This window comes from Pseudochaenichthys georgianus, chromosome 15, assembly GCF_902827115.2.
Source record: "Pseudochaenichthys georgianus chromosome 15, fPseGeo1.2, whole genome shotgun sequence".
Taxonomy (NCBI): domain Eukaryota; kingdom Metazoa; phylum Chordata; class Actinopteri; order Perciformes; family Channichthyidae; genus Pseudochaenichthys; species Pseudochaenichthys georgianus.
Genome location: NC_047517.1, coordinates 10,501,598 through 10,645,776, shown reverse-complemented (window position 1 = coordinate 10,645,776; position 144,179 = coordinate 10,501,598). Strand labels below are relative to the sequence as shown.

At 42.1% G+C, this 144,179-nt stretch overlaps 2 protein-coding genes across 5 annotated transcripts; one reads left to right on the top strand and one right to left on the bottom strand.

The window, feature by feature from the left end:
- The first annotated feature begins 22,625 nt into the window (after positions 1-22,625).
- Positions 22,626-51,284, top strand: fancl (FA complementation group L). Of its 3 annotated transcripts, XM_034100817.2 has the most exons (14): positions 22,626-22,955; positions 23,522-23,580; positions 23,667-23,727; positions 24,223-24,279; positions 24,572-24,669; positions 32,253-32,349; positions 36,066-36,134; positions 42,863-43,013; positions 43,120-43,203; positions 44,707-44,752; positions 45,990-46,071; positions 47,022-47,138; positions 50,681-50,752; positions 51,197-51,284. In XM_034100817.2, the coding sequence occupies exons 1-14, from the start codon at positions 22,869-22,871 to the stop codon at positions 51,230-51,232; spliced, it is 1,116 nt and encodes a 371-aa protein (XP_033956708.1). In that variant the 5' UTR covers positions 22,626-22,868; the 3' UTR covers positions 51,233-51,284. The 3 variants fall into 3 exon arrangements, with proteins under 3 accessions (XP_033956708.1, XP_071061718.1, XP_071061719.1); XM_071205617.1 differs by lacking the exon at positions 51,197-51,284 and having other exon boundaries at positions 50,681-50,908; XM_071205618.1 differs by lacking the exons at positions 36,066-36,134; positions 51,197-51,284 and having other exon boundaries at positions 50,681-50,908.
- Positions 51,280-85,879, bottom strand: LOC117459728 (serine/threonine-protein kinase VRK1-like). 2 transcript variants are annotated; one of them, XM_034100813.2, is made up of 14 exons: positions 85,712-85,879; positions 82,907-83,041; positions 81,727-81,782; positions 80,681-80,750; positions 79,325-79,412; positions 78,658-78,766; positions 78,477-78,569; positions 78,181-78,313; positions 66,355-66,475; positions 66,101-66,159; positions 54,896-55,062; positions 52,644-52,784; positions 51,757-51,960; positions 51,280-51,612 (listed from the first exon to the last, which is right to left on the bottom strand). In XM_034100813.2, exons 2-14 carry the CDS (start codon positions 83,034-83,036, stop codon positions 51,280-51,282), a joined length of 1,704 nt encoding a protein of 567 aa, XP_033956704.1. In that variant the 5' UTR covers positions 83,037-83,041; positions 85,712-85,879. The 2 variants fall into 2 exon arrangements, with proteins under 2 accessions (XP_033956704.1, XP_033956705.1); XM_034100814.2 differs by having other exon boundaries at positions 51,757-51,957.
- Positions 85,880-144,179: the final 58,300 nt, after the last annotated feature.

The window sequence follows — 144,179 nt, the reverse complement described above, 5'->3', positions numbered from 1 at the left end:
TGTAGTTTACCAGCCACTTATACTATAAAACTCTGCCTGTGCCAAGGGCCATTCACACCAGAGGTATGTGTGTGTGTGTGTGGTGTGTGTGTGTGTGTGTGTGTGTGTGTGTGTGTGTGTGTGTGTGTGTGTGTGTGCGTGCGTGCGTGCGTGCGTGCGTGCGTGCGTGCGTGCGTGTGTGTGTGTGTGTGTGTGTGTGTGTGTGTGTGTGAGTGGTTGAGTGCCAACATGACGGGTAGATGGAGGACCGGTGCTATTCCCAGTGAGCCTCGTACAGTGGTCTTGCCGCAGGCTTGTCCCCTGGCTCAACATGTGAGTCAAAACATCTCCTGTTGGTAAACAAAATATCCAAGAAAAAAAAAAATACAGCATAGGAGAGCGCCTCCCTGTCAACAGCAAAACACAGCAACGTGTTGGATGACCATGACACTGACACTGCACTCCCCAACCTTTGGAATTCGCCGGAGTGACGAGCCCGTGTTCGCCGGTGCCAAAGATCCGAATGACGAACAGTTAGGCTATGTGTCATTCTGCGGGCTTTTCTTAAGCTACATATTGCTTTGCTACACACAAGGCATGACCTCTTACACACTAACAATGGCTGTGCATTTGTCCCTCTTACCTGGAATAGCCTGATCCCTGAGGGGAGTGGATGTTTTAAGACATTCGAACATTCACACACATACACACATCACACACACACCCACACACACACACACACACACACACACACACACACACACACCTCACAGGGTAAGTGGACCCACAGCCTAATGCAGTTTAATCCCCCTCCCAGCACATCCATCAGGGGCTCCAGTAGGGAGTGGAGTATTTTATCTACCACTTTTAAGGGTTATTAGTACAAATACACTGTCCAACCTGCATTACCACCCTGCAGTGCTTTAGGGTGCCATGCCCCCCACCACACATCTACAATCTCTATCAATATCCTATAGAACTAAACGCTCCCTCTTTCTCCCTCCACCCTTTCTCCCTTCCATAGTCCTCTCCCTCACACACTTGCTGCCATTAAAAAGATGAAGAATGGACTCCTCCCTTAGCCTCTCCCCCTCCCTCTCTTTGCCTCTGTCTCCCTTCACCTCCTTTGACAAGCACCTCTAAAAGTTTCACTCTATTTATCGTCCGATGTTCTTCCGGCCGGATGCTGTCCGACCCCGACTTGATGGAGTTTGGCGGCTGGCAAGGACACAGCTAGACGATGACTTTAAGAGCCCAGTGGTGCACTCAAAAAGAAAAAAAGAGAAGGGATGCTGATGACTTCTTTTCAGGGCAGGCTGAGCACATTATTCACTTTGCTGTTCGCTCCATTACCCGGCCGTGCAAAGGTGAGGGGATTAAGAGAGATTTGCTTTTTTATTTTTTTTGATGTGTAAAGTTCTTGAGGGAAAGGACAGTTTGCAGTTTCTGGCCTCGGGAGGTTGAAGTGGGGGATATCAATCAAGCAGTATCCGACCACCTATGGAGTCCATTACTGACTGGCAAGACTGACATTTGGACAAATTTGAAGGGATGTTCTTGTTCAGGTCTTTAGTCAATGATAATGTATAGGGCGTCTCAGTGTGTATCTGTTTCTGCACTTTGAAGTAGGTGGGCCTCACACTATATAATTTGTGTAATTAGCTGCTATGATGTGTATAGCCTACTGTGGATCTTGGAGTTTTAGTTTATAGGCCTATCTTGTATTTTTATTTTGAGGCGTAACAGCAATTGCTAGAAGTAAAAAGCAAACAATAGCTTATAGATGAGGTGAAGTCCCTCCCCTTCCGGCAGGGGCAGGACTGGCCATTGGGAATACCGGGAGTTTCCCCGGGGGCCGGTGCTGTGTGAGGCCGGAGGGCCAACAAAATAAAAAAAAGTTTATAAAAAATAAATTAAAACAATTCTTTTTTTTTGCCTAAAATCCCTACCGGCCCACATTTGTAAGTGTTCGGCCCAGCCCAGCCCAGTGGGGTGTGGCCAGGGTTGGGTGTTGTTAACGAATACAGTAACGGTGTTACGTAATCAGAATACAAAATCAAGTAACTGTATTCAGCTCGCGTTACATTTGAAAAAAGTAATCTGATTACAGTTACTTTCGTAAACCTGAAATGAATACATTTTGGATTACTTATTGGAATTATTGGTGGAAAGATTTCCTCACAACATTTAATATTCATTACTAAAGGTAGCCTACAGCCAACTCATCACAGCGCACAAAACCGCGCAGATGGACCAAAAAGCGTTTGAAAAAAATGTGCGGGTCCGCTCAGTGAAAATAACAACGTAACATGGAGGAACAAAAGTCTGCATTTAAATCGCGTGTGTGTGTGTGTTGTTGTGTTGTGTGTTGTTTGTGTGTGTGTGTTGTGTGTGTTGTGTTGTTTGTGTTGTGTTGTTTGTGTGTGTTGTGTGTGTTGTTGTGTGTGTGTGTGTGTTGTTTGTGTTGTTGTGTTTGTGTGTGTGTTGTGTTTGTGTGTTGTGTGTGTGGTGGTGTGTGTGTGTGTGGTGTGTGTTGGTGTGTGTGTTGTGTGTGTGTGTGGGTGTGTGTGTGTGGGTGTGGTGGTGTGGTGTTTGTGTGTGTGTGTGTTGTGTGTGTGGGTGTGGGTTGTGTGGTTCCATCAGCCCCCCGCTCTTTAGCCTTTCTAATGATTCTGAAGGTAAACACAGTGAAGGCGGTGCGTGAAAGGTGGTGTGTGAAAGGTGGTGTGTGAAAGGCACTGCGCGCTCCTCTTCTCAGAGGCTGAGTTAACCCTCCCGCTGCCTCCTGGTGCTGCAGAGATGTCATGAAGTGAAGGAGGTTTTCCTTCTATAAAACAGCTGTGGGCAGCAGATACTGTGAGAGTCACAGACATATATACATAGATCAAGGCAGACTGGTGCACACACTCTCCTGTTTTGCCAATCCGGTGCTTAAACAATATACTGTAGCTCACCCCTGGCCGAAATGTCCTTAAAATGAAGTCCGAGTTCGACATATTAATTAATGTCCTGCCAACACTGGCAGGACAGAAGGCGACACACCCTTTCTAAGCCATGTCCTCACATCCCAAGCTGCATCCCCAAAAGTGTATTATGTTGTTACAACAGGGTTAAGGGGGAGTGGCTGTACGGCTGTACCCGTAGGATAGAAAAGGGGGAAAGTGAGGTCTGACTCAGAGGTCGCGCGGATGTGGAGAAGAATGGTTGTCCCCACATTCTGTTACTGAGTTTAGGCTAGTTAGCTAGCAGGTTTATTGTTTTGGGTGCAAGTTCATACTTTTTCCTCCACTTGCGTTCAAATAAATGTTGAAAGAAAACGTAATCTGTGGGTGTGGTGTTCATGCTGGGTCAAAGGGGGGGTATTAGGGCTTCAATGCAGTTGAACACCTGCCTGGGTTATTTTTACCCAGAGGTTGCTTTTATTCATTTCCCCACTTCTGACTCATCTCTGGAACCATCTTTTTGTCATTGTCTCACAACACAAGGTATGTAACCTATATTTTACTCACTATATTTTACCTAATTTAATAATTATCACAATTCTGTAACTTATTGAATCAGTAAGTGATTTTGAAAAACCACTACAACCACAACAGTGATTTTGCAAAACCACTAATCAGCCCAGTGATTTCACCAGAATCACCAGTGTTCTTGCACACATGTAAGACCGAACATTACAAGCTTCTGAAAGGAAAATGGATTGTTTTAACTCAAACATTTAAAAAAGTTAATTCACCGCCTAATTTTTTGATGACTATGAACTGATTTTTAATATTGTGTATACAGTGTTCAACCACTTTGGGTGATATTGGTAATAGTACTCAAACATTTTTACTGAATCTGTCTGACGCTGGTCTGACGTCATCACGTATGTGCTCTGCCCCCGACGTGCCTAGATGTTCTATCACACATGCCTTCACCACGCAGTGGGCAGCTATTGTACAGACGCCCGCGGAGCAATGGGAGTGAGGGGGGAAGGGGGATGTCTGGTGCCTTGCTCAAGGGCACCACGGCAGGAGGTGAACTGGGACCTATTCCAAATAGAAGTCCACACTCCAAATAGGTCTGGTCGGGGACTTGAACCGGCGACCCTACGGCTCACAGTCCAAGCCCCCTACTGACTGCCATAGATTTAGTCCCTAATTTTGCTCTCAAAATGGACCAGAATGACTGCATTTAACTTAAACTAGAGGAGGTGAGGTCCCACCACCTGCCCACACCCCCTGTTAAAATTGTCTCACCCACATTGAGGATGCTTCCTACGCCCATGTTTTATTCCATGTGTCAAGTCATGGCAAATTGGGTCAAAATTGCTATTGCATCAATTGATCTGTTAACATTAAAATCACTAAATATATGCCGTAACTATTTTGCTCTAGGCAACTCAAGGGCTCAGGTAGGTAATGTGATTACTATATGAATAATTGTCCAAAATAACATAGCATAGGGTTTTTTGTTAAGTTACATACTTTCGTCGCCGGCCGGCCGATACATGCCGCCGCATTAAGTGGGCTGTCTGTCAATTAATCCCGGGCCACTTTCTCCCCCCAATCCGCCCCTGCCTTCCGGTGACCTCCATGGGACCTTATTTCGGAAAAAAATAATGTATTGAAGTCAATGGCGAGAGAAAGATTATCTTTCGATCCCGTTTGAATTGTGCCACGAATTACACATAGGCCTATGATGTTCGTCAATTTAAAAGATAATCAAAATGTGTCGTAAACTGTGAAGTAACACATTTCTTTGTGTGAAACGCTCAATGAACTACATCTCTGGTCTTGCACAACAACACACGTCACCAAGATGGCCGTCACTACTGTCGTGCCAAAAAAGGGATTGACTACCCTCACTATCACCACAATGAAACACGACCAGAAGAATGTCATGCAAAGCCGCCTGCCTGCCTTCCTTGATTCTCCCTGAACTGCCTGATATTTTTAATGTTCAATGTCAACCATTTGTGCAGATAGCATGAAGTAGAAAAGATCGCCGATGCTAATGTAGCGTTAGCGTTAGCATTTCCCCACCGGGGGCATACGGGCTTAAACGGTGTATTATAGAATGATCACACCGGTGTGACAGAACACAAAGGGTTCACGAAATATGACTACTCTTACTGTTTAAAATTTGGGTAACTTAATGTTACTTCATGTTATAAGCTAATAAAAATGACAAGGCTAAGGCTGTAATGCTAACTAACATGCTTTCTACTAGCTACAGTAGGTTGCTTACTTGATCCAGCCACTCTGGTCCTTTCACCAGACGGGAAGCGAAAGAACGAGCAAGACCCATTGTCTGGTATGATTACAACCTGGTACAAAGCACACAGGCATCTTGTTAAAATTATCTTATCTTAGCTATCTCTTATATCTAGTAGAGGAAAACAATTATGACATCAGTTATGACATCACTTACGCAACTCTGGGATTTGTAGTCTTTCTAGTTGCATATTTTTCATAGTCTTATATTTCAACAGTTTTATGACAAACTGTGACTTTTTTTGACATAGAATTATTTTTTTAAGATTGACAAACATCATGTGTAATTCTGGCACAATTCAAACGGGATCGAAAGATAAGTTTTCTCTCTCCATTGACTTCAATACATAATCAAAATTATCCCGTTTGAATTGTGAAACGGATAGTCTAGGTTATTAATTTATTTGCCTAATAGTTGCTTAAATGCTACAATAACATTTGCAATTCGTTTTTAATCTGCCATGTACGGTCTCTCAGCCACCGTAGTGTCGTGCCAGGTGGGCGTGTCGTGTAGGGGGCGTGTCGTGTACCGTCGTGTAGGGGGCGTGTCGTGTACGGTCTTGCTGCGGCTGCAGCTGGACCATATTGATTCTGCAAGACCCGCCAAAACGAGCAGTCCAAATAATTTCTCTTCTGATAATTTCTCCTGTGTTACAGGTCAGTAATGTGTACAGATTGTCACAAATGTTATAAATATACACAATAGTGTTATGTCGCAATTTCCTAATGTTAGAAGTGATGTTTAGATGTTTATTATGTTTAATGCCGTGAAGGAGACTACCTCGTGGTGGCTGTGTGTATGTGTAATGCTGGTCGCTATTTAGATGTAGTTGACTCGCGCTCCCTGTTGAAAGTGAATACAAGTTAATTGTTTATAGCTCTTGTGCACTGTATTAGCTACCCTATGTTCAGTGTTTATATTCCAAATAACAATGTGTGTTCTGCATTATCTATACAGTATGTGTACTATGGTCAGTCGTTCTTTAATTATTGTAAATGCTTGTTAGATGCTAATGCTAGCACATTTTAGACTAATGCTAATAGTTATCCTGAAAAGGTACTTAACAGTACATTCTTATTTTGAGTCATGATGTTAATGACACTCGGTTATAGACAAATGTGTTTATTTTGAATACTTCAAGCATGTATATTTGAAGACATCAACATATAAACATGTGTTTATATTGAGAGTAGAAAAAGGGCAAGAACAATTGTGTTTTGTTTAGTGCCAATTGTTAAATAAATTATACAGGTATACTATCTGTTTACGCTTCCTGCATAGCGGGGCCTGTTACATATACAGCACCCAAATGTTGTTATACTTTGTACAGCACATTGTTCTTATTTATGGGAAAATACTCAAAGGCCAGAACGTCATAGAACGTTTTAATTGAAATACATACAATACTGCATTTTTATAATGTTCCTTTATCCAGGCATAGTGCAAGGGCAACAGAAGGTGCGTTTAGGCTCACTGTTTCTAAAACACACACTTTTCTTTTTGTTCAAAAACACTTGAACCAAACAAATTTACATAACACATCCAACACCCTCCCTTTTAGTTATTTTTTCACATGTTACTAATGTATGGATATTCTCCAGCTCAGACTGAAGTCTCATTAATCTTTTCCAACAAACTGTGTATGTGCACATTTATCTGCATCTCCTCATGTTATATTCCTAATCCCAATTCCTGAAACAATAGCCGTCATCAAACCTTCATGATTTACTTCTACCTAACACATTCTGCCTGGTATTGTCTAGTATTAACTTTGAGGTAGGTTTTGGTTATGAGAAAGGTTTTGGTAAGAATATCAGAGGCAGAGTAGGACAGGTCATGCCTTCGCCTGATAAGGTAAGAAGAGAAATCATGATTTTTCTGAGCAATTGGCCTTCGGAACAATAGCTATTTATTGGCAGTGTTGGGTGTAACGCGTTACAAAAGTAACGGAGTTACAGTAATATATTACTTTTTGCTGTAACGAAGTAATGTAACGCATTACTAATGAAATGTGGGTAATATATTACCCGTTACAATGCTCAGTAACGCAGTTACAACACATTTTAACCCGAAATTAAATGGTGTTTTGTTTTTTAACAATGTACTAACATAGCGAGACATTCCGACACCAGACAAATTGTGCGGGTAGATTAGTAAACCTGGTGTTTACTCTTCAGGCTTCGCGCCGGGATCTTCGGGGCAGTTGAATGTTATGCACCCTCTATTCAAAAAGAGAACGGAGCGAAAAAGACTAAAAACAAATTGTGTCAGGTGCGCGTGACCTGCTCCGCTACACGTGCATCATTTCCAAAGTGCTTCCACAGCAGTGACACACATCTGTGGATAATCATTTATACGAAAATGGTTAAAGCAACCATCACTAAACGCCAGCAACACTGCATCTACTGCAGACCGTAGCAACAGGCCAGAAGGGGACATCACGTTACCCTGCGTTGTGGACACTAGCTTACTCCCGCCTGACTCGCCGCCCTCAACCCCGGAGCAGCACTCTTCGTTACCCGAAACTAAGCCGCCCCTCTGCGGCCCGCAGGTGCCAGGATACCACGGCAAAACAGAGCCTGCCCAGGTATATCTAAACAAGTACCCGCCTGTACAGTGGGGTTAGGTGGTCATTTTGCAGCTCGTGGTATACAAATAGACAAGGGCTAGAATATGTGAAAATAGGGCCATATTCTGCCTGCCTGTAGAAATGTTGGGTCAAAAATAATGCATACAATAGCACAGATGCCTTCACCACGAATGGCTACAAAAATCTCATATCCCAAGCTTATCAACAAGCTAATGTTGCAGCTGAAATGATCTCCAGGTCACAAATTCAACCTCACATGATGATGTGATCCAGTTTTCAAGGACAGTAAATGTTCTCTTCCCAGAGTATATGATGGGACCAAGGTGATGTTTAGTAGGCTACATGGTTTTAATAATACTTTTGCTTTTCAATGTTTGCCATTTCAAACTATGAGCTGGTTCAAATAATATTTGCCTTGATTTACAATATGTTCTCATTTGTTTTATCAGCACAGTTTTGAAGCTTTGGTGCTTTTCTTTGCCACAGTCCACTTTGGACTGTATGAGATATTTCAGGATTGCACTTTTAACTCACTTGAAATGTTCTCACTTGCTTGGTTTTAAAACAGCAAAGGCCATAATCTGTTCATTAGGGACCATCAATGCTATTTTTCATTGCTGTTGCCGGTCACTATTTCTCATGTAAACCTACTACTGCTGCGCCCCCTGTAATCTCAGAGGCACCCCGAGTCATTTTGTTCTGGAACCGGGCCTGTATGGCCATAAACTAAACACACTACAGAGCCCATTCCGTGTCCTGTTAGTGTTTACTTCATGTCTGCCTTCTTCTGGTGATTTATCTGACGTCCAGCGCTCTGTCTTTTAACCTCTTTTCCTTTCTCTTTCTGGATCCTCCTTAGCAACCTTCATTATAGTCCTTGACAGTGGTCTGTACTGTGTTAACAACATGTCACATGTTAAGAGTTTACAATCAGAATCGAGTATTCAACTAACCCGTGTAATACAAGTTGTTAGTAGCCTTAATGGCCTACACAGTTGTTATGCTATACCCCATTGCCCTTCACTGGATGTATAATGAGCTGCACTAAACTACATTTCAGCATTTAAAATACCTAGCCATTCTTTTGCGGTTATTTTGGTGAAAGTAACTAGAAAAGTAACTCAAGTAGTGTAACTCATTACATTTCAGAGACAGTAATTTTGTAATGTAACGTATTACTTTCAAAAGAGAGTAATAAGTAATATGTAATATATTACATTTTGGAAGTAACTTGTCCAACACTGTTTATTGGCATGACTGACATGTCAAGATTAAGCTCCAAAGGTCCATATTCCACGCTAGCAAGTCCAGACAACCACGTTTCAGTTGGCAAAGCTATCATATAGCATCAAAGAAAAATGTGTCACATTGTTGGTTTCTCATTGGCCACTCAAGTGTTTAATTAATTGTCTAGTTCTTCCTCCACAGGTAGACCACTGAGCAATAACATTATTCTGCCTTAGGAGCATCTCTGCATCATAGAAAAATATGTACACATATATCAAAATATCCAATTTGTGCTTTTTGTTCAAAACATTTAGGTCTCCCCACCTACGCCAGTGCTAGTCCTAGTACTGGCAGCTGTTGGCCACAGGTTCCATGGCTGGGGAAGGTTATTTGGAGGTAAACCCACACAGCTTGGGCTTGCTAAGTGGCACAATTATCATGCTTACACAGTATTTACGTCCATGGCACACACCTGGCACACAATCGACTTGGTGTGCATTACTGTATGAACCAACCTCTAGAAAATGCATACAATGCTCCAACCCCCTCCCTCAAGAGGAACAATTTAAGTTTGAGGTTGATGTATAGCAGCTAGCTCCAAATTAAAAAGATATCAAAGAAGGAACCATTAAAGTCCTGCTTCTCAAATAACCTTGAAGCCTGCAGCTAATGTGATTTGAGAAAAAGATATTGTGCATGTAAACCGTATCTGCATTTACATTCAAGCACATACAGAAAATAACCATCACATGAACTCCATATGTTGCATCGTTCATCCCCCCACACTGGCATTATAAATACACAAGCACTTCAGTCTTTTTTTTAAGTTTCAATCCCCCATCTGATCAGGTGGCTGTTTATTCTCCTTTTAATTATTTTCTTGTTTTTTCTTTTCCCAGGATCATGACATAAAAATCTATAATTAGAATCCCCAAGCTCTCGTTATCCCGTTGCACATATTTTATGGTGAAATAAAACAGCTTCATAATGAACTTTGGAATTTGACCCCATGCGGTCCGGGCCATGCAAAGGTCGGGGAAATTAATTTTGCCCACAATTCAGTGGAAAGATGGCGAAAAAGAGCTGAAAACAGAGAGGAGCAGAAACCCTAACCCTGCGTAACTTGAACCTGTATAAAAAGCGGTATCCGTCGGTTGATGAGTTTGTTCCGAAATGTCTACGTGTTCCTTGGTCACTGCATGCAATTCGAACGTGTAGTCCCCAGAAATAGAAGTGTATCTTTACGGTGCTTTCCAAATTAAATGTACCTCTAAAAGCGCGTTAAGGATGAGTTTGTGTGCGTGTGCGTGAAGCACCTCGAGCACCGCTGTCATCTTTATGAGGAACAAAAGCCACTCAGCGTTACAAGCCCGTCCAAACCGAGTTCTGCCCTGTTATTTATGGAAAACAAGGAGTGTATGGATTAAACAGATGATGCCAAGACGAACAACACACACAAAAACGAAGAAGCCATGATTCATTTCCCAAACCATGGAAAAGGGCCAAAGGACAAACAAATCAATGGCAGTTTGGTTGATATCTGGCCTCGAGCACTGACAGGCCCGCAAGTGTTTGGCACGCATGTAAATGTGAAAAGTGTAGTTTTCTTTAAATGCAGCCGGGCAATCTAAAGCTACAATATATGCTTCTTTTTTTCCCGATTAACTCAATACGTGTATTTGACGCTACTGTTGTAATACAGCTTTCAGCAGCACGCTCCCTCCTTTTTCATCGGAACGGATTACGCAGAAAAGTGATGCTGATGATTTTAGGAGACAACACTGAGATCCATCAAATTAGAAACCAGCCAAAACAATCAAATAATGCACTCTATAAATGATGTCATACTGTAAAATCTATGGCTTATTGTCTGGGCAGGGGGCCAATTCACATTGCTACACTGGTTATGCAAAACGGAAGGAATGCTTTCGAACGCGAGCTAGTCATCAGTATACAGCTACTGTTATTCAATGTAAATTTGACGTGTGTTTGTCTGCTGACGGCGAGCCCCGTTAAAAGCTACATGTGAGGGAGGATGAGGAAGAGGAGGAGAGCGAGGAAGAGGGAGGAGATGGAGACGAGGCCCTGGCTGGCTGGCTGCCACTCATCTGGGCACCTTCTCTAAGCAGGGCAGAAAATCAAATACGCCAGGAAAGAATTAAAAGGAGAACGAGAGGGGGGAGAGAGAGAAAGAAAAATGATTTTTTTTTCTCTTATAAATAGCAGGGCTTGCCAGAAGGCAGAGGAAATGAGAGCAAGTGAGCGCTGGAAAAGAAGGGCTTGAGCTTGACACGGGGCTTAGAATTGAGAGGGGGGCGGTAAGAAGGGACCTACTGCGCGAAAATGTCTCCAACCAAAGCAAGGATTAGTGTTCCAACCTCCTCCACCGCCAAGATCCACCAGTACAACTAATCACCTTCACAGCTTCTCTCACTCCCTCTCTCCTCTGTCCTTTTTTACTCTTTTCATTCCCATCTTTTTTTGTGCCTACACTCTCCTCTGCTCTTTAAAGTATCATTTCGCCCCTCTCGTCGTCATTATGGCTAAAATTAAAGCGGGAGTATGTTCTGCCAAGAACGATTAGCCGCCGCAGCCTAACCGGGTGCAGTAAGGTGCTTTCTTTTTTATCTAGTGTGTGCTTCAAAGGCATCTACATATATGATGACAAGGTATGTCGCAGATAAACCACACTCCATCCTCTCCCTTTGCTTTCTGTCTGTCACATCCCCTCTGTCACTCCATCCCTCACTCTCTGATCTCCCCACCATCCCGCATTTTTTCCACCTGTCAGTCCATCCTTCCCTCCTTTTTTCTCTTCCCTCCTTCCTCTCCGACATCCATTTCCTCTCCCTCTACGACAAGGCTCCTCACAAAGATGGCGACAAGTAAGACGGCGCAATAAACATAAACAAGTCAAATTGATCACACGGAAGATGAGCCAGGCGGTGTTTCTTTTCTCTTTTTAGGGGGTTGTGGGGAGCATGAAACAGACAGGAACGATTAAGCATCTTTCTGTTCTTTTCTCCCAATTCTTCCTCTTGGAGAATGTAGGGGGGAGAGCATTCGCAGATCCATCCCGGAGAAAGAGCCACTTCATAAGCAGATGCCTGGCATACGATTGCAGCCGGGGGGAGTGCGTGAATTCATTCTCCTCCGCTATAAATACACGCCCGTGTCTCTGTATAGGTGCAAGCGCAAAATGTAATTAGGCAGTGAGGCAGAAAAGCAAGCTGCCTTTCTCCACGTTTGCATATTTTGTCCACAAATAATGTACTACAAAGACAACGAGAGGGAGAAATCTCTCTTGAATATTCATTTACAAAATAACGGTTTGCTGATAAGGCCAAGGCATGTGATAATCAATTAGCTAAATGTTCTACAAAAACCTGGCAAGAAGCGAAAAAGGCAATAATAATAAATGCGCACACACACAGTGTAAGTTGGGGAAGCGAAATGACGGCTTCAGCAGAAGTCTGCGCGGAATATCCATACCACATTAGCCTAGATAGAATATCACAAAGAACAGAAAAAGGGAGCAGGATGTGTATTTCTAATGAGTTTGTTTGTTTCCAGTGTTCATACAATAAGGAAGAGTTTGTTTTACATACAGCCAGCCTAAACGCACCTGCTGTTTGCCTCTGTAATGTGCGCGGGGTAAAAGAATATTACAGGAGAAGATGCAGATAGAGAGTGTGTGACAGGAAGAGAGTGCTGCACGGTAATGCAAGTTCATTTTGTTTTCCACGGCGAGGGTTAAATGCTTAATGTTTCAGCACTGCTCTCGATTTGTTTCCTAATTTATTTATGAAATGTTGGTCCAAAAACATTTATAAATAATGAAAAAAGCCCATCACAATTTCCAAAGCTAAAAGTCTTCAAAGTGCATGATTTATTAGGGCAGAAGTCCAAAGACCCATAATGGTAAATGACTGAGCCCTGCACTCCAAGAACTTTAAAAACACAGGATGAAAATAAGCTGCAAATAATTGTTCTGATTGATTTATTTTCTCAATCAATGGATTTTAAACAATAGTAACAATTGTCAGTAATGTCAACAGTCCAACAAGATTTCTTTAAACGTATTTCGCCTGATCTACAGAAATGGCTTTAATCATGAATTGATTATAATAACATTTATGATTAATTGTCTGTCTATCAACTAATTGATTATTGAGCAGGTTGTTTCAGCTCGTGCACACTGCTGAATTCCACAAGTCTAATTGTACAGCATATCCAACATACTGTAAGTGAATGGTCCTAAACGCAGTGCGTATGCACGACTGCTGTGTATGCATGTGAAACCAATTACAACACATGCAATCAGGCCGTGTGCCCATTAATACCGCTAACAAATACTAATGTTAGATATAAGCAGCTGCTTTTAATCCAGTTCTTGTCACCACTAAGGCTTCTCCTCAAGGCCCCCTGCCCCTGATGCCATGCAGGGCCCGGCGTCCTCTACTGGCCAGAGCAGGAACAACAGCTGACCCTCCTGCAGCCGACCTGGCAGGGAACAAAGAGCCAGCGCTGTGCAAGGAGGGCCTGGGGAGGGAGGGTTCCAGAAGGGGGGGGGGGGGGGGGGGGGTTGGGTTAATGGCATAGGCATACTGGAGCAATGCAGCTGTGCTCCGTGGTCTACCCCCAGCCAACTAGGGGCAAACGGTTTCAGCGTGTGTCACGGGAGGAGGGCAAGGGTGGGGTAGTTGTTGGCACAGAGGGGTGGGCTGGGAAAGACATCTGTCATCCTATCATCAATGCTGTCACATCTTAGACAAATGGGCTGATTTTTACAAACCGAAAAACAAGGGATGGCAAAAGGTGTCATGTGACCTGCCTACTACAATGACAACTGAAACGTTTACTTTAATTAAACGTCAGCACATTTCACATTACATTCATTATAACTGCATTAGGTTAGTTGAAAGCAATAATATTAAGTTGAGTCTAATTTAAACGTGATATTATTGCTTTCAACTACTGAATACAGTTTTGTGAAATGTGTTGACATAATACGTTTAATTAAAGTCAACGGTTTCACTGTTACTCTTTGGTGACGAATCAGTAAGCGTCAGCCACAACTCATCAAAGGCGGCTAAAAGAAATGGTCACCAAGTGAGGAAATCTGTCAAACCGAAATGAAAAATCAGCCCCTGAAGCTGTTGTGCATGTGATCGTCCTTGGCGGAGGCCCAACGCCACGTTTCGGGGTCCGGAGCACCCACTTCCGATGAGTGAAAGAAGGGAGAGTGGCATATTTAATTTCCCCCTTACTACCCCCATTGCCCCACCACCACCACCAGCCTTTTGTTTTTCGAAGCCGCACAGTGGCAAGGTCTTCCATAATGACACCTTGACTGTGAAGAACTTCATCCACTCCGCCGCACTATCTGCCGCCCGCGTGACAAGACGGCGGGCTTTGTTGCGAGGAGAGCTTTGAACTGCAGACTGACAGCGCAGGGGAAGCAGTTCCAGGCGTAAATGTAAATTATTATTACTTACACGTTTAACCCAGCACCTACAACCCCCCCCCCCCCTCTTGCACACCCTTCACCACCCTCTTCCCCGTTCACTGGCTGAAGGAGGCAGTGGTGGTGGTGGTGGGGGGACACTTCTGACATCATGTTGCCCTCTTTTGGTGGGTGTCTGGAACTGCACCTCACTGTCCTCTCACCTCAAAGGCAACAAGATGTTTGACAACTCATTCTAATGGTTCTATCTCGATATTAAATGTAGGAATACACAACATGAGGATGCCAAGATGAATAGAATCTTGGAAAATGTACAATATTCGAGGAACATTTATAATGCCTTGAATTCAAACGTCTTATCACCTCACCGTCACAATGTGTGTTTTCTATTGCCTGTCTCTGAAGCATCATGGGGTGAATTTGGAACACTTCAGAGGATAACAGTATTCACCTTTACTCCTCAATCTTTCACACACATCAGCATTTTCTTTTTAACCATATTTTCATTTAGCTTATTATTGTTGAAATCTATTTTATGAGATAAATCACCAACATGGCAGCTTAAGAATAGTATAAAACAACAGAAACATACATCAATGACTGCATTCCGCTACATTGGATTTCCATGCCTGAATTGATGTCCAGTTAAGATGCATATGCAGTAATGCATTTCTGAACTCTGGTCAAGTAGATGGGAACAAATTGAAAACACTAAAATAACCTTAATCCACCAAAGTAGTTAATTTGGTCAATTTCAAGGTGACAAAGGCCAACATTTGAAGTTTAACATTTTGGCCCAATTCTGTAATCATGGAGACGTCTGAAAAGAAACGTCATAGGCTTTACATGTCTACCTACTTATTTAGAGTTGTATGTATAAAGTCAACCACTTACCAATAGCAAGACTACGCATAATAAAACACATGACAGCGCTGGTGTATTCATCACAGTCTTCTAATAAAGCCGGAAAAAAAGGTCTTCTTAAATGAATTGATCATTCTCAGCTTTATATTCTGTCATTACATTTCTTTATTATAAATCCAGGGCTGTCCTTCAAGTTAATCTTCATATGATTTAAAAAGACTTCAGAAAGAAAGCAGGAGGGACATACTGTTAAATACATTTAAACTTCAGATACAATCAGTGTCTGGACTAACTAGCGCCAGAGGGTACATTTGAGACACTTTATGATGAAACAGGTGAAAGCAGATAAGGTAACAAAGCTTAATCATTGGCCACAGATTGAATTTTTTAATATAAAATGACACAGAACGTGGATTGAGGCTCGTGTTCTGCTGTTGATCTGATCCCCCCCCCCCCCCCCACACACACACAGGCAGAGCTGAGCACACTGGCAGCGCCTGTCGTCAGGCAAAGCTCCAAGCCATTTCCCCGAGATGCATCTCCACTGAATCAATAGGGCCCTCGTAGCATATCATTAGACATAAGTATTATAATTACTTGTGTTATTAATTTTGCCTTAATACCAGGGATAATATGATATGTATTCAACCCTATTGAGGGAAGAGAAAATAAGATAATCACAAATGCATCTCTTATGAAAATCAATGCTGAAATGGATATTCCAATAATGCCGAACCACTGCCCCTCTGTTTTTTTTCCTCATGCATATCAACCAATCATTTTCCGCATTCATCTGGAAAGAAATTTATAAATATGTCCGACATATTTCACATGGGCGCCCCTGTCCGAGGCAAAACAATATGGATTTGTGTTGCCTCGCAAACAATTTTAATAAAAAGCTATTGATTGGGGATCGAGCCGGTTAGCCTGTGGGCGCGGAGCAGCAGACCCCACCGGGTCCAGATCATTAATGTCCTCAACTGCGGGCTTCACTGGCGCAAATGTGTTCAATAAGGGTCTGGCACGCATGCTTTAGGGTTTGATTCTGATACAGCCACATCAAAGTGTCTGAGGCTGCTCCACAGGCCAGCAAGCTAACACACGTTAGTCACACGTTAGCTTAAAACACGAAGTGAGCATGTGTTTTTTCTTCTCTGGCAGTGTTAGAATGAATTCCAATTAATAAAGCATGCTAATGTTTGAGAAAGTGGCAAATGATTAATGAATTTAAACACACATTACTCCTACTCAGCCTGAGCACTCATGGCAACCATCATCTGGACCGGAGACTAAACAGGGCTAGTCGGAGGAATGTGCATAGTAATAGAGTCCCAACCCACAGCAACACACGCACACACACACACACACACACACACACACACACACAACACACACACACACACCACACACACACACACACACACACACACGGTTCAGCTTGTCATCAACAGACATCCTCCAGACAGAGCGGGGGGGAATGAAGAAGCAAAACACACTTTTACATCCTCTGCTTTATGTCAAACCTCATCGAAATGTGTGCAGCCACTGTATCTGCGTCCAGGCTAAAACTCAGGCATATACTTTCCTGAGCAGGTATCAAAGCCTTGGCGCAGCGAGACACTTTTAATTACCAGGTACTTTCCTTATGCTCGTGCTTTCAATTTCTCCCCGCAAAGCTGGTAATGATATTCAAAATGCCTGCTGGCAACTCCGACTCCTCATCCTCCCCCCTTTCTTTTTCTTCCCACTAAGATGTGAATAGCCTATTTATAGGCTTATTTGTCCTCCAGTCACTTTGTAAAATCTTTATTCTGCCGAAGATATCTTTTTAAATGTGAGCCTCGCTGGAAGGAATGGCAATAAAGGTTTTGGGGTGGGTTGGAGAGATCAATGCAGAATGTATTAGCCGGCACTACCGAGACCGACTTCAATAATAAAAGAATTGATCCTTTAAAGTGAAGCTTACTCCGGGCCTGCATGGTAAAGGAGGATGGTCCATTCCAATACTAAGCGGGACAGATGGAGAATCACAGCAGGGTATTTCACCCCCTCCCCCCCAACAAATATTCACATTGTATTTCAAACCCATATTAGATTCAGTCGCACGATTACTGAGGGATTCGTGTTGAAATGCATGTATTATGGAGCAGCATATCCACTCATACAGCATATGGAATAACATATTCAACTGGCACTACTTAGGCTTTGTCAAAGGAGGGTGAGGGAAAGAGAATAAAAGGAAAAAAATAATCCAGTTAAATGTAGATTTCTTTTAGAAGAATATGTACTGAATGACATTTTAATTTACTGTTATTAGGGCAATTCGAAGAGTCGATATGTGTGATTTAATTTCGAAGAATTTTCCTTGGCATTTCTTGATTTTAAAACAGGAGCTCCTAATATTTCCATTAGTCACCGGACACATCAGATCCCAGCAGTGTCTGTGCACACAGCCGTCAGTGGTAAAGCGCCAGCAGTAATCAAGCATGAGGGCTGGATATATAACAAGCACACTTCACAGTATGCCTAACAAGCGCACTTCACACACTAATCAGCTCAAGTGGACTTGCATCCACATCCTTGCGCTCTGTTTCTGCGTGGATACGAGCAATGGTTTAGATTATGAAATGATCCGGATAGTATCAATAGATAATGTTATCAATGATTTGACAAATGACTGACTACGTTGAGGATTAGGAGTGGGTGAATGTCCCTGTGGGAGTAAGAGTGGCACATGCAAAATGGGGCTCATCTTATCAGAGAGGAAGTACACACAATGTACTTTTTCTTTCTTTTAAAGAAAACTTTCGTATGTTTTTTCTTATGAATGTTTTGAGCTCCTTCACAGTGCTGCCATATCAACACATTAAACAAAACAAATACAGGGGCAATAAATACACCAGACAGCAATAAGGCTGCAGCTACGTAACACTTTGGAACAAAGCCGATGTGTTTTCTTTTTTTTATGAAATCTACATATAATCAATAAAATGTCAAATAGTGGAAAAAAGCCAATCCAAATATATTTTCCTGACACAGAAAAGCCCGTATATATTTATATTTAATTGTATAAGACATACTGAGGCAGTACATTTCCATATTTAAAATTCTGGAAACAGCAAATATTGTTGTTTGACTGACACTGCCAATTCTCCAAATTCAACAAATGTTCTGTCGATCATTGATCATTTGAATAATTGGTTCAACTTTAATAAACAGTTTTAAGAAGCTCTAATACATCTTAAACGATAATCCTGAATAAAGAGTTGAGTGTTACTTAAATAGAGACTTTTTTGTCCCGTGTCATAATTCCGGTTCAAAAGCTGCACATTATACATATACATTATATTAACACTTTTTTTTCATTTATTTTGACTCAACAGTAAATATAGTAAAATGTTGTACATTGAGCGCATTGAAAAATATGTTATTTGTAGCCTGAATAAAAGCCTGTAATGGTATAAAGCTCAAACACACACACACACACACACACACACACACACACACACACACACACACACACACACACACACACACACACACACACACACACACACACACACACACACACACACACACACACACATGCAGTGACCCCCAGTTCTACCTAGTGTGTCCTCCACCCATAGAGGGATGCGGAGGAGGGTGCAGGATAGACACCGCCTCCTGTAATCCCATCAACTCATGTCAGACAGCAGTCTGGATACAAGCCTATATGTGAGGCCTGTAATCCACGATGACTTCACACACCACGCTCACACTATCTGCAAACACACCACACACACACACACACACACACACACACAACACACACACACACACCACACACAACACACACACACACACACACACACACACACACACACACACACACACGGGTGGAGAGAAAAGTGATAGTTGGTGTCTGCTTTACTCAATTTGTTTTTGCAGAAACTCTTGATATGCTATATATAAAGGCAGAATCAGCATGTTGTCATGCATCGTTTTGGCACACGCGCAGTGCTTTAGTAATACATTTAAAGACTTGTAGATATAGAATGTAGATATCAACGGCAAAACATGCAAAGGGAATTATATTATGACTAGTTAATGTGTCAGTTCATCCTTAGGGCAATGGTGCAGGTATAGAGAAATATAAAGAAATGTTAATTTATGTACTGACAATTTGACAGACTAGTGCATGTTTTCAGAGAACATAAATCAAATGTCTGTGTCTGCAAGTTTAAAAAATGTTTGCCAAATGTGCTTATATATTACAGGAAAATAAAAAGATGTGATGCTTTTGTCAATAAGTCTAAAATCTGACCTGCTGAAAATGTATTTCTTGAAATATAAATGAGAATCAAAGCTCCTCTTAGTGTGGTTAACAATCAGGCATTACATTACGCAGATTAAACATAAAAAACGGCTTAAAAGGACAAATTCAAATATGTTAAAAAGGGGCAAAAACCATAAAATAATCTACACGTGGCCATGCACAAATCCCTGAACGCCTCCACCACATTTTCCTGTCAAGCCATTCAATCAATCACCGGTACCGGGGAACAACGTGTCCCATTGTCATTCAGATAGGCTACATGCGAAATGCCACAAAGAGGAGAAAGAAAAAAAAAGGAGAGATAAAACGACACGTCGGACAAGGCACCCCTGCTCATGTCTTGCTTCAGAGAAAGAGAGGGAGGGAGGAAGAGAGAGAGAGAGAGAGAGAGAGAGAGAGAGAGGCAGAGACACAGGGTGCAGGACCCACACGGTGTAGTTCCAGCCAATTGCATTCCAGAGAAGTGACCATGGCCAGTGATAAACAAAGCACCATAGATCATTCCTCCCCCAGACGGAGCTCCGGTGCTGGAGGCAGCGGAAGGCAGAGCGGTCAGAGTGAGACAGAAAGAGAAGCAGACAGAGACAGAAGACCACAGAGAGCTCACCGCTTATATGCCCCTCTGCTATCCTCTGATGCTACATTTTGACGCCCTTTTTGCAACTGGAAAATGCCATTAAAGCCGGCTGTGCAGATTCCATCACTGCATGACAAGAGAAAGGCAGCGAGCGAAAAAGAGGGAGGGATCCTTCTCTCACTGTGCCGATGCAAAGCAAAAAATGCTGCCTTAAATTGTTTCCTTTAACAGAACAAAAAAGGCATTCAAGACTTACCCAGGTTCATTTGCATCACAACAGAACCCTCAGATATTCCTCCCAAACAGATGTGGAGCAGTGAGGTTCCCCCTCTTTTGTTTGTGAGCCTGCCCGGGCGAGGTTTCTCTGTTTGCATCAGCCGGCTTTTTTACGGCTTTTGAAGCAGGTGGATGACAAAAACATCAATCTCTCCAGGCACATTGTGTGGCATGCACGCTTTGACACACTCCCCTCACCGGCGCTATACAGTATAATCACACATTCCTATTCTCTCCTCGCAGCTCCACAAGTCAAATACGGGCTCAAAAGGGAAACTGAAGGACAAGTGTGCATTGTTGGAGTGTGTTTTTGTTGTAATCATGTTTTGATTGGATTGGAATGGGAATTTGCTTTCTCTTCAGAGTTACATTTGCCATATGTTGAGGCAATTGGTAAAAGGGAGGGCATTGGGTGGATAAGCCAGAGTTAGAATCCTGAATCAGTTCCATTGTTTCCCCTCTTTAAATCATGCATTGCAAATGTAGCTGTCAGTCAGATTAAAGATCAAAAGTCCAAAGTCAAAACTTGATCAAAACTTATAATATAAAAAAGCAAGATATTTAGGATCAAACATGTGTCCTCTGCTCAGAGATTTCATTTTTAGAAAACCTGCCTTTCATGAATCATATTCAGGCAGTCGCCTATACACCAACAATGAAACACATGAGCACATGCTACAGTTTAAACAAGCAGACATCTGAGCTGACAGAAAATGTTCAGTTTTAGTTTAATAATACATACAGGTAACCTCGCACACACTATGTTATGAACAAATAGGTTCACCTACTGAATTAAAGAATAACAAATGAACCAAAGAAAGTGAAAACCATAAAGCCAATTCAGGCGGTATGTTTATTGAATCCAGCTAGTAATCCCCAATTTTCAGAAAAGTAACAGTAATCTGTTTTGGTATCTTTTAAGTACAGCTACCTTTTTGTGCATCCTGATTACGTAAACCTGTCACATGTAACCCGTTACTCCCCACGACTGATTGTAGTATTCATTGGGTTGCCAGAAACATGACTGCGATGATTAACCAGACAACATAACACAGCGGTCTGTATAATATGTTGGGAAAAGTTGTGTTTGTGTTTTATGTTTTTCTAATAATATTGGGCAACATGAGTGATAGAGCTAGCCCCTGCAGAGCAGACCTTTTGAGGCAACAACACAAGTGGTGTCGATGAGGTACGGCAATGACACAACACACAAGTCATGTTGATTCTGGTTTCACACCGGATGTAAACAACTGGGTGACATTCCTGTGTTATGTGGACCAACCCAGCCAACCCATTATCCCTGCCATTCATCCTCCTCACTATGTCAAAGTCTGTAGCTATTCATCACCTTTCCTCGCTCGTTATAATGAAGTACATTTCAGTAACCTGTCTGTGTATTTAAACAATGTTTATAATATTATGTTGTCATATTCCTTACCATTTGTTGTACTTTAAGCAGTAGTGTAATGTAGCTGCAACCCAACCAACAGCCCTCCAACATGGACACCGAAATTATCTGGGAATTAAAAAATGTAAAACATTCATACTTTATTACAACACTATTCTAAATATAAAAAATAAAGTGAGACAAATTGAGAATATATTCAATTTGAAGATGCCTAAAATACCTCAACATGATGAGCATTTGGAATGTGTATGAATCTATACTCCTTTGTTATGAAGACACTTACTGAATCCTATTAATTCTATTGCAAATTAGGACTAGAACTCAATTTGCTTTTATTACCTAATCACATTTTATTGCATATCAAGGCAGCAAATTAGAATAATCTTAATTCAGATCCAAGTGTCTGCCCTAAACTGTTATTTTGACAGGTTTGTATGTGTAACAGTTTATCCAACTTTTATAATCTTCGAAATCAGGGACTGCATTTGTGTTTTTGAGTAATACAAACACACATAATGTTAATGGCCCTTGTAATCACTGCAACCAACAGTTAAGACAAAATAAAACTATTTACACGTCAAAAAAGTATCTGCATCTTATTTCCGATACTTTTGAAAGACACTGAATGCAACCGCATGACGTCACCTGTTTTGTTTTTCATGGCGGGATGTGGTGGTTTCAGGCAACTTCTTCTGACTTTCCTGACCAAAAACAAGTAACACATTGAGTTTTAAAAACTTTAATTTAAAGGTATACGTTCAAATGTGTGATTAAGGGTGCTCGTTTACTGAAACATGCCTTCTAGTTAATACTGTTAGGCTGGCCTCGCTAACGTTAGCTATGGGAACAGTCCTAATGGTTTGACAGCTAGTTTCGACCAGGTTTACACTCACTGTTAGTGCGATGGAGAGTTCATTGGTGAAAGACAACCCACTGCTTTTACCACTCAACAAGGAGAAAACTATTTATGACGGATTCATTACAGTCCAGGTAAGTGAATGCGCATTGTTCTTTCAACGACCCTACAACTCCAAACATCGTCGATTATTAGAATTCTAGAATGTCTAGCTATGAACAAATTACCATGTTGATAACAAATAACTGACAGGCGTTACATCAATGTACAAACTGCTGGTAAATTCGGCACATTTTAATAGTTCCTCACTTTGGAGAACATGTTTGTAGCAGGCAGCAACCTTTAGCAAATTATTTTTCACTTGTGAATGTTACCACGCACCGCTACGTTTACATTATGGGTACCAACTATTTTAAAATAACTACTTTTTATTTCCAGGTATTGTTAATGCCGAATTGAAGAAGTAATATAGATTATTAAGATGTGGAAAAAGGTTGTGTTACACACTAAGTGCAGCTTTTAGAATAAGCAGCGACACCTTCAATTGGAACATTTATCAGTGGAGTTCGGAAGGTCACGTGTTGCTTTTCTCGGTTCTCAGTTTAAAGGTCATTAAAAATGCAGCTGGATAACGTTTGCACACGACCCTCCTCAATTCAGCTCCGTTCTGTTGCCTGTCATGCTTTGATTATTTTCACAGGAACGAGACTTCAGATTGAGAATACTACTACCACCAGATCGTCAAGTAAAACAGGCCAGGTATAAATGATCATCTCACTTTCTCTTTACAAAAAACCTAGCATATGCATAGTGATGTTCCAACTATAAATACTTTTGTCTTGCAGGCTGCACTGCTGCTGGCAGTTAAAACACCTGTTGCATGGGTATGAGCACATAGTGAAGCAGGTAAACTCTACATACGTCCCTAAATAATGAATAAAAACAGTTGTATTTGGCTGCAAAGTTAATCATATTATTAATTTTAAAGGTCTCTCTGCTGGTTCTTATTGAAATCAGGCTTTGTGTTTTTAGTTGTATTGCCCTTTGTGTTATCTGCATCATGCCTGGCTTCGTAGTACTTCTACTCCCTGCCACTCAGAAGCAGAACAAAATATATTTTTCACTGTTTAATTAACATCGCCTGGAAAATGTCCCTATTTGTTATGCTGCCCCTCAGGGTTATTTGGATGAGATTGATATTTCACCCCGGGCTGCAAAGTTCATTATTTTCACAGCCTTTAAGCTATCATTAATTATTAAAGCTGGTGGCAGCCCCCATTAATCACAAACACTGTGTTTGATTTGAATGGCTGGCTAGAGGAAGAAAAAAAGAATTGACACTGTCACTTCATTATCCTCCCATTCAAGGATGTCTCTTCTCTCTTGTTTGACTCCGCACAGAGGCAGCAGCAGTCGCCTGATCTTGTCACTTTCATTCTGGAGCTGAAAACCGTCTTGGTAAGGAGGAGACTGACACGGTCACTTTGACATTCGTTGCTTCATGAATAAGGAGCAAAAGGAAAGCTAGAGGCGCTATCAATAGCCTGATCTGGAGGTACCAAATACATGTTTGTTAGATTAATGAAAAGTGTAAGATGTGCTCGCCACTAAACACTTGCATAAGACTTACTGGCCCTGCTTGGTGTATTCATGCTATTCGCTGTTAGTATAACGATGAAGTTGTGATATGATGTGCATACTGCATAGTAATCAGGGCTTAAAATAAGAAGCATCCTCTCTGTTGTTGCAGGAAGTGGGTCTAAAGAGCCGCCATGAGTGCCGCTCCATCCCGCCTCCACAGTATTACGCTCAGCTCATCTCTGAGATGGAGACCCTTGGATGGGGCAAGTAAGTGACAAATACTAGCTGTGTTTAAAGGAGCATCACGCCTCTGATCAGACAGAGTGTCACACAAACCGTGAACTCTTCGCTAGCTTATATTGCTTTGTTTCCTTGAACCACTTATACGTCTTTTAAACAGATATTTCTGATGCGTAATCTTTCAATGTAGTAGTTTTACTGATAGTTGTGAGTACTTGTTTGGCTTCTAGTGATGACTTAAGGTTATTTGACTGGTGGTTGATTAAAATAAGATGAAATAGTTTCCAAACTCATTCAATAAAAAAATAGGCTTTTACAATAGTCAAACAAATCAAAAGAGGCAAAGCTCAAATGAAATGATAAACAGATTTCTATCATCTTTCTTTCCAACACGCCGTGCAGACTCGGCGTGTGTTGGCGTCTCCACAGCTTCTACACAGGTTGCCCCTATCGGTGGCACTTGGGAATTGTAGTCTTTTACAGTCCATTGACTACAGAGGTCATTAGTAGGGTACAATATTGTTTGAGCATGACACAAAAACAAAAACTGGCTCTAATGGTACACTTTAAAGGCCCTGTCACACTGTCCCGAAATTGACACCCGATGGACACACGAATATGGAATTGTGAATTTCGCACGAAGATGGCCCCGAACCACACACGAAGGCAACATTACATTTAAGACATAAAACTGCAATGAAAGTACCAAAAACAATTATGTTACAGTACTATGATACTGTACTGATATCTTCAGACTTTGTTCTTTACTTTATCCGTCTTTATATGTAGAAAATATTACGTTTTCTCCGTAATGTTGTTTCCATAACAACAACAATTTCCTGTCAACTGTCCTTCAAAATAATATATTATATCCTTTTTAGTTTCACAGAACACAAATTGGGTTATTTACATAATATATTTACATGATTTTGTTGTGCAATAAAACAACCAGATGGACACACGATAAAGGACATGTTCAAATTCGGCTGTGATCGTAGCAACATCGGGCCGTTCGTGAGGGCATCTTAAGCCTTCGTATGACCGGCGGTGGAGTTTCTCAGGCTCCGGCAGCAACTTCGTGAGCGGAGGCAAAATCTTTGGCATGCCAAAAAATTGCCGAAGGACCTTGCGAAGGTTCATTTTCGTGTTGAATTCGTGTGTCCATTTTGCCCTTCGTAAGGCCATCGTGAGGGCATCTTGTTATCCTCGGTGCCATCGGGCATTCGCCCCGATCAGAGTGAGGGCGAATGCACCGATGATAACACGAAGATGACACGATTTGACAAGATGCCCTCACGAGTGCCTTACGAAGTTGCCGCTCACGAAGTTGCTGCCGGAGCCTGAGAAACTCCACCGGCGGTCATACGATGGCTTAGATGCCCTCACGAATGGCCCGATGTTGCTACGATCACAGCCGAATTTGAACATTTCCTTTATCGTGTGTCCATCGGGTGTCAATTTCGGGACAGTGTGACAGGGCCTTTAAAGAAAGAAAACAACTTATCTGAACCCACAAGTACACTCATTTCCTCTCAGGCTGTTGTTTTCTGTTCGAATCATGGTAACTCCGTAAGATCATAATGCTCCAAATATCCAGTAGGTAAATAATCATTGGGAATAAATTATTTAAAATATTTATGAAGTTGGGCATCTTTTCTCTGTCTTTTCACTTTTTAGCGAAGCATTATCAGGGAGAAAAGAAATGAACTTGTCAGTAATTGAAAACAACTTCATAAACACACTGCTGTCTGATCAGGGCTTAACCCTCTATGTCAGCTTACCTGTTTTGTTTGTGGCTAAAGTTACTGTTTCCTCCAATGAGTCAAATTGCATTTATGCTAAATCCTAAACAGTAGTCTGTGGTAATCGACTAGTGTTAACTCATATATTTTTGTGTTTAGAACATGTGATGGAAAACGTACTAAATGTTAATAGTTGTTGAAATTGAAAAAATAGGTGAACTACATGTTCCCTGTTTCATATTGAACTGAAAATATTCTATATTTCAGGGTTCTTACGGTCATTACAAACCTGGAAAAGTAATTGAAATTCAAAATGCTAATTCCAGGCCCTGGAAAAGTTATGGAAAACAATATTTTTCGCAAAGTGTTGGAAAAGTCATGGAAATGGAACTAAAGTTGCATCAAATATAATTTATATTTTATCTAATCGCCGAAATAGTAATACTATAATGATAATAAATACTGTATCGTATAGTAATGAAACGTAAAATGGTATTTAACTGACGAGGTATTTTGCTGGAGAGAGATTTTAGTTGCTTTAGCGTGTAGAAGCTAAGTATGTTTTAGATCGGCACAACATGCTTCATATGCAGACCTTATTTCCTGTTCCATGTTAAAATAAACCATTTTCAGTGGTACCGCTAAGAACGAGTAATTGTTCTGGTCATGGAAAGTTAGGTAAAGGTCATGGAGAAGTCATTGGAAATCATTGGTGAAAAAGTGTATGAAGCCTGATATTTGTAAACGAGCAGCTTTCTGAGGGCCCTTCCGTCCTCGAATGGCATCAGAATGAGGCGCTGGTGGTCCAGCTGCCATATCCCCTCAATATCCTGTGTGACACACTGGTTGACTGCCATTGGCCAGTTATTATTAAAAATGTACATTTTCTGAGACTTCTTTTACTTTTTGTTTACTTTCCCCAGAGGTGATACTAACATACCGAAGTGTAGAATCCTCTGGTGCCTTACAGAGCTATATGGAGCAGTCCTTGTTTTCCCCCAGCAGTGATTGTAGTGCCAGCAAACACACAGCTCCACATTAACAAATGGCTCTTAATGACTTCCTTATTTTTAGTTATTGAGTTACATTTAAATCCAGGTCACATTTAATAACTCTCACCCACGTGCAGCGACAGACCCGGCTAATACCGTCGTCTCCTCTCGTCAGCAGGAAAGGGGGGTGGTGGTGCTTCGTGGGAAGATATCTGTTCTCCCCCAGCTCGGATTAAGCCTTGACTACTACACTCATTTTCCACTTTCCTATTAATGACCACGGCTACAATTATGATATTAGCAAAATGCAAATGGCTCTAATTGAAGACTCTCAGGCTTTAATAGGAGAAGGGGGGGGGGGGGGGGGGGTGAAGGTATGCTTTATGCTGAAAATGGGACCAACATAATTTTCAGTGTCGTGTTACGGTTAGCAGGCATTATACACAGTGGGCCTCAATCTCCAAAGCACTCGAGATTCGCTTAGCGTCTTAATTGGTATGGGCCGTGCTAATAGCCACCAGGGGTTTTCAGCTGTAATTCTGTCTGCTGATTGGCCCAGGTAAGTGAGTCTTCCTCTCTCTCCGCTCCCTCGCTGTGTGTCTCCATCTCCACGTTTGAAAGTGTGGTCATCTTAATTGGCTGGAGATGGCATACCATGTGTTAATTAATGGAGAATGAGGTCAAGTAGGTCAGCCGCCATCACTCGGTGGCCCTAAAACCGTGGCCCTGCACGCTACGGGGCTCATTACGGGCACAGCTGGCACTCATGTTCGCAGCCTCTTGGTGTACCTACCAAGGCTCCTCTTATCACAGTGTAGCCACTCTGTCACAGTGTGTTTCTGCTCGTCTGAGGACCAGGTACAGCAGCTCTCTGACAACGGGGCCACATGGACCCGGAGCTGAGGGATTACATGCTATCATGGATTTTCTTTTGCGTCATATTTATTTTCTTACGTTATTAGGCCAGCTAAAAGTACTACTGGGATGGAAATGCATTCTGAGAGGTAATGTTCAGTTAGTAATGAGGTTGTCCTGGTTAGCACAGTGCGACTGCAAACCAGGCGTAACGAGCGAGGACAACGCCACAACAGTAAAGAGTAAAGATTGAATTAGAGGAGATATTGGATATTGAGCACTGCTCAATGTCAGCAGTGAAGTAGGATGAGGGATCTCATCCAATAGGCCCCCAGGAAGTACCTTTTATTAGACAAGAAGTAAGCACCAGATTAAATAGAACGAAAAAGGGGTAGACAGGAAAAAGGATAAAGGGGTGTAAGAATGGAGGGATGGAGCGATGAATAGATGAAGGGAAGTGGGAAGGGAGGGATGAAGGCTCAAAGGGAGTTTGGGATGAATGGAGGAAGAGATGTAGAGAGAGAGGGAAAGATGGATAAAAGGATGTAAGGAGGGAGGAAAAGATGTAGGGAAGAAGGTTTGTAGGGATCAGGAGATCTAGGAAAGTAGGGATGAATGGAAGTACAGAGGGAGGAAGGGATGGAGGAAAGTAGGGATGCACATATTTGGGTAAAGATGAGGTGAAAGGCCGAATGTGTTATCCGGGTGTAGGTTGTTTAGCAGCTGGTTAAAAGTGTTCTGGAGGCGTGTCCCGGCTCCTGATCAACTTGATTAATATGTCTCTAGGTTTAATGAGATAAGTGCCTTTCTTCACTTGGTTTGCACATCCAGTGCTTGTTCGTCGTGTCTTCTAGTGTACCTTTGTATGCCATCTTACAAAGTTCTCGTGCAACACACATATGCATATGTGTTATTCTCGCCGTTCATTAATCACTTTGTTGACACGCAAAGAAAAAAGAGAGAGACATGGGCACACGCACCATCTCACATGTGCGTGGTGTGCGCTGTCTGGAAGAAGCTTGCTTGGCTGAGGAGTTGCAAATGGGATGCTCTCATCAGTCTTCCCAGCAGGACCTCTCACTGTCACGCTGCTTCCATCATGGCAGCTCGTCCCTGCTATCCTGAGTGTAATACCTCAGAGTAGAGGAAATGGAAATGTGTGTGTAACTGAAACTGACACGGTAAGTGAGAAGACCTTCTTACTGCCTTTACTACTTTTTGTAGTTGGGCATCTCGATGTGCAGCGGTTTGTTTGTTGACAAAGCAATGAGAGCTGCAAGATGATTAATGTTTAGCCAATGAGCAGCAGGGGCGGGATTAATGGCACTGATAAGCAGTTGTCAAGATTGTAGGCATGTCTTCTAAATAGTGTTGTATGCATGAGTCCTACACCTGGGAATAAGTTAGCATGTTACAACCTGTTCCCTCGTCTCTTTTTTTGATCGAGTTATTGTGAACAAATCAAGGGATGCTAACTTCCAGGATGCCCTTCACAAAGATGTCTTCCACATTCTCCTCTTAAATTGGTTAGAAAGGAAGCAATATAATATATGCAGGTACTGTAGAGCAGTGAGTGGTATTCATATACTACCAGGTGGCTTTAAACGTGTGTTATGATGTCTGGCTTTTTAAAAGCTCCAAAAAACCCGTTGTATGTCAATTGGACACAACCGACTGCGAAAGTTACCTGCTGTGAGTTACTCAGTGTCACGACTGAAGTCGGAACAAAGAGAAACGGTGTTCTGCAACTAACAGCACTTCAGCTCAAACATTCAACTTCTCATTTATGGATTTGTTCATACGGCTGCTTGTCACGTCCTTCACTTGCACAGGTCTATTAACCGGTCATGCTTGACAGATTTGTGTATTTATTGCGGTTAGCAGTAATAGGTATTTTATAGGCCTGTACACTTTGTAAATGTATACTGGAAGATATACAATTAACTTGGGTCTGCAAGAAGTTCTTTGCTGCAGCTAGATTATTTTGGCCTGGTTGGTTAGTGTGCTTGTTAGTGTGTTAACAGGAGCAGATAAAGCACTTTGTTTATAACATCTTAATGCCAATCGTTTTACAGATGCGGAATGCGGAGGTCAAATTGAGCATGTAATAAAGTGACTCAAAAACATATTGAGATTATCATGATGTAGAATGGTGCAGGAATACGTCTTAGAAACCCAGACATTCTGGTTCCCTCGTCTCAAATGTAACGTTTTGTTTTATAGGAAGATGCCTGAAATGAGATCTGTGTTTACAAAACCTTACGGAAATGTGTAGTTTTGTTCTACGACATAACATCTGCAGGTAAATACAAAACAGCAGTTAAACGACTAAATCAATCCGATTTGATGCACTATTCTGAAATCCAAAGGAACAGTCCCATTGGTTTTGTTTGGGAGACCCTTATCGATGCTAACTTTTTGGTATCAGCCTTCAAAATACACCATCACTGCACACTTATTTGGTGTGTTTATGTGTAAATGTAAGTGGGCACATGACTCTTCAGTACCGCTGCCCTTCGCCAGCGTTTATTTGCGATGATTATTTGTGTGAGCGAGTAGACGCTTTAATGAAACGGGGAACATTTGAAAACGGTCTCCAATCATTCCATCACTTCCCTAAGTGTGTGTGTGTCATCCCTGTCACACTCCTCTCTAACGCACTCCATAAATCCTGGGCAGATATACAGCCATGTCAGCCTCGGCACACAGCGTCCGTCGTCGTAATGTACTGTAAGTCTGGAGAGGCACTGTCCAAAGCCTTTGTCTCGGATCAGTCTTTGTTTCCAGTGGACTAGAGGAGGACTTGAGAGGGGGAGGATCTGGCTCTTTCATGGTGTGCTGAAGCAGCTGTAAATCTGACGCAGTGTTGGTGCACACCCGGGCCACATCAGTGTTTGTCCTCAGCCTCAAAAGGTTAGCATTAGCCAAGGAGGGAAAGGGTCTGATTTACAGCTTGAACGTGTGAACCCACCGCAAGGTCACTGAGAAAAACATGAATCTACTGTTAGCTTGAAGTTGTGATGCGACTGTTGGTATGACACTTTCTAATTGAAATGGTCAATCGGTCTGGGAATACTTCAATGTGCCAGACCATTTCTGGTAAAATATTGTTTGTTGTTGAGCTTATAGAATTACTGATAGTAAGGCTATGTAAAGATTGTCTTCACAAGGCATGAAGATTTATATTTTATTGAAAAGTAGGTCGTTTCAAAAACAAACAAACCTTTTTTTATAAATAAATATTATGGAAGCCTACGTTGTAACTGTGGACACAATACATTTCCATCAGGTTTAGGATTCAATATTATTGTTTAAAATAAATAAATGGAATACAAATTCCTACAAACCCAACATTTTCCTGTTAAATTATACACTTGTTACTGTGAAAAAGTTTCCCCAAAAATCATTTAGGCAATCAAGAGAGAAATATTATTTAAGGGTAGGCCACTCACCTATTAGTATGATCAATAATTCTAATAAAGAAAAAAAGTAGTTTTTGTTCATTTGATTGTTGTGTAAGTGTATACATTTGCTCACTGTCCTTCTGTTCATTTAGAAATGCATGCATTTTGTGAATACATGTGAAATTGCAGGTTAATTGGATTGCATCACACACCATCAGTCAGGTGAAGAGCGTAGAGAGTGCACCTACATTCCGTTTGCTTACATTTTTATTAGTAAGCACAAAAACCAGGTGTTATGTGAGGAAGCAGGATCACATTAATACCCTGAGCAGCAGCAGGATTGCTTCTGCTGTATTCCTACATTAGAGCATTAAAAGGCACTTGCTGGAGGAGAATGCAAATAAGAATGTATAAAGGAAAAGCCTTGAACGCGGCGCTGTAGCCTGATGTAATGTCACCGCGTTGGTACCCGGAGTGATAAATCTAAAGGCAGAGTTGATGTCTCAATATTGCTCTCTGCTGCTGTGATTAATGGCGGATGATGGCTGCTGTCAATTTACAGTGTGCTCGACGCTTCTCCGTGAACGTACGCTGATTTATTGTGTTCGTGTCTTCAGGCTGCTCTTCATAGACACGGAGTTCCGAACGCTGCGACTGAAGGCGGAGGACTCATCCAGAAGGCAGCACATTCTCAATATCAAACTCAAGCCTAAGGTACGACACACTCCCTGCACGTACGGAAACACACACACAGTTCACTGTAAGCACTGGATGGTTTTCACACTGAATTATTCATGATCAAATGGAATACTGTTGACCTACAGCCAATCCAAATCCAGGCTGACTTACCCAACGCATATGGGACGTTCAATTTGCTGATAGCAAATCAGTGATTTACATCTGCGCCCCTAAATCTAGGTCAAACTGGAGAGGGTGTGGAGAGACACGGTAACCCACTGTGAAAGAGATGTAGCACAGATAAAACATCTCCACATAGACCCCAGACGGCGTGATGGAAAACCTTCATCTGTGCATAGAGAAAAGCCAATACACCCACACTCATCTGCATAGCTGCTGATTCGGCTCTCTGCTGAGAGAAGCACACGGAACCTTCACCTGCTGTAGGTACAACAAGTACATGTCGGCTGGGGAAATGGCAGAGCGTTTTGAAATGTTTGCATTTCACAGATCTCCAAAGTGTCAGATAAGAGAAGACAACGTGTGTTTTATGATGTCTTTGTCCTGAAAACAAATGTTTTTTGGTTGAGTTTTGTATTGAATTGTAGATGAATCTAGACTAGTCTTGGAGTGTACTAGAATACTCCTCCACATTCTCAAAATCTGTATGAATAACATTTTTGTGAGAAAAAAATAGCTCCTTGTGTTGCTACTAGTAACTGTTTTCAATAGGCTCAAGGATACCCACTAGCGCAGTGATTCTCACACTTTTTTCAATAATGTTCCCCTTTTGAAAAAGAAATTCAGCCAAGTACCCCCTGATCAGCACAAACAATTTGTTAGGGAATAAATGCCTATATAAAGAGGTACAGTACAGTGCTGCACCATCAGTGTCTCCTTTATTAAAGTGATTTATTAAAACAACAGCCTTGTAACTGAGAAACATTTAAATGCTACATTTCAAATGTTTACAATCCATCACTAAATTCATGGCAAACCAATTTTAACATCATGTAATAAGACTAAGACGACATTAGTTGATTGAACTGATCTTTTTAATAAGTTGTTCTTACAATTTAGTGAGAAACATGGGCGTGTGCTTCACTGAGGATCTTTGTTATTCTCAGTGGCAGGAAGGCCACTGCAGTTATTACGCTTCACGTTTTGAAATATGTGTAACTCTGTTAATATAAAACCCACACTGCTCAAACTTCCTTACTTTTCCTGAAATTGGTATTTTTTTTTTCATTAACATAAAATAAATGTCATGTACCCCCTGCAGTACTCCAACGTACCCCTAGGGGTCCGCGTACCCCCATTTGAGAACCACTGCACTAGGGCTATAAAGAGTTTACCAGCTCCCGCTTCACTACGTGAAGCGGGATGCCTGATGCCTGAAATAAGATTTGTGGTTAATACAACCGTAAGAGATGTTTAGGTATTGTTCTATGACATAAAATACAACAAATAATAGACTCTGATGATGAATGACCGAAGCTAAAGATACTGGTTGCTTACAAGTGGCTAAAAGAGACTATTAAATGTTTTCACACCAAACATTAACCTCCTTTAGCTTAGCAGTGGAGATGCACAGCAATGGCACCGTGATGGGTTTAGTTTATATCTCAACAGTATTTATTTTACTTCTGCCGATTGCATTTCCGAAAACAATCAGAAATCATAAAAGCGGTGTTAATATGTGGAGATTATCCTGGTGAACAAAACGTCTACAAATTCTGAACATGCTTTTGCCAAAGATTATTTTCTGCAATATCCCATAAACCAATATAGACATCGTGTTGCCTTTTGCGGAGGGACCCCTTGTAATTCTAAATGTAATTTCAAACGTTTATTTAACCAGGTAGGTCCCATTGAGATCGTTGATCTCTGTTTCAAGGGAGACCTGCAGAACCTGCAAATTACGGGCAGGCCTACAAAAATACGTCATCTCGCTCTATTGTAAAAACAAATACTTCACTACTATTGAAACCGAATAATGAAGTTTAAGTACAGTCAGCAATAATGTCCAGAACTATAAAGTTATATTGACGTTTCCCTTACTCATGTTGTGGTTAATGCGAAGGATTCATGTCTATCAACTTTGACAATAAGGCAAACCTCTTGTGACACAAGAATGCATCTTCCATGGTCCTGTTTTCCCGTTTTGGGAATTTTACTATTTCGGTATCTGAAACTTTTCTTCAAATTTCTGTCAGGATTGAGCTTCTAGAAGCTGGCAGGATTGTTAGTATCTCACAGTGGGCCTGCATATTCTGGGCGTAGTGAGGTGGTGCTTAGCTAAGCCCAGATGACATCCACCGGGGACAAGGGAGGGTGGTGGGACCCCACTCTGTGTCCACCTGCCCACCTGGCCCACCTCACCCCTCTGGCACCCGGTAAAAATAGCTTAGAGTGCATTCCAGCTGCTTCCACCGGATCCAGCGCCAGGTCATCCCTCACCAGGCACAGCTAGGGGGAGGCAGCACTGGCAGGGACACATAGAGACTGGGAGGCAGGGGAGGGAGAGAGGAAGAGCTCAGGGAAAGGACAGGAAGTAGCTTGATGTTGAAGGTGAACCGAGAGAAGAGATCTGGCACAGGTGTTCTGACCAAAGCTTCTTATAGAGGAGCATGCTTCTGTAGGCCGGCCTGGAAGCAGTGTGTCCGTTAGAATACCATTGTGCCGGTCAAGGTGACCAGTAAGATGTCAATCGACCGGACAAAACATCTGTCAAATGTTATCTGTATTTGAGCTTGAAATTCATAGAAAAAGACATCATCGAGGCATGTAGATTAATATGTTATTTTAAAAACAATTGTAAAGAAATTCAAGCTTGCATAACCACCTAGAGCTGTCTGCAGTGTTATTTGTACACAAGTGCACCTGTGACGTGCCCACTGTGGCTCGTTACTGCTGTCAATAACACTCTTGTATAACTAAACAATGTGACCATGTACGAGAGACGATAAAAAGTTCATATCCATAAAAATACAGACAGTTCAGTTTATTAATACGTTTTCATCAAAGCAATTTCATTATTGTAACGATATGGAATAAGGCAAAAAAAAGATGTGGCAAACACACTTTTATGATACTTACTTATTTTGTTCAGCAGAATAATATCTACATATGAACACCACTTTTTACAATTTTGAAGTGTAAATGCACATTTTAGAAGTAAAAAGCTAACGTATTGCTATATTTACTGACATAAATGTTCTTAGTCTGTATTAATCACAGACCATATTGTGGGAAACTAACCACAAACAAATTGAAATGTCTATTGACTTTGAGACAAGGGAGCTTAAAGGTGGGGTAGGTAATTTTGGAGAAACCAGCTCGAGTGCGCTAGAATTAGAAAATAGTACAGTACTACGGCTTCCACAGATGACATTTTTTTATATATTTATTGTCAAAGCACTTAATATATTCATTGCTATCGGGACGTTAAGAGCATTCCATGGAATATAACAAAAAGTGTTTATGAAATAAATTACACACCCTACCTTTAAGTGCTAAAATGCTAACTTGTTTGGAACTTTCATAAAGATATAAGTAGGTTTAAGTAACATAATAAAGATGACTAGCACTAATAGCAAATACTAGACAGTCTTCAAGTAATAACCAAGAACAAACAAAGGAAGGCTTCTCATAAAGGCATACAGTACAGCAACAAGGAGCGGTGGAGTTACCTCTCATTGTTACGTAATACAGAAGCAGCTCTCTCACGGTCCTGTCTCCTCCACCCTTAGCACCCTGTGGAGGCTCCTGAATGCTCTGCTGACCTGCCAGTGCCTCTGGCCATGACATGGACACCACAGGTATGTGCATGTGCAATGATACAGTGTCAACAGTAACTATTTATCCATCCCTCAATTTGTTTGACAAAGTAAATGGTTAGCAAGCAGTGTTGAAGGTAACTAAGTAGAGATGTCCCGATCACGTAATTTTCAAAAGATCGGAATCGGGAGAAAAAAATCGGGGATCGGGAATTTTTTATTTATTTTTTATAAAATATTTTTATTATTTTATTTAATGTTACAAAACAAAATGACCATGTTCACGTCTTAAAGTCATCCTGAGGACTTAGTTTTGGTTTAAAATTACACAACATCATGTATGTGTTGCTTTCTTTGGGCTTGTTTTCATAGACCTGGGGGGTATACTACGAAGCAGGATTTTCGCTTAGCCGGCTAAATTCAGGGGAAACTCCGGCTTTCCGGTCCTACGAAGCTGGTTCTCTTTTTAGTGGGCTAGATCTCCATGGTAACTTATGCTTAGCGGCTAACCTGGTCGGGACCAGGTTAGGTTGCAGGCTAAGAGCTCAACTCAGTGAAAGCACTGCCTGCTGACCAATCAGAGCTCAGTGTGCGGAGTTTAAAGCGATCAAGTCATATTACAGGAGAAAGGAAACACAGAAAAGCTGCTGTTGCAGGAAAAACGGCCGGCAAAAATCACCGACTGTGTGAACGTGAACATGAATAGAATATCACCTCCATCTTCAGAGCAATCTGACTATTATAACATTAGCGTTAAGAAAGCTTACTTAAATAACTGCCACAACATAACCGGATCAGAGTACATTAAGTACAGTCCGCGGCATATCACTTCGTAATGTATCATATCTCTCCTTATCTGAGTCAGCTGAGCCGTATCTGGCCGTGCAACACTCACAGCGTCACATACTGTATGCAGAAGTATTATTTTAAGCAACACATTAAGTTGACGAAACATTCGAGAGAAATGTAATTGAAGTCAGATCGTGTTTTAGACGGGCAGTGATATCATAAACCTGTTAATGTACGCATTCAAACACGTGTTCTGTTCCCAGCTGTATTCACCTTGCAGGTGCAGCTCTGTGGCTTTTATCCTGGATAAAGTGTTTAAGTCATGGATGTTTAAAGTTTAACTTCTTCATATGTCTAATATTAAAGTTCACTTCTCATTCAGGAAGTATGACGCTGTGCTGTCAGTACGCTTCTCCATGTTTGTGATTGGTCGAATGCTCCAGATACCACCCCTTTCATGTGAACGCGCACCTAACTAGATAGGACACGGCTGGCTTGAGCGATCCACTTGATAACCCGCGTCGTAGTACCGTTTAGCGAGAGCGCGTATGTTTTGGATTAGGCCAACCGGCTAACTCAAACATATCCAGGTTAGGTTGAACCAGCTTCGTAGTACAGGCCCCAGGTTGCTTATTTCTCTGAAATCTGGCAACAGAGTGGGCGCAGTGTCTAATAGTAGCAGTAAGCTAACGAGAGGCTACGTTCAGCTGGTGACTCGGGAGTCGGGACAGAGAAAATGTCAGCAGTTTGGAAGTATTATAAAATTGAAAGCGAAGGCAGTGTAACAGCCAGATGCAATGTTTGCAAGGCAGAGGTTCCGCGTGGTGGAAAGAACAGAGCTACGTTCAACACGACCAATCTAACACGCCACCTGAGAAACAAACACCAACAACAACAACAACACGACGAGTACACAGCGGCCACTCGGGTAACGGCACTGAAGCAACCGACACTTTCAGAGACTTTTAAAAGGGAAGAGAAACGGCCCCAGAACAGTGAAAAGGCCAACACAATAACAGCCAAGATAGCTGAACTCATCGCGTTGGATGACCAGCCGTTATCTGTTACCTTTGTTTTCTCTTAACGCATTGCATAAAGATCGGATCGGGAAAAATCGGTATCGGCAGATTGTCAAAATCAAATGATCGGAATCGGATCGGGAGCAAAAAAAGGTGATCGGGACATCCCTATAACTAAGTACTGTACTCAAGTACTATTTTGACCAACTTGTACTTTACTTGAGCATATATGTATTTTGTGCTACTTAAACTCCTACTCCATTACATTTCAAATATTGTGCTGTTTACATCAGGCTAAGTTACTTACACATAAAAACACATGATAACTGAGACAAGGGAACCGGACATGTTATAAAGTTATTTCTGCGTTTAAGGACGTACTGCAACACTTTATTATGTATAAATAGTCAGCCCACCCGTCCTCAATGATCCTCCGAGCCTCGCTTTAGGAAAGGTTGATGTTTCCATCTAATAGTTGTAATGTGAGCTCAAACTGTGATTAAGGGCCACATCAACACACTTGACTCATCCTGGTGCATGATTGGACAAACACTTCTCTTCTGTAATAAGACGTTTCTTTTCCCGCCCCTCAAATTGAGTCCACTGTAATTGTCATGAAAGTGTTTTGATGTGAAACCAGCTGTGGGCTCTTTGTATCTCTTTGCTTCCTCGTTATTGTTGTTTGCCGTCTCGCTTCTTTCACTCTGCCTCTGCTTTTCATCTCTGTCACTGCCTCTGAGTCTGTGTCACACACACACACACACACACACACACACGTCTTTTTTGTTTTTTTGTTGCTATAATTTTTCTTTCAGTCACACCAGTCGCTCTGGCCATCATAACAAGTACTCTCAGTGGACAGGCTTACTAGTGTTTTATGTGTGTGTGTGTGTGTGTGTGTGTGTGTGTGTGTGTGTGTGTGTGTGTGTGTGTGTGTGTGTGTGTGTGTGTGTGTGTGTGTGTGTGTGTGTGTGTGTGTGTGTGTGTGTGTGTGGTGTGTGTGTGTGTGTGTGTGTGTGTGTGTGTGTGTGTGTGTGTGTGTGTGTGTGTGTGTGTGTGTGTGTGTGTGTGTGTGTGTGTGTGTGTGTGTGTGTGTGTGTGTGTGTGTGTCATTGAGCTGATACATGGCAGGCGTACAGTGAGGACCAGCTTAGAACAGCGCTGCCGTATGGAGCCTGTCTGCCTGCTGCGCCGTTGATGGATCTCTCCCACCTTGCAACATGAAGTGTGCGTGTGTGCGTATGTGTGTATGTGCTTGCATCTGCGCCAAGTGTGTTTTTGTCTGTGTGTGTGTGTGGCGGGGGAAGGCCCTGTCTGTAGGCAGTCCTGACATGTTCATTTGAATGAGTAATTATTGCCTGCTCTGTTGCAGGGCCAAGACATGCCACTCAGTGCATTTGTGTGGAACTTCAATGGGAAGAGAAATAAACCTGTTTGTTTGTCTGTCTGTGTGTTTAGTTTGTGCTAGGAGACTAAAGGGTTCTGTGTGAATAAGATGCTGGGTGGACACCAGGGCTACAGTTAAATGCAAATTGTTTGTTCAAATATATAGATTCTATATATTTTTTTCACAATACATTTGAATTATTTTTTTAAATCACAGCTCAGTTATGAAAAAGCCAGTCATGAGCTTAAAACCATATGTGTTGGTGATCATGGGATGCTATAGTACTTTAGTGTGTGTGATTACATGTGTAAAGCTGTAACGAGTTAGAATTAGTAATAGTTTGACTGAATAATGATCTAATGATCTGACCATTAGTACAACTGTTTGGAAAGAGTCAGCAAATACCCCATTGGTGAATCTCTGAAGCTTTTCTGATTGTTATGCTTTTGCTATCATGTGACTAAATAAGACAATTACACGTCATCATGCCGAACATTAGCCACCTTTAGTTTAGCGGTGCTGAAGTGAAGTCATTCGACTGTTAGTTACTTCCTTCATAGCCGCATTAGCATTTCACTTTATTTACACTGAAACATTGAACAAGGCGGAGATTACCCCGCGGAGCCAAAGGTGTTCACTGACATACTGTCATGCTGTATTCACACGGTACGCGGTGACACGGCTCCGCGCTGACGTGGTGTTTCTATGGGTGTTGCCGCCCGACGTGGCGGAAGTGCTACCTTTGCTGTTGATCACTGCTCGACACTGTTGCGGAGCGCTGCACTAAAAGTCACAATTATTTGAACTCTGACTTTGTGCTGCTCACCTTTCAACGCGGTACCAATCAGGTAACAGCCCAATGCAGGGCCGTAAGCTAGAAGGGTGTGTCGTCATGGAAACACAACCCAACTAGCTGTTGACTCGTGGTGAACAAAGGGCACATTGTGTTTCATTTGAATGCCGCTTTAGAGTTGATTAGTGATCTACTACGAAATTGCGAGATTAGGTCTTGTGATTTGACACCAAAGGGTATTCTATTAATAAATTCCATTCTATAGTGCAATGTCGATGATGTAAATAAGAGGGAAGCCTGCCTGCTTTTTGAGCGAGATTAAGGTCAGCCAGAGATGGCATACATAGATGAAGAGTACTGATTGAGGATCAGATCTCAGCTCAGATTCAGTGTCTCTCGTACTTTCTTCCAGCGTTCTGCTGTCACACGTTCTTCTCAAAGATACAGCAGGAATTCAATTACCAGCTCTTTTTATTTCTTCTTCCTGAACTGGGCCGAGCATAGTTATCCTGAGCTGTAACCGTAATCACCACTGGCATTAATTGGGCTGTAATTGCCGAGGCTCTCAGCACCTGGACGATGCTTAATTGTGTGCACTGTGCTGGCACAATGACCCATAATTTTTGGTTCATTTTACCCACTAATTTTTTCTCTCTCATTCCATCTGTATTGGTCTCTGACACCTCTATCAGCCTCCCTTTCTCTCCTCTAAGTGTGTGTGTGTGTGTGTGTGTGTGTGTGTGTGTGTGTGTGTGTGTGTGTGTGTGTGTGTGTGTGTGTGTGTGTGTGTGTGTGTGTGTGTGTGTGTGTGTGTGTGTGTGCTTTAAGTTGTTACCGTTTTAACCAACCTGCCAATTGATATATGCACTTTCAGTTCACTCCAGTTTCCCTGTGAAAAATAGTATTTTATAGTTTTTAAGTGTTGACTTATTAAAGTTACTTGTTTTGTCCGACCAATCCAAAGTCGAATAACTACAAGTGCTTATTTTACTACCAGACAATCAATGACAATTAGGGGAAGCAGGAAGCAGTGACTGGAGCACAACCGTTCACATACACCTGCAAAAAACTACAGACGTTCCCAGCAGCCTCAGCTGTACAGTCCTTTCTGTGCAGTTCTGATTAGCAGAAGCATGCTAATATGTGAATGAAGGATGGGGAAAGTGGAAAACGGTATGCCTGCTTAGCATCAGCATGTTATCATTGTCATTCAGAGCATGTTAGCGTGCTAATGTTAGCATTTTACTTAGAGTACAGTCGTAAGCTGTGTGTCTACACAGCTTCCTGTTCAGGCTGAGCCTCATATCAGTGTTTTATCTACGGTATCTTGACAGCGTATTACCGCTTCTGAATGCAGACTAGCTTCGCCTGTAGATTATTATTATTATTTATGCTATATATTTGTTTGAAAATGTTTCACCGTGAAGACCAACCAGAAGTTTGTTTGAATGAGCTTCACTGTGCAGTCCGACAGCTTTAGAGCGAGGAGGATAATATGTATACGGCAATACAAGTTCAACTCTTACAGGCAGCAACTATCGGAAAGGAAGAGTTCTGGACTGGGCCGTTTTAAGAACTTCCTCCTTAACCCTTAAAGTTCTACACTTATTTTGCATTGTGTGGAGTTCTAACGGGCTCGGATGAGTTAGCTGGAGGCGGTCAGAGGACAATGCAGAATAACTTAATGTCACCAACAACACTCTGTCCAATCAGACCCTGAGATCATACTGCTAAGCAACAGTTGTATAAACATATTTATAGCGAAAGCACCCTTAATTCTCGTCCGTTTACCTTGGTGAAGGACCAACCTCTTTGATGTACACTTTGTGCATATATGTTCTAATAGTGCAGTTTCAATTCAGTCATCTCTGCAGTTAGTTAGGCCTTGTTTTTTTACTATGTCACATACATTCTACTCTTAACAGATACAACATTGAACATATTAGGTTACTTACAACTAAATTGTATAACACAGCATTTCATGCAAGGTATCAACAGCATCCAGGGTCCACCGCCTTTGCTCCAACACACAAATTCAAAAAAGACGCCACCACTCAGAAACAGCCGCGATGTGGACTCAGGCATTTTAAAGGCTTTTTCCTCAAACAAGAAAAAACATGTTAATTATTCAGCTTTATATCTGTTTGTAATAATAATTAATAATTCCTTATAGCGCTTTTCCAGATGCTCGAAGCGCTTTACATATACACATTACACATATTTTGTATACATGCAATGGTCACTGTGGACAATACCCACAGGAGCAAGTTCAGGTGAAGTGTCTTGCCCAAGGACACACCGGCTTTACAGACGCAGCAGCGGCGGGTTTCACCCCTTGATCTGATGATCATTGCACAGCGCACTGCGCCACACCGTCCATCTTCACGCCTCGAGGTCATCGAGGCGCTTTTACAAGTACACATTAGTATCATACATGTACTGTGGACAATACCCACAGGAGCAAATCCGGGTGAAGTGTCTTGCCCAAGGTCACAACGGCCTGACGCAGTGGCGGCAGGAGCGGGTTTCGAACTGGAGTTCCCCAGCACCCCTTGATCTGATGATCGGATGCACAGACCACTGCGCCACCCGTCCCCCGTTTGTAGGCAATTCCATGTGTTACTTTGGACCGGCTAACTGTTCCCCTTGCTTCCAGAAATGACATCTGCTGTTTGGACACGGTTTTGTTCGGTAACAATAAAGAACCAGTCGTCTAACAGAAGCTTTAGGATACATCTGGTTTCTCTTAAAATTAAATGTGCTTTTTCTTGTGTTCATTTAGAGCACTCTGGAGCAGCTCCACAGTCAGTTCCTGCTGCTCTTGGAGTCCCTGACTGAGTTCTGGGATGTCCTGGATGAGATTGACAGTAAGACCTGGATTCTGGAGCCGGAGAAACCCAGTCGCTCCGACACCATGAGGCGGATCGCCATCGGTACACTTTATGTTTAACTGAGTTCTCACACTGATCATGCAACTATACATACAGTTCATTCAATAGAAAAGACACTCAAAGTAAATGATACATCCCGTCTGTGCAGGAAACAACACGTCCATCAAGGTGGAGGTGGATCCCAGACACCCACAGATGCTGCCAGAGTGCTGCCTGCTGGGAGCCGAGCATGGTGGGTAGTCGAACCCCGGAGACATGGCCACACTGGACAGTTTGTTTTGCGGCACAAGAAGTATATCTGCACCCTTACACACTCAAAGGTGACACACTTCATTAGGGCGTGTGCAATCCTCTCCTTATTAGAACACAGCGCATGAGGTTAAGAATACATGGTTTACATACAGATTGCACCAAATGTATATTTATTTATTTCATTTTTTGTATATATCAAATGACACATTAGGAACAAACCGTGTGATTCCTGGAAGTCTATCAAAGTCATTTGGAAAGTGTTGCTAACATTTCTTATTAACACTAAACAAGTATATTGACAACTAGGATGTTATAACTGAAAGGGGCTTTTGTGTAAATGCGTCGCTTGCAATCATGACAAGCCTATTCTGCTTTTTGGGGGTTTCCGTTTGTGTGCATGTCAATGGTCTGCAAAGGCTCAAATCCCTGTGTTCTCTCCCACACACCCCCCCCCCCCCCCCCACCCTGCCTCAAAGGCCTCCATTGGACTCCTTTGTTTACTTCCAGAACATAATGACATCACTATGTTCTCTTGACTAGTGCTCCAACACATCGTACATGTTATGCTAAGAGGCGGGACATTTCCGACACATCTCTTAAAAATAATATGTCCTCTTTAATCTACCTTAAATCCCCCCAAATGTTTTATCTACATTACATTTGACAAAAAACCCAGAAGCAGCAAATGCTCACATTTAAGTAGTTGCTTGTTTTGGCAAGTTAAACGATAATCTAAATCATACACTAATCATTTGATTGATTACTTCCTAAACAACTAATGGGAATAACTGTCATGAGACTCTTCATCAGATCCCTGTTTGTATAAAGATAACCGGCCAGCCGAGGATCATCCCGGGCAATAAGGTGCAGATTCAGCTCGCCATTACCAGATCCGATGCTCTGGACTCCAACCAGACTGCTCGTGTTGCCTGTTGTCTGTCGTCGTGTCAGAAGACTTTGCCACAATGTTTTCATTCCCGCCACGCCGACACCGGAGTCAGCCTGCGAGCTCCGGCTTTCTATTTAAGTCCCCGTCAATTGTCGTCCATTGTTTCTGTAAACCCAAGGTCACGCAACTCCTAGCCTGTTGCCTAGCAATGCAACTCAAAAGATATTAAACAGATACACACTTCAGCCGACAAGACGGGAGGCAGGCGGAGACCCTCAAATACGAGGGGTCGCGCACAATATTGCTTTTTGCATGTAGGAATAGCAAACAGTGAAAGTGCTGAGTGCTGCACGGAGACAAAGCTCCCCGTGGAACAGAGGCACGGCGCTGGTTCAGATGTGACAGCGCTGATGGCCTGTTCTCTGATAACGGAGGGCCAGAGTATGCAGAGTGAGGGGTTTCTAAGGCGTCATTTTCAGAGGGCTTATATACAATAACAACGGAGTCCGCAGGTCCTTGAAATCAAATTTCAAGGATTTTATTAGTATTACCGTTTACGTTCTACACCAAATAAATCCCTTCTCCTTGTTGCAGTGGTGACTCCGCTGAGGAACAGGCTGAACGCCAACATGCACCTGTGGTAAGGGTTCCGTCTCTACAAGCATGCTGTGTACGTTTGGTATCATTCAATTCATTAGACTGTCTTTCAGAAACACGATAATGCAATGATCACATTATTATTTACTAAACCTGTACGATTTGGACTTTTGCTTTTGCTCGGTTTTATTGGGTTTAAGATATATAAGGAAGTGATTACTTTTGCATCATTTTGATTGAAAATATATTTAGAGGCCCTTCTATGCTTGTGTGGGTTTCCCCTTCCTGTAGTGTTATATAGGTTTGTGTATTTAAATGGTCTGCAAAGGCTACAATCCCAAATGTCCCTCCAGAGAGAGTTTCTCTCCCACACTCCCCATTGGACTCCTTTGTTTACTTCAGGAACATAATGACATCACTATGTAACACTCACGCTTCTTGTGGCTAGCGCTTGAACACATTGTACTTGATAGGCTAAGGGGCGGGACATCTCTAAGCGGTTGAACAATCACAACAGAGCCGGCCAGCTACAGGTACTGTAGGACCACGCTGTGTGTGTTCCCAAGGACAATAGAACATCTATTTGTGTTCCTGGTCATGCTCCATGGTGAACAAAACTGTGGTTAAATGGGCAAGAGGAAGGCACACATTAGCCGTTAGCAGCCGGCGGATAGCACAGTACTGCTTGGCTAAATAATGGAGCTAAAAAATAATGATAATAATAATAAATTGAATTTATATAGCGCTTTTCAAGTCTCAAAGTCGCTTAAATGCTATGCTAACTTGAACAATCAAGGTTCTATCGAGTTACATTGTGATATGGTAAAGCCCTATTCAGTCAATGTGAGAACGTATTACCTTTTAAACAACAACAAACAGTATGGCAATGTTACAAATAAGAGTATCATAAAGCACTCGATGGTTTTCAATGTTGTTTTTTAAGCATCCTGGAATATTATTGGTATCGACTACATTTCTAGAATTGCGAAATACTAAAGTCCCACCACTATGATTATCATCGGAAAAACCCACACAGCTACTCTTCAGTTTAAAGTAAAGCACATAATCTTAACTCTCACCACAGGATTTAACATTTGCCTCTCTGCATGACATGTCTGAGGAAAATCTCCTCCACCGCTGTTCAGTTTGAATCAGCTTTAGCTTTTTTCCCTTTTTTTTATACCAATGGTGAAAGTCTCCTAATCATCCCCCAGTGTCTTTGCAGGCTGATTTGCATGTGGTTAATTAGTGTGTGAAGAGCTGTCTGTGCTCTCTGGCAGGAACCCGGACTCCAGCGTCTTGCACAACCTCCGGGATGTTTTGGAGATCGAATTCCCGTCACCTGCCACCCACGAAAAATCTGTACGTGACACAGTTGCCCCCTTTCCATTTCAAACATGTCCGTTCCCATCACGATTACCTTCAAGCGAGTGTGTGTGTGTGTGTATCCTCCAGTTTGTGCGTCGGTTTGAGCTCCGAGTTATAAGGGGGTGGACATACGATACTGCCTATTTTTCTGTTCATTTCCATATGTTTTCTCTCTGTGTTGTTGTTCCATGAGGTGGGCACAAATTCTCCTTTAATTGGGTTGTTTACAGAAAAGATCATTAGAATAACAAAGATGGCAGAATTCTCGGCACTATCAAATCACTTTAATCACGCAAAAAGCATTTATCTCTCTGTTTCTGAGGCTCGGCTCCCCCCCTCCCCTCCACGTGGAAGGGGTTTAAAGGGCGCCGTGTTTATCTGCTGTCGCCGCGGTGATTAATGCTTCGGCTTCATTAACATTCAGAGCAGTGCAAAAAAGTTGGGTTGACCAGATGTTGATTTATTTTTTATACCTGCCATCCTCTCTTAATGGATAGCTCCAGAAACACAGGAGCTTCTCATTATGCCAAAATGCAAACGAGGCGGAGAGAAAAGTGTGTGTGTGTGTGTGGGGGGGGGATTCGGGGTGTTACAGGGTGATGTTAGCACTGCAGTTTTAACTAGACGCTTGTTTAACACTAAGTGGTTACAGAGGACCTGCCCATATCTTAAGCATCTGTAGTGTATGTAAGAAATCACGCTGTGTATTTATTAGTGTGTGTGTGTGTGTGTGTGTGTGTGTGTGTGTGTGTGTGTGTGTGTGTGTGTGTGTGTGGTGTGTGTGTGTGTGTGTGTGTGTGTGTGTGTGTGTGTGTGTGTGTGTGTGTGTGGTGTGTGTGTGTGTGTGTGTGTGTGTGTGTGTGTGTGTGTGTGTGTGTGTGTGTGTGTGTGTGTGTGTGTGTGTGTGTGTGTGTGTGTGTGTGTGTGTGTGTGTGTGTGTGTAGAGCTTCAGTGTGGAGTGTGGGATATGTTACTCCTATCGTCTTGAAGATGCGATCCCTGATCAGGTGTGCAATGACCCTCGCTGCGGACAGCCATTTCACCAGGCCTGTCTTTACGAGGTATGGAGACACACACACACACACACACACACACACACACACGGCTGTGAGGAGCATCTACAGATTACATAGTTCTAAAAAACTGAAGGTTATTTAAGTGAATAGACAGGTGTCATTCTTAATGTTTCAGTTGAGAAGGATAAAGTAACACAGGCTTTATGGATAATTAAGATACAAGAAGATTCATTCCAGTGATGAATGATTCCCCTCCATGAAGTTTGGGGGCTCAGAATAGAATAGTGAAAACATTCAAGCAGCAGAAGCGGAGATATTCTGACATTCAGTGGTATGGTATGTACAAAAAAAGTATATTGAAGAATATGTAAAAAGAAAAAAAAATTAATTAATTAAAAAAATATCAGGAAAAATTCATTGTATATTATGTCGAAAAAAAGTCAGTGTCGTATCTCGAAAAAGATTTAATAAAACATGACGTAAAATATAAAAAAATGGTCATAGAAAAGGATGTTGGGAATATTCCAGTCATAATAATGTAAAAAAACCTCATAGTATAGGGAGTTAAAGGTCCCATGTCATGCTTTTCCGGTCATTACCCGTCCCCTTGTGTTATGTAGCTTGTTCTGCATGTAAAGGGTCTGCAGAGTCACACACTCTCAAAGTACACCCTGTAGCGAGTACAACTCTAACACGGAGAAGACCTGTGTGTGCTGCCCCAGAACGCCTCGTTGGAGATTTCTCTTTTTCCATTGTTTGCTTCTTGGGTACAGTGACGTATTTGGGTATAGTGACGTAACGTAATGGACCAATCCGCGGAGCCGTTATGTTACGTCCGCGGAGCCGTTACGTCCGCGGAGCCGTTACGTCCGCGGAGCCGTTATGTTACGTCCGCGGAGCCGTTACGTCCGCGGAGTCGTTACGTTTGGACCAATCCGCGGACTTCCTCACACACACACACACACTCGGCGGGACGTTGCGAGGCTCGCTGCTGCGAGGAGCGGACAGTGTGAGCTGGCTCACTGGTGTGAACTCGGCGAGGTGGCGTTGGGATATATATTTTTGAAATCCTCTGGAGCAGAGGAGCTGTGGATTATTGTTATTGATTAATGCATCAGTGTTTCTTAGGGTCAAAAACACTAAACTCACAACTTAAATTATACCATATATATATATATATATATATAAAAATAATTATTAAAATAAAAATTGAATTCTTTTTTTAAACACCTTGAATTTCAGGGGGGGGCGTGGGGCTCCGTTGGTGGGGCGCAGCGCACCCCCAAGACAATGGTAGGGGAAACACTGCCATGACATGGGACCTTTAAATATCATGATATACAGTATATTGTAATCATATTTGATGAAAAGATCATAGTATAGAAACTTGAACAAATAATCATAGTTTTAAGCATGTGGGAAAAAATCAGAATATAGTATGTGGAAAAATGTGGCAATTTCATAACATTATGTTGTAAAAGTCAGTTTTGAATTTGGATAATAAGTCATAGTATAGTATTTAAAACATATTTATAAAAATAGTCCAGTAGCCTATAGTATGTTGAAAAAAATGTCAATGTCAAAATATTTGTAAAAAATACATATTATTGTATGTCAAAAAACATAAAAAGGTATGTCAAAATATTGTGTTAAAAAAGTCATATAGTATGTTGAAAAACATAGTATTGTATGTGGAAAGTGTATTATTAAAATATTATGATATATCTATTGTAAGAAAATTAGCAAAGGGGAGTATGTTAAAAAAATAAAGAACACAAATTATTGTTCATTGTTAGAAAATCTTAAAAAAAAAATCATAGAATAGTATGTCCAGAAACTTGGCCTTTTCTTTTCTGTTTCTTAATTACAGAAAAACATAATTCCATAATCCTTTACTCAATGATTGGACATAACCCAAACTCATTTGTGAAAAATAAATTATTTGATCCAATAGTTGTGTAAACAAAGAAAATTGTTCAAATGCAACAAGATGTGTTTTTATTCTGGAAAAATTATACAATACTGATAATACATTCAATAGTTGTGCTTTCCAGCCTTAATACAACCACAGAAAATGTCATTAAGAGCCCATTTGAACACACTTAATGTACCACAGGGGTCGGCAACCTTTTTTATACGAAGTGCCATTACAAAAGAAAATCTGGAAGTGAAACGAGGAAGCAGAAAAACAGAGGTCTGTGATGTATTTTGTGAAACAGAAGAACAGCTAAATAAATGCAACGGCCTCCCAAGAAGAGCTCTCTTCTCTCCAGTCATTTAAGCTAAAGTGGGTTATTGAACCTGAAGCTGGTTGCTTCTGCCCTCCTCGACTACGGTCTGGGAGCCGACAGGAAAGTTCATCGCACAGAAGGCCAGTCCGCCCCTTTGTAGCATTATTTCAATGAGAGATGAGCAGATCGCCACACTGGGCTTTCAACTAAAAACAAAGCCACGCAAAAACTGCGGCATTTGTACAGCTCCTTATGGGTACTGCAATTAGTGAAGTGCTTTCCTCCGTGGTGAAGCGATCAGCACCACGGAGGAAAGCGGCAGAAAGTCACCTGGAGATAAAGAGAGCGGGGCTGCGCTGCGTGCATGGCTTCCTTCTGGAGGTAACGGGGAGACGCGCTCTGGCGGCGGTCTCGTTCAGGATCCGAAAATACTATTTAAATATTTTGCACTTATTCCACTAATTCCTAGCGTGCCACTGGTTACGGTGCCACCATTGGCACGCGTGCCAGGGGTTGCCGACCCCTGATGTACCATAATGTTAAAGTGAGCCAGGTGGAGGATTTCTGTCACAGCATTGGTCCTTCTCAGGTTTGCTACAAATCTGTGTTTCAAAAACTGTACTGTTATCTCTGATACCGATAGCACCGTTTTTTTCAGCTCGGCACTCAGAGGTAAGGAGAAGGATTATTAAAGGTGGAGCACTACTGAGGACACAAGAAATGAGCTCCAACTGCCTGAGCAGGGACTACTTTGTTGAAATACTGTGTATAGAGTGGTGCAGTGACCCTAAAGTTAGCATCTTCCTGGTTCCTTCACCAAAATCAATGGGGATTTAAAAAATACAATCTGTGGCAAACAAACATTTTCGATAAGGATAATCTCCACATATTAACACAGCTTTTATAAGCATAAATACGAACGTCAGGATATAAACAGACTACATGACGTGGCTGCGCTGATTATTTAGTCACTTGTTCGGTATTTTTAAAACACGTAAGGCTTCATCGGTGTCGTATTTATTGGCTTATTTTATGTCGTAGATCAAACATTTACTAACCACAGATCTTAATTCTTCACTGTAACCAAAGCCCAACAATACAAAAACAATCAAGACAAGTAAACTTGGGAGTGCTAACATGCTAACTCATTTCCAGGTTTAGCTCCTGCACCACTCTATTCACTTAGACGCAGCATACAGACGTTTCTTTAGAGCTTAGTTTAAGGGAGAAATGCCTTAAGTTCCACATAAAAGCCCTTAAAATGCTTATCTTGAAAAGTGCATTGAAACAAGGGGTTATTATCACTTGACACATCGGATCCAAAGTGTCTTTTCTTCTTCTCTCCTCTTCCTCCAGTGGCTGCGAGCGCTCCCCTCCAGTAGGCAGAGCTTCAACATTGTTTTTGGAGAGTGTCCTTACTGCAGCAAGGTAGGTGGGTGTGTGTGTGTGTGTGTGTGTGTGTGTGTGTGTGTGTGTGTGTGTGTGTGTGTGTGTGTGTGTGTGTGTGTGTGTGTGTGTGTGTGTGTGTGTGTGTGTGTGTGTGTGTGTGTGTGTGTGTGTGTGTGTGTGTGTGTGTGTGTGTGAGATAAAGGCCTTCACTACAGCCTCAATAGAACACATTCATCTTACTTAATTAGCACACATCTTTACATAGCCTTCTCTCTACACTGTATTCAGTTGTTCTCATGCTGCTCCTTGTGTGATGCGCAAAGTGAAGTGTTTGATACTCCATATCTATCATTTAATCAAAGGCACTTTTATGACTTTGTTTGGGAATCCTTCATCTACAGTCCAGTTAGACAAGAGCCCACTTCATTTGTTCACAAAGCCATCTCTCGTACCGCATTCAATAAGCTTCTCCTTCTGTTTCAGCCTATCACGGTGAAAATGGCCGCCCCGAGGTCCTAAGGAGTGTGTTCCAGTGATGAAAGACTGGGAGATCCCTTTAATGTTTTTCAAAAAGGTTTGAATTCACGTTGGCAAACACCAAGAGCGGCACCCAGGAAGAAGAAGACGCCGGCGAAAAAGAACATGGAGAACCATCCGTTCCTGCGCGTGGGAGGAGCTTCCTGTTCAGAGTTGTGTGTGTGTTCGTACCCCTGAATCTGAGGCGGGTCCTTCTCCTGGAGTTTTAGAGCTGCCCACCCCTGGTTCACACACTCATGGGTGGGCCGCCCTCCCTCCCATCTCCCCCCCTGTGCTTCACAGTGTTTCCTCCTGTGTGATAGGAGCTGTCGTTTCTTTCTCTCCATCGCGGAAAAGCCGTCTGTTTTTCTGCCCGTATATTTCTGTTAAAGATTAAAGTGTTGGCTTTTTATATAGGTGCAAACTTTTTTTTTATAAACTAATAATTATTTGTTTTATTTAACTTGTACAAATAAACTTCACAGCAAATCAAAAACACTGACTGCTGGAGCTTCTCGTCTTCACACCTGTTTGGACTGAGCTCCGGGGCTGATAGGGGGGCCCCTCAGATAGCATGCAGCGATGGGTCTGGGTCTGGGACTGGCCTCTTCTTCCTCCTCCTCCTCCTCATCATCTTCTTCTTCCTCAGATTCGCTGTCATCTTCCATATAAGTCACAGCACCTCTTGTCCTCAATGATCTGCTGACAGCAGGCACATCTTCAACTTCCTTCTAGGAGAAACAGCAAAACATAGCTCTTATTTATGTTTGATTGGATTCTTTTGGAGTGCAATGGTATGTTTCCTTGTATCCGTGGTAACACTGTTAATGTGTCCGGATTTAGGAAAATAAAATATTGTTAAATCATTCTCATTCTGCTTTAGCATTCAAAACATCATGAGTCTGTTGAAAGAAAGACTTCCTGTTGACCCTAGCCACAGATGATTCCATTATCAACATGATCTGTCTTTGGACCGTACCATTGAGAAAGTGAAAATGGAGTTTTCCACTTCAATGCAAGCACTCTTTATTCTCAGTGTTCTGTGAGACGTGTTTAAGATCGAGTCTTGGTTTGACACATTTTCTTGAGGGATTCAATTCCGAGATCATTTGTACACACCTGCTCCCAGGACTATTTCAATGGACGAGAACGAGTGGTGCGGACATGAGTTAGCATTTGACCACTTAAGCTTAGCGGTGGTGATACACATCGCAATGTAATGTGTATATAGCCTAACATCAGCTTTTATTTACAGTTATTGTAATTACACTTGTAAAAGTGGTGTGAATGTGTATACATTATGATGCTGTACAAAACTAAAGCTATCATAAAAGGTTGTTTGGCGCATTTTCTGCAATATCTCAAAATCAATTTGACAAAGATTGTCAATAACCGGTGACGTTTCAGACCTTACCGGTGATTGAGGTTTAGTGAGGGGCGGTCCTCGTATGTAGCGAGCTGGCACTGGTTTAGCCTTCATCTCCTCCTCTTCATTGTCCTCCACCTCTGCGGGGACAGCCTTGGCTTTGGGTGGTCTTTTGACTCGTCCTGCTTTCTGTTTGACACAAAGGTGGGAGTGTCTTCCTCTTTTAACTTTTGAACTCTTAATTGAATTATTAAGTTATACCAGAAATCCTTTATCCGTCCCACAGCGGGGACATTTACAGATTTACAGCAAAGGTAGAGTGCAGATAAAAGGCACATAATATTAAAGGGTATATTGAATTAATAGCAACAAAAAGATACGTATTAATGGTAAACAGAAAGCAGCATTGTAAGTGAACACATACAAGTATTAAAGTAGCAGCCAGTCATACCAATTGTAAGATTGTTTAACTTTGTGTAGCAACTTCACTCCGATGACATAAAAATGGACTTTTCTCTCTTAAATGAAACTTCCCCCTAGCATCACTATAATTACCGATAAAATAATAATATATTTATCCAACAGCAGTGGGGAGCTCTTCAGTGATTGGCTGCGCTGAGCGGCCTTTATCTCTGCTGACATTTACTCTGCGCACTAAGCTGCCTGTAAATGGCCACTTCTGTTTAACTAGGGATCAAACTGGCCAGCACTTTAGCATGGAAATGAAATGACACAAGGAGAGGAGCGGGGATCAGGAGCATAATTGGAGCGGCCCCGCGCTATGGGGAAAGTGTGTGTCATCAACTTCTTGAAATTGGGCCGTGGAGAGGCAAGCCGGGGCCCGAGGGGTCAAGGAGTGATTCTGCTGAGTTTGAGGCGAATCACAGTCCCCTCCACCTGTAGACCCGGTTCACATAATCATTGGGAGGGGGGAGGGGGGAGGTTAACCCTCCCCTTCACTGCTGTCACGTTTCTCCACTCTGGGGTTAAGAGACTCAAACAGGAAGCCTTGTGACCCGTTGTTCACGGAGTGCAAAAACATTTCATATAAACTATTCCCTGCTCGCTGTGAACCCGTGATCAAACGCTTCTCAATGGTAGGTTTGTTGAAGAGCAGATGAAGATGTTTTTATGTTGCAGAACTCCAAAGGCAGCACACACACCCATCAGCATAAAGGGGACAGAGTTTAAACCTGTCTCCAGCTTTAAGTTTCAGTGTGTCCACATCCCTGAGGACCTCTCTTGGACGCTTGACACCTCGATCCTAGTTAAGAAGTTTCACCAGCGTCTTTTCTTCCTGAGAAGAAAAGACCACCTGTATCCTCAGTGAACTTCTCCCACTGCACCGTGTATAGCATCGCACCGCATCAGACAGAAGAACACTGACCAACGCATCATCGGTCCAGCACACGTGGTGTCTGCGGGGGGTGTACAGCATTGTCTCCAACCCCCTACAGACGGTTTGCTCTCCTGCCTCTGGAAGGCACGACAAGAACCTCCATACCAGGACAAACGGGTTCAGAACATGGCTGTATAAAGAGGATTGAATAAAGCGTCGGGGCCCGTTCATTCCTGTCAGAGTCGCTTAGTGGAGCATGAAGTCAAAATGGAGCGACTAGACTCGAATAGTACCCGGATCATCCAGTATGGGCCAATAAAGCATGTGCACTTGAATGTTCCTCCGATCTGCCGCTCTCGGCTCAGTCATAGAAAATGAGGGGAAATAACTCTGGAGTCCACCCTAATGATTTAAAGACAAAAACATATTGTATTGAGTTTTATATCAATGGGAAAAAGTCATTTTACCCAATGACATCACAGACTGAACCAAAAGATGTAGCGCCACTACGAAAATATGCGCACTTCCTTAGGGCTTTGTTTCAGAAAGAGATTTTTCTCCACCGCTGTCACCTGCATGTACCACGATGACAGCTGCCTGCACCCCCCCCACCCAACACACTCCTGGATACCTTTGACTGACTTTGCACATTAGTCTTAGTCACTTATTCTGTTTATAAACTGTCAAAACGGTTATATCTTCAATAGCGTACTTATATTTATTCAAGTGTCAACGACCGATCATATTATATTCATATTTATTCTGTCTATAGAGTTTGTATTACATAGTGTATATCTGTACCAGCTCTGTGGTGCATTCAATTTCTTTCCTGCCGTTTATACATATACTGTTCCTACGGAATACTCTGACTTTTAGAAGTATGTCATATGTATATTGTTATATTAGGCTATAAGACTATTAGACACAAAACGTTTACACATGTAAGCTGTTCCTGTCTCACCTTCTCCCTAGTTGGCTTGGTGGTGGACCCCCCTGCGGGTTCTTGTGGCACAGAGAAGTCCAGCCCCCCCGTGTGGACACTGGCCAGCAGAACTTTGAGGTGCTTGTAGTTTGGCTTCTCTTGGTAATCCAGAGTTTTCACATAACTGAGGAACGCCTCCACCTCATCTGAAGACACAAACACATCAGAATCACATTCTGAAACCCTTTCCATACCGTATAGATTCACACAGAACAGTACTGACATCAAATCTGATCCTTTTACAACAAACACTATATGCTCTTCTTAGTTCTTTACTAACATTGTAATCCTGCAAGTAATCCCCAATGTTTAGAAATGTAACAGTAATCTGATTACGTATTTTCTTTATGTAACCGTAAGGGAAAAACTAGGAGACGTACTCATGCAGAGAAACAAACTGATGAACCTGAAGGTCTCACAAGTCCAGCAAATACACCGCCCCGAAATGTATCTCCTACAGAGAGTAGATTAGCACACAGCTATAGAATGCATTGTTTGTCTGTGTGTAAGGTTCATACACAGCCACTATGCATCACACCCTGGCAGGACGACGTGTATGACACATCCTGCTGTAGAACTTGTCACACACACACACAGTTGATGCATCCTCCCGCTCTTATCTGCAGCGGGCAGCCGGGCCTCGTCAGCAGAGGAGGGGCCGGTAACAAACACACATCACACACCGAGCCTCACACAGGTGTGACCTCCCGCCATAGAGAGGTGAGATAAAACAAGACTAACTTTGAAAGGTGTGTCGATGGGACGGTTGTTTCACCGGTACAGACAGTTATTCAGGAGCTTCAGGAAACTGAGGGAAAGATGGAGGGTTTATTCTAGGGGGAGGCAGAAAGAGGATTTGATCTATTTGTCAGGAACATTGTTGAGGCACGTTTACAGACTCAGAAGCTGCTTTCACATGAATTGCGGTAAAACGTCTCGGCAGAAGCGCTACACTCTGCGTCATGCTCTGCACCTCTTGTATCGCTGATTGTTCGAAATGCAACCAATCAGATAACGGTTGTATGAGGACGCTAAAGACACTCTGATCATATCAATCCACAGAAAGAAGTCCGGTCAGTTTAAATTCAGCTGTGGTCAAAAACTCAATTGTTTTCTTCTGCCAGAAAACACCTATAATACCTTTTGAATATTCATTTTTATATTTGTGGAGAGCCCCGCACTTTGGATTCATAATGGATGAACTGTCCCCAGTAAAGAAGTTTGTTTAAAGCCCTGGGGCTTGATTTATCAACGTGGCGTACGCTCAAAAGATGGCGTACGCGGTGGAGACTCCTCCGTACACGGAGGAGTCTCCACTGCCCGTCACACCCCACCCCCCCCGTCGTCCCCCTGTCAACGCCTTTGAGGATACTCCGTTCCTGGAGTTCAAAGACCAAACTAAGGCGATACGCAGGGCTGGCACCAAGTCCTTTACCCCCGCTCCTCAACGACGCGCACCATCTCCTCCGTCTTCATCACCGTGCCTACGTCAACCACCTCCCCTCCCTTCAAGAAAGCATCCTGATAAGGATGTGTGTGTACAAAACACAACAAACTCTCACTGATATGTGCTGGGTCCAGGCTCAAGGGCGTATGGCACTCTCAACTCTTTCCCAGGACATGCCGGGGGCCCTGCCTGCCAGTAGCTTTGCCGATATCTGTGTTGATAGGTAATAGATTAAGAGCGGTGAATCATCTTAGAAACAGGAAGCGCCCAAACGTTCGTGTGAGTTTATCTAATTTAGCAGTGATTCCATGTCAGCCACAGCTTGTTACAAAAAACATGACTGATAGTGTGTTTAACAAACTTAAACTAGCTTTATTAAATGTCAGGTCTTTGGCAGGAAAAACATTTTTAATCAATGATTTTATCACTGAGCACAATCTTGATTTATGTTTTTAACAGAAACTTGGATTGAACAAAATAACAGTGCAGCTGTTCTTATCGAATCAACCCCTCCCAACTTTAGTTTTGAGTCAGGAAAGAATGCATAAGAAAGGGGGTGGAGTTGCTATTCTGTTCAATGATTCCCTTCAATGCAGCAAGACATCGTATGGAAACTTTGATTATTTTGAATATGTGGCCCTTCAGCTGAAATGCTCCTCTCGAGCTCTGTTCCTAAATATCTATAGACCACCCAAATACTGTGCAAGCTTTTTTGATGACTTTACTGAACTGCTGTCTATAGTGTGTATTGACTTTGACCGTCTAGTCATTGTTGGTGATTTTAACATCCATGTTGACAACCCCCAGGACAGAGGGGCTAAAGAACTGTTTTGTGTTCTTGATAGCTATGGACTGACTCAGCATGTGACGGGGCCCACGCACAATAAGGGGCACACTCTGGACTTAATTATCTCAAAGGGTCTGAATATCTCTAAGGTTGTGGTGACTGATGTTGCGCTCTCTGACCATTCCTGTGTTTTCTTTGAGAGCTCTATTTCTGTTCACACAAATGTTCAAAAAGAGGTAACGACAAAGCGATATTTAACTGAAAATACTAGGGAAATGTTTACTCAGAATTTTTCTTCCACACTTGCCCCTGCTAACATCTCATAAATGAGCTAGTAGATCATTTTAATTCAAAAATTAAAAATGTTATAGATGCCATTGCTCCAATTAAGGTAAAGGAAGTGACTGGGAAGAAAGTATCTCCATGGAGAAAGGCCATGACCGTTAAAACAGAAAAAAGAGAATGTCGAAAAGCTGAACGCAGGTGGCGAAAAACAAATCTCCAGGTTCACTTTGACATTTATAAAGAGAGACTTGGCCTTTATAATTTGGAATTGAAAAACGCACGACAATCGTTCTTCTTTGACATCATTACCAAAAACAAAAACAACGCACGTGCCTTGTTTGCTACCGTCGACAGACTAACTAACCCCCCAGTGTCAGTAGCCTCTGAATTTCTAACCACCAGGGCGTGCAATGATTTTGCCTCCTTTTTCACTGACAAAATTCAGAAAATCAGACAAGCAGTCAGTGCCTCTGCATCAGGAACAGCAAATGTGTTGTCTCTGTATCCACTTAACATCAATTCAGACATCATGACACAATTCCATCAGATTAATGATAAAAACCTAGAGGACATTATACAACTTCTGAAATCCTCCTCCTGCTGCCTTGATATTATTCCAACAGCATTTTTCAAAGATGTTTTGCCTTGCATGGCCTCAGGACTACTTCATATAGTAAACAAATCTCTTCACTCAGGTATTTTTCCACAGGCCCTGAAAACTGCAGTCATTAAACCGCTCTTAAAAAAGAATAATCTAGATCAGTGACCACCAACTGGCGGCCCGCGGGCCACATCTGGCCTGCCAGACATTCTCATCCGGCCCGCACGACGGGGGTGACTGTGGCGTTGGCGGAGTGGTTACTGCGTTCGCCCCCCACCCATTTCTTTGTTTACAACGTCTCGTGAGTAAGGTGCAGTACCGGAGTCCAACAGAGAGGCAGCAGCTGCGGGACAGTAGACTGCGTACTGCGAAACCTTCCCTGCCCTGAAGAAGAAGTGATCCTTCGTTGTGAAGAGTCTGGTTAATGCGCTCCGCACCACAGCAGTAGCCCCGCTGCGACAGAGTCCAACAGAGCTGCGGGACAGTAGCCTAGAAGCAGGGTTGGGTTGTAACGGAATACATAACGGCGTTACGTAATCAGAATACAAAAATCAAGTAGGCTAACTGTATTCAGGCTGGCCGTTACATTTGAAACACGAGTAATCTGATTACAGTTACTTTCGTAAACCTGAAGTGAATACATTTTGGAATACTTATTGGAATTATTGGTGGAAAAGTTTCCTCACAAAATGTAATATTCATCAACGGCAGAACTGTGTGCACACTGCACAGCGGCTGCAGCATGTCTGTGAGCGAGAGAGAGATGCAGCGTGTCTGTGAGGCCCGCCCCCGCACGCAGATGAGAGAGAGAGATCTCTTTTAAATATATTGAAAGTTAGAAACGGAGATGGTTAGATAAAATGTGCAAGATAACGTTTATGTATCATTTCTTTATTGTCGAATGATGACATTTCATAACGGGATCAAATCAAAGTGAATGGCCTGCTGCTGGCTGAATGCATGTGACTGGAAAAAGTTTTTAAAAGTTATTACATCGTTTCAGATAATAAATAATAATGATAATTCATTCTATTTAGGGGCGCCTTTCAAAGCACCCAAGGACACCTTACAATGCATAACATATTCCAAAGAAAGGTTTTAAGACAGTACAAAGAATGCAGTCCGGGGTGATGTTTTTTATGTGTGGTGCAGATGAGAGGGAGCTGTCCAGAATGACACCAAGATGTTGTGTTTGAGTTCTTGATAAGCCATGAAAACAGTAAAAGAAGTGTCTCCTGTTCACCAAAACATACCCATCTGTTATGGAAAAAGAAAGTATTCCAAAAGTAATCTGAATACTATTTATACAATTCTGGGCTATATAAAAATCGCTGGCCCGCGATAGTGTCTATTGGTTACATTTCGGCCCTTGGACAAATGTAGTTGGTGATCCCTGATCTAGATGCTTCAGTAATGAACAATTATAGGCCCATATCAAACCTCCCATTTCTTGGTAAAATCATTGAAAAAGTTGTTTTTCAACAGGTTGAGTAATTTCTTGCATTCAAATAACTGTTTCGATGTGTTCCAGTCAGGCTTTCGTCCAAACCACAGCACTGAGACTGCTCTTGTAAAGGTCTTTAATGACATCCACTTAAACAAAGACAGTGGCAGAACTTCAGTGTTAGTATTATTAGATCTCAGTGCTGCACTTGACACTGTTGACCACAGCATATTATTAGACCGACTGGAAAACTGGGTGGGACTTTCGGAAACAGTTCTAAATTGGTTTGAATCCTACTTAAACGATAGAAACAACTTTGTTTCTATAGGTAAATACACATCTGAGTTGACAAATATGACATGTGGGGTTCCTCAAGGCTCCCATCTTGGGGCCTCTTCTCTTTAACCTCCACATGCTACCACTGGCTCAGATAATGAAGAACAGCAAAATAAGTTACCATAGCTATGCAGATGACACACAAGTTTACGTAACAATTTCACCAGGAGACTATGCTCCAATTCAAACACTGAGTAAGTGCATTGAACAAATCAATGACTGGATGTGTCAGAACTTTCTCCAATTAAACAAGATAAAACTGAGGTAATGGTTTTTGGAGCCAAGGCAGAATGTTTAAAAGTTAGCGGCTGAGCTTCAGTCTGCAATGTTCAAACCAAACAGATAAAGCCAGAAATCTAGGTGTAGTCATAGACCAGGGTTTCCCACACATAGACTATACCCTGGGCGGGCCGCCCAGGTATATTAACGGCCGCCCAAGTATATTTCGCGACCCATTTAGGTTTTTGTTTTTTTAATAATTTTTTAATAATTTTTGTTTTTAATACTTTTTTTTTTATTCGTCCGTGACCCGACGCCATCTGCGATCGATTAACTTGTGGACAATGATCCCTCGCTCCCTTGCACTGATCTCGCCTCCTTCTGGCCTGTTAAGTGGCCTGCCTCACACAGGGTGACTGGCTGTCCACATGATGTGGCCTGCCGACATGGCCACTGTCATACAGATCATAAATCAAAGCCTTGATTGGTCGGGATAAGCTCAGCTCAGGTGAGGTAAAGGACTGTTTAGATAGTTAACTTAGTCCTAAGTTCTCAGTGGGTCTCAAACGGTGTGGTCACCAGTTATGTAAACACATATTAAGGTGAAAAAAAGGTAAGATACACTTTTAAAACTTGTTGAGAGAAAACTAGTCTTTGCTGCTGCCTCAAAGAGGAGCAGGGGGAGAGGAGGGAGACTGGAGAGGCTGATTCAGGAGCACAGGACACACTCACAACATATAAATGAACCAAAAATTAAATTAATAAACAAGTTCGTGTTTTTTTCATATTGGAAATGGTATGTTATGGGTTATGGCCATGATTTTATGATTATTGAAATGTATACAGTTCTGTTTAATATAGGTGTTTCCATAGATCTCTATATTTTCCCCTCAAATGCACCAGATTGATGCATTTAACTCCAAAATAAAAATAAAATCTTACCGGGGGGGCATGCCCCTGGACCCCCATAGAGGATTGAGGTCGACCCCCACTAAAAATCACATGGATAGGTTCCTAAATAAATTTATAAATACATTTTTTTATTTTAAATAGTAACCCATTTCCATATGTTCATGTGTGGGTAGTAGATTTAAACTATAGGGCTATCTTATGGGCCCTGCATGTCCCCTGTTCGCTCTGCCATCGCGTGAAGGGTCTGCTAACAAGCGACCAACAGAAAGGTTATGTTGTTGCAACGTCCCTCACCCCCCCCCCCACCACCTACCCGCTATTTCAGATCTGTGGGAAACACTGGCAGTTAATGGACCAGCACCAGAGGTGTTCCCATACACACAGGCGTTGGAGCTGTTCAGTGCTCTGACAAACAGTGCCATCTTTGCGCAAAATGATTATACAGGAATGAAAAGTCAATAAATAAACATGTTGTTAAAACTTATTTATTTATTTTCGGGCATTTTCTGAGAATAACGTTATTAGCACATTTTTACAACTTGAGGAACGAATGTTTTTAATAAGGGCTATACAAGTGTTCATACTGGGTAGTTTATTTAGTTTAAAAAAAATTATTCAACGATTTACAGACCACTCTTTCCCCATGTAAGTCAATGGGAAAAAGTGTTTCCGGGCCTGGCAACCAAATGGAAGTGTAGTACCGCCGTTTGGCCACCACGAATATTTTCATCCGAGTCCGACGCACTTCCTGGGGGCTTGTTTATAAAACACAAACTTGACGAGAGGACGTGCGGTCCTCCACGGACACTCTGACCCATGCGTACGCACAACAATGGGAGAGATGAGAAACTGCGACAAATACGGATATGTTATAGAAAACCACCTCGAATATGTTGTCTCAAAGGGGCCTATCATGCAAATGCACTTTTTGATGTCTTTTATACATAAATATGTGTCCCCGGTGTGTCAGGGAACTCACGCAGCGTCAGAAAATAAAACCCTCTCTCTTTTCCTCCGTACTCAAATCTCTAAAAACGGGGGTACAACGGAGCTGATCCAGATTTGCGTCCGATATGACGTAATATCGGAAATGTGGACCCACGGCCCTATCAGAAACGTTGCTATCAGAAACAATGCCCGACTGTTTTGGACGTATATGGTCGGTGCATGTTTACATTAGCATCGCTAACACTCAGAGCTAACCTGTACTGCAGAGAGCATGTGTGTGAAGAAGCAGGACATAAAAAGGAACTCACCTTGTGGTATAACCAGCAAGAGAGAAAGCCTTTGAGCTCCATACTCTTTCAGAAATAATCCCTGATAATCCATGATATGGCGTTTCATCACGGCAGTATTAGTTTAGACAGTAGCTGCCGGGTCCCGCATAAGCTCCGCCACCTCCCTTTTCTTTTTTTAATCAATCTTTTCTTTTTCTTTTTGCTTTATACATAAAATCAGCACTTTTGAAACAGGAAGTGAAATAGAGCGATTTGAGGCATGGCTAGAATGGGTGATCTGTTTGGTATTTTGAACAAAACACATCATAGACTAGAGATTTTTATATATTTGTATAATAGAATAGATAATAGAATAGAATCGGAGGGATGAAACACCTCTTTAATGGTCACACATGCAGAGCACACAGGCGCGTTCACACCGCAGTACTTTTCCCACTTTAGTTCATCAGAACTCTTTAGTTCTGATGAACTAAGTACAGATTGCGTTCACACCGGAATAAGTCCCTGGGGGTGGATTAGGCAAATTAAGCCGCTGACGTCACTTCTTCTTGTTCTGCTTTGAGTTTACTGGCAGGCCGCAAACAACTTCACGGCGTATACTGCATCCCGAAGTCCCTGGCCGGAGGTCCCTGGAGTTGGGGACTGGCTTCAGTAGAAGCTGCTGGGACTCCCAGCAGCCTCTGCGTTTCTGCACTGGGCTAATGCTAATAATGCAATGCGAGGATAAAAAAATGGGCGGCTTCACAAAACGTTTTGGGAGTTTTACGGGGCGTGGTTTGCAATCCGCCCAGCCAATCAGACATAGGAACCTTTTTCTCCCACGAAAGTACCTGCTCTCTAGCAGGGATGGAAAAGGGGGTAAAAAGGTTGTCATGAACTAATTTTAGTTCCGGCTCTGTTTGGTGTGAACGCGACATTTCGGAACTATATCGGAACTAAAGCAGGGTTGCCAACTTTGGGTACCTGGCTGGAGTGAGATTTTGATATCATGGGTTTAATTACACATATGCGCACAAAATGACTGCTATCGTGTCAGCAGCGGGACCATAGCATATATATAGGATATATATACAATATATACAAATACACAATATTGGACACAGACTATAAAGGACACACAGTTTCATTCACTAATGAAAGTCAAACACATGTTTGATTCCACTGTTGTATTGTGTGCCTGTCGTGATAAGCAATTAATTGACTTATCGTACGATAAATAAAAATGAACTCGATACATTTCCATTTACATGAGGATGTGACTAGCAGTTTGAAAGGATGTACTTGAATTATTATTATATATTATCATTATGTCAGTGGTCTAAAATGGTCATACAATGGTGCCGACAATATTATCGTTTATCGCAATAATTTCCGGGAAAATGTATCCAACAAAATTAATTATCGTGAGAGGCCTATACATGAAACACACAAACACATTTACAGACTTACTCCAAACTGCCGAACATATTAATTAACACACTCTCACTCTCATACTCTTTGACTCTATTTTGGCCTAGTAGAACAATAAGCAGCAGACTTTTTTTTATCATTTCTACTGTATCTTAGATCTGCGCATGCGCAATACGGGTCGGCAGTTGCGAGAGAGTATTTGTGTTGGGTAATCTATGGTAGTGCTAACCCATACAGCGGTGGGGCTCAATTCAGTGTTTGCAATGTAATTACATACACGCTCCCCTTGACAGTAAAACGCCACGTGTGAGGTTTAGATTATTTCCCTCTCAATCCAAATTGAACTGTATGAAATAAAAAGGCACATTTGTCTTGTAGTAAATAAAAAGGGCGACATGGAGCCAATCCTGCAACTTCCCCACAGGTGAAAGAGTTGACATGCTGAAAGCCAACCCCTGCAGGGGGGGTCTGGGGGGATTCTCCCCCAGGAGATCTTTTGAAATACTAACATAAAATACACATTCTGGTACTCTCTTGAGAAGAAAAATAAATACATCTATTACTACTATTAAAAAAATGAATGCCATTTTAGTTTTGTGTTACTTTGTTCTGAAAGCTGAACCTGCTGCTCCTCACAGAGAGAAGAGGGAAGAGGCTGTGAATTACTTTACATTGTGGATAAGGGTGGATAGCCCCCATTGTTCTGTGTGTCAAAATGAAAGACAGCCCACACACCTATCAATCATCTTATTTCATTACGTGTTGATTTCTATCAACACGTAATGTTGTATCGATGTATATAGAGATGTACTACAGCAAAAGTATTCTCCGTCGGGACATCCTGCAACAACACCACGCCGTTATCTTGATTCTGATTGGCCAGAAGTCATTATCAAAGATGTTCTATTGAGAAGACGATCACTACCTGACACAAGTTTTCAAAACCGTTTCTAGTCTTCGGTATTCTTGTTTTTGGCGTGAGAATAGTTTGGGCAGCGTGAGAGCGTGAGATTGAGAATGAAAGCGTGTGTCAAACGACCAGATGCGTGAGAGTTGGCAACCCTGACTAAAGTGGGGAAAAGTACGGCGGTGTGAACGCGCCTATAGGAAATGTGGCCTCTGCCTTTAACCCATTCTAGTACCAGGAGTCTAGTACTAAGAGCAGTGGCAGCTATTGTACAGCAATTGGGGAAGGGGGTTGGTCCGGTGCCTTGCTCAAGGGCACACAGCAGGGCCCAGAAGGTGAACTGGGACCCTCTCCAAGTAGCAGTCCACACTCCATATTTAGGTCTGGTCGGGGACTTGAACCGGCGACCCTACAGCTCACAGTCCAAGCCCTACTGACTGAGCCACTGCTATTTCCTAAAAATAGCAATGATAGGTGACCTTAATGTTATGAAATGTATTCTCATAAATGATGCGGTAAGCAGAAGGACAGAATTACTTTAAACTGAGGCCGTTTTGCTTTTCTATAGGTGGTATAGATACGAGCATGGTTTATACTATCATGTTTAATCATGTTGGATGCCGTTTGCCAGACTTGGTAAGTCGCTCATAAAACACAAGAGGTATGGAAACTAGAACCCCATATATTGGTCAATTGTACAGCTGATATAACACAACACATGTTTTATTTCCTTTAACTGGTGGATAGAGTTACTGCGGGGGGGTTGAGATGCACAGGGACAGCTGGAACACAAACCACCAAATACAAAAAAAAATCAGATCCAGTCGTCATGACTCCACTCCGGAGGGATCCCCCGACTTTCTGACAGTTTCTCATCATGGGGGGGTCTCCTGTCCCCAGCACAAACACACTGACACACTGCCTGAGGAAGGTTATGTGCATTTTGTCGTTCACTTTTTTCGGACCACTTATTTATTTATTTTAGTGACGATCCGACCTCCATGCAGCTACTCTGGTTCAAACTGCATCCACCAAACAATGTGATTTATCTCGACCCTCCCCAAATAACCCAAATCTGACACGGTGGTGAAATGTCTTTTTTTAGCTGTTCTGTCGGCATTTCCTGCGATCTTCCTGCAGTCAGTCTGAATGAATATTAATACGGGGCGTTTCTTTGACTATTTATAGGCAAATATGGGCGTTACGTGAAGCCCGCAAAAGCTGCACCGCATTTCGAGTTGATTGTGATTTATAAAAGGGAAACCGGCGTAGGACATGCGTGCGCAGTGTTTTATAAATCGGAATATTTGTTGTGTGCGTATTTACTTGCTTTGTCCTACGTACGCCACCTTCCCACGTGAATCCTACGCAAAGCTTTGTAAATGAGGCCCCTGATCACCATATCAGGGTTACTTTCACTTTGATGACCGGCTCTCTCGGCTTTACTATTCCATTCAGTTTGTCTGGTGAGAACAACGTTTAACTAAGGTAGAATGATCTAATTGCAGACAGTGAGATTATTCTCCTCTCCTTCACAGACTGGTCTTGTTTTCAGATTCCCAGTTTACAGTAAATGTTGTCCAGTGACCCTTCCTCACCTGTGCTGGCTCCTCTCACCGACAGCTCTAGGACTGAGTCTGGAAGATTATCCGTCAGTCTGAGAAAGGAGGAGGGTGAGGGTGAGGGTGAGGGTGAGGGTGAGGGTGATGGTGATGGTGATGGTGATGATGATGATGGTGGTGATGGTGATGGTGATGGTGACAAGGTGAGGACAGAAGAACAAACAAACTCCAGATAAATAAATACAAATAGTGTATTACCTCTTGGCTATAGAAACAGTACTTTGACCTACCTGGCCTTGGCCTCCTGGACCTGAGTTGGGTGCCTAAGAAGTTTCTCCCAAGGCAGAGACCCACATAACCAGTGAAGAAGACAAAAACCCAAAATCTGCAGGTCCCCACGTCTCGATGGAGCTATACAAAGACAACACAAAGATAAGCTGATCAGGAAAACAATGCATCTACTACAATTAATATTATTCCATTATACACATGGCATCTATGCACGTCTGTCCGTCCTGGGAGAGGGATCCCTCCTCTGTTGCTCTCCCTGAGGTTTCTCCCATTTTTTCCCTTTAAACTGTGGGTTTTCTTTGGAAGTTTTTCCTTGTACGATGTGAGGGTCTAAGGACAGAGGGTGTCGTGTTGTCATACTGATATTCTGTACACACTGTGAAGACCACTGAGACAAATGTAACATTTGTGATATTGGGCTATATAAATAAACATTGATTGATTGATTGATTGATTGATTGATTGATAAATTACGCCATCACAAACATTTCCGGTTTGAGAAAGCTTTTACATTTGTTGGTCAAAGCTTTTTGTCCTTCTCTTTTAAAGATCAGCAGCGTAATTCCACAAAGAAGTAAAAAGCAGCAGTACAAATGTCAGTGTGAGTTGCTCTCTTATCACAAAGAGTCACCTTAATGTACTTTCAAAGGACGGATCTTTCACCAGAGGAGTCAAGGTTGGATACCATTTCCAGCACTGGCAAGGTGTTTGTGATTCATGAATAAATCGAGAACTGTGCAGCAGAAAATTCCCCTCTTACATTGTGTCTCTTTTCAGTTGGACATGTTAGCAGTGGCGGCCGGCCCATAGGGGCGCCCGCCCCACCTCTTCCCACATACAAAAAAATATATTTAACAAAAAATGTAATTTAAAAAAAAAATATATTTTATATTTTGATTTTTAATGAACAAGGTAAATATCATACAATTGGTATCAGTAAAATGTATAATCTAAAATAAAATCTCGTTTAAAATTGTGTTACGATGTCTAAAGTTACTGATAAGTCACATGTTTCCTGCCTGGCCTTGCCCGTGGCATTAGTTTATCATTACCGGGCGCCGTGCAAGGAGCCCCCGATCCAAACAGCAGCAACCAGCACGTTGCAAAAGTCTCAATAGTAAACTGTGCCGCCGAAACATAATTTCAGCCAATCAGCGCCGTCAAATATTTTGGTCACAAGGGCGCTCACGTTGGCGCCCACGTTGCTTACGTGCGTTGACGTAAGTTGTTTTTTAGACTCGTGAGTGACCAAGGTGACGCAGTAGTTGGATGAGAATGGCTTTGTGTGCAGGTGGAGTCGCCGGACCTCGGTCCGCACCCAATTCCGTGCAAGAGCTACTCTCCAATCCTTTCGAAAGGAGAAGTTTGGGAGGTAAACTGTTGCTTAAACCTTGTACCGGACCAACCCGATTTGTATATATCGCAGCAAGCTCGTGAAAAAGACAAAACGTATCAACGAGGCTTCTCACGTAGCTGGTACACCAGAAAGGCATGGCTAGCTGGATGCAAACAGGTAAATGCTGTCTTTTGTTTCCCATGCTTGCTCTTCAAACAGTCGGAGACAGAAACGATGTGCCCGTGGACTGTGACGGGGGTAAACGATATGAAGCATTTGTCCGAGAAAATTAAAAAGCACGAGTGCACGAAGTTACATATGACAAGTACCTTCAAGCTAGCCATGCTAGGCAAAGCTAACATAGCATAACAACACAGCCGTTAGCTCTTAGCACTCAGAGCTCACAGCTCTTCATATTTGTTCAGAAACTAGACAAAAGTTAAACAAGTACAAACCACATACTGTCTGTGTCATGGCGAATACAGTCGCTGGTTTATTTATATCTGTATAGGCCGTTGTTGTGAGTGTGGACGGTCGGAGGATTTACAACGTTAGCTTAGCCAATCTCCATTTAGAAAACACGCATTTTAAAAGGTTTTTCGCCTGCCATCTGTCTGCAGACTTGTCAAAGCATTAATTCATGGTTTTTACTAACCGGTATCAGTATGTTGTTACTTCGGCATCATTTTGAAATGTGTATTACAATTAAATCACGGTCAAATATGTTCATCTTGTTGTAGTTGTAGCCCCCTTGCCAGCGATTCTCTCTCTAGTTTAGCATACTCAGCCTGGTTGTTCCTGGCCCTAGAACCACGATTTTATGGGGCCAGAAAAACTGTGAATTAGGACCCGCTAGTCGGTACTAGGTCAAGTGGAAACGCAACCAAAAACGGGCCCCGCACGGCTCGGCACGCTTAAAGCGAGCTCCGCGCTGCAGTGGAAACGCGCCATTACATCACCAGAAGTCCTAATTTAAGGGGTCATTTCTCCCAAAAAAAAATGTTTTACTCACTATATCAACAGCCCCACCAAAAATATGTTCCACCAGCCGCCACTGCATGTTAGGCCTAACAAGATCTCTGAGACACTGGACCCGTACAGTAGAATAGCATAATGGTCAGAGTAATCATAGTTACCTCCTCGCTAAGGCAGAAAGCACTCTGGAGAATTCTAATAGACATTGTTTTACCAAATGATAGCAATAGAATAAAAGATTACGGGAAGACTACATTTCTAACAGTTTATCCTCAGGGGGACATGAATGTTCGCAGCAAATTTTATCCGTTGAATATTTGCTAAATCTTTCACAATTTGTGAAGTTTTAACTCTTTGGCAGTGCTAAAAGAAAAGTAGGATTCATTCTCTCGGGAACATGAACAATTGAATAATGTAATTCTATATTAGAGACATTTCAGTCTGAAACAAATAATTGGCAGACAAATCATCTGATTTATCTTAACCTAGAACATTTCAAGTGGAACCCCTCCCCTATCTTTTACTAGGTGTAGGGAAGTATTGATATATGTTTCAATAAAATGTGTAATAAGATAAAATATTGTTCTGAAAAAATTGCCTCAAGTGATTGTCTGTTGAAAATGTCATAAATCTATGTGTCTGGAGCTAATATTGGTATGGTAATAATGATAGACCATACTATTTTGACTGATTAAAAGTTATAAATGAAGGCCTGTAAAAGAACACTTTACAGTTGATTAGATCATTATTTAACTACCTTTAAGTGTTCATATTGTCATTAGTTGTGCACCTTACTGTTGATGTAATCATTAGTTCATAGAGGAAAACCATTGTACTGTACCATTACTGTCTGTCTTTCTGTTACCAGTGTGTTTACTGTTAACCATTTAACTACCAGACCAAGAAAAAAGCTATGTAAAAATTATTTGTTTGCATGTCGATGTCCTTTTGTGTTCTGTCGTTTTATGTTCATGTTGTAACCTACTTGCTGCCATGTTGGACAGGTCTCCCTTGAAAAAGATATCGATGATCTCAATGGGACAACCTGGTTAAATAAAGGTTTTAAAAAAAAAAAATGTAATAAAAAAAGAAATCGCAGTAGATTTTGTCAGTCTCACGACGGTATTGGGACGTTTATTTACCGCGATACCGCGATATTCGGTATATCCCTAATGTTTAGTTTTATATTATTATGTTATTGAGTGATTAAAGGTGGGGTAGGTAATCTTGGAGAAACCAGCTTGAGTGCGCTAGAATTTGAAAATACGCAGCCGGAAGAAATCTGCTACTTCCTTACAGAGCCCCTCCTCCAACACACACGAACGCGCACATGACCAATGAGGGCACGAGATAAGTTTGTGCCCAGATGGAAGGTTGACCGGGCCGGCTAAAATGATTGGTCGTTCTTTTTACAGTACCACGGCTTCCACAGATGACGTTTTTTATGGATTTGTTGTCAAAGCACTTCAGATATTCATTGCTATCGGGATGTTAAGAGCATTCCATGGAATATAACAAAAAGTGTATCTCGAGCCGGTTTCTCAAAACGTACCTACCCCACCTTTAAGGATTGAGGAAGTAACAGATTGGCGACAGGTCATTTAACCACAGCACACTGCTGTCTTTTTGGTAAAGAGTTCCTGATCAGTAAAGGGTTAGGGTTAGTTCCTCTTCTCTATTGCAGGCTAGCAGCTCGAGGCTACATTAGCCTCTACAAGCCTGAATCTAACTTTCAGTATTCGTGATTGTGCGTAAAGACGGCGTCAGGTTTTTTGGAGGAAAAACTAAGTTTATAGAATCAAAGAGGACAACATCTGGACATGCTACATTGATTTGGATCCTTCCCTGTTATTTGTTCCAAAATGTAACAAGAGAGCGTCACTCTTTTAACGCTTTTCTGTTCTTTTTCTTGAATGAGAAATAAATGTAAGTAAACAAACTTTGTGACAAACTTTTCATACATCTGGAAGCAGCACTCAGATGAATATGCTGCACCCTCAGGTATTTAATTATTTAGAGCACTGTAATCAGTTGTGTATCAGCACTGTAAATGTCTCCGGAGGGTGCCAAGGCCTTCCACAAATCATAAGCACAATATGTCAGCCCTTCAGGGATTTGATCGGGAGGGCAGGTAGAGCGACAGATTCTAAAATGAATGCTTCCAACAATGACCTAAAGATTAGTATATACCAGAGCGACTTCGCATGCATGAGACTTCTTTTAAGAACAGGTTTGTTTGCATCTTATTGTGAATGTGTGATCGCAGGGGTCTACATTCATGTGTGAGGTCTATCAATACTTGTCGACCAAGTCCATCCAGAAGGGTCAAGCCCGGGGAGTTTTAGCAGCTCAATACTGTGACGGCCACCACACGTCTCTGGAGAAATTACCTATCGACTAGCTCCATCAGCTGGGAGAAATCTCCTCCCTGAGCCCTGAACGCCATTGATCCTCTCCAACAGGCTGCTCTAAAGAAGGCGCTCGGTCACAACCACACAGGACCAGATTACATGGAGTGTCTGGGCAGTAATCTGATTACAAGATAACCAATTTGTGTTATAAGTATTCCAATTTTTGTATTCAAAGATGAAATCTTCAATGTGGGGGGGGGGGGGTATGAAGACGAAGACATGTGTCAAAGAGGAGAGGTCAGGATGAAATCAAATCACTTCAAGGAAATAAATGTTTGGAGGTGTGCCTGAATAAAAAACTTGAAGGTTAGCAGGGAACGCTAAACTGCCTTGACCCAGCAGGAGGGAACAACAATCAATCAGGGAATGGGAGAGGCGGTTAAAGACTGGATGTTGACACTGACTGTAGGAAGGGGTGTTAGCAAATGTCCTTTCACAATGGCATCAGAAACAAATCAACTAATACCCACAGGTAAGGGTACGAAACCCTGCAGGGGTTCTAATACACACACTGGTGTAAGACTGATAGCCCACGATCACCATCAAGTAATGATGACTGGTTCCAAAGTGTTTCATGAAACTGTGATAACATACAGAACATGAACATCCGGTGTTAGTGCCGTCGGAAGGAACAGGTACGTCTGTCCTGGGCATGTTGCCGAACATGGTTGTATGTGACTGCATTTCTGAAAGACATCAAGCTTTGATCGGCTCTCCGTACCATCCTAAACCTCAGATTTGAGGACTTTTCAAAGGCCGATTACTGTTACAGAACTGAAACTGTATAATGAGAAATAGCAGGTCGTTCAGAAGCTTGCTGACAATAATCAAAAGCATTGAATGTGAAACTATGATGCAGTTACAGTTGACTTAGCCTAGTAACTACTAACATTAACTTTGAAGATGTAAATAACTTTACACAACTTCTATGTCTGCACAAAATATATTAATTCATGCGTTTCAACAATCTGCGTTTATTGATGTCTTTTAAAAACTTAAAAGCCTAGATTGTTTTCCTCTCAAACTCACAAACTTTCATGGGTTTCAGGGATCTGTGGAATCCATGTTTGATTGCTCAGGGTCGAAAGCGCAGTTGGATTTGTAAATATTGTCGTGAATTGCCAAGATTGTGTATAAAGCCAGAAATAAAACGATTTGATTGTATCACTGGATCCCTGTCGTGTGAATAGAGATGGAGATACCACGTGTGAAACTATGGTAGCCTGGCACGACTTTTATGGCCACTTGTAGCCAAACCGATGTGGAAAGCATGCACTGCCTTCAGCATCAAGTGTCCACCATCCGGCAGCTCTAAATATGCCACTGCCACTGTGTGTTACGCTACATCTCAACAACTCTGACAATTACAAAAGTGTGTCCTCGTGGGCGTAAAGTAAGCATTAAGTCAGCGTTACAGCGTGGCTTCCTGTTATAGTAAATAATGGCTCCACACGTCTTTGCTGCTGAGCGCCTGTTAAAGGAGAATAAAGATGAAACACGTCTGATACTGACACTGGGAAAAAGTGTTGCAACTCCCAGAGTGCCATAATAGATTAACAATTAAAAAGATCAACGACTACATTAAGCGGCGCTGCCCTCTGTGTGCTCTGGGCGCGTTATCAAAGCTCACAATAGTGTTGTGTGTGTGTGCTCTTCTGTGTTCAATGTGCTTTGCCCTCGTATGAGGAATGGCAGGGCAGTGCAGAGACATGCATGTGCGTTCACATACATGCTTAACCAGCTCTCACAGGGAGTAGGGACACACATGCACGATACATGAATACTGAACACCCCCGTATGCAGTCGCGCATGCCCCGCGCACACACGCTCTCCGTGCTTTAGACAAGGAGGTGAGGCGGCGCTGGTGTTGTTGTTAATTATCTCCTATTGTTATTCAGATTCCCCAAAGCGTGCCGCAGTCACACTCTTAACCCTTCCGCTTCACAATCTTGTCGTTTGGAGACGGTCTTCTGTCTGCCGGACGCCCACCGAATGGCGGTAATTACACCGTTTAGCTCCGAGTTCAAAGGCCTGCCATTCGCCAGCTGCATTCACCAAACCTCACCATGGCAACCTATCAACATCTTTGCGGGTATTGGTGCCATCGGGTCAGAGAGGGGTCGCGTCCTCGGTCTTAATCTGCATGCGCGTTGGAAAATACTTAAAGAGGACAATAACCTGAAGAATACAAATGTTTCTGTGTTGTTGCCATAGCTGCAGGTTGTATCAGTTGCTTTGAAGATCTAGAGCAAAACTGGCTGATCTGTGTTCAAAAAAATGATTAATTCTGTCAGGCTTGCAGCAGTCTTGTAGCTTCAATAAGTGCTCATGGTGAAAAGATGGACCGCTCATCTATAATTGTAGCAATTGTTGTATTATTATATATTAAAACTTTATATTCCAACCTATCAGACAAGCTATAATAGTATGTTGTTCCTCGACTGTGACACGTCTCCGTGCTTTAAAGGTCCACTGTGCTTCATAAATATATATTAGCTCTCAGATATATACAAAACATGTCTCTGAAGTGTTTGGCTCCAAACACCAAACAGATCATTGCAGCATTACCCATAATCCCCTCTGTTTCAGCCCTGTTTCCAAAGCGCTGATTCTCTGTCTGTTACTTTAGATGAAAACAAGGAGCCCCTCCCCATGCCCCTCTGAGAGAGATTTGGTTACAAAGAACACAATGGTGCTCTCGGAGGAGATTCAGGTGATAAGGTGGGGGGGGGGTTACCTTGGTTGGTGATTGGCTAACGGTTACTCAAGCCAAAAAATCGTTATAACCAGGGGTGCACATCACTTTTTTGCCCTGGTTCTCAAAGGAGCACCTGGAGATGTTGCTTGGTGCTCATCCTTAAAATGAAATACACCGTAACTTTTGAGGTGGTCTTGACTTTATTTGCCAGACACACGGCACTGAACACACATGCAGAGGTGAACACAGAACACACATGCAGAGGTGAACACTGAACACACATGCAGAGGTGAACACAGAACACACATGCAGAGGTGAACACAGAACACACATGCAGAGGTGAACACTGAACACACATGCAGAGGTGAACACAGAACACACATGCAGAGGTGAACACTGAACACACATGCAGAGGTGAACACAGAACACACATGCAGAGGTGAACACAGAACACACATGCAGAGGTGAACACAGAACACACATGCAGAGGTGAACACAGAACACACATGCAGAGGTGAACACAGAACACACATGCAGAGGTGAACACAAGACAACATTAGCACGACCAGTAATCCTACAAACTGTCATCACTACCCTCCTGACTGTTCTCCTCTCTGTCTTCCTCTCTGTCAGACATGGTAGCTGATGATGTAGGCCTACTACTTCCTCTCTGGTTGAGTCTGCGATGAGCTGCTTGCATCCACAAGTCAACAGCTGGGTTTGGGTCGAAAGTCTCTGTTGTCATCTTAGACAAGTGGATGTAATCAAATAAGTATGTGAACATAACCAATAACCTACCATAGCCAATAACAAATGAATGTAACTTATTTTATTTTTGTTGTTCATTCATATCTTATTTTACCTTAACATTTATTTATTTATGCATTTGTTTTTTTATCTCCAGTTTTATAGGATGTTTTTGGTTACTGTCCTATAGTAGGCTATACATTGGAATGATTTCAAACCTGTTACCCAAACCCAATAATGATAAAGGAGTGCCTTGAAAATATGTGTTTACATAAATTGTGACCAAACTGTTTGAACTTAGACTAAAGTGAACTATCTAAACACTCAAGAGTCCTTTACCTCACTGAGCTGTAGTTATCAGCCTCTCAGTCTGACTGGAGAGGACTCTCCCTCCACATTATTGTAGAAACATCTTCTTCTTCTTCAGTTAGAGCCGCTAGCACCAGATTCTAATAACAACAGCGCCGGTACCGGGCGGTGCGCCCTTCTCTCTCTCTCTCCCTCGCTCACTCGCACTTTGGCTGTGAGCTGCGGGTGCCAGATAAGCCAACATCCCCCATTTTCATCACTTGCAGCGCCCATCGTACAGGGCAAATGAAACGTGTAACCGGGGTTAAAAGGGTGTTACATTTACTTAATTATGAATGTTGTTACATCAAGGCTGAAAATTAGGATGAGCCCCAACGGTCAAAAATGTTTTTTTCCCTCCCAGAGCTGTCAGCGCAGCGCCTCCACAGATCTGGCCCCCTAGGCGAACATCTATAACCCTGAGTTCATATGCAACTCGCAAATATCTTTCTCTCTCTCCTCTCTCCTCCCTTCTCTCTCTTCCTCTCTCTCTCTCAATTTTGGTACGCAAATGCGCCTTTTTTCAAATGACCCTGTTCTCATTTTTTGCATGCGCACCTGCGCACCAGTTATGTGCAGCCCTGGTTATGACATCATAAAGTGTCCAAAATCGGATCAGCTCGTTTTCAGACAAAAAGAGAGCAAATCTTTGTTCCTGAAACGTTCAGAGTCTCTTTGCACAGAGGGGACACATGTTGATGTATACAATACATGAAAAAGTGGATTTTGCATAATAGGTGACCTTTAATGTTAAAAAATCTCTGCAGAGGTGACCTTCGAAAAGAGGTGCTGCAGCACCTCTTTTCACCCTCTGTCTGAAACCAGAGCCCAGTCTGTTCTGTTTGGTTAACTGGTAGCTCTGTTGTGAATGGTCAACCCCTTAGCCTATCATCTACAATGTGATGTAGGGCTAGCCAATAGAAGTTTGAGTGTTACACAGTGATGTCAATATGTTAAGGCAGTAAACAAAGGAGTTCAATGAAGTTCATTTCATGCAGTGTGTGGGAGAGAAACTTCCTCTGGTGGAAGAATTGGTGATTTTATCTTTTGCAGACCATTTACATGCACACAAATCTATATAATGCACTCCAAGGGAAACCCACCAAAAGAAATAACAGGGGCTCTTTAAGTCTTGATAGGCTTTCCAAAATGTCATGATGAACCGTGTATATATTTACTTTTCTCAACAAAAAAGTTAACCGGCATGGATCTGTGTTTAAAGCCATGATTAACTCTGTCAGGCTTTCAGAACTCTAATAAATGCACATGGTAGAACGATGGATAGCCAAAACGTAATTGTAATTTTCGTAGCTATACTTTCTCCCACTCTTTTCAAAATCATATTAAAATTGACATGACTTCCATTTGATAGATATTGCTGACAGGACATTTCTGCCCCTCTTTTACTTATCGATCCTGCTGATAGAAACACTACTGTGGCGATTAGGCGGTCTGAGCCATTGCTAGCTCACAATATCGAACTGCAGGGAAGTGGAGTTGGGCGGAGTGGAGCTCATGGAGGGTTATCTGTGGCTCGGCCTCCTTCTAACCAAACATCAAAGCCCTTAATGAATGGGGGATGAATACACGATGCAGGTTATGACTTCAGCTAATTAGGGTATTGTTAAACAGGGCCGGTAGGGGGGAATTCAGCAGGGGCTGCGGATGGAGAATCGATGGTCAATGAAGAGAAGGAGCATGAAGGCAATTTGCCAGTTAATGTGTTACCAATATCTGCAGAGGGAGGCAGGGGGCGGAGAGGGGAGACTGTTTTACATGTATTGACTAAGACTGCCAACTAAAAGGACAGAGCTTATTGCAGGATTAATATAGATACTGTTGAAATACCTAAGTACTTTTCATTCTTTACAAACTAACTAAAATCATTGGTAGCGAAATCAGCTGTCTTGAGATTAACAATAGGCATTTCATTGCTGGTGTTTTTTCCAGGCAATACATCTACCAGGATAGAAAGAAAGAAAAGGCTCTTAAAGGTTCCATGTCATGCTTTTCCGGTTACTACCCGTCCCCTTGTTGTTATGAAGGTTTGTCTGCATGTAAACGGTCTGCAGAGTCACACACCCTCAAAGTACACCCTGCAGCGAGTAGAACTCTAACACAGAGAAGACCTGTCTGCTGCCCCAGAACGCCTCGTTGGAGATTTATCTTTGTCCATTGTTTACTTCCTGGGTACAGTGATGTGCCCATACCCAAATGGACCCATTGGTCCAAATGGACTAATCCGCGGAGCCGTTACGTTAACTTCCTCACACACACTACATTTTTTCTCAGCTGCAGCTCCGCCAATTTTTCTGCCTGAGACGGTGGGACGCGGCAAGGCTGTTAGTCGGTGTGTGAGCACACACACAAACTCCCAGCCAGGCTGCGGGTGTGTGTGTGGGTTCGGGCTGGGTTTCGCTGTGTCTCGCTGTCTCGCAGACGGCCACTGGGCTCACAGGGAGGGGGGGGGGCAGGAGCTCCAACAAGCCGTTTAGGACAGAGAGTGAATACACAGACTATACAGAGATGCTGTTTGAGAAACCAATGGGAGTTTGGAACATTGAACGATGTAAATGTATTCTAGTCGACCTCACAATGGCATTATGATCAGTGGAAATGGCCGTGACCTGGGACCTTTAATATACATAAGTCACAGAGTCCCAATCAAATAACTTTTATCTTGGTTGCTTCTTAGGGTTTATAAATATATTAATGAGCAGCTCATATAAAAACTGAAATAACTATTTAATGATACTTGTTGAATTTACATTAGAAGTTTATCACAGAGAAAATGTGGAGCGTCCTTATCTCCTGTAAACTGACACAACACTAAATGCACATTTGTGTCCAAGGGTTGAGAAATATATTCTTTCTTGCCAACATTTCACACCACAACCTTTTCCATGCTTTTAATGTGCAATAATAACCTTGAGTCTAGATTAGCCTGCCACCATTTCTTGATGAACCGTTTATTATTTACTGAACTCAAGTTGGCAGGTCAGACAAGGACGCACAGCTTGTGCATCCCAATGCGAAGTATGCGGCAGAGTGCAGTGCACTGTACAGTAAGTACCTGTATGGTGCACTAATACAAGTTGGAACACTCGACACACTTGCACTCAACGCTCAGCATCTTAGCTTAGTAACATGCGTTACCACTTCCAGTGGGGGCAAAGCAGGCCTGTGCCATTTGAGACAAAACTAAATTATCCAAATTCCCACAATGCACTGTTCATAGTACACGGCATGCAGTGTGCTAAAGGAAGTGTCAGAATCAGTGATTTCTACTTCTCATGTTATACTGGCTTACCGAGTCCTTTGTGGGCATCAAGGCTGGTGTACTCAATGGTTCCATTGTGGCCCTTCTTGGGGTTCTCCTTGTATTCTTTGTGGACTCCATCAGGACAGTATCTGTAGGACAGCCCGTAGTCTGCTAGATAGACCTACAGGACACACACATACACATACAACACGTAGATGATGGACAATGTGCATAATTAGAACTCATAGCCTTGATTGCAAAACATACTTAACATAACATTCTGTAAACGATAGCATAACTCTGTGCACATGAAGGATAATCAACGGAGATCGAGAAAGACTAACCTGTTCAGGGTCTCTGCAGCCCAGCATGAGGTTGGCAGCTTTAATGTCTGCATGCACATACTCGTTCTCATGAATATACTCCAGAATGTCCACCTGGCAAAGGACGCAAATGTAAATCAATGCACAACGTCATTGGTGACCTTTGTTCACTTTATGCTAAGGATATTAAAGGGGATCTCACCAGCCCTCGTCCAAGCTGGAGAACTGTGGCCTTCTTCAGTTGACCTCCGCTGTGTTCCAATATTTTCTGAAGGTCACTGCCCAGTCGGTCCATGGCCATGAAACGATACCTGAGAGGAGAGGAAAAATCAGTGGTCAATATCTTATTTTTCTTGAATCAAAATAACTCCTAATTGCTGATATAAATGTATGTTTGAGAGTATTGAAAAAAGGTTTTAACACACAGATTTATCACCCAGGAATAAACAACCTTACAGTACATGTAATGTTGTAATGTCATAACAACTGAAACGCATTGGTAGATAAGGTAGGGAGAAAAGACACTTTGAAAAAAAGGGACATTCAGCTGGTTTGTTGCTCACTATGGATGCTACTTGTACTTAAGTTCATTTGCAAGGCTCACTCAGTATGTAGCCATGGCAACGCAACATCATTAGGTAACATCTGCCTTTTGTTGTTATGCAGTAGTGAACAAGTTCTTCAGATGAGTCAACTGCTAATGTGTCTTCAGAAATACTCTTAGTAATAAGCCACATGTAACGTTTATTTGCATAATATTATCATACAGTTCAGTTCAGTCCGGTCCAGTGTTTGTATCCCTAGCCCTTATATCAAACATGTATTATGGTCACCATCTAATGACATCTGTCCTGAAAGCTTGTCAATACCTCCGGTCATTATATTCAGCGAGTCCTGATCCCCAGTAGGTTGGGATGCCCAGGAAGCCCAGTTTCCTTATTTTCTTCCATTTTTGCACTGAAACAACAATAGGAGAGACAAGTATGTCAATGTGTGTTCATATATTTCAGCATTTAAACTCCAACCAACAACTAAACTAAACTCTTAACCACAATGTTTGAGAAAGAAGAAACCTTTGTCTCTTGAACCGCTGTTCTGACAGACAACTTAAACAAACGTTGGTGTTACTCCCTAAGAATTCTCAGAGTCTAATCATTTCCTGACCCTTACCAAAACCCTGAAACAACACTCTCCTTTTCCAATAGGTATTCGAAGAAAAGCAACAAATCTCAAAGAAAGTAGAAAAATGTTTTGGCTAGAACTGTTCGGCGTTATGAAAACATGATGTTTAATAGACTTATTTAGCCACTTGGTAGTAACGGCCGTTTTTCTGACACAAAAACGTTTCAGACATTCATTTGTGGGGTGTTTACTGACTTATGTTATGTTGTAGAACAAAACATAAAAAGTATCTCAAGCTTTTAACAACAGATCTTATTTCAGAATATAACCACAAATAACTGATTTTGAGACAAGGGAACCATATGGTCAAACGCTGACAAATGTACAAGTTGTAAGACTAATTTATAGACAACCGTATAATGCAAGCATGTACATATTAATGTTGTAGTATTAAGGGTACACACACACACACACACACACACACACACACACACACACACACACACACACACACACACACACACACACACACACACACACACACACACACACACACACACACACACACACACACACACACACACACACACACACACACACACACACACACACACACACACACACACCACACACACACACACACACACACACACACACACACACACACACACACACACACACACACACACACACACACACACACACACACACACACACACACACACACACACACACACACACACACACACACACACACACACACACACACACACACAGCAGTGGTTCTGGCTCAGTGCTGGATCGCGGCCGGCCTGACTGGCTCTCCACCAGACTGGCAGGTGGTCAGGGGCTCAGCGGAGGCCCGGGCATCATTATGTGTGAGTGGCTTCCTCTCTGCCTTGCCTCTCCAAACTGAGGCGTTGGAGAGCCCAGACAAGCGTGGAGAGGGGGGCTAACTGCCACTGAGGTGCATGTTTGCTTTGGCTTATTATTAATTACTGTGCTGCAGGCGGCAAAGCCTCCGTGTCTGCGGCCACTTCATCAGTCAAACACACTCGTGCTCCAGTGAGCTGCCGGGACGCTGGACGGACGCTGCTACTCACTGCTCTCCGCTTTGGCTGCCCTCTGGTAGAACTTGAGCTCGGAGAACAGGGGGCCGTTCTCATGGTACTCCTGGAGATGCAAGGGAACATTACTAACAATTTCATTATCATGGTCTCAAGACGGCTTGACAAAAACATGTGTTAGCATATCACACAGTGGAGTTGAAAGAGATAATGCTCCACAATAAGAAAAATAAAGAAATGTTTTCACTCATATTGTGATTATGATACAGGGGGACTGATCAGTTTTGCATCATTATTATCATTATCAGTGGGAAATATATTAATGAAGATCATGGTGGGATTTTTTTTAAGAGAGTTTAGAAAATAAGATTTGTAGGCAAGTTTGACTCTGCACTTCCAGAATACTTTGTTTAAAATGCTATTTGAACACATATTTAACACAAATATTGTGCTTGCTACAATTTGAATGTTGGGCTAGTCAAGTTCATAAGGCAATTTCAATGAAACAATTATTAAATGTGATGAGACATTAGGGTGGCATTTTCTTTCTTTCAAAGATGTATTTCTGCTGTGTTTTCCCTTAAATCATAAGAGTCCAAAACACTTGGATAACCCATGGCAAGGCAGCAAAAACATTTCCATCTAAACTCTATATTAGGTGAAAGTTAAATCCCACCTGTAAGACAATATCTAGTCACGATATCAATAGAATATAATATAATAGTGTCAGCTGAAATGTAAAATATATAATTGTATCAGAATTTAGCAAAAAGATTTGATTCTAAAACGGTCACTCAGCCACCAATTTCACAATTTGCATGAATGTCTCATATATGTAAGGCTGTAAACTCTACTTCCCCTGAACAGAAATGCATGTGATTCAACCATCACTCAGTCAAATGTCTTTTCTACATTATCATCATTTGTTTCAGTCTTCTCAAACACATTTTCGGTGACTTCCAAATAAATCACCTGATGTTTGGAGAAATGGAAACTGAAATGAGGAAACATAGTTTTGATGCAAATAGTTTTTGACATGCATCATCCTCTGTAACAGCTGTGTGAAGCTCAAATGTACTCACCAGTTTTATGACAAAGTCAGTGTCTGCTGCAACAGGTCTGTCCACATCACGGGAGGCTGTTCAACAGGAGACAGAGAGGAACGTTATAATAACATACAGAGGATACAGTTGTGATACATTATGAAATGTCTTAACTCTTGGACGTTATCCAGCCATTTGCATGTTTAAAATGTATCCAAGACCAGGAAGAAATTAACAAAATACTGTACTCAAAAAGCCGGACTGCACTTATGGATTTGTAAATATCGGGAGTTAGTGCTGAGTGGAAAGGTCTCCATAGATTAGGATGGAATGTGTTAGGAATCCCAGGGTTGTCTTGTAACAATCTGTTGAAAGAGCTTTCTACAGAAAGAGACAAACAGATCAATCAGAGTCTCCCAGGAAGAGAGAGATATTCTGTTGCCTGCATGAACACACTCGTTAAGAATCAGAACACTTTGTTTATCCTGGGAGAAATAGGATTTTGTGACAATTGCTCCATTTACAATAAATTAAAACAAAAATATGTGTTCCACCATACAAATACAAAAGGTTCAAATGGGCCATTGAGATTAAACAAAAATGTTAATAAAATCTTTATATTAACAAAATAAGTTAAATACAAAATGTACAACAAACAGAGGTGGAAGAAGTACTCAGATTATTTACTTGAGTAAAAGTAGCAATACCACAATGTAAAAATAATAAATTACAAGTTAAATTCCTGCATTCAAAAGTGTACTTAAGTAACATTTAAAAAGTACTTTGATCAATATATAAAGTACTCATTGTACACATTAAAGCACAATATATCTTTCAATGATTGTATTATAATTAATGATGCATTAATGTGTTAATCACTTCAATGTTGCACTTGGTAAAAGCGGGGTTTATTTTAATGACTTTATAAACTACTGGGGAGCATAACTGTTAATAACATATAATAATGTGTTGATTTTGGTGTTAAATTAATAATCTAAATTTGTAAAATAACTAGTCACTAAATCTGTAAAATAAATGTAGTGGACTAAAAAGTATAAAGTAGCATAATGTGAAAATACTCAAGTATAAGTATCACCATTTTTATTTAAGTACAGTACTTGAATAAATATACTTTGTTACGTTACTGCACTAGCAATACAATATATAATACAATAAATTCACAGTACTATGTAAGATGTCCACAGTAAATATGTATTACCTAAATAGATGAGTCCACAGCCACCATGGCCGATGATTTTACCCAGCCTCCATTTCTTCTTCTCACTGTCGGTCAGTAGGAAGCCTTCTGGGAGGTGTTTGGGCAATGCGCTCTTCTTCGGTGGTGGCATGACAACTGAGCAGGAAGTGTAGGAAAAATGTGATGTGAGCAATTCTGGTACCACTTTACAATAAGACTACCCTTATAAAGGATTCATAAAGGGTTTATAATGAAGTTATGAATTAGGTTGTAACTTGTAAACACTTTATTAATCATTAAGAACCATTTATAAACCAGTTCTAACAGTTTCCACACATCAACACATGGCTCACTATTTGGCAAGATGACTAAGCCTTATATTGGCTACTTAGCGAGAATCAACTCAGTGAACCGCAGATACCAAGGATCAGTGGCGGCGCTAGGGGGTGGCTACTTGGGCTCAAGTCTCGGATGTTTTCTGAAAAGCCCCGGATGTTTCACTTAAAAAACAAAAACGTCTCGGGAGTAATGTGCAGTACCGGAGTCCACCAGAGAGGCAGCCACTGTGGGACATTAGCCTGCGTACTGCATATCCTGCCCTGAAGAAGAAGAGATCCTTCCTAGTGCCTGACGAGTTTTAAGCTAATAGCCTATACAGTTATGGATATTAGAAAGTTATTGTCATCGAAGCAGGCGCCACAAGCTGCAGCAGCAGCAGTATAAGCAGCTGACAACAATGTCATCACCAGCAGTCAAGAAATGGATGATGTTTCAGGTTTGTTAATCTAATGGTGATATCTGCACTCTGGCTGACTGAGTAAGAAGTGAAAAAGAGTGATGTAACGTTAATGTTATAGCTAGTAAACATGGAGTAATCACACTAAATATACCCTTATATGTTAGTATGTATACAGAACATGACTAAAAATTATCCTAAGATGTAATGTTAACCCTTCATACCTCAGTCTACTTTTAAGACACTAAAATAACGTATTCCAATTTGTATTTTGTTTTCGCGCGTGGAATTATACCGGATCTCGTTTCAGTACACATAACAACAGAACTGACAGGCAACCCTCTGCATCAGACTCCGATTGGCTGTGACTGCATCCACTCAGAGTGTCCGATTCAGAAACGTGACTCTTACACTCTTTACGTCACAAACAAAGATGGTGGATGAGAATAGATCTATAAAACGATAAGCAATGCGCCAGAATCAAGGTGAGACTATCCGCATCCTTTAAAACTCTACGCACATTCGTTTCACCTTAATAAGTAAACGACTATTTGAGTGAGTTAAGGTATTAGTTTGCTTCATTAAAGGGTGTTAATGAGTGTTCTCCAGTGCCTTTTGTCCGCTTTAAGGTGTTATTAAGATAGGGTTAATGTTGCTCTCAAAGTGCACCAGATTGATGCTTTCAACTTCAATATTTAAAAAAAAAAAAAATCTTCCCGGGGGAGCATGCCCCCGGACCCCCCGAGAGGAGGCGACGAGCCCCCTAAAGGATGTTCGGTCCACCCCCCACTTATAAAAAATAGCACTGTACCCCTGCACCCCCCCCCCCCCCCCAACCCAACAACTCCTGGGCTAAGCCCCGGATCTCCTACAATCCTAAATCCGCCACTGCCAAGGATGCTGGCTGATGAAGAAGACGAAGTAAGCTAGGTAGCCAATATCAGGCTTAGCAGTACAGATAAATGTGGGCTCACTATTTGGCAAGCAACCGGTCACAGTTGCCCTGTTTATCTCATGTCTTATAAAAGCTTATTAATGATTAATAAAGCGTTCACAACCCAATTAATAAATGAATTACAAACTATTGGTAAACCTTTTATAAGGGTAGTCTTATTGTAAAGTTGTACCGGAATTCTTATATGGGCAACATAAAATTCGGCTTCGGTCCCACACTACTTAAAAATAGTAGGCTCCGGAGTCACCGTTCTGTCTAACATGACAACTAAAATTAGAAAACACCAGCTGGCTGGTACAGGATTTACCTTGAGCATTATACTGCCAGTTTTGTAAAATGATACAAACACATTTTAAAATTAAATTGGATTTAGAAAAATGACTGCCAAAAACGTAATGATAGTACACACTGTAACCGTCTAGTCTTCGGCAATTAAAGTTGGGATATCAATAGTGCACGTGACGGCAGAGTGTTTTATCTGACTATCCAACTTTGTTTGTCACGGTTAGTAAGCAGTACAGTAAAGTACATTTACTCAAGTACTGTACTCAGGTATAATTTGGTCGTATTTTCATTTTATGCTCTAATACTTCTGCTCCACTACACTTTGAAAGCCAATATTGTATTTTTACTCCACTATATGTATCTGATAGCTTTGCTTACTAGTTACTTTACAAATTAAAATGATAAGATAATATTGAAGTTAACTAATAAATAAACATTCATTGACACACTAATGCATAAATATTAATAATCCAGTGATTTGATTCTGAAATTGGACTGTGTGTACAAAAAGTACGTGTATATGTACATGCTAATGCTTCTGTTCTTTTACTTAAGTTAGATTTTGAATGCAGGACTTTTACTTGTAACAGAGTAGTTGTACAGTACTTCTTCCGCCACTGTTAGTGTATGTTTAAAGGTTACACACAACACAAGAATGACAACCGAAATAGCTCCACAGTTAAAGATAACTCAATACCGTTAAACACACTGTCGTTACAATTAGATGACACGCCTAATGCAGTGGAAAATGTAAGGTTTGAACACCTAAAGCTAACAGTTGGCATTAGTTTAAGGAGCATCCAACTAGCAGCTAAATAAGCTAGTGAGGAGGAGCTATGTTATTACTTACATGCTTTGTTATTTACCGACCTCCCAAGGGAACCCAAGCCGTAGCCTACGTCGTCCTTTTGTGTATAAATATATATCGAAACACGGTGATAATATATACTTGAGAGCAAACGTATTCTTAAAATGTGTATCTGTCCTGTTGCCTATATGGCGGTGCGAAACAGAAACAAACGCTGTTTACTTCCTGAAAGTTGTCCCGCCTATTACACCGCACAGCCAATAGAATGCAAGGGAAAGTTTTTCAACGAGACAATATCCAATGGGAAAGCAGTAGAGGCAGGATTGTGAAGTATTAAGCACTCATACTGATAATTTAACTTAATGTGCTTTTAATAATACGTTTTTCAAAAAAAAATATTACATAGGATCTCCTACAATGATTGGTGTAAAAACCTCATGATTACAACCAGCATTAACACTCTTTGGCATAATGGGTTTTCTTACATGTCATGATTTCTATATCCAGTCAAGATGACACAGCTTTCTGTGGAGTGATGATGGCACATGGCACCTATATGCTATAAGTATTTTGAAGAGCATTAAGGCATGATAATAATAATAATAATAATAATAATAATAATAATAATAATAATAATAATAATAATAATAATTAAAAAAAAGCCTTTCAAGGGACCCAAGGTCGCTACATGGTGGACAAACAAAACAAGGCCCGAAGGCCAGGGTGAACAGGTGTGTTTTTAATTATGATTTGAAGATGTCCAGGGAGGCAGCATTACGGATCTTGGCAGGAAGTGCACTCCAGAGGGTGGAGGCCGCAACACTGAACGCCCTGTCACCAACAGTTCGGAGGCGAGAGCGGGGGATGGAGAGCAGGCCCGTGTCTGAGGACCGCAGACTCCGAGAAGGGGTGTAGGGATGGAGGAGGTCCGATAGGTACTGGGGCGAGGGAATGGAGGGACTTGTACGTGAGGATGAGTGTTTTGTATTGAATCTGGGACTTGACCGGCAGCCAGTGTAGGTGGATGAGGGTGGGGGTGATATGGTGCCATGGCTTGGTGTGGGTGGTAAGCCTGGCAGCAGAGTTCTGGACGTATTGGAGCCTATCCAGGGTTTTGCTGGGAACCCCGGACAGGACTCCATTGCAATAGTCCAGACGGGATGTAATAAATGCGTGTACAAGAGTTTCTGCCACAGAGTCAGAGAGTGAATGCCAGATTCTGGCAATGTTTTTTGGGTCTTGGGTCTTGGAAGACCGGAAGCTGTGGGGTTCATAAAAACATGTTCTTACTCAATATCAAGCCACGATTATTGTTTTTATTTTTTTAAATCGTATAGTGTCGGACTTTTTTTGTCGTCTGTGAGGAAAAGAAATGGGGCTCAGAGCCTCAGAATACTGAAATCTGTATTTTTTTTAAATCTTTTTTTCCTTCTAATTTGTTATTCTTTTCTAAATAACACACTGTTATTTACTCACCAATAACACACAATTATCCTTGTTTTTATTTATTTGTTTAATTCCATAATCTCTGGCTTTTTTGGCGTCCGTCAGGAACTGCATTTCAAAATAAAAATAACCGGAAACAGACGTAGGCCTATAAGGGACATTTCGAGTACATTGTCAGAATAAGTGAATTCATTTAACTTCTGTTAGACAGCTATCATACTGAATACATATTTACTGTGAATGTATGCAACAATGTATGGCATATGGCTGTCTATCAGAAGTTAAATTCATTTCTCACTTATTCTGACAATGTATTTAACCCCAAATAAAAAAAACAATAAAAATAGTTGTTAAATAATAGTGAAGTCACGTTGTAATAACAATAACTCATCTCTCTCGAGTTTTATTTTTCAGCTTTGCCAAAAGCCACTGTGTCAAGGGTCCTACTTGGGTTGCCGTCCGGAGTTGTCCAATATGGCGGACCATCTCGAGTCGCACATGCGCAGTACAGAATGGGCAGGGGGACAGATCGGGGCTGAAGTCGAATAGTCCATTTAGTTTAGGAACCTTCCTAACGGAGTGAAATTACCCGAAAGTCCCTCAGTGGCAGCCATGATAAGTGCCGTTCAAATTCTCTAGATGATAGGAAAGGAGGTTTCAAACTTCCTTTATAACCTCCTTTAGCTTAGGAACCACTGGACCTCCCTTGACGAAAGGAGAGGAGAAAATGCTGCCCCACAATAGCCGCAGCATTTGCCGTCACACAACAGTCGGCCGTTCACGGAAACAACCGATTATGACCGAGAAATGATATCATGAAAGTTACGGTGCTTATTAAGCATTTTAAAAGGTATGTGGTAACTTGCCAAAGTGCTTTGTTTTGAACGTGCATCAGTATTATAATCAAAAAGAGAAATATGAATGTTAGTTTTTACTGAAATTATCAAATAAAGTCAACATCTCACAGTCTTTACTGAGCTGTGTGGGGGTTGTTCAACTTTAAAAATATGTTTGAATGGCGATATACACAGTGGTAAATGTTAAAGACTAACGTTTATAATAAATACATTTGTATTGATTTTAAGATATTTTCATAGTTCATACAATCATACGTATTGGGATCATTTGTATTAATGTGGACCGGAAGGAGAGGGTGACGCCAAGCATAAGTTTCACTTTCGTTTTTTATTTCAATTCCAACTTTGGTCCTGAAGAATATGTTTCTCTGTTGTCCACGTTCATAAAGCAAAGCAACAGCATCAGAGCACGGTGCAGAGTCTCTAGATGAGTTTACAGTAGTCCCTCCTTCTTATTAAACATCCATGTTGTAGTCCGCTGTATAGAAAACTGTAGTTTTCATGGTTTCCCCACAGCAGCAGACGCACATTGATGACGTCCACTGGCGCATCATAAACACGTCGGATAGTGAAAGTGCGGATTCTCTAAAGTACCGCAGTCTCTTCTCCTAAGTCCTTTTGAATTCTCCTATCCACTATCCCTTAACCCCGTGACGTTTCACTCAGAGGTCAAGGAATAGATGATAGGGTTAGACGTTAGGAGCTGATTTTTGGATTATCCAACCGCAACCCGGGTAGTGACTTACACAGCCACTGAACTGATTACCCAAGATCCTCAGCTATGGTTTAAGCTCGCTGATTGGATGTTTTAGCCGCAATGCATGTATGGTGTTAATGCCATATCAAATCCCAAAAACATTTCTGAGTTTAGGATGGCCGAAGACACACTACCCATAATCACAAACTATCGTTTACGGCCTACTGTCCCCGTGATTAATCTTCAAGCTCTGGGATTGGATGTTGGAGTGGCAGTGCGCCAAGGTTACGCCGAGCGTCAAATAGCTGTTTGAAATGGAACGAAACCACGCCAGACTATCCAAAACTGGAATCGAAGGCCCCCCCAGAACTACACATGCTGGCTATTGTGTTTCCCAAAATGTTCTATGGGACGTCTCTACTGAACGTTTTCGTTTTTCCCACAATTAGAAGTTGCCAGTATTAAACACATTGGTGTTATCAAATGTAAAACATATAATTAATAAATGGGTGAAAATCGCTTGTGTCCATAATGCGCAGCATTAATATATACCCACATGACAGCTCATTGTTACTTTGTAATTCTTCTCCACTATTCAGAGGTTAACCTGGTATTTGTACTCCACTACATTTATTTGAGTTACTTTGCAGAGATATTTGATAGTTGGTGCTTGAGAAGACTAAACATGTATCTGCAATTGACATGAATGTAAACGAGTAATAAAGTATATTCATTACTTGTTATTCTCTACTAATAGTTAATTAAAGACTGTATAATATGGCTTTTTTGGACATCCCTTTCAAGATTTCAAGATTTTCTAAGCTTTATTGACATATCATATACACAACTATAGTGTAGTTATGCAATGAATATTGCATATATATATATATATATATATATTTCTATCATTGACCTTCTTTCCCCCTATGAAAGTATGTACTCTTAATATTTTTTTCATCAAATATAACACATAAAAACAATAATTCAATAACGTGCTTTAACCACTAGGCGGTGCACACAAGGTACACACAGCCATAATAACTTTGTATTATTAGTGTAGGACACTTATGTATGTACAACATCTGAAGATGTGTCGTTTTATTCATGCTTTCACATAATTTTACAGCATATTGCTATACTATTTCAGACTCAGTATTTACATTCTTATATTCAAAGAAAATCAGTAATATCTTTGAAAACTACAGTCCTTTTATATCAGTTGTGCACCGTTATGGTGTAAATATAACCTATCTATGAATTAGATCAAATGTAAAAGTCAGCCGAATTAGTGTTGATACTGCAAGGAGACGTATTGTGTGAAGAGAAATTGAAGATGTTGTTTAATTGTTGATATATTTATGATCCACGTCAAGTATTCAGTTTCGGCGGCATTTCTTCCAGTTTTTCCAAAGGTCTTCTGATCAGGGCTCTATAAATAAAGAACTATGGCAGATCTGTAATATGTAATGCAGCCGAACCGTGTATTACAATGCCGTTATGTGATGACTTTCAAAGAGAAAAGCAAGAGCACTCGGAATAAAGTATTATTTTCTTTAAAAAAAAAGTTTTTCGGATTTTATATGGCATGAACACCATATCCATGCATTGCGGCTAAACCATCCAATCAGCGAGCTTAAACCATAGCTGAGGATCTTGGGTAATCAGTTCAGTGGCTGTGTATCGCAATGATGCTACGTCTGTTTCCGGTGATTTAAAAAAAAAAATTCAGTTCCTGACGGACGCCAAAAAAGCCAGAGATTATGGAATTAAACAAACAAATAAATAAAAACAAGGATAATTGTGTGTTATTGGTGAGTAAATAACAGTGTGTTATTTAGAAAAGAATAACAAATTAGAAGGAAAAAAGATTTTAAAAAATACAGATTTCAGTATCCTGAGGCTCTGAGCCCCATTTCTTTTCCTCACAGACGACAAAAAAAGTCCGACATTATACGATTTAAAATAAAAACAATAATCGTGGCTTGATATTGAGTAAGAACATGTTTTTATGAACCCCACAGCTTCCGGTCTTCCAAGACCCAAATGGACATAAAGACGTGCTGCAGGCACGAAACATACCAATAGAAAGACATTGCTTTTAAAATCATTCTGTGTGACACGAAAAAAAGGGGGAAAATCGTGTTGGTGAACACGAATCAATAGATTAAATGTTGTGACTATAACACAACATTCCGTGAGACTGGGTTGGGCCGTAGGACCCAGAGCTTCCCCCCCTTAACCAGAATTCAAATATAAACCCTATATGGGAAACAAAATAAAGCCGCGAAAACTGGACTACCAGGTCCTCCAGGCTAAACATAAACACATCAGCAAAAATATGGCCTACAGCTCAAAATAGCAAAGAGATATTCTAAGGAGAGTGTCTCCCGGCGTTTGGATAGGCAACACATCCTTCTCCTCCAGCTTCTCTCCTGAGACCCAGAAAGAAAAAGGTTTCAAATGTCCTTTTTTTTAGATCACACAAGTCTTTAGGGTGGTATAAACATAATGACTAACAACTAAAAAGATATATTTTTATTTTTGTTTTATTGTGTGTCCTCTGTAGAGGACATCGGGTGTTAGTTATGCGAAGCATAGTATACAAACAACATTAACATACAAGTACATTTAGACAAGCACAACAACTCAATGCAACAAATATTGAGCCCTCATTTGTAGTACTTCATCCTTTTTTGAAATGCAGAGATACATCTGACACTTGAGGCACTTGATGTATGTTTTCCCACTGCATCCGTCTGCCATGAACCCTACAGAAACCGTGTTAGTTGTGGCCCATAGTGGACTACATTTGTGTTGTGTAAAATGGGGGAAATAAAAAGTTAGCAAATCCTCATGTCCTCCTCACTCAAGAGGACATTCATAAAAACATTTTGTTTTAGGTCATGGAGTACAATTGGACTTAATGCTGTGGCATATAACCTCAAATTAATGGACCAAAACCCAATGTGCTCCACAGAGGACAACAATTAATGGGTGGGTCTCTGGAGGTTATATCTCCACGACTGAGTGGAATTTGGAACACCTGGGCAGAGGCGGAGCCAGGGGCAGACCAGGTGCACCTGTGCAGCAGGGAGACAGAAAAGAAAACAAGGAGGGGAGCACGTAACACCCCCACCATGAGTTAGTGATTTCCTTTTTTTTTCAAACAAAACAATCACAACAATCAACTTTGAGTTGACAGATGCGCTCACGACTACGTTTGCCTTTTACGACCACTCAGGCCACACACAGAACAGGCAAACACCAGACAAACACACAGCAACCAAAAAAACACTCGCAACAGCTGCTACATATTTATAAGCACGACAATGCATCGGCCAACACATTGTCCTTGCCACCAATGTGTTTGACCTCAACATTGAAGGCTTGCATGAAAATACTCCACCACATCAATCTTTGATTTGTGTTACGCATCCTCTGCAAAAACACAAGGGGTATTTTTATTGGCGAGAACAGCGACAAGAATGTCCGATAATAATAATAATGATAATGATAATAATAATAATAATAATAATGCATTTTATTTATATAGAGCTCTTCGGTTGCGTGCCTGATTGGAGGGGAAAACAATGGTGCCATCGATGGTGAGAGTTATGTTAGTGACCTTGCTGAGGGTGGATTTGGAGCCGATTAGGAGGAGTTCTGATTTGTTGCTGTTCAGTTTGAGGAGGTTATGTTGCATCCAAGTTTTAATAGCTGTCAGACAGGAATCGATGTGGGTAAGGAGTGGGTTATGGAGGAATTTTGTGCTGAGGTAGATCTGAGTGTCATCAGCATAGCAGCGGAAGTCGAGGTTGAAGTGGCGGAGTATCTGACAGAGGGGTAGGATGTAAATGATGAAGAGGAGGGGGCCAAGTACTGTTCCTTGAGGAACGCCTTGGGTGACTGAAGCTGTGGCAGAGGAGTGGTTGGGGAGGGAGATGAAGTGGGATCGTTCAGTGAGGTAGGACTGGAGCCATCTGAGTGCAATACCTTCAATACCAATGTCCCTGAGTCGGGTGAGCAGGATGTTGTGGCTCACGGTATCGAAGGCTGCACTCAGGTCAAGGAGGATGAGAATATTGAGGGAACCAGTGTCAGCAGAGGTGAGGAGGTCATTGAGGACTTTGACGAGTGCAGTTTCTGTACTGTGGTGAGGACGAAATCCAGATTGAAGGGGTTCATAAAGCTGGTTGGTGACCCAACGCACACCCCAAAGCGGTTTAAAGCCAGAACCATAGCCAGTGCCTCTTCTCAATGGTGGAATACACCCGCTGGTGGCGATTGAATTTATTGGAGCAGTTTGACACAGGGTTCTCCACTCCACGATCAGTTCAACTACGTCTGCACGCTGCGCATCAGGCAAGTGTGCTAGATGAGACTCTATATTCCTCAGAATTTCTGAGTTTCGCACCTGCACACCACCTTTGATTGAACACCAATAACCTCATCCCCCTCCACAATGACCTGGGCCTCAGAGGTGGAAGGTTTGTCACTTTCAGCACTGGACAGCGCCACTACACAGGCAGCGACATATTTATTAACACCAAGGTGGCCAGCAAGCTGATGATGTGCCACAGGCACAGCACCGAGGCTTACCGTACCAGATGTCCCATCCTCATGCCACGGTGGAGGGTTAGACTGATCGGTCTGTCTAATTCTGTAGCCCTAAAACTGTCAGACAGACCAACATTGCTAACATCAACTCCACACTTGGACTTTGTGCGGGTGACTGCCCCGACAATTACCGGACCTGTGGCTAGATCTAACTCAAGGTGAATATTATGCAAGGGCGAACCCACATACTGCATACCAAACCCCTTCACAAGAACACCGGAACCCACAGCAGACTCAGCAAGCTTGAGAATCATGTTTTTTTTAACACAATTAAATAAATAAATAATTAATTTATGAACTAAATCTCAATAAATAATTCAAATGAATTTTACAAAAACCCACTTAGCTGCAGAAACTGTGATGTTATTGATCAGTGTCATATTATTGTCTGAATACAACACAAGTCTCCCACTTGGAATATGAAGTCTTCCCCTGCCAAAAATGTATTCATTTATGTAATCATTCAGTAGTAATACAAATCAGTTTTTTCTTTAAAGGCCTATTTTTTTGGAAAAAATGTCCCTGCCATTTGTGTGGGTCACCCTGCTTCACAGACGACATCACTCCCATGCAATGAACTCATTAGTCAGTTTGTAACATCTTGAAATGGTCTACAAAATGCTACTTCACACACTTTGGCTTGTGCTGTGGGTGTCTTCAACACATTCGAGTTCCAAACATCATAGTCATAGTACACGCTTGTTCACTCAGTACTGAAGTGGACCTATGCAGAAATACTTCAAATAGTCAATAAGGGCAGCGCTGTTTGCAGTAACATGCAGAAAAACGAAAGTGCTAGATTCTGACACAGGGTTGGGCCTTCAAAGCAGCCTCTTGTATACTGCTTATTCAACTTACTCTGACAAATCAATGTTTTCAGGAATCCCGCCATCCCTGTTGTAACCCAGCTTGATCTCCGTTTTACTTGTACAACATGGTCAATACCACGCCTGGCTAATGAACACGGGCTGCACGAACAAATGCAACGGCGGAACCGGTTGGTGGACATAAACTCGCACATTTCTCTCCACTCATGGCTCCCAATCAAGCTTGTTTTATTCCGATGAAAGGAGAGGGAAAACATGCTTTATCTTGTTGTTGCAGTCGGCATGCACCTGCAGAGAGCCTATCGATCCACAGGCACCCTCAGGGCCTAATTTAAGATTCAAGGATTCTGCTATGAAAGGAAGAAAATAAAAACATCACTGGTTGAACATCAGGTAGTCGTAAGTAAAACGGGACGAGAACTGTGTCTGCTTTGGATTGAAGATGAGTTCTGAGTGATGGGCGCTGTTTATCTGAAGATCAATGGAACAACAATTAATGAGGCATAATTATTGTATGGTGTCTAAATACCTGCTATCAACTGAGCTTCTATCTAATTGGCTCAATAATGCTTTTAATTGCATAGTCCTTCACTGACATCTCATTACACATATGTACATAATCGATTCAGTGCAGTGTTAAAATATGTTTTATAGGTGTCCTTATGGAGTTTTGGACTGTTGTGTGTTCAGAGGAAAAATAATCCAAAGACAGATTTGAACCTGTGTGCCAATGAATACAGGTTGTATCTGTCAAGCAAACTCTTGAAGGTATTGATTTTGGACACGACAAGTATATCTTCTGTGAATCTGGAAGGAGCTTTGTCAAGTCATGTGACTACAAATGTATACCAAAAAGACTGTTATATAGTGGAAGTGTCTAGTTGGAAAGCCAGACACTTACACTTTACCCAGTTGAGAGAAGAGCAACACATTTGTTTTTCCTACAGAACTCAATCAAAAGGTTTCATTGAGCAAAGGACTCTACGTTAAGTTAGTGCGTTTTAAATACAAATGATCTCTGGGTTTCCTTTTTCAACCAAGCCACTATGGACATGTGGAGGTAAGAAGATAAAAGGAAACAACGTGATATTACTGATAACGGCTGGAACTTAGGCCTGACCCGTTATACACTTTGTATACAATGAGCTTGTCACTACTCAGTGTGACAGCTATATATCGAGGGAGAAGGATGATTACAGTTGCACACTCATCATGAGCTAAATCCAGGGTCCACAGGGCCAATCTGCTCAAAGAAACAGGCTTTGTGGTATTTGTTGTAATAGTTCCATCTGACAGACACTGCCAAAAAGAAGCTTTCATACAGTTTGTAGTGGCGTCACCAGGGCTTTTTACGAAAAGTTAAAACATTTTCAAACCCAAGTGAGAAGAACATCGAAAAAAAAAAAGTGGAGTGCTGTCACATCATGAGCTCTGTTTTCATTGGAATCAATTGAAAAAAGATGGTTGTGCTAAGGCGCTAATGGACCCTTATGTAAACAAAAAATGTATTTATCTATTTTGCTCTGCAGCGTATTTTTCAAAATGTTGAACTATCCCTTTAACCAGTTCTCCACTGAAAGAGACTCTTAACTTCAATGGAGGCTTAATAGAGGTTAAACGACTGGATAAAGTCATTGTCCAGTAGGGTCCTGCTGTAGACCCGATCGATCCTACACTCACAGGTTAACTTTGTTGATACTGTAACCTCTCACTGTGGTCCAGGTGTTAACCCTCCATCCCTTTTCTCTCTCCGTCGTCTCCTCTCTTCTCAGTCGCCCTCAACCTGTCTCTTCTCTCTCCCGCCACCTCTCACCCGGGGTAATTGCTCTGTGAGCTTGCCGGCACCTTCCAAACGACACCGCCGTTTCCTCCTCCCGCTCTAATAGTCTGGGCCCGGTAACACCAATCTCGGCGAGGGCACGACACCATTTTGCGTAACTGGTCCTTGTGATGGAGCTGGCATAATTGTCCTAATTAGGGGGCCTCGTATCGGGGCGGCCGCCGCTCTGACCCACGCCGGCCGGAGTCCATATGGTGGGAGGCTGATAATGAGCCAGTTAATGTGCTATGTCCATCAGCGAGAGACACTCAGTATGGACATTGTGCCAAAGAGATAAAGGGGGTTTTACTCTCTTCGCCCTCTTTTTTATTTCCAATACTATCTTACTCATACAAATTTTTATTTTGTGCACAAAAAAGTCCAAATTCACTCCAAATGTATGTGCTTAATTACTTAGTCATACATTTGGCGTTCATGTAGTCAGTAATTAGAGACATCCTGACCCGCTATCATAAACGGTGATTTCAAACGGTTTCATGTTATGAATAATTTGTTCCTGGCCATGTCTCTGAGCTCCCATCATGCAGCTTTGTCACTATTTCATGTTGTGACTCTGTTCTGTCTATGCATACGAGATGTATTGCTGGTTCAAATGAAAGTAATACAAATCTAATGGCCAGTAATGAGATGCTGTTTCGCCATTATTGGACGTGGGCTGGGTCTATTCCAGTGTGTGTGTGTGTGTGCGTGTGTGTGTGTGTGTGTGTGTGTGTGTGTGTGTGTGTGTGTGTGTGTGTGTGTGTGTGTGTGTGTGTGTGTGTGTGTGTGTGTGTGTGTGTGTGTGTGTGTGTATGTGTGTGTGTGTGTGTGTGTGTGTGTGTGTGTGTGTGTGTGTGTGTGTGTGTGCGTTCTCAATGCTGTGTATGATTTGATATTAATAAAGCCATACTTTATGCTCCAGGGAGCAAACACTGACCAAGATTCAGATTAGGGCCTTAATGGCTTCCAGGCCTGGGGCTAAATTGAAATGTAAAAGCCCAAACCAAACATAATTTAGTCCTTATATTTCTTGATGTGGCCCAGTGAGTGGAAATTGGAGGCATGTAGCTGTTAAACTGTAATTTGCTTTGTTCCATGCAAACATTGCATTGAAGAGGCCGCACTACATGAACAAAGATGCACGTCTGGATTTGCATTGAGATGCTGTTCAGTTAATCTGCTTCCACTCAGCAGTCCCCTTTCAATGAATTCAACTGTTTAAGCATACGTGCCTCATATACTGTATAGCAGTTATTCCTCTGTTGTGTATTAGTCAGTGCTGAAAGTGTTTTCCAATAAATACAATCTCTGACACATTATTTATCTCAAATATCTTGGTTTCTTCTTTTCTAAGGTCACATTGTTCTGGTGTCTTACGTAATACACCTAGGTAAACAATATTGTAGTGTTTTGTTTTTCTCTTTTATTTCCAAAAGTAAACGAAAAGTAATCAGGTTACATTACTTTTATATTTTGATACCCATTTTAGTTTACCGATTACATTTTGTTAGTAATTGCAATAGATAAAATTCAAAGTTACCCTCCCAACTCTGGTTATATGATGCATGCAAGTCATGTAATACAAATAAGTGGAGAACAACAGGATACAAACATGTCAAGTGGCACTTTTATCCTGTAGTGCGATGTCTCCTGCAGTAGGAATTGTTATAGCATAACTCATTTCCTGTCTTTTCTGTTGGGTGACGTTTTTTAAATGTCTCCAATACTTTGGTTGCTTCTGAATCGAAGGCATTCCTTTTATCATCAACTCAGCTGCCCTTTGTGTTATTTAGAAAATGTTAGCTAACACGACACACACAGATGCTTGGCACTGGATAGACTTATGTGTAAAGCTATGACGCTCCACTGTCAGGACCTCGACACAAACTGATGAACCCAAATGCACGACCCAGAGACAAAGTCTTGAATATAACAAAAAAGTATATTTACACAGTTCAGGTAATCCCTCTTAACAGAGTAGGTAGTGAAAATAACAAAAAGCACTCACAAGGAGGAAAAAACTAGCATAACAAAAAGAGGACTTAATAAAAACGTAAGCCTACAAAATAAACAAACATAACAAAACCTGACATAAGAAAAAGCCATCCTTTCTGAGCTGAGGCTTGGCACGACCATTTGAGGAAACAAACAAGACAAGGGGGAGGAAGAAAGCAGGGCCTGAAATGAAAGACAAGAGGTAAATACAAAATAAAACAGGAAATGACAGACAAATACATAAACATAACTAACACATTTGACGAGACACAACATCCACTGCGCTTGTTGTACACTCAATGCATGCTGTGAATTTAAACAAAATATACAGATAGTAGTTTGGGTTAAAATAAGTTCCATGTTGTGTTTTGGTCTCCTTGGTCAAAGTGCTGCATTTCTTAGACCCATCCTTTAAAGTGTGTCATAGTAATACAAAATTAATACATTTCAAAGTCGGATATAGAAAGAAAATCTGCTGTAACCTCCACTGTAGCACTGATGTATTTTCCAATTACCAAGTTCTCCCGACAGTAGCCATGACCTGCAACAGCTCCGACACCCAATATCAATTATCTCTTGGACAATGATTGATACCAATGGAACTATTCTGTCAAACGTTTCTTATGTATCAATATTTCCCTTTACACACTGAACAAAACCAAGGATCATGGAAAGGTACTGCTCAGGCATGGATGTCTTTGTTGTGTCATCATAAGCAGCATGCCCAGAACACAATGCTCAAGCACTTGACACATTCCCAGCTTCATGCATTCACTTGGACAACCTTGGCTAAGACATCCTTAGTGGTAATCAGGGGAATAAGAAAAGATACACGTATGTCTCTTCCTGTCTCACATTGTTTGGACAGTTTCAACCTATGGAGTGATCATGCCTACTTTAATTTGTATGTGTCATTGTCTGGAGGTCCATGGACTGTGGTCACTGCTATATATTTTATCCAACAAAGCAGTCACACATCACAGTACCCTCTTTGTACTCTCCTAGTAGAGAATTCTATGAATTCTATGCAGCATTTAATGTATTAATACTGTAGTTTGAAATAGAGGCCTGACCTGACCCGATGATACTATTTTGTCCGATCAAGTCTGAAGTTTCTCTTGCTCCATTTACAACACCAAGGACATACAATAAGAAAGGACACAAGTGAATAGACCTTTAACACAACATTCAATCACAATATGTTCAAGACCCGTTAACATACATTTGATTTGGGATTATCTTCTCTATAAATGTAAAGATTGATTCAGTCTGACCTTGGTACCCAGAATTTCCAATTTGACAGTCACAATGTATAGACTGTCTTAAAGGGCTGACCTATGGTCTTTTATCAGATGTTCATCCGGTGGAGCAGATTTCACTCTATAGCTGTGGAATGCAGACAAAGCTAGACCACATTAAAGATGATTCTTGAACGTCAACCCACTTGATTTTTCTTTGATGTGTGTCCACATATGATCACGTCAAACTTTCTCAAAGAAAGGTTGAATCAAGCGGCTCGGATGAGGATCAGCCTTTTTCAGAAGGAAACCGAGGGACTCTCCACTTCAGTAGGGAATGAGTCCTTACCCCAAATGAAGGAGTTTCTCAGGTCTTGTTCTCGAGTAAGGGGACAATGGAGGGGGAGATGGGCCCGAGCAGCGGTCGCTTTACCACACCGTTTTGAGGAAAAGATACCAGAGCCAGAAGGCAAAGCTATCTATCGCTCCATCTTCGTTCCTACTCTCACCTAGTCATGAAGGATGGGTAATGACCAAAAGAACAAGATTTTGAGGGTACAAGTGGCCGTCATGAGTTTTCTACGGAGGTTGGCTGGCATCTTTCTTAGGGATAAGGTGAGAAGTTCAGTCATTCCTTTGTTTAAAGGTAGAAGTAACCAGTTTATATAGTTTGGGCAGGGCCGGTTCTAGCCAATTTGCTGCCGTAGGCAAGATTTTAGCTGGCGCCCCCAGCCTGAAAATCGTACTGTAGAAAATATAAAGATTCCAAGGAATACACAATATGATATATAAAGAATAAATGAAACATCTCTATAAAATACCAATACACTACAAAAATAGAAAAACGTATTGACATCTGGTGCACTTTGAGCAGAATTACTAGAGACTAGATCTAGGGGGTACAACTTTAAACACCCATATGAAAAAGATCGGTTTACATTTTAATAATCAAATAATAATGTGAACATAACCAATAATCTACCATAGCCAATAACGAATACATGTAACGTATTTTAATTTTGTTGTTCATTTATATCTTATTTTACCGAGTTAACATTTATTTATTGATGCATTTTGTTTTAATATCTCCAGTTTTAAATGACATTTTTGGTTTACTGTCCTATAGTAGCCTATACATTGGAATGAATGTGTTTCAGTCTGAATTGACGCTGTTTGGCATCACAACGCTGTTATTAAAGTGTATCTGGTATAAAATGGGTGATGTTAGCATAGCAACCGAAGCTAAACTGAATATCTTGACTACTTGTTGTTGCTATCCTATTGTGGCATAAGCCGTTTTCTACAGGCACATTTTACCGGCGTATTTTTCATTATGATTCTACTTGTGATAGTCGGACATGACAACCTGTGCAGCCCATGTATTGATTCCATCCGATAGCTGCTATAATACCAAACAAAACGTCTGCCTGCTCTCCACAATGATCAATGGCAGTGAACGGATTGTCAGAGTAAGGTACAAATAAGCAGAATCACACGAAGCCTGGTTAGTGTTGCCTGACTTTATAAAGTGTGTTTTTTTTATAAGTGTGTGGTTGCCTTCTAGTCACTTTGCTCAGCGCTACTGCTTGTAGGCAGGCATGACTAGACTTTTCAGTCGACCCATGTTCAGGGGAGGTGGGTTTAGTTTCCCGCACGCCTCGACGTAAGAGAGACGTAAACGCCGCCGCCTCTTAGCTCCGGAGTCTTGCTTCTAGACCGACAATTTTTTGGAGCTGGAAACAAACCGGATTCCGGAGCTAAGAGGTGGCGCCGCTGCGGTGTGAAGAGAAAAAAACGGTACTTTTTAGGCTCTAGCTCCGAGCCGGCCCTGAAAACGCGTTGGTGTGAAAGGGGCATTACAGCGGCCATCGTACAGGGCAAATGAAAAGTGTAACCGGGGTGAAAAGGGTGTTACCTTTACTTAATTATGAATGTTGTTACATCAAGGCCGACAATTAGGATGAGCGCAAACAACGCAGCGCCACCCCCAGATCTGGCGCCCTAGGCGACCGCCAATGTCGCCTATGCCAAAAATGGCCCTGGTAAGGATGTCGTCACCTAAGTCGTTTTTTAAAACCCATTTGAGATTCAACCACTGTCGCAGAACGAAAGCATCAACAAATCGCCAGAGCATCACTCACGGCGTTTTCATCTCACCAAATATGAAATAAAGACAGCTAAAGTCTCTTCATGGAGCATCTTTTTTAAAAGCAGATTGATTAAAATACCCCTCTTTTTTATATATGAAAGAGTAGCACAGCTATGCAGTGCTAACGTACGTAATGTTAATTATGTTTTTTAAATATGAATTCACCATGGATTAAAACATAACAAACTAAAACCATCTGTAGCCTATTAGTGATTACAATTTGTACATAGGTACAGTATTTGTACTGTTCATTTCCAACACTGTCAGAGGATACAACATATTCAGCTTGCCCAAGACCGCTGTAAAGTTTTGAGCATGGCTTGCACTTGCACTGAGTTTCTTCCGCATTGTTAACACGGGGACGGCACATTCTCGTTATACATCCATGACGCAGTCGCGCAGAGCTACGTTAATGCGGAAGGTGGCGTGGCTAAATCTCAATTGGGTTGTAAAAAGCATTGACGCCACCTGGATGCCTCCCTAAGGGCAGACCCATGACCAGGTAGAGGGATTATATCTCCTTGCTGGCTTAGAAGCACCTTGGAATCCCCCAGTCAGAGCTGGTTAATGTGGGCAGGGAAAGAGAGGTTTGGGACCCTCAGCTGGAACTGCTTCCTCCGTGACCCGACCCCGGATAAGCTCTAGAAGATGGATGGATGGATGGATGGTTGATTTATTTGAGGTTTCTCTGCATTTACGAAGTAAATCAAAAAGGTTTAGCTTAAAAGGCTGGTCCAAAAATACTATCCTCAATTGCTTAGTTATTATAACATATGCAATTTGTTTTGTACTGCAGGTTTATCACATTTATAGCCTCTCTAATCATTCAGTTTTGGAGGATTAAATAGACAGATCATTAGTATAATGATGTTTACCATCCGCTGTCAGCTTAAACATAGACAGAACTCCTGACATATTTCTTTGTTTTGAGAAAAATATATCAGTTGTTAAAGAAAAACAAACGTAAAACTTCATATATTTTGTTGTGTTTGAAGGTCTCTTAAAACGGCTTATTAACACTATCCTTTTTTGGTCTCAAGGGATTTTCAAGAGCCGTAAATCAAGCAGTAAACAACACATTAATGCTTATTTTTCTTAAGTGATTTTAACTATGCGTCAACACTCTTTTCTAATTGCTCCTAAGGGGGTCTTAAGACGAAGACATAAATCAGATATTATTCAGCAGAAAGCAGGTTAGGTTAATACAATGCATTGTAGTTCTTAACTAACACACACAACTTGGTTAGCCTGTGTCAGTAGATAATAAATGGGTCTTTATAAATTCTTCTTATATGATCCGTTATATTTCCAGACATGTTCATGATGTCAGTGTAGCCTATATTGTGTTTTAATTGCTGCACTTTATTTATACCATATCAAATATACTATTACACAATGGTCTTATTCCCTGGATTTTAAATACCAACAATATGGCATTGTGTTATTACTGACTACTACTTTAGAGTATAATTGGGGAAATCAAACTTTAATCTAACTACACCCTATGGCTGTAATCCAGGGGTGTCCAAACTACGGCCCGGGTGCCAACTGCGGCCCATGGTCGCTTCTTAATTGGCACGCAGCAAATTCTAAAAGTATAATGGAAAAGTGCCCACACCTGAAAGTTGTGCTTGTCTTATATTGTACTTGTTAAATATACATGTACAAATATATATCACTGTTTTTAGTCTTGTTGTTATGTCAGTGTTAATGAGCCATTTAAAAATAGATTCAGTCAATTAAACAAATCTTAGTTGATACAAAAAAAATCCCAATAATTTCTTTGTATAACAAGTTTGAATTATACTCTTTCTGCAAACACTTTTTGTGGCAGAATAAATAATACGCTATTAATGGAAAGCTTTGATGGAGGCTATTTTTTTAATTCAATTATCAAGAATTATTGATTGAAATATTTTTTTTTTAAAACCTTTATTAAACCAGATGGTCCCATTGAGATCATCGATCTCTTTTTCAAGGGAGACCTGTCCAACATAAAACAACAGATAACACAAAAGGACATCGTATTTACACGGCTACATGTACATACCTAGGTATGTACATGTAGCCGTGTAAATACGATGTCCTTTTGACATTGACAAGTACCAACAGTATATTTATATCTCGCCCCGTCAATAAGCCTCACCTTCTTGGAAAACACTGTATTGTTTTTGAAGTGGTGGAGAGACAATGCACAGTTTGACCCACTGCTGTTACCCATGGCCAAAGCATATCTCTCGGTCCCAGCAACATCAGTACCAAGCAAGAGTTTTTTCCACAGCAGGGGATATTGTAAACGCCCAAACATCCCAGCTTCTACCTGGAAATGTGGACATGCTCATATTCCTAAAAGATAACCTTGATGATGCTGAGTGAGTGAGTTAGGCAAGGCAATTTTATTTATAGCACGTGGCGATTGAAAGTGCTTTACAGATTAAAAGCAAAATAAATTTACATAAATAAACAAATACAGCATACATACATTATTAAAAAGGCAAGGCAAGTTAGTGAGTTAGAGTTGAGTTACTTGAAAAACTAAAGTTTATTCTATTGCAGGGTCTGATTTGATATTTGATATTTTATATTTGATATTGTTGACACTTTAAAATACTACTATCCAACTAAAATGCTGTACAAATCAGATTTATTATTTAATAAAAAAATATATATTCACATTTGTTTTCCTTTATTTTTCAATATCGCGATAAATATCGTACCGTGGACTTTTTATCGCGATATTATCGTACCGTGAGTTTTTGGTATCGTTACATCCCTATTAGTTTATGGTGGTTAGCTCTGAATTCAGTTACGCAGCTATAAAATGCAAGCCATATAAGATCAGAAAGTTCAATATGTCAAGAACATGTTGGCATAACTTCGGAATGTCTTCACATTCAGGTAAACATCTTTTGTTCTTTGACAAATACGCAAGTAGGAATGTGTATCTGAGTTTCAAAAGGCATGCAAATCATCAGTGAAAAGAAGAAACATGGAGAGAAAAAGAACGAGCTCAAATAGAACCAAAGAACTGCTTACATTCACGTTTACTTGTGTCTCTGTGGACACCTGAAGCTGCTTCACACCCCTCACCATTGGGGGGGGGGGGGGGGCTGCTGGCCTTCAAGCCATTCACACTAACAAGTCTCTACTTTTTACCTCCTCACAGCAACACTGGGCATCCAACTCAAACCTGTCTTTGTGAAATAAAAAAAGCAAACAACAACAAAGGAACACTGCTGGCAAAGAAGAATTTATTGATTTATTGTTTATGCTAACGAGAGTTTGTAGTTGAAACAAACAGACTTTTCTTTTGTTTCATCCCAAGTCCCACCCCTAAAATTGTCCCGGCCCCAATAAACAATATGCTTTTGAAAATACAAAAGCTTCTCTGATGTTGATCCCAATGTTTCTATCCAATGTATGCATGTGTGTGTGTGTGTGTGTGTGTGTGTGTGTGTGTGTGTGTGTGTGTGTGTGTGTGTGTGTGTGTGTGTGTGTGTGTGTGAGATCCAGCCCTTCTTTTCTCTCACCTGGGGCTCCTAACTAGCTCGGAGAGTACGGTCTTGTGGCTATAGGTACCGCAGGGCAATTACACAACTATCATTTGCTGGAGACTGCCTTTGTCTTTGATGATGCTCCTCAAACAACAATGCCTTCCTTCTCTTCATCCCCCACCGGTCCTCGCACAGTGTTAATTACCAAAGATGATTACCATCTGCATCCAAACCACTGTTTCCCAAACGGTGGGTTAGAATCCTGATGTGGGTCGCACGCAATTCTGAAGAGAACTTTGATAAGGTATAAAGTGGATATCATGTCAGATGATAAACTGAGCTTTAGTTGAGGTGTTATTTTGTCTTACTAACAGTCAAGCTTCGAAAAGAGCGGCAACATGATCTTGACATGAAATATGTGCAGAGTACACACAAGATGACTGTAATAGTTTACACTATGTTCACCTGCAGTTCGTGATTAGCATCTGTGTGAGAAGGCCCGATTCCCCTCTGTGACGGAGTGAACTCTGTTTGTCGTCAGACTCACAGCTGAGTGAGGCTGTGAAGGCAGATTTAGAGATTTCTCTTTCAGGTAAGTCAATGAGAAAAAGGTATGTTGGGCCCAATGACGACACAGACTGACATGGAAGTTGTAGTACCACTGTTTGGTCAATTCAGTCAGGGGCTTGATCCCCTGCAGTCAACGTGTCCTTGGGAAAGAACCGTCAGCTATATAACACGACATTTATTTCTCAGAGCTTGCACTGAAAAGAGCAGCCACAAGTGGCGACACTCAGTAACAGTAGTTAGGAGTGCAAGGAGTTTAAATGAAAAGTCATTCTGGAAACTACAGGTAGGGATATTATGTGATTTTCAATTGAAAAAAAAAAATCTTTTAGATAGGCCCTATTATGCTTTTGGGGTTTTCCCTTTCCTGTAGTGTGATATATAGGTTTGTGTACATGTACATGGATAGACACTTTCACTTTTTGTGAAAAGGTGTCTGTTTTTTCTCTTGAAATACCCAACCCCACCTTTTGGGAGCTAAAGCAAAAAGGAAAACCACTTCTCTGAAGTTTTGTATTTGCTTGTGTTATGCGTGTGGGTGCAATGTGGATTTGAATGGAAAATGTAATTAGTAAAAATAAAGTCAAATCATGATCACTATGAGGCCAATATACCCTATGTATTACCATATAACTGATAGTACTTTCACAAAGTGTAAGCTTCAGTCAGTAAAGGCTATAATCATTCCAATAAAGCACTGGGTAAACAGAGTTATGCTTGGTTTACCTTCCATTATAAACTCACTGATACACATCTACACACTTTGTCACCTCGATGCCAAGAACAGATATGCCCATGTTTTTTTTTACTTTATATTTTTTAGGCTGAGCACATCGCCTGCACAGTGGGAATGCATTATTCAAATAGAGCTTTGTTACTTCTCCAAGATGATTGTGGCACAATCAGCCATGAAATAAGTTTGCTTTTTTAAAAGTGTTATTCTCCCTCAGGTCTCTCAGGTGTAGCTTTGTATTCAGGTCGGCTTGCCTGCGCCAAAAATCAATCTCAATCAAAGGTGGTGAGGAGTTTATCATAAATTATCATGAAAAGGGTTCCCACTCAGTAGATGCTTAATTACAATCTCATTTGAATAAGTTTGCATATTAATGAGTCTGGAATGAAAATGGTTTGTGGGGTTTGATATGGGGGGCCGCGGGGTAACCCACGGCGATAATGACGGCCCTTTAAAATGTATGCGATATTATTGCTGCTGGAGAGTCACACACTTCTTTCTCTCTACGGTGTACACATACACACACTTGTACATATGCATACTCCCATAAAAGGCATATGCTAACACTCACAAAGAGACACACAGGCTATACACACATTAGTGCTCACACGCACACTCAGGGGCGATATAATATGATTAATGGGGGAGTGTCTCTGACATTAATAAACTATAACCAAATTAAAGACTTCATTAGTCTCAACTTGGGCGCAGTGTTTGGTCACACGGTGAATCAGCGCTGTGTGATGTTTGCCTCACGTTACTTTTCTTTTCTTCCTTCACACACCAACAAAGTTGACTTTTAAATCAAATTCAGATTATGGTCCGCCTTTAGTTTAACGTCACATCCATGTGACTGTGATGTAGTTTGTTTATGGCCTAACGTTAGCTTTTTACTTCTGCCATTTGCATTTCATGCTTCAAAAATCACAAAGTGTTGTTAATATGTGGAGATTATCCTGCTGAATAAAACGTGTTAATGTGTGTTTATCACAGTCTGCAATATACAGGAATCCAATGGGGAAATCCGATTGCTTTTTCTCGAGGTAGCCCTTTGCGATGCTAACTTCCAGGTCGTCCTACAAAATGTGTCAAATGGATTTCTTTTGTTTTTATAAATACTACTGTTCGATTAGTTCGGTATATTCTTGCAGCGACATTTCATATTTAATCAATACAGGGAATCATGTTGATGACATCCACTGTCTAAAAATTCACTCACAGGCACAATCTGTAATATCAAAATAAAGTTCCTGACTCTATTTTAAGGTTTCATTATATAATAGTGTCAAGATCCATTTGCCACATTTTAATACTTGTAAATGATTCTGTTATTGCAGTTTCACACATTGTGGTGATGTTGCTATTAGCACTTATTAGCTTCCAAATGTGTGCTTGCACTTCCTCTATTTGTCATAGTCTGCTCCATCATTCACCAGTAGTTTTCCATTCACCTGTCTCACCTGTTTTCCACACCCACTCGTTAACTCACTCTCTTTCTCTTCTGCACCCATTAGCTTCTGCCAGTATTTAAACTCGCACCTGACACACACTCTTTGCCAGATTGTACTTTGCCTCATGCTTGTCTCTCCCGCGTTCAACACTAGATTGCCTACCCGGTTCCGACCCTGCCTGTCCCCGACCTGCCTGCTCTGCCTGTTTCCTGATCCTGCCTGTCCCTCGACTATCCTGCCTGTCCCTCGACTATCCTGCCTGGCCTGTTATCCGACCCTGCCTGTATCCACGCTGACCGCCTCGCTTACTCCCTGACCCTCTGCCTGTCCCTGACTCACCTTCTGCCCGCTGTCCTCCGGTGCGTTATACTGCCCGGTTGGTATTCCTCCGATCCAGTGGAATCTCCAATAAAGGATATTACCAATTCTCCTTGGTTTCTCGAGTGCTGCATTTGGGTTCTCCTTAAGACTGTGACAGAACAATCTGGCCAGAACATGGACCCAGCGCACTCCTCTTCACCAAGAGACCGTTTCGAGAGAGTTGAGGACGCTCTCCAGAGGCAGGAAGCCTCGATAGCCGCCCTGGCCACCGAGGCTCATCATGCTACATCTTCACATGACCAGACGCTAACCTATTTAGCTGCGCAGCTACAGCAGCTAACGGCTACTGTGCAGCAGCTAGTGGCAGGAGTGGCCGCTCCAGCGCCTCTTCCTATGCCGTCGACACCCGCTTCTGCATCACCTCTGATGGGATTTACCCCGGAGCCTCGGGTGGGAACTCCGAAGCGCTACGCCGGGGAACCGGAGGGCTGCAGCCCGTTTCTTACGAACTGTTCTATCCTGTTTGCACTGCAGCCACACACTTTCGCTTCTGAAGCTGCTCGTGTGGCGTTCACGGTCAATCATTTGACTGGGAAAGCCCGACTGTGGGGCACAGCGGAATGGGAGCAACAAGCACCCGCCTGCTCTTCGTTCCCCGCTTTTTCTGCGGAGCTGCGCAAGGTGTTTGGACCCGTGTCTGTGGGTCCAGACGCTGCAGGAGGACTATTGAACCTGAGCCAGGGTAATGGATCTAAAGTGGATTATGCCATTGAGTTTCGCACCCGGAGCCGCCTCAGCAACTGGAATTCTGCAGCCCAGTGTGACGCCTATCTGCGTGGGTTGGCGGATTACATCAAAGATGAGCTTGTGTCGTTTGATTTGCCCAATTCACTGGATGGGTTGATTGAACTGACTTCCCGCATGGATCGGCGCATCCAGACACGGAGACGGGAGCGACGATCGGCGGAAGTTCAACATGCCTGGGCGCCCCGACGTCCGAGTTTGGCTGCGACTCCTCACCTCACTCCAGAGCCGCAACCAGGGGGGGATGAGCCCATGCAGGTGGGTCGCACCAACCTCACTTTGGAGAAACGTGAGCATCGCAGACGTCGTAACCTGTGTCTCTACTGCGGCCGGGCCGGCCATTTCGTTTCTCACTGCCCGGTAAAAGGCAAGGCTCAGCAGTAATGGGGAACATACTGGTGAGCCAAACCCCTGGATTTGTTCCCACTCAGAGACCATTGAGCCACGCCAGGTTGCTATTGCCGGATAGCTCTCAGGCTCTTGCAGTTTTTATTGACTCTGGTTCGGACGCGAGTATTATGGATGAAGAGCTTATGCTGCAGTTGGGTATAGACCGGGTTCCCTTATCTCGCCCAGTTCCAGCCAACGCCTTAGACGGTCACCTGCTGGGGACAGTGACTCATCAGACTGTACCCGTTCACATGCTCCTGTCTGGGAACCATCACGAGACTATTCAGTTTCATGTTCTCCGGTCTCCACATATCCCGCTTATCCTGGGTTACCCATGGCTCCGCCGCCACAACCCTAACATTGACTGGGAGACGGGAGCCATTTTGGGATGGAGCCCCTCTTGTCATCAGATCTGTCTGAAACAGGCTGCCGCGCCTCAACGCTCGGGGAACCCCAGCCAAGTTCTGGATGTTACAGGAGTTCCACCGGAATATCTGGACTTCAAGGAAGTATTCAGCAAGTCGAGGGCTACTTCCCTACCACCACACCGGCCCTACGACTGTGCCATCAACCTGCATCCCGGCACCAGCCCTCCCAGGGGTCGATTGTACTCCCTGTCTGCTCCGGAAAGAGTTTCCATGGAGACTTATATCAATGACGCTCTGGCGGCTGGGATTATTCGCCCGTCCTCATCACCTGCTGGCGCAGGGTTCTTCTTTGTAGAGAAGAAAGACAAGACCCTAAGGCCCTGTATCGACTTTCGGGGTCTTAATAACATTACAATCAAGAATCGATACCCACTGCCTCTTATCTCTTCTGCATTTGAGTTGTTGCAGGGAGCAACCATATTCACGAAGCTGGACTTGCGTAACGCGTACCACTTGGTACGTATTCGCGAGGGGGATGAGTGGAAGACCGCCTTCAACACCACCTCGGGGCACTACGAGTACCTAGTCATGCCTTTTGGGCTTACCAACGCCCCTGCAGTATTCCAGGCGTTGGTAAATGATGTGCTCCAAGACATGTTGGACCGACACGTGTTTGTTTACTTGGATGACATCCTGATCTTTTCCAAGACACTGAAAGAACACGTGCACCACGTCCAGGCGGTTCTCAGGAGATTACTCGAGAACTCGCTGTTTGTTAAAACGGAGAAGTGCGAATTTCACACATCCTCTGTCTCTTTTCTGGGATACATCGTGGGACAAGGGAGCATCGAGATGGATCCTGCCAAGGTTGATGCAGTCACTTCCTGGCCGGTTCCAGATTCCCGGAAGCGGCTACAACAGTTCCTCGGGTTCGCCAACTTCTACCGGAGGTTCATTCGTGGATACAGTACCTTGGCCGCTCCTCTCACAGCCCTGACCTCCTCTAAGGTCATGTTCCAGTGGTCCTCCTCGGCTGAGGAGGCATTCCAGAACCTTAAGGCGAGGTTCACCTCCGGCCCCATCCTCCGAGTACCCGATCCTGTAAGACAGTTTGTTTTGGAGGTGGATGCTTCTGATATGGGGGTGGGAGCCATCCTGTCTCAGCGAGCAATGGACAGCCAAAAACTCCATCCCTGTGCTTTCTTTTCAAAGCGTTTGACTCCAGCGGAAAGGAATTATGATGTGGGAAACCGGGAGCTGCTAGCAGTGAAGTTGGCTCTGGAGGAGTGGCGTCACTGGCTCGAGGGGACCAGTCAACCTTTCCTGGTGTGGACCGACCACAAGAATTTGGAGTACATCCGGTCGGCCCGCAGACTGAATTCCCGACAGGCTAGATGGGCCCTTTTCTTCACTAGGTTCAATTTCTCCCTCTCCTACCGCCCTGGTTCTCGGAACATTAAGGCTGACGCTCTTTCTCGTCAGTTTGGAGAGGGAGGTAACATTCCCAGGGGCTTGGACACCATCCTTCCGACTTCTCAGCTCGTCGCCGCCCTCATCTGGGAGGTGGAGGAGAGGGTCAAGGCTGCCCAGCAGGACCAGCCGGGACCCAGTGCCTGTCCTCCGAACCGCCTGTTCGTTCCGCAGACGTTGAGGTCTGATGTTCTCCAGTTGGCTCATAACTCCAGACTCACCTGCCATCCTGGGATCCAACGCACATGGGAGGTAGTCCAGCAAAGGTTCTGGTGGGCAACACTTAAGGAGGACACCAGGGAATTTGTTAATGCCTGCCCCGTTTGCAATCAGAACAAGTCTTCTCACCAAGCTCCTGCTGGTCTCCTACGACCTCTGCCTATCCCTCATCGCCCCTGGTCTCACATTTCTTTGGACTTTGTTACTGGTCTGCCACCGTCCAACGGACACACTGCCATCTTGACGGTGGTAGACCGATTCAGTAAGATGGCTCATTTTGTGCCGATACCCAAGCTCCCCTCAGCTAAAGAGACGGCAGAGCTGGTCCTGCTCCATGTGTTCCGACTCCATGGGCTGCCTACTGATGTGGTTTCCGATCGTGGTCCTCAATTTACCTCGGTGTTCTGCACGCTCCTTGGGGCCACGGTCAGTCTGTCATCCGGTTTCCATCCGCAGTCCAACGGTCAGACAGAAAGAAAGAACCAGGAGATGGAGACAACCTTACGATGTATAGTCTCCAAGAACCCAGCGGCCTGGGCTAAACAGCTGCTCTGGGTCGAGTACGCCCACAACACTCTGGTCAGTTCGGCCACCAAGCTGTCCCCATTTCAGTGTGCTTACGGGCTTCAACCCCCTCTGTTTCCGGCCCTGGAGAGGGAGGTTACCTGTCCGTCCGTCCAGGCTTTCATCCGTCGTTGTCGACAGACCTGGAATCAAGCCCGGAGAACTCTCGTCTGTTCGGCCAACCGGTACGCCTCCTCTGCCAACCGCCGACGTTCTGAAGCACCTGTCTACCAGGTGGGCCAAAAGGTATGGCTTTCCTCCCGGGATATTCCTTTACGGGTGGATTCAAAGAAACTTGCACCTAAATTCATTGGACCGTTTGAGATTGTCAGAATAATCAATCCCGCAGCAGTAAGGCTAAGACTGCCTCGGACTCTGCGGATCCATCCCACCTTCCACGTTTCCAGGATCAAACCTGTCCGAGAGAGTGACTTGGTTCCTGCGATCCCTCCCCCACCACCCCCCCGGATGATTGACGGCGGGCCTACGTACACTCTCCGACGACTTCTTCGTTCCCGTCGCAGAGGAAGAGGAGTCCAGTACCTGGTGGACTGGAAGGGTTACGGCCCTGAGGAGAGGTGTTGGGTTCCAGCTCGTCATGTGTTGGACCCCCGGCTCATCAGGGAGTTCCATCGGCGTAATCCCGAGCAACCGTCTAAGACCGCCACGTTGACGGGCAGAGACACAGGGAGAGTCTCTCCTCTTACCGTCAGCTCGTCAGAGGAGGACAGCGAGGGGCAGGCTTCTGATGAAGATGCAGATTCCCACAGGGGGCAGGAGAGGGAGGCGGAAAGAACTTTTTCAGATGAGTACTAATCCCACCTCCCACCTTCATCTGTAGATTAGCATTTAGGGACGTCAGGAGCCGTCCATTAAGGGGGGGGTTCTGTCATAGTCTGCTCCATCATTCACCAGTAGTTTTCCATTCACCTGTCTCACCTGTTTTCCACACCCACTCGTTAACTCACTCTCTTTCTCTTCTGCACCCATTAGCTTCTGCCAGTATTTAAACTCGCACCTGACACACACTCTTTGCCAGATTGTACTTTGCCTCATGCTTGTCTCTCCCGCGTTCAACACTAGATTGCCTACCCGGTTCCGACCCTGCCTGTCCCCGACCTGCCTGCTCTGCCTGTTTCCTGATCCTGCCTGTCCCTCGACTATCCTGCCTGGCCTGTTATCCGACCCTGCCTGTATCCACGCTGACCGCCTCGCTTACTCCCTGACCCTCTGCCTGTCCCTGACTCACCTTCTGCCCGCTGTCCTCTGGTGCGTTATACTGCCCGGTTGGTATTCCTCCGATCCAGTGGAATCTCCAATAAAGGATATTACCAATTCTCCTTGGTTTCTCGAGTGCTGCATTTGGGTTCTCCTTAAGACTGTGACACTATTGGCACATCCAATGGAAGTTATGTTCATTTGAACTTTCATTAAATGTACCCCCCCTGAAACGCCTCCATTGGACCATTTGTTTCCTCCTGTAACATGTTGACATCACAATGTAACACTCGCGCTTATATTGGCTATCGTTAAAACACATTGCACATGACAGGGTAATGGGCGGGACATCTCTAAGAGGTTGACCAATCACAACAGAGCCGGCCAGCTAACCAATCAGAGCAGACTGGGCCTGGTTTCAGACAGAGGGTGAAAAGAGGTGCTGCAGCACAGGCAGTATGAGAACAATAAAGAGCATTTTGAGCATTAAAGCACGGAGACATGTCGCAGTAGAGACACTAAATACAAATATGAAACCTTCTTTAACTTCAGACGGCTATAAACAGCAGTGATCATAAAAGCTCAGTTTGTCCACTTGAAGAGATCCAAACGTTCCTTCTTTGATCTATATTCCAAATAATAATCGGGGAAAACTGGTTTGCTTTACGCGCCTGTGACATACAGATGCTGTGAGATCAGCGGGAGGTGGATATCTGCATGACTCACAAAACAAGATGAATTGAACAGTCTTGGCAGTGCTTACTGAACACGGTGTGTTATTTAAATATATATATATATATATACATTTCTGAATATCCACCCATATAAAGACTTGAATAGTTTATCCCAGCTGCTAATCTCTGATGACCCATTTATCTGCTACTCTGTAGGGAAATAACTCAACACAAGGACAACAACAATCATATGTTGTGATGTCAGAATGTACAGATTAATGTTTTAAGTTAAACAGAAAGGGGATAATGTTTATTTCCCTGTGTTTTTGTGAAATAGCGTACGACTCTTGATTTAGCTCGCAGACAGACACTTATCCATGAAAACAGCAGGAGTTATGATCTCGCTAAAGAGGAAAGGATGTGGTTGTTATGTAATTAAGGCAGTGATGGAATTAAGCATTACTTAAGTAAGGTACTTGTACTTTACTTGAGTGTTTTTCTTTCTTCCAACTTTGCTACAATCTAATTAGAAATATGGTGCTTGGACAAACTTAGATAATGCACTCATCATATCTTCTAACTAAATTAGATCATGCGTAAATAATAAATGAATGAATTAATAATGTATTATCTATAAAGGATAAATGGTAAGATTATAACAACATTTTAATTCACAGCTATACTGTATTTTTAGAACGTTATAATGTTCTGCATAAGCCATATTAAAAAAATGACAGGACTGACTATGTAACGTGTGATTTTGCAAATAAAACATTCTCTTTGTACATGAAATAAATCATGAAATCATGTTTGGGATTTCACATGTTAAATTCAACAGTATAAATAGATAAATGTAAACGTGTGAAAAGGTGAGTAAAAGGATTAAAGGTGCCTCTCCATCCCTGCTCCTACGGCCCACAGGAGAACGTAATGAGAGCGCTGTAAACATTATGCAACACTGTATACTGCATAGTGCTCCAGATAGTGCTTTAAGTAGAGTGTCACCTTTGTTCTCCATAGGAAGCGTGCTTAGTGGAGCTCCATTGTTGTGAACAACGTGCTGCAACAATACACCTGTCTGTAACAGTGCTGAGTGTGTGTGTGTGTGTGTGTGTGTGTGTGTGTGTGTGTGTGTGTGTGTGTGTGTGTGTGTGTGTGTGTGTGTGTGTGTGTGTGTGTGTGTGTGTGTGTGTGTGTGTGTGTGTGTGTGTGTGTGTGTGTGTGTGTGTGTGTGTGTGTGTGTGTGTGCGTGTGCGTGCAGTTCAACAGGACTGCTTCGGAGACCTTGGGGCTTCCAAGAAATAAAAATCCAGAGAGAGAGGAAAGTGAGTGCCGTCCAATGGGATGACAGCGAGGATCATTCATCCTTGATGCAACAGCAGGGACTAGTGGTGAAAGACTGCAACGGACGTGCACGTTTCCTCTCCTCTGTTTCCATGTTCCTTCATCTTTGTTTACCTCCCTCTCGTTCTCAATCACTCTGCCGTTGTTTCTGCTCTCTTCTCCCCCCCCTCATTCCCTTCTTTCATTCACCTCCCAGACTTGACCTTTTCCTCTGTTTGCAAGATTATTACAGCTGCAATTATTGCAGATTACGCCAAGGGAAGAGCACACACACATACACACCACACACACACGCACGCACACACACACACACACACACACACACACACACACACACACACACACACACACACACACACACACACACACACACACACACACACACACACACACGCACAAAGCAACACAAAGCAGCTTTTTATTAGATCTGTACAATAGCGAGTATTGACTTTTCATTTCACCTAAAGGGCAACACCCATGAAATAGGGGAATTCTATTTCTATTGTTTTTTTTATTTATTAAGTATGCATTGGGAGGAGTCACTCTCACCCTTTGCACCTGTGTTGCATTTTACACACAGTTGTATAGAAGCTGTAGGGAAAATGCATGTTTTGACCCATAATGAAAGAGAGCATTTCTTCGAGGGCAATCAGTGGCTTTCTGTAAGTGACAGTAATGAGACAGAGGGGATGACACGTGGCAAAAGGTCTCAGGCCGGATTTGAACCTGGGCTCTCCACATGGTGACCAAGCCCAAGCTCTACTAACTGAGCTTTACGGTGGCCCACAGGGTACATTTGAAGGTTTTCCAAAACAACATGTTCTCTTTTTTGTATTTCATGACCTTTAACACCCAACATGTGGTTGCTCATTTTAAACACTGTGTTATATAAGCTGTTAAGGAAAATGCATTTATTTTCATATTTGGAGAGACACTTTGACCCATGAAAGGGACGATTTTAAGCTTTCCAAAACAGCTTGTTTTTGCTGTTTTGAACCATGCTTCCCTTCAATTGTATTTTGTATTTCTTGACAACATAGAAACATAAATCATCATATTTGACTGTGTATTTCGCAGCGTGTTGACGATCAGCAGCATAAAAAAGACGGGAGGTGGAGAGTGTTCAGCTGTGTGGAAGAATCTGAGCTTAATCAGAGCTGAGGGCAAGCAGATTAATTACACTGCGACTTTATACACACAACACCTAAAGTACACGCTTCACGTTCACACACATGCTCGCACACACGGACACACACACGAGTGTAAAAACGTAGACACCGGTGGCCTTGGCTAATGAAGACAGCATGCTAATGAGCAAGTGTAGCCCCTGTAAAAAAAAAGGGAAAGAAAACAGCCGCGGAGCAAATAATTCATAAGAGTCATATTGATCTGTGAGTAGAGACGTTAAGCCTCCATTAAGGGCAACAAAAGGAAGGCATCATGCTTCATCAACAGGAGAAGCTGAAGGGAGAAATGTGAGATCACAGACAGATTGTCATTAAGGACGTCATGTGACATGCACACACTGTTTGCACTCATGCACGCCTGATCACAATGACAGCAACACGCACACACACACGGGTAGAAAAGTAGACGTGTGCCCTTACACTGTAACACAGAAGGAGGGGAGGAGAAAGAGACAATAATGAAAGATTAAGAGGAGGAGAAGGAGAACAAGAAGGGAGGGCAGCTCTAATAAATCAGGAAAACACGCAGCTCCGTTTGTTTGGTGATGGACTCAGGGTGAGCTTTTATGAGAGTGCTGCGATCCGGCAGCCCGCCGCATGAATACTAAATCTTTACCGTTAAATAGCCACGCTCAGCATGGGCCCCGTGATGGGCTGGCACTGGAGGAAGCGTGGAGGAATCGAACTCTGTGTACACAGATTGGAAGGAATATAAAGACTGTTATTTATTTATTTGCATTTTTAGAACTTTAACGGTTACAGAATGGGCAAAATGTTATTTAGAAAAAATGTTATTGAAGTTAAATAGCTCAAACTCCAATCCTCAAAAAAAGGTCTGACTGTAGTACGTTGTCATTGTGACATTTCCAGAGGTTTCTATGTTGTAAATGTTGGGTTCCCATCAAAATGGATTATTGGATTAGATTCTAACTCTCTGCCTTGGGTTTTGGAAACAGAGGATTACAGAATACATGGCGTAGCCATCATCGATACGCAAATGTGCAGTTAAGATCAATCGATGTAAAGAGAACTGGATACAGCGTTGGCGGTGGGACCCTTTAATTCCTATGAGCTCTGTGGTACATGGAGCCAAAATGGCCTGAAAGCAAAAGTATCCATATCTAGGACCAGAGAGCATCTCCAATCCGCAGCGCTGAATCCTAATGATTTAAATAAGGGTTATAAAAGTGTTCCTTCTGGGTAGTTTAAAAAAAAGGTCAGCTGATTCACCGACATGTCTTTCCCAATAGAAGTTAATAGGAAAAAGTATATTTGGGCCCAATGACGTGACTGACTGACACATAGTTGCAGTACCAGCGTTTGGCCACTACATAAATTAGCTTCAACGTCTCTGAAATTCCAAGGGGCTTCTTAAAGCCCAGACACAATGCATTGTGGGTCTTGTTAAAAGCATGTATGTCCAAAGCTTGATGCTGCAATAATACGTTTAGATCAATTAACAATTGAATCAGTTCTTGCATGGAGTCACTCAAAATGTCAAAACTACAAGGGTTTATCACACGTCCCAATCTGCAGTTCCCTTATAGCTTATTGAGCCTTTTAGGGTCTTTCAGCTCATTGTTTTGGTATTACGGCTATCAACTTCCCTGCGGTATAGGCAGATAAAGTTAGCTAGTGAATGAGTGAAGAATTTAGCAGTTGGAATGCCAGATATTTCCCGCAGGAGTTGTTGGAGACCAAACTAGAGCTAAAAGTAGAGTGAAATATTGGACTTAGATTCAACGTGTCTCTAGAAGCAGAACTACAAATGCATGTTAATGTTGCTCCGTGTCTGTTGGATATGCAAATTGCCAGATGTTAGCACATTTACAAGGTGGTAATAATTCACTGTTGCGTTCGCTGCTCTTTATGCAACAATATGTCTTTCTTTTCTTTCTTAATTTAAGTGAACTGGTCTTTTAAAATAAATGCTATTCTTGTCTGTCAGAAGTGGGATATGCACACCTGAACACCCAAGTGCCTCAGCTTGCACAGGCAGTATAACACCTGGAGTGGTGAGGGGAAGGAAGTGCAACATGTTTCTTATGCAAATTGTTTCTCAGATGCTCAAAATGAAACCTTTGTGTTTGTAGGTAATGTATTTTAAAGGATATGTGTGCTGTTCACTTGAGGCAGGAAACTTGACAAGATAGGCAACAAAGACACAACATATTGCACGTAGGTGTTATAAGTATGGGTGCTTTATCTTTCTCATTTATTCATTCAGAGAGTTTTGTCTATGGCTTGGTGAAATAGACTTATATAAGAGAGGAATCTCTAACATTAGTACATAGTTCTATTAGTGTGCAGTGATTTCAGTGTTTCTGATGAAGTACAAAAATAATAAATAATGTATAACATATTTAATGAGAAAGAAATGCCATCAAATATATGTATGAGTGAGTACAAAGCTAATTCTGAAGGTATGTTGAGTATTATTTGGACTACTCAATGTTCACACACACACACACACACACACACACACACACACACACACACACACACACACACACACACACACACACACACACACACACACACACACACACACACACACACACACACACACACACACACACACACACACACACACACACACACACACACACACACTGATTGAGATTGCCCTGGCAGAGGTCCAAACCTTGTTTTGGGTTTAGCCCATGCTGAGAGAGGAGAGCAGAAGCGGAGAGTGATATACTTCATCCCGGCTCTCATTAGACAACTCGGGGAACACGTCAAACTGCAATTTGTTTCCCTTGCATCCAATAAACAGCTCATTCAGCGGTCAATCAGTCACCACAGCGGCTAGTCAGATTAAACCCAGCGGAGGTTGACAGAAAGAAAAGAAATCCAGAGGAGAAGGAGGTTCGGAGGAGAAGTGGGGAGAGGACAGCTGAGACAAAGAAACAAAGACAATCATACATGGGAAATATTTGGTACCGTTTACTAAATAATAGATGGTGAACCCCACCTGCTGGCTCATACACTGCAGTGGTTCATACTTAGAACAGTATAATGGCAAGGTGGCAGGACAGAACAATATCTGAATATTGAATGCAAAATCGTTTTAAATCATATGTTGCTAAAGAAGTAAAGTCTACTAAACTCATATGGGAATACTTTGTTTTATTTTAAGGTAAAGCAGTAAATGATTGGACTATGCATATATGAGAATCAGTTGTTGTACCAGAAATGTTTCCAGACAAAGTGTGTTTACCCCCCGTTCAGTGCGGGACGTTCGATTGGGATTATGATTGTCTTTGGTTGAGTATTTTATATGAACTATATAATGTCTGTCATAAATTGATCAGGCCTTTAAATCATATAATTTGACAGTGTGAGAGTCTCAGCGTTCTTTGGCAGTGGGACAGTCATTGTCTATTAGCAAGTCCACACTCGGTTAGCCTCAGCATGCACAGCTCATAGCAACTGGCAATGAGGAACCAGAAGAGCCTCTGATGTCATAAAGATATATCATTTGGAAGCCTTGTGTTTCTGAATGCATTACAGAAACACTGGACAAAGAATGGTGCATTAGATGGACAATGTGTTCCGACTTGTACTGAAGCTGGATACATTTGAGGTTAGGGTTAGGCCGCCTCACTGACACTGAACTGCCAAGCAGAGCCTTTACATCAGTCAGGGCTGAAGAACACAACTAAACTCTTTAATCTTTAAGGGATATATCTCATTGCCTTATGTGGGGTTACTTATTCAGTCGTATTACCAACAGCGGAAAGCAGTTGGCAATGGAATTATGTTGACGGGGCAAAATAATCGATACCTGTATAAGTGTACTGTATATTTAAGATATTTGCACCACTGTACCTTGCTATTACACAGCCTTTGTCAATGGGTGATTGAAGATGCTATCTATACCCTCTACAGTGGTTCCCAACCTGGGGGGCGCCAAAGATCGCAGGGGGGGCGCCAGGCCTCAGATGATTTGAGGCCAAATATCATATTTAGACTTTTTTTTTTATATATAAAATATAAAATAAATATAAAAAATAATTTATTAATTAATTTGAATAACAATTCAAGTTAGTATAAAGGCATAAAAAGACATAAATGTATAATTCTTTCTTTAATAGAAATGTTTCTTCTGCCTGTAAAGTGTCCAAACCAGGCTTTTCTGGATAAGCGCATTTTTAAAACATAGTCATTGTCCATGCCGGTTTCAGTTGGATGATTTGTCACAGTTGCTCCGATCAGATCGGTCTCCTCCATTTTGTAGATTATTTACGACTTTTGAATCCACATAAACACATCGGCAAAATCCGGCTTACTTTGAGCATGTGTTTTAAACAGCTTAATCCCTTTGTGAATTGTTTCCACTTCCACGCCGTCCTTTAATTTCTTCATACAGCGAGAATCCAAATGAATTAATCCTGAGTCCAATAACCATCAAAGTCACTCCAATAGTGTGGGGGGGGGAGGACGACTTCCAACAGGAGTCATTTGGGGGGGCTCTTGGGAAAAAAGGTTGGGAATCACTGCTCTACAAAGTTACCAGAAACAATGGACAAAGGCAGGTTACTGTAGCATGGCTGTCTAAGTATTTGTTTAGTTTCTATTATTTACCTTATGTCACTGTTTGATTGCTGTAATTTTCATTATAATATACATGGTCAAAGTGGCATTATGTGTCACCCTCATTATGAACTTATTACAGGGCCTAATGATGGCAGAACTGCCTTGAATAAATGTTCCGTAACCTTTCTGTTGACATGATCCCTGGGTCAAGAAACCGGCCTGCAGGACTCACAGAGGACACCATAGGAATGTTAATAAAAACGCACCAATTTACAGCAGAATAGATAATAGCTTCGCATGGCACTGACCCTTTTAAGGGCCATCTCTCACAACCCGAAACCACAGATGGCGTGGTGAAATCAGGAAACACAGAACAAAGGAACTGACTTTGTAATGCTGAATTTAATTTACACTAGTTGATTGTTATTTTGAATTAACAATACATTCACAATTGGAAATTACTATATGATTCAATGCTGTTTTTGATGCAGAAAGAATAGCAACCGAGCTAACAGGAGCTATTTATACCAATAGCACAAATTATAGGTGCAAAAGCCATTTCTGCCCTTTTTTCCGCATTCATTCAGACTGAGATGTAAAAGGAGCATGAGAACCTCCTGCAACAATAGCCGCTTTCATATATATGCCGCTTTGCCATACTTAGTGCCGGCACTTAGTGCCCCTTTTACACCAACGCGGTTCCAGGGCCGGTTTGGAGCTGGAGCTTGAAAAGCACCGTTTTTTCCTGTTTACACCGCTCCGGAATCCGGTTCGTTTCAAGCACGAAAAAGTTGTCGGTCTTGAAAGCAAGCAAGCAAGCACCGCATAAGTCACGCTTACGTCGAAGGCGGGGGCAGGGGCGAGATCAACCTCTAACAACAACAACAAGCCTAACCCTGTGTAATGTTGTTTTTATAGGCAATCATTTAAGCTTTGTTAGTTCCAGGTTTAATATGTGCAATAAGTTCATTTCAATATGTTTTGCAATAAACATTGAACCAGTCCGGCTCTCGACTAGTACCAATTTTTTTATTTTGGCCCACTGTGTAACTTTTGAATGTAGCATGTAACGACTGTAAAGTTGGTAGTAAAGTCGTCCCATTTCGTTTCGACAGAGCAAAACCAAAACGAGTAGCGCTTCAATACAATCGGCCATTGTTGTTGTTGTCGATGTGAGGGGTTTCCGCGCGGTTTGGCTTTATGAAGCAGACAGGCAAACGGTTACGTCATGACGCAAACAATGACGCAGCACTAGTCGGGCTCTGAGCAGTGTGAACAGAGCGGGAGCTGAACCGAAGAACCGGTTCCGAACCAGAAAAGCTCTAGCACGGAGCTAGAACAGGAAAAGCCTTGGTGTGAAAGGGGCATTAGTACCCCCATGGAACTAAGTACAGATCACGTTCACACCGAAATAAGTTCCCTGAGGGAAGATTACGCAAATGCCGCTGACGTCACTTCTTCTTCTGCTTTGGGTTTACTGGCAGGCCGCAAACCATTTCACGGCGTATACTGCCACCCGAAGTCCCCGGCCGGAAGTCCCTGGAGTTGGGGACTGGCTTCCGAGTAAATCGCCAGAGCGCCGACACCTCCTCATCACTACACCGCTCCCATGTTTTTTTTCTGTGTTGCCATTACGGCTGCCGCCTCCCCGGTTCTGCTAACTCTGTTGTTGTGTTATGTCAACCCAGTCTCACAGCATTTCCTGTTATAGTCACGACATTTAATCTATTGATTCGTGTTCACCAACGCGATTTTCCCCTTTTTTTCGTGTCGCACAGAACAATTTTAAAAGCAATGTATTTCTATTGGTAGTATGTTTCGTGCCTGTGGCACGTCTTTTTGTCCGTTCGGGTCTTGGAAGGCCGGAAGCTGTGGGGTTCATAAAAACATGTTCTTACTCAAGCCACGATTATTGTTTTTATTTGAAATTGTATAATGTCGGACTTTTTTTGTCGTCTGTGAGGAAAATAAATGGGGCTCAGAGCCTCAGAATACTGAAATCTGTATTTTTTCAAATCTTTTTTTCCTTCTAATTTGTTATTCTTTTCTAAATAACACACTGTTATTTACTCACCAATAACACCCAATTATCCTTGTTTTTATTTATTTGTTTAATTCCATAATCTCGGGCTTTTTTGGCGTCCGTCAGGAACTGAATTTCAAAATAAAAATAACCGGAAACAGACGTAGCATCATTGCGATACACAGCCACTGAACTGATTACCCAAGATCCTCAGCTATGGTTGGATGTTTTAGCCGCAATGCATGTAGGGATATGGTGTTCATGCCATATCAAATCCGAAAAACTTTTTAAAAAAAAGAAAATAATACTTTATTCCGAGTGTTCTTGCTTTTCTCTTTGAAAGTCATCATATAACGGCATTGTAATACACGGTTCGGCTGCATTACATATTACAGATCTGCCGTAGTTCTTGAGCCCTGATGAGAAGACCTTTGGAAAAACTGGAAGAAATGCCGCCGAAACTGAATACTTGACGTGGATCATAAATATATCAACAATTAAACAACATCTTCAATTTCTCTTCACACAATACGTCTCCTTGCAGTATCAACACTAATTCGGCTGACTTTTACATTTGATCTAATTCATACCTAGGTTATATTTACACCATAACGGTGCACAGCTGATATAAAAGGACTTGTAGTTTTTAAAGATATTACTGATTTTCTTTGAATATAAGAATGTAAATACTGAGTCTGAAATAGTATAGCAATATGCTGTAAAATTATGTGAAAACATGAATAAAACTACACATCTTCTGATGTTGTACATACATAAGTGTCCTACACTAATAATACAAAGTTATTATGGCTGTGTGCACCTTGTGTGCACCGCCTAGTGATTAAAGCACGTTATTGAATTATTGTTGTTATGTGTTATATTTGATGAAAAAAATATTAAGAGTACAAGGTCTGTGAGAAGGTCTGTGATAGAAATATAGAATATAAAAAATCAAGAAGATACTATAAGTGATCTCTACAATAAAACAGTTTAGTGCAGGATCTACAAATATATTAATAGGATGAGGTGCAAAACAGAAAAACGAATTAACCTTTATTTAAACATTAAATAATACTTTAGATTAAGGTCTTTTTTAAATAAGAAAAAACACAACTACACAATAGCCAGCATGTGTAGTTCTGGGGGGGCGTTCGATTCCAGTTTTTAGAGACCGAAACCTCCACAGTCACATGCATTCCGGGGGCCAGAGCGGGCGACGTTGAGGCGCATCTTAAACTGCTGGCTAAAAATAAACGTAAATACAGTAGGATTGTTATTCACCTCGGTGGTAATGATGTTCGTTTACGCCAATCAGAATGCACCAAACTTAATGTGGAGTAGGTGTGTAGTTATGCTAAAACAATGTCGGACACCGTAATCTTCTCTGGTCCCCTCCCCAATCTGATCAATGATGACATGTATAGCCGCATCTCATCATTTCAGCGCTGGTTGTCTAGGTGGTGCCCAGCAAACAATGTGGGCTTCGTAAATAATTGGACAGCCTTCTGGGGAAAACCTGGTCTGATTAAGAGAGACGGCATTCCTCCTACTTTGGAAGGTGCAGATCTCATTTCGGCAAACATTTCAGGGCTTTGTGGACTTAATCCATGACAAAGTGGAGTTGAGACCAGGAGGAGGAGTCGCAGTCTTACACACTTCTCTGCGCTCTCTCCTAGGCAGTCATCCATAGGAATCCCGAACCCAATAAAATACCCAATATTAACGGTGTGTGTGTCTGCCCAAGGACAATTTAAGGTAAACCTAATAGAGGTGTCATACATATTAACCTAATAAAAGTAAATGTAACAACTACTACAGTGCAACAAAACAGGAAGATTAAATGTGGTCTCTTAAACATAAGATCTCTAGCATCTAAAGCAATATTGGTAAATGATTTAATATCAGATTATAATATTTATATAGGCTGTCTCACTGAAACTTGGTTGAGACATGAAGAATATATCAGCATAAATGAGGCCACTCCACCCAGCCATATCAATACTCATATTGCCCGAGGCACGGGCCGAGGAGGTGGAGTTGCAGCAATCTTTGACTCAAGTTTACTTATCAATACTAAACTAAATTAAATTATACCTCCTTTGAAAGCCTCGTTTTTAGTCTTAGGCATCCGACCTGGAAAACTTTGCAGCCAATCTTATTTGTTACAGTGTACCGTGCACCAGGTCCTTATTCAGAATTCTAATCAGAATTCTCTGAGTTTTTATCAACTTTGGTACTTAAAACAGATAAAGTAATTATTGTAGGTGACTTTAATATTCATGTTGACGATGATAAAAATAGCCTTACTGTTGCATTTAACTCTATATTAGATTATGTTGGATTCTGTCAGAGTGTAAATAAACCAACCCACTGCTATAATCACACTCTCGACCTTGTTCTGATTTATGGTATTAAAATTGAGCAACTATTAGTCGAACCGCATACTCCTGCTTTATCCGACCATTTATTAGTAACTTTTGAAGTACTATTACGAGACTACAAAGCATTAGTCAAAACCTCCTGCAGCAGAAACCTATCTGTTAGTGCTATAGCCAAATTTAAGGAAGAGATTCCACCAATACTTAACTCGATAGCATGTCTGCATGTAAGGGAGGAAACTTATACAAAATGTACAGCACCCACAAAATGCTACAGATGCGCTGCGAATAAAATTAGACTCTGTTGCTCCTTTGAAAAAGAAGAAAATAAAACAACATAGATTAGCTCCATGGCATAATGCCGAAACCAGCAAAATAAAGCAAAAGTCGAGACAACTTGAAAGGATATGGCGTTCCACTAAACTTGAAGAATCTCGTTTAATTTGGCATATTACTCTCAATGAATATAAGAAAGCACTGTGTAAAGCAAGAGCAGTACTACTCTTCATTAATAGATGAGAATAAGAATAATGCAAGATTTCTTTTCAGCACTGTAGCCAGGCTGACAGAGAGCCACAGCTCGATTGAGCCTTCTATTCCCATAGCACTCAGTAGTAATGATGTTATGTGTTTTTTTAACGATAAAATTGTTACTCATAGAAACAAAATTAATGACCTCTTGCCTTTGACCAGTATAGTGTCATCAACAGCTCCCGGAAACCTAAGTTCTAATATTACACTAGATAGTAAACTAGAATGCTTTTCAGCCCTAAACCTTGAACAATTAAATTAAATGATTCTCTTTTCTAAACCATCAACGTGCATGTTAGACCCAATTCCAACTAAGCTGTTGAAGGAAGTTTTTCCATTAATTAGCACTTTTTTATTAAATATTATGAATATGTCTTTATTATCAGGCTATGTTCCACCATCATTCAAAGTAGCAGTGATAAAACTGCTTCTTAAAATCTCAACCTCGATCCAGAGGTTTTAGCCAACTATAGACCTATTTCTAATCTTCCGTTCCTCTCAAAAATTATTGAGAAAGCGGTCGCAAAACAGCTGTGTGATTACTTAAAAAACAATGATTTATTTGAAGATTTTCAGTCTGGCTTTAGAACACATCATAGCACAGAGACAGCTCTGGTTAAAGTCACAAATTACATTCTAATAGCCTCAGACAAGGGACATGTCTCTATTCTTGTTTTGCTCGATCTCAGTGCTGCATTTGATACTATCGACCATGATATCCTATTGCAAAGATTAGAGCACTTAGTTGGCATACAGGGAACTGCTTTAGGCTGGTTTAGGTCCTATCTATCTGAATGCTCTCAGTTTGTACGTGTCAACGATGAATCTTCCACGCAAACCAAAGTTAGCCATGGAGTGCCACAGGGCTCAGTGCTCGGACCTATTTTGTTCACATTATATATGCTTCCGTTAGGCAATATTATAAGGAATCATTCTGTAAACTTTCATTGTTATGCGGATGATACTCAACTATATTTATCAATCAAGCCTGATGAAATTAATCATCTAAATAAAATTCAAGACTTTCTCAAGGACTTAAAAACTTGGATGACCTTACATTTTTGATGTTAAACACGACCAAAACTGAAGTTATTGTACTTGGCCCGAAGAATCTACGAAACAAATTATCTAAAGATATAATAACTATGGATGGCATTAATTTGGCCTCCAGTGAGACTGTAAGGAATATTGGTGTTATATTTGATCAGGATTTATCCTTCAACGCCCACATAAAATCAATTTCAAGGACCGCCTACTTCCATCTACGTAACATTGCAAAAATCAGGCATATCTTGCCTCAAAACGATGCAGAGAAACTAGTCCATGCATTTGTTACTTCAAGGCTGGATTATTGTAACTCCTTATTATCAGGGTGTACCAAGAAGTCAGTCAAGTCACTTCAGCTGATTCAAAATGCTGCAGCTCGTGTACTAACCAGAGTTAGGAAAAGGGACCACATTACTCCTGTTCTGGCTGCCTTACACTGGCTGCCTATAGAACACAGGATAGAATTTAAAATTCTTCATCTCGCCTACAAAGCCCTTAATGGGCAGGCGCCATCTTACCTTAAATAACTCATTGTACCCTACTGTCCTACTAGGGCATTGCGTTCCAAGAATGCAGGGTTGTTGGTTGTTCCTAGAGTCTCTAAAAGTAAAATGGGAGCCAGAGCCTTTTCTTATCAAGCTCCACATTTGTGGAATCATCTTCCAGTTTGTGTTCGGGCGGCAGACACCCTATCCATTTTTAAGAGTGCGCTTAAGACCTTCCTTTTTGATAAAGCTTATAGTTAGGGCTGATTAGATTCAGCCCCTAGTTTTGCTGATATAGGCTTAGTTTGTCGGGGGACATCTTACTTCTTCCTTCTCTCTGTCTATACCTGTGTCCTCTCATGTTCCGATTAACCCAGCTTCCCCAAATGTCTTTCTTTTTGGTGTCTAAATACGCCGGGATCCAGAGTCATGGATTATCCTGCAGTCCTGTGTCCTGGATCGCGAGCCCTGGATCGCGAGTCGTGGCTGTGGTCCTGGATCATAGGTCCTGGATGGATATCCTCGTGGATTCATCTTCCTATTATACACACATGCATTTCCAAACATTTGGACTACCTATGTTGCAAATGTATTATCTTTTCAATTTACACACGGCATTTATTGCACATCTGTCCGTCCTGGGAGAGGGATCCCTCCTCTGTTGCTCTCCCTGAGGTTTCTCCCATTTTTCCCTATAAACTGTGGGTTTTCTCCGGAAATGTTTCCTTGTACAATGTGAGGGTCTAAGGACAGAGGGTGTCGTATTGTCATACTGATATTCTGTAAACACTGTGAAGACCACTGAGACAAATGTAACATTTGTGATATTGGGCTATATAAATAAACATTGATTGATTGATTGAGTTTTGGATAGTCTGGCGTGGTTTCGTTCCATTTCAAACAGCTGTTTGACGCTCGGCGTAACCTTGGCGCACTGCCACTCCAACATCCAATCCCAGAGCTTGAAGATTAATCACGGGGACAGTAGTCCTAAACGATAGCTGGGGATTATGGGTAGTGTAGTGTCTTCGGCCATCCTAAACTCAGAAATGTTTTTTGGATTTGATATGGCATTAACACCATATTCCTACATGCATTGCGGCTAAAACATCCAATCAGTGAGCTTAAACCATAGCTGAGGATCTTGGGTAATCAGTTCAGTGTTCTTATTGGTGAGTAAATAACAGTGTGTTATTTAGAAAAGAATAACAAATTAGAAGGAAAAAAAGATTTTAAAAAATACAGATTTCAGTATTCTGAGGCTCTGAGCCCCATTTCTTTTCCTCACAAACGACAAAAAAAGTCCGACATTATACGATTTAAAATAAAAACAATAATCGTGGCTTCATATTGAGTAAGAACATGTTTTTATGAACCCCACAGCTTCCGGTCTTCCAAGACCCAAACGGACAAATAGACGTGCTGCAGGCACGAAACATACTACCAATATAAATACATTGCTTTTAAAATCGTTCTGTGTGACACGAAAAAAAGGGGAAAATCGTGTTGGTGAACACGAATCAATAGATTAAATGTCGTGACTATAACACGAAATGCCGTGAGACTGGGTTGTATATGTAAATGAGCTGTGCGGTTGCCCTGACATCATTGGCTGCCATCTCCTGGTCCGTCCCCGCAGATTGTGATTGGAGCACGCCGGGCCGACGCGCCCCAATCTCAGCGCACATCCGGCGCACACTTTCCGGAGATGACAAAGCCTGGGGACAACGATCAGTCGGGAGGCTCTGTTGTGTGAACAGACGCCTCTCGCTATTTTGCTTCTTGACTGTAAACAAAACCGTTAACCGTGGTTAACTCTTGTGATCTGTGTTTAGTAGTGTGGTTATGATTGAAGGTGTCTAGAATTAGCTTAGCATCACCTTGACTGTTGTGCTGTAGTATCGCTGTGTTTGCTTACAGCTCCTTTGTTAGTTGTGTGACGACCCCTCCACACCACTAGGCGTGGTCTCTCTCTTTCTCTCTCTGTTTACAGGATCCGGTGCTGTGGGGCCGGCGTTAACCTGATGAGCTGCACCTGGGTCGAAAAGGTCTACAATAAGAGAGCCTTGCCAGATACGTCTCTCTCACTCCTCTGGGCACTCTCCCCGTGCCAGCTTCAGGGACCTGTTGCTGGTTCCTTTTGTTTGTTTGTTATGAATAAACAAATATTATATTCATACCCCTCGTCTCGCCTCCCAGCTTTATGTGCAGCGCAGGAGTCGGGTTGTAACATATGGGGGCTCGTGGTTGAACCTGGTCAGTCGGAGGTAGTTTTCACAAATGGAGTCTGTTGTTGTGAACGGAGCGCACAGCTGTTTGTTTGGGAGTAGCTTTGATGAGGGTAAGTGTTTGTCGTAAGGCAGCTGGTTGTTTGGAATACGAGTTAGGTGTGGTGCACTTAGTATTTGTTCACGGCAGTCACATACCGTTGGTCTTGTCCCTGTTAGGCTTCAGTACGGTCTCCGTTGGAGGTCGTAGGGGGGGCTGTTAGTGTGGTTTGAAAGAGGTTAGAGCTATTAGCTCGGGAGCATGCCTCTGGAGTTTAAATAAATTCAAATTCATCAGTAAAGTCTACGACCATTACTCGAAAGGAAATGCTACATTATATATTTTAGAAACCTGAACAGGGTATATGCAGTAATCCTGAAGTAAAATGTAATACCTTTTAAGACCTCTTTTAAGACCCTTTCCATACATTTTAAGACCTCATCGCCACTTCGAGTTTTAACCGGTTACATTGGCGAAACATTTACTATATTCAGTATTGATTGTCCTTCCTCCTTATCTTCGAACCATTTGGACGCACACTTGCATTTCTCCATAACGATGTTGTTTAACAACCGGCGTAAATGGACCTTTGCGCGCTATCAAGCAGTGAGCGTGCGATGTCCTGTTCAGATGACGTCAAATCCAACGGGATGCCATAAATAAACTACACAGAATCACACTACACACCTACGCAATGATTACACTCAGGCAAACTGTAAAAAACAACCTCTTTGGACAATTTATATACTTATTGAAAACAAGCTACAAAATGTAACTGTCACAATCTTAAGGAGAACCCAAATGCAGCACTCGAGAAACCAAGGAGAATTGGTAATAGACTTTATTGGAGATTCCACTGGATCTGAGGAATACCAACCGAGCAGTTTAACGCACCGGAGGACAGCGGGCAGAAGGTGAGTCAGGGACAGGCAGAGAGTCAGGGAGTACGCGAGGCGGTCAGCGTAGATACAGGCAGGGTCGGATAACAGGCCAGACAGGATAGTCGAGGGACAGGCAGGATCAGGAAACAGGCAGAGCAGGCAGATCGAGGACAGGCAGGGTCGGAACCGGGTAGGCAATCTGGTATCAAACGCGGGAAAGACAAGCATGAGGCAAAGTACAATCTGGCAAAGAGTGTGTGTAAGGTGCGGGTTTAAATACTGGCAGAAGCTAATGGGTGCAGAAGAGAAAGAGAGTGAGCTAACGAGTGGGTGTGGAAAACAGGTGAGACAGGTGAATGGAAAACTACTGGTGAATGATGGAGCAGACTATGACAGTAATACCTTGGAAAATGCCGTTTAATAATTTTTAACCTTAATTTTCGCTAAATTGATTTATCAACATTTAATACATTTTAAGACCACGCGGACACCCTGCTGAAGGCATTTATAGATTTGTATGCAAGTATTATCCAAAAAACTTAATACCTTTTGATATAGTTTTGCTGAATAGTTTAATGTTCACTTACCTTAAGCAACGTAACACGTGCAGACCGGAAGCAACATATGTAGGTTAGCCTTATTTTAATCAGGCTGGAGTACATCGGTTGCTCCTATATTTACTTACTGTTAACTAACTAATGCTAACATAACTGTTGGCTAGAAGTTCACAGCTTAATCAACCATATTTAACTGGCCATTGTCCTCTCAGCCTGAAATATCAATCACTTAAAGGGGACCTATCATGCCAAATGCACTTTTGTACATCTTTTATACATGAATATGTGTCCCCGGTGTGTCAGGGAATTCACCAAGTGTCAGAAAACACAACCCTCTCTCTTTTCCTCCATACCCAAATCTCTAAAAACGGGGCTGCAACGGAGCTGATTATTATTTGAATTTTTCTGACGTCAGAAAAGGGGTGCTCTGCCTATATGGGCAACTCTCCACCTATCAGGGGAATGAGAGACCGCTCGAGAGCGCTGGAGACGCTGTAGTACATATGCCAGGCCTGTAGGTGGCGCTGTAGTCTGCCACAAAAGCAGAATCAGCCCTTGCAAAAACAGGGCTGGCAAAGAGCAAATAGAGCGAAATGAGGCATGGCTAAAATGCATGATCTGTTTGGTATTTTGAAAAAAAAACTTCACAGACATGTTTTATATTAGGTATGGCCCTACAATATATGTTTCAAATATAGCATGATAGGTCCAATTTAAATAAATGGTAAAACAAAAAAGGAAAGGTTCTGGCTCAATTTCGGTTTAGTTAGCTTGTTAGCTTATTGCAGCTATGCATGTTGCTAGTGGGTTGCTCCTCAAGAGCTGCGCCAGGTGATGTAAACAAGAACACCTCCATAGAGGTCTCAGTTTGTAGACTTCTCGGTCCAGGCTCCAGCTGCGGTGTTGTTTCTCTATAAATCCATGCTGAATTGGACCTTCTGATTCATTCTTCTTCTTTAATGGCGACTTCCAAACAGAGTAGACAAGAATTATCGCCACCTACTGTATCACTGAAGTATTGTTCTTTTTTACTTCCGTTTCATTACAATGACTTCCGTTTCATTACAATGACTTCCGCCACAGCAAGAATCCCCCTCACACACATAGGTGAAACACATGCACATTCCCTACTGAGAACCTTTCAGTAAAATGTTTTCAGTTGCGTGTGTGAGGTTAATTTTCAGTAGTGTGTGTGCGAGGTGTTCAGTAGTGAATGTGAGAGTATTTCAGTAGTGTGTGTGCAAGGCCAGATGTTTTTAGTAGAGTGTGTGTGTGTGAGGTGTTCAGTATTGAATGTGAGAGTATTTCAGTAGTGTGTGTGCAAGGCCAGATGTTTTCAGCAGTGTGTGTGTGAGGTGTTCAGTAGTGAATGTGAGAGGATTTCAATAGTGTGTGTGTGAGGTTAATTTTCAGTTGCTTGTGTGTGAGGTTCATTTTCAGTAGTATGTGTGAGGCTTAATTTTCAGTAGTGTGTGTGTGAGGTGTTCAGTAGTGAATGTGAGAGTATTTCAGTAGTGTGTGTGCAAGGTTAGTTTGAATTGTGGCCTACACGGCTCTACATAACTGTGTAATAGTGTCACTTAAACGATGATGATATTGCTATTGAAGGTTGTGCATTATGTGTGAACAGAAGGGATTGTGAGAGTAATAGTGAGAATATGGTACATTCAGGTACAGTGGGGCAAAAACGTATTTAGTCAGCCACCAATTGTGCAAGTTCTCCCACTTAAAAAGATGAGAGAGGCCTGTAATTTTCATCCTAGGTACACTTCAACTATGAGAGACAGAATGGGGGGAAAGAAGCCAGGAAATCACATTGTAGGATTTTTAATGAATTAATTGGTAAATTCCTCGGTAAAATAAGTATTTGGTCACCTACAAACAAACAAGATTTCTGGCTCTCACAGACCTGTAACTTCTTCTTTAAGAGCCTCCTCTGTCCTCCACTTGTTAACTGTATTAATGGCACCTGTTTGAACTCGTTATCAGTATAAAAGACACCTGTCCACAACCTCAAACAGTCACACTCCAAACTCCACTATGGCCAAGACCAAAGAGCTGTCAAAGGACACCAGAAACTAAATTGTAGACCTGCACCAGGCTGGGAAGACTGAATCTGCAATAGGTAAGCAGCTTGGTGTGAAGAAATCAACTGTGGGAGCAATTATTAGAAAATGGAAGACATACAAGACCACTGATAATCTCCCTCGATCTGGGGCTCCACGCAAGATCTCACCCCGTGGGGTCAAAATGATCACAAGAACGGTGAGCAAAGATCCCAGAACCACACGGGGGGACCTAGTCCATGACCTGCAGAGAGCTGGGACCAAAGTAACAGTGCCCAGCGACAGCCCCAACACATCACTGCTCTAGAGGAGATCTGCATGGAGGAATGGGCCAAATGTGATTTTCTGGATTTATTTTTCTCATTTTGTCTCTCATAGTTGAAGTGTACCTAGGATGAAAATTACAGGCCTCTCATCTTTTTAAGTGGGAGAACTTGAACAATTGGCGGCTGACTAAATACTTTTTTGCCCCACTATCTATGTGAACAACCATACCAGTGCACTATGGGGGTCACATAGTGTTTCTGGGTATGTATGTATTTGATTATTTAAAAGGCAACATGTTGGTGTAGTCTATAGGTGTTTCTGCATGCATGTGCCACTGCATTTTTACTTTATTTGTATGCCACATAATTATATTGTACTGTGTTTGTATGTTTGTGTGTGTGTATGTGTGTGACTGCTGTTGTCCTTGTCAGAACACCTGCTGTCTCCTCTCTCTTCTCCGTCCTTTCTTCTGACATTTCATCATTCACACACCCCCCCCCCCCCCCCCCTCACACAATAAAAGGACCCTATACACACTTTGAAACACAGATACATGTAATCCTATATAATATATACTGTATACAGAAAGCACACACACACTGCAGGGGACTTCCCTTGATGTCATGTTGCTACTGTATATAGTCAGATTCACTCCTGCAGACCATACATTGTCACACACACACACACACACACACACACACACACACACACACACACACACACACACACACACACACACACACACACACACACACACACACACACACACACACACACACACACCTCGCTACCGCTTCCCTATATTTTCTTTTCTTGTGCCAACTTCTTTCATCCCCATTCCTCTGTCATTCCACCTTACGCATTTTTTCCCTACTCCCCCTCCATCTTCCTCTTTTGCTCTTCCACTCCTCCGTCCATCCTTCCTCCCTCTCTCATTACCTTAATTAGATCCAGCAGATGAACATCGTCTAGTCTGTTGGGGAGGAGGCGAGGCCTCAGTGATGCAATAAGGCTCATTTGCATCGGCAAAGTTAATTGCGGGAGCGGAGCAGGTGTATGGCAATAATGATCATCACACATGACACTCACCTGTGACCAGCGGCGTATGTGACACACACACACACACACACACTGAACATGCATGTAGCCACGTGTTCCGAAACGTGCATTTAAGGTTTTAAAGATGCACACACAAGCATACACCGGGAAATTTCAGAAATCGCCACACACTGAAGTATATTTACGTTCACACTTGGTCATCTCTTGTCACCATTTTTTTTGTGTCCTCACTTACCCTTACATTTATTTTTGAAATATTTAGCAGATGGCCTAACCCCTAGATTCCACCGGGTCCGCCTACGCCGCGTTACGGCTGCGCCGTGTTACGGCTGCGCCATGGCGTTCACCGCGATCGCAGCCACTCTAGTCAATGGGTGCTATTCCACCAGACGCGGCGCGTTACGGCTAGAAGCGTCTCGGAGCTGGGCTCCGCTAAAAATAGGATGCAAGTCTATTTTCGACGCGACGCGTTGCATAGCACCGGACAGGAAATGGACCGGTCAGAGCATCCAGTCATTTCCCAAAATAAACAAAAGTTGCTGACCCTATCCCTCCGTAGTCTTTCAAGGAGGAAATGCCAGCGTTCTCCTCCGGTTTACAGGCACTGTGTAAATTATATATACTCTATAGAATAATTATGATGATGAATGCTTTTTATTCACCACTAAAATACAGCAACATATCTTTGATTCATGTCGTTTATAAGTGGAATATTACAATTATTATTAACTTTGTCTGCACAAAGTAGCCTGTCCAGGAAATATGCCCAAATCAACAAAAACTGCGAGCCGGTGGGTTATGACACTGGAGGAGATCGGACCAAAACCGCGGCGCAAACGGACCCGGTGGAATCTAGGGGTTGGACATGCATGTTCAAATGAAATCCAGTAGGGAATTGAAGTAGCAGTTATATGAAATACACATACGTATATGTAAATATATTGCATGCAATTACAATTAGTGATTGTACTGTAAGGCTAGTTAGCCGGCAGAACATGATACGTAATGTCCTCAACAAAAAAGACTTTGCCCGGTAGCTTGCGCCGCTACATAAAGCTGTGATCTGATTGGTTGCACGTCGAGAGGGCAGAAGGAAACAAAGTCAAAGTTCAAATTATTTGAACAGTATGAGCAGTGTGAGCTTAGCCGTTTTACCGCATATCATGTAATGGAGTTTAAGACTCCTTATTGGATCGTTGCTCATTGGTGCATCAATAATAGAATATACAACTTAACAACTTATAGATGCTGGTTATATGTTTATAATGTTGGACTATATGAATACAAATGTATTGTCTGATGCCAAACTTAAGAGATATAACCTGCTTAGTTTTTATGATGTTCACTGTACGTCAATGCTGCAGGCTACATCTCACGTGCAATGCTGAGGTGTTGGGATAGTTTCAGTCGGCTTTGCCTTCTTTTCGGTGTAATGGGATCTTCTCAACCAAGAATGTTGATCTTTTTTCTGGAACCCAGCACACAGTTTCTTCCCTGCATGAACCACGGAAGAGGATTAGGGCAAAATGTGAAATCTGACCAAACATTTAAAAAAAATTGAATTCTGATGTGAAAGAGAAAAAAAAACTGAATTCTGATATTAAAGTCAGAAATCTGAGAGAAAAATTCAGAAATGTGAATTAAATCTCCAAACAAAAATATTGTAATCTCATAACTGACAAATGTGGCCCTAATCCTCTTCCATATGAATGTAATGGCCTGCTTATTCTATGTCCTCACTATATTCCTTCTTTACAAGTATCAACGCAAGTTCCAGGGTTGAATGATTATTGAAAGAAATAAAAATGCTGCGATGACACAGGAACAGAACTGTTCAGCCTGCAGAGAGTTCCAGTCTGCGGCTGGCCGCCCAACATCAAGCATCGCTGTCAAGAAAGCAACAACTTGATGGGTTTGTCATTACTGTCTGACCTGAATAATTTATAGACCTTGAAGTGAGGATCACACGTCTGTGTTGCCAGGTTCAGGGCCTGGCTCACACTTTGTCAGGTTGGGTGGACACAGGGTGCTGGTGGTGGTGGTGACGGTTGCACCTACGCTTACGGCGTAAGATGGATTTCTCTGTGCATATTTAACACTGCTATATTTAGATGCACTGAGGTTTTGCATCACTTACACTTAAGAAGCAGAGTTTATACATAAAACAGGAACAGGGGGCAGAGAGAACACATGAGCTACTATTTCTACTGATCACAAAGTCATGTCCATGCTAATGTGGAAACATATGAATCGACAGTGAGTGTACCCATTATATGATACTAAGAGACCCTGGAAATCTCCATTCAGTTTATTTTTTATGTTTTCATGTATAGGATTGTTTATTGTGTGTTGAAGTTGAATCTGAATCAGAAAATGTAATATATCCGGCGTAACATTAGATTTTTGGACAGTTTGCTCAGTTTTAGAATGAAAAAAAAGAAGATACATTTAAATTAAAATATTAATTTTAACATTAAAAGTTGAAGTAGGATAGCACATTTAATTAATAAATAAGGATATATATATTTTCTATTTAGGAAATTAAGGTAAAATGTCCAAGATAAAACAAAAATAAAATGTAATAAAAATGCATATATATATATGTAAATATATATATATACATATATATATATTAGGGGTGTAACGGTATACGTACCCGTACCGAAATTATTCGCGTGTGTACCGAAGTGTGATATAACGTTAAACGTAAAAAATTGAGAATGTGAAGAACTTTTTGGAAGTAATCTCAGGTGCTGCGTCGCAGCATTCAGAGTAATTTGCTCACATTGGGTTCAACGCGCCATAGAGCGACCAAGTCATTTCATTGGATGAGAGGCATACTATGAGAGCTGGTCACAGGGATGCGTTCAAATGTAGTCGAAAATCCTCCAGCATCATTGAAGTCTCCGGTTTGGGTACATTTTGGTTTTGCAGTTACGTACAAGGATGACGAACAAAGACAGGTGGACCGAACCAAAGCTGTTTGTCGGCATTGTTCAACTAACATTGGTTACGTGGCTGGCAATACATCACACTTGCACACTCATTTGAAAAGGCATCACCGGAACGTGAATACCACCGGTACCAAAAGAAAAAAGACTGAAGTGCAAACCCAACTCCCGCTAGCATTTAGCCTCCACCACTCGCAAAAAGTTTAGACCGAGCCAAAGCTATTACAAACACCAAATATCCATGTTGCTATGTTAGCAAAGCGCTACCTGGCTGTATCTGCTACCTCTGTCCCTAGCGAGAGGGTGTTCTCCACAGCAGGAGACATTGCTAGTGCCAGCAGATCTGCCCTTTCGGCAAGCAATGTGGACAAGTACATTTTTCTTTAAAAAAACATGAAAATACAATGACAAGCAAGCAAGTCCTAATGTCAAACTGGCTGCTTAGGTACAGTACAGTTCAAATACAGATTATTTCAGTTCTGACACATCTCTTTTCAATGTCCTGTCGGGGTGATTGTATCATTCCTACAGGACTTGATCGATAAATACAGAGCTTTCTCCACGATCAAGGTATACCTGGCTGCTATTACTGCATGCCATTTGGGCTTTGAGGATAAGACGGCTAGCCAACATCCTTTGGTTTGCCGTTTTATGAAGGGAGCGCGCAGGCTCCTCCCTGTCTCCAGGTCGCTGGTGCCCTTATGGGACCTGGCAGTGGTTTTAAATGGGCTCAAAATGACCCCATTTGAACCCCTGGAGGGAGCTGACATGAAACATCTGTCACTCAAGACAGTGTTGTTACTGGCCCTGACATCCGCCAAGCGGGTCAGCGATATTCATGCACTGTCTGTACATCCCTCATGCACTCAGTTCGCCCCAGGGCACACGAGAGTGTTGTTGAAGCCCAACCCTGCCTTTACACCAAAGGTGGTTGGTTCGTGTACCCCAATTGACATTGAGGCATTTCCTCCGCCGCTAGTTTCCTCCGGGGAGCAGCAGCAGGATCTGTTGTGTCCAGTCCGGGCTTTACACACATATATGGACAGATCAAAAGAGCTTCGTCTTAATGACAAACTCTTCGTGTCCTGGGCTAACCCTCACAAGGGTAAGCCTGTTACTAAGCAACGGCTCTCACACTGGATTGTGGAGGCAATTGCTTTGGCCTATACGAGTCAGAATTTGCAAGCACCTTCGGGTCTGCGGGCTCACTCGACCCGGGGCCTGGCTACATCCTGGGCTTTGTTCAAGGGTGTTTCCATCCAAGACATCTGTGCAGCGGCAAGCAGGTCCTCGCCGCTCACTTTTGTCCGCTTTTACAGGCTAGACGTCTCCGCTCCAAGCGTGGCCCGAGCAGTGCTGGGCACCTTGTTGAGTCGGGACTCTACCTTAAATTCTGGTTGATCGGTGATTTTCGAGATAAGTTCGTCTGGCAATACGGGAGCTACAATATCCCATAGTGAGACATCGAACGGAGTGTTATGAATGAGAACTATAGGTTACTTACGTAACCCCAGTCCTCAGAGTAACATGAAGTGAGATGTCTCACCAGACGGCCCTCCTTGCTATGGTGAAGCGAGAAGAGGTGCTTATTTTGAATGACGCATGCGTTGTGGCGCAAGCTACTTATAGGGGGTGATTTCCCCTGACGTCAAGATCACCAGCCAATCAGGATTGGCGTAATGAGATTGATGCTTCTGTTTGCTCCGCGATGAGGTGCATCCCATAGTGAGACATCTCACTTCATGTTACTCTGAGCGCTGGGGTTACGTAAGTAACCTATAGTTACTTGTTGTAATACGTCAATCACTATTCCCGCATATCATGTGTCCCGATGTACTCATACATCACGTCTCTCCTGATTGAAGTATAATAATGTTCAAATACAGATTATTTCAGTTCATCGAAATGCTGCACCTTAATGTTTATTTTATTATATTTTGTATTTATTTGAGTGAATACATTATTCACAGTTTAATAATAATTAAAAAAACCCAAAAAATATTTTATGTTTTGTGATAATTTTTTCTGCTGTACCGAAAACGTACCGAACTGTGACCTAAAATACGAGGTACGTACCGAACCGAAATGTTTGTGAACCGTTACACCCCTAATATATATGTGTATATATATATACATACAACCCTATAATTGAAAAGGTAAATGTCCAATAAAGACAAAAATAGGAAATGTATAGTCAAAAAATAGGAAATATATAGTCCAACATTACATAAGTTTTATTGAAATTTCCGTGAAGTTGCAGCCTCCAACGAAAAGTAGTGAGGTGGGCCGTCAGGGCCAGCAAGTCCTTCTCTGCTGGCCTACACACTATCAGAATAACTGACTTACCTTTTAATAGTGTTTTCAGTAACATGTACACAATTATTGTATAATAGTATATTGTCTTCATCGATTAGCTTTTCTCTGTGTTGCTCTCGGTTGCACTGGGTCCAGTCATGGTTGTTAATGTTGGAGCCTTTGTGCAATCATATTTAAGTCAGAATATGTTGTTGGGTCATAGAAATATGCCTGAGCCCTTCAGAATCAACAGCGTGGGCGCTTGAAGCTTAAAATAAAAGGCAATGAAACTGCATTGACCAACACCAGATTGCATTGACCAACACCAGGGGTCATCAAGAAGGCGTAAGATGATGTCGGCACTGCAAACTGTATTGCTGGGAATGCCTGATATTCACAACTGATGGACTTGGTGTTTGGAGCCATAGAGGGTTTGCAAACTTGAGGTGTCTAACCAAGGCAGCGGCGAGACACCAAAGCACGGCTGAACACATAGAAGCAACATTGATTTTTAAAACTTTTGGGAAACCCGAGTGGATCTACTGTAAAATTAATGTTATCTTATTAAGTAAGTATTGCTGCTTCTGCCAGAGATGATATGTGGCGCAGCTGTGACTGCAGTGAAAGGGGACTTGCTGAATTGTGTAATTTTAGTTTCTTGCTTTTGTAATGGCATTCATTCTCGCTACAATAGATACCTTTATGTGATGCAACATCCTGTTATACTGCGTTTCTGTATAATATGAATTATTATTTCTATAGGCATGACGTTATAATGATGGTATTAAGAGGTGGATTTATTCAGGAAGGAAACTACCGGAGGCCTAGGTGTGAAATGCACAGCCCGCTACTGGAAAATAGAGCAGCAGTTGTGTTGAGTTTAGCAGTATGGAGGAGAAACGTAGCACAGTGAAGTTGCTGCATGATTTAAGGACAGACAAAGTGAAAATGTGATGATCACGCCAGATGGCGAGTTTTCCATGTCACTTCAAAGAGGCAGGGAGGACGCTTTGTAGGCATTCTGCCGATTGCTTCTCTTTTCATGTGCGGGTCAGGGGATCAGCGATGCTCTGTCTGAGCCTCATCATTAAACTCATTCATTATAGATGGTTTTAATTGTCCCCAAGTACTATACACATATTGCATTTCTGGAGTTGCGCTTTGTTTTGCGTCAACACTTTGCTCGGGAGACAAAGGGTGGAATTTGTTTGAAAAAGTCTTTGAACGACCAACGATTTTCCCCAGTAGTTGGGAACGGCATCTGATGAAGTAAACAAACTGAAGAAGTGTTTGCCTTTTCTGATAAAGAACGACCATACTACACAAACAGTCCAGCGTGGCTCTCTGGGCATTTCTGCCACATACTGCACTTACAATGTCCCATTCAAATTAGTACAAAGACCTCCACTGCACACTGTAACATTGTTATTTTGACAGTCCTTCTTTTTGATCTGCCTCCTACAATGCAACAGAGGATTCTCCGTTAGATATCTACACACATACACCCACACACAAAAAGACATTAAAAAAGGTAAGGGGATTGAAAATAAAGTCTCCCCTTGGCCTTATGTTGACCCATCAGTCAAACAGGAAAATAATCTGCCTGAGAAGAACCACAGAAACCACAAGTAAACAAGCTCTTCCTCTTTTAAATGCATTATTTATGGAAAACAGGAGAAGGAGGGGGTGGTGGTGGTGGTGGTGGTGGTGGAGTTTATGGGGGGCAGCTGAGTTATGTGTGCAGGATTGTCTATGATGTCCTTTGTGTATTATTCATGAGAGTCCCTGTCTGGTTAACATATACTGTGTCTCTGTGTACGAGACTCACTGTGGTCAGTGTCCACTTGGTGAGAGTCCAGGGGGAAGCCACTTCAAGTCCCTTCATTGAGTGTACCAATAAATGCAAATAGAAACATAACCCTATCAACCAGCATCAGAAGTGCTGCGTGGACAATATTTTATCATCAATCAAAGGCAAATACAAGTCCAGAAAACTCTGCACTCGTATTATTTTAACTGTACTCGAAGACAGTTATATCATATTTTTGTATTTCAGATGGTCATTTGTTGTGTGTTGCAAGTGGAATGATGGAGCTACAAAATACTTTAATATTTAAAAAACAACATTTTAAATAACTATGAAAGGACATAGATTACATTTGGATTTGGTTTGCATGTTTTTTTTCTATGGTTATTAGACCTCTTAGTAGGAAATAAAGAAAAAACGCCCCCCTTGTTATGCCTCTTTGTTTTCTTTTGTAACATTATGACATCACTATGTGACACTCACGCTTCTATTGGCTAGCACTCCATCACATTGTATGTGGTAGGCTAGGGGGGGGGGACATCTCCAGGCCGTGGACCAAACAAAAATATAGCTGGCCAGCTATCAGAGCAGACTGGGCTCTGGTTTCAGACAGAGGGTGAAAAGAGGTGCTGCAGCACAGGCAGTATAAGAAAAATAAAGAGCTTTGTAACGGAGGTGATCTTTGGGGCCCTTAGATCTCGGCCTTTGTTTTTTGTTTTACGGATTGTGTAGCGTCCTTATTGGCAAAGTATGTGGATTTGTTCCCTGGTTTTATTTTGAAAAGTGTTCCCCTTCCCGTCTTGTCTGTTGCTGCTGATTGTGTTCACCTGGTGCCCTGTGTTGTCTCCTCCCCCCTCACCTGTGTCTTGTTGGCTTGATGAGTCTGTGTGTATTTAGGTTCTGTTGGCTTGTTAGGGTGGGTGTGAGGTCCTTGTTGCTGGTGACTGTGTTCACGGGAGACAGTCATATTGAGGCTGTGCATCCTGTACCACAAAGAGGAATAAATGCCCACACCGGGTTATATTTGAACTCTCTGCCTCTGCCTCCTTGCTTGGTCGGGCCGTTCAACGGTCAGCTTCACAAGCTTTTTAACATTATGGTCAGCAATGGTGTGTTATTTTGCATTATATAATATTATGTCACCTAAAGCACCTGCATTGAATCCTCTGTAACACCTCAGTCCTTTTTCACTATTGTTTACATTCACCCACGGGCAAACGCCTCAGCAGCCACCCAGCTGATTGAGGAAGTTACTAACAGACTGGACTCCCTCTCCCCCGATGCTCCTAAATTTATTTTAGGAGATTTTAATCACTGTCAGGCGCATAAGACCTTAAAAACATACGAGCAGTATGTCACATGTCCTACAACTTTAAATAAATCCACTATTGACTTATGTTACGGCACGGTGCCTGGTGCGTTCAAGTCCCTGACCATGCCCCCTTTTGGAGCTTCATACCACACGAGCGTTCTTCTGGTGCCGATCTACAAACCCATCTGCAGGAAACAAGTGTGCACAAAAAAAACTGTGAAATGTTGGACAGAGGAAAGCATTGCCACCTTACAGGCATGTTTGGCCTGCACGGATTGGGATGTGTTTTATAGCTCATGCTCTGATCTCAATGAACTGACGTCAACTGTCTCATCCTACATATTATTTTGTGTGGAGTCTAACACTCCTTGAAAAGACATTACCGTCTTCCCTAATAATAAGCCGTGGGTCACGAAGGAACTAAAGAGTGTTATAAATAGAAAGAAACGTATATTTTATACTGGAAACAGTCAGGACAAAAAAGAAATTAACAGAGAATTAAGAAATGAAATAAGAAAAGCTAAAATAGCTTATAGGGATAAGGTGGAACTCAAATACAGCAGTGGAGATCTCCGGGAAGCCTGGAGGGGAATCAAATCAATGTCCTCCATCTCCCAGGGTAACAACAATGACAGGGCTAGGAATACCATTAACATTGAGGGAACAAATGAGGCAGACCTCCCCAATGATTTTAACATTTTTTATTCTCGATTCGAGAAAAATGATTTCTCCATAAACACCTCAACCCTTAGAGAGTCTCTCTCCCCTATCTCAGACATAGTCATTGAACAGGATGATGTTAGGAATCTCTTAAAACGAGTCAATATTAGGAAGGCCCCAGGTCCTGACCATATTTGTGGGCGTACACTCCAGTATTGTGCTAGCGAACTCTGTGGTGTTTTCCAGCATATCTTCCAATTGTCTCTTGAGAATAGCCAAATTCCTGATATGTGGAAATCCTCAACTGTAATTCCCATCCCTAAGAAGCCTCATCCTAAAGTCCTAAACGACTTCAGACCGGTGGCTTTAACGTCATTGGTAATGAAAATGTTTGAAAAAATTGTTAATGGCCTTGTCATGTCAGTAATAGGAGGTGAACTTGATCCACTACAATTTGCGTATCAGGCAGGGAGAGGCGTAGAGCAGTGCTCAAAGTGTGGTCCGCGGCCCACTGGTGGTCCGTGAGCGCCCCCTAGTGGTCCGTGAGTATATTGGTAACATTTCATATTGGAAATTAATTAATTAATTTAAGTTTTCCGCACTCTCACGGGAATATCTCCGCAATGGAGCGAGCTTAAGTTCCCCTTTCGATTGCATGATATAGCCCAGAGCAACACTTTCATCAAACATGTTGCCACTTGTTTGTACCATTTTCAGGCGATTTCTAATCTGTTCTAGAAAAACGATGTGTTTTTGGATATTTGTGGAGTTAGGTGGTCCGCGAGTGTTTTTTTATTGGTTAAGTGGTCCTTGGTATGAAAAAGTTTGAGAAACACTGGCATAGAGGATGCAACGCTTTTTATACTGCACACCCTCCACAAACACCTTGAAAAGCCACAAGCCCACGCCAGGCTTTTGTTTGCTGACTTTTCTTC

Coding starts and splice junctions, on each gene's coding strand:
- fancl (XM_071205617.1), top strand. CDS start 22,869: ATGGAGAGTTCATTGGTGAAAGACAACCCACTGCTTTTACCACTCAAC. Junction 23,728..24,222: donor ATGAGCACATAGTGAAGCAG/GTAAACTCTACA, acceptor GACTCCGCACAG/AGGCAGCAGCAGTCGCCTGA. Junction 24,670..32,252: donor GAGACCCTTGGATGGGGCAA/GTAAGTGACAAA, acceptor TCGTGTCTTCAG/GCTGCTCTTCATAGACACGG.
- LOC117459728 (XM_034100813.2), bottom strand. CDS start 83,036: ATGCCACCACCGAAGAAGAGCGCATTGCCCAAACACCTCCCAGAAGGC. Junction 81,783..82,906: donor CTGTGGACTCATCTATTTAG/GTAATACATATT, acceptor CCTGTTGAACAG/CCTCCCGTGATGTGGACAGA. Junction 52,785..54,895: donor CCAAGCCAACTAGGGAGAAG/GTGAGACAGGAA, acceptor TGTGTCAAACAG/AAAGCAGGACGAGTCAAAAG.